General features: G+C 37.6%; 9 protein-coding genes across 14 annotated transcripts; 3 read left to right on the plus strand and 6 right to left on the minus strand.

The window, feature by feature from the left end:
* The first annotated feature begins 20,803 nt into the window (after positions 1-20,803).
* On the plus strand, positions 20,804-22,418 carry LOC111915250 (uncharacterized). Its single transcript, XM_023910922.1, has 4 exons — positions 20,804-20,977; positions 21,031-21,050; positions 21,340-22,329; positions 22,394-22,418. The coding sequence occupies exons 1-4, from the start codon at positions 20,804-20,806 to the stop codon at positions 22,416-22,418; spliced, it is 1,209 nt and encodes a 402-aa protein (XP_023766690.1).
* A 7,132-nt stretch (positions 22,419-29,550) lies between these two features.
* LOC111915260 (uncharacterized) lies at positions 29,551-54,650 on the minus strand. 6 transcript variants are annotated; one of them, XR_006190687.2, is made up of 5 exons: positions 54,197-54,650; positions 53,944-54,114; positions 53,750-53,865; positions 50,273-50,514; positions 49,983-50,182 (listed from the first exon to the last, which is right to left on the minus strand). XR_006190687.2 is itself a non-coding variant. In XM_052770442.1 (4 exons), exons 1-3 carry the CDS (start codon positions 54,368-54,370, stop codon positions 53,752-53,754), a joined length of 459 nt encoding a protein of 152 aa, XP_052626402.1. In that variant the 5' UTR covers positions 54,371-54,650; the 3' UTR covers positions 29,551-29,569; positions 53,750-53,751. The 6 variants fall into 6 exon arrangements, 5 of the variants coding, with proteins under 5 accessions (XP_052626402.1, XP_023766701.1, XP_023766702.1 ...); XM_052770442.1 differs by lacking the exons at positions 49,983-50,182; positions 50,273-50,514 and adding an exon at positions 29,551-29,569; XM_023910933.3 differs by lacking the exons at positions 49,983-50,182; positions 50,273-50,514 and adding an exon at positions 45,782-46,013.
* LOC111915249 (uncharacterized) lies at positions 47,335-49,813 on the minus strand. The gene is made up of 8 exons (XM_023910921.1): positions 49,578-49,813; positions 49,117-49,355; positions 48,930-49,022; positions 48,650-48,793; positions 48,546-48,561; positions 48,315-48,462; positions 48,075-48,266; positions 47,335-47,823 (listed from the first exon to the last, which is right to left on the minus strand). The coding sequence occupies exons 1-8, from the start codon at positions 49,811-49,813 to the stop codon at positions 47,335-47,337; spliced, it is 1,557 nt and encodes a 518-aa protein (XP_023766689.1).
* Positions 51,698-53,494, plus strand: LOC111915248 (uncharacterized). The gene is made up of 4 exons (XM_023910920.1): positions 51,698-51,898; positions 52,151-52,355; positions 52,544-53,034; positions 53,396-53,494. The coding sequence occupies exons 1-4, from the start codon at positions 51,698-51,700 to the stop codon at positions 53,492-53,494; spliced, it is 996 nt and encodes a 331-aa protein (XP_023766688.1).
* Positions 54,651-57,366: 2,716 nt separating the features above from the next.
* LOC111915259 (probable inactive purple acid phosphatase 27) lies at positions 57,367-60,755 on the minus strand. Its single transcript, XM_052770443.1, has 12 exons — positions 60,326-60,755; positions 60,150-60,241; positions 59,801-59,876; positions 59,568-59,690; positions 59,386-59,478; positions 59,143-59,278; positions 58,976-59,057; positions 58,765-58,897; positions 58,489-58,694; positions 58,281-58,406; positions 57,880-58,189; positions 57,367-57,789 (listed from the first exon to the last, which is right to left on the minus strand). Exons 1-12 carry the CDS (start codon positions 60,563-60,565, stop codon positions 57,484-57,486), a joined length of 1,923 nt encoding a protein of 640 aa, XP_052626403.1. The 5' UTR covers positions 60,566-60,755; the 3' UTR covers positions 57,367-57,483.
* A 122-nt stretch (positions 60,756-60,877) lies between these two features.
* Positions 60,878-63,373, minus strand: LOC111915258 (pentatricopeptide repeat-containing protein At5g50390, chloroplastic). The gene has a single exon (XM_023910930.3). It carries the CDS (start codon positions 63,170-63,172, stop codon positions 61,061-61,063), a length of 2,112 nt encoding a protein of 703 aa, XP_023766698.1. The 5' UTR covers positions 63,173-63,373; the 3' UTR covers positions 60,878-61,060.
* A 41,834-nt stretch (positions 63,374-105,207) lies between these two features.
* LOC111915256 (uncharacterized) lies at positions 105,208-107,591 on the plus strand. Its single transcript, XM_052770444.1, has 7 exons — positions 105,208-105,670; positions 105,957-106,143; positions 106,240-106,490; positions 106,567-106,681; positions 106,791-106,883; positions 106,970-107,113; positions 107,210-107,591. The coding sequence occupies exons 1-7, from the start codon at positions 105,306-105,308 to the stop codon at positions 107,318-107,320; spliced, it is 1,266 nt and encodes a 421-aa protein (XP_052626404.1). The 5' UTR covers positions 105,208-105,305; the 3' UTR covers positions 107,321-107,591.
* Positions 107,592-107,798: 207 nt separating this feature from the next.
* Positions 107,799-111,069, minus strand: LOC111915255 (probable inactive purple acid phosphatase 27). Its single transcript, XM_023910928.3, has 12 exons — positions 110,521-111,069; positions 110,352-110,443; positions 110,200-110,269; positions 109,993-110,115; positions 109,794-109,886; positions 109,569-109,698; positions 109,402-109,483; positions 109,194-109,329; positions 108,916-109,121; positions 108,703-108,828; positions 108,317-108,626; positions 107,799-108,239 (listed from the first exon to the last, which is right to left on the minus strand). Exons 1-12 carry the CDS (start codon positions 110,707-110,709, stop codon positions 107,937-107,939), a joined length of 1,860 nt encoding a protein of 619 aa, XP_023766696.2. The 5' UTR covers positions 110,710-111,069; the 3' UTR covers positions 107,799-107,936.
* Positions 111,070-112,961: 1,892 nt separating this feature from the next.
* LOC111915254 (nucleotide pyrophosphatase/phosphodiesterase) lies at positions 112,962-119,485 on the minus strand. Its single transcript, XM_023910927.3, has 12 exons — positions 119,216-119,485; positions 119,047-119,141; positions 118,897-118,966; positions 118,700-118,822; positions 118,507-118,599; positions 118,281-118,410; positions 118,106-118,187; positions 114,372-114,504; positions 114,102-114,307; positions 113,883-114,008; positions 113,507-113,816; positions 112,962-113,428 (listed from the first exon to the last, which is right to left on the minus strand). Exons 1-12 carry the CDS (start codon positions 119,453-119,455, stop codon positions 113,123-113,125), a joined length of 1,914 nt encoding a protein of 637 aa, XP_023766695.1. The 5' UTR covers positions 119,456-119,485; the 3' UTR covers positions 112,962-113,122.
* Between the last annotated feature and the right edge of the window lie 24,694 nt (positions 119,486-144,179).

The raw sequence follows: 144,179 nt of genomic DNA on the forward strand, positions 1-144,179 counted from the left end.
TCAGGTGCTTTGGGCAGCTTCGCAACTCAATTGGCAATAGAAACAAATGGACTCTTCAGGGTTAACACATAGAACGATCCCAAAACTAGCGTTCTCTTTACCATATGATCAAATGGTGTGATCTTGGACGACCGCTTTCCGTTGGGAAGAGAAATCTTTTCTAGACCACCATTGTTTATGTCAATGGAAACCTTGGAATTAGACCCTATAAGCATCTTTGCTTCAGATGTGCTCTTAAGCATTTCTGCTTCAACAACCATCAACATTTGTGTCAGATCAATTAGGGACATGTCGATATTCCTCATATAAAAGTTCTCAATAAACTGATTATATGAATTTGGAAGCAAGATAAGAAACAAATCAATGGCTTTCTAGGAAAATGACACCCATTTTATCAAACTTGTCAATGTAGGATTTCATTTTTAGAACATAATCACACACAGAGTATCCATCTACATGCAACAGGGATTGAGTGGTCTCATATATTTCAACTTGAGGGGAAACGTGACGTGGAGAGTCATAGAAAAAGGATGTGGAAGAGTTGAAGAAACATGATGTCTGGTTCCATCATTTCCTAAGGAAGGGAAAAAAATTTCACCTTGACTTGAAATTGGAAGGACATCTTCAAAAGATTGAGGAAAACCATTTCCTTAAGAATCAGGTAAACCATTTTTATCTTCATAAGACGTCAAAAAGTGGGAAAATAAAGAATTCAAGTTAGTTGATTCTAATCCTTAATTATTAACCCAAAATTTAAATTAAGGCGAGGATCCATATTTTCGATTCAAACTTTGAAGAGGGATGCCCTAATCAAATTCAAATATATTTTAGGTAGGTAAAGCTTTTACCAATTTCAATCTTATGATACTCTTAGATCTTTTGAGATTCATTGAATCTTATCAATGACATGTTTAATCTCAAATTAGACTCTCACTTTTGTAACTGGGATGTCGAGGATCACAAACGAGATGTAAATAACCATGCAGACCCGCTTGGCAACCTTGATGTCTTTTATCATCTGACATTGATGTGTCGATTAACCACACACACTCCATCAATAATGATATTTTTCGAGTTGTTCCATCAATTCAACTTTATATTCATACATTAATGTGCCGATTAACCACGTATGCTCCATTAACGACTCATAAAGAATGATGTATGTTTTTATAGATTAGCATATTTTCACATTTTCCTAAAATAACTAGAGTGGGATTTTATAAGAAGGTTCCAGAACTTTATATCATTATACTTCTAATGAGGTCATTTCCTATCAAACACATTTGGCTAACTACCCTCCACCATACAGGAGAGCGATAGGTGAAAAGGACACCCATTCAACGGTCATTTTATAGACCTTTTCCTTATACCCTATTTATAACATGACCTCGTAAATGAGGTGTACTAGCGATTTGATTGATTTTGTCTTATACATATAGTAATTAACTTTTAAGGACATGTATGTATGTGTGTGTGTGTGTGTGTGTGTGTGTATATATATATATATATATATATATATATATATATATAAGGTGTATTTTAAAAGCTTTCAAAATATATGGTTTAAACTTTTAATTATCTAAATTAAACTTCTAATCTAATTAAATTTAAATCAAATATGATTTAATATTTATCTTTTAATTAACTTTTAATTAAATTAATTTAAATCATTTACGCATTAAATAATTATTTTCTATTAAAAAATTAATAAAATAATTCAAATTTAATCCAAATCCAAAACCCTTTCAATTTTTGAAAATTGGGTTTTAGGGTTATCCAAATTTAATTATTCAAATTTAAAGGCTATTAAAATAATAAATAAGGAAACTAGGAAAAACTAAGGAAACTCTAGGATTTTTCAAAAATAAGGGTGGAGGCTAGGGTTTCAAGAACCCTAGCCTTATGCGGAAATTCAAACCTTTAGGGTTTAATTTCTATAAACCCTAATTTTGATCTATTCACTATTATACACAATCAACTAGAAAACTATGGCTCTGATACCACTCATAGGTTTTATAGGTTATAAAACTATACATGAGGTGAAAAATTACTTAACTCTTAAGTTCACATGCTACCTATTTAGATCTATGTTTTCTCTATTGACAACAATAAACTATGAACTTCAAGGACCCTAAATGAACTCTATAATAATAAAAATAAACTTAGAGTTAGGTTTTACATACCTTTTAAGTATTATAGTAAATAACCAAATAAAATTCCTTTTTGAAAACCTTGGAAAGCAAGCACCAAAAGTTTAGTATATCTTTTGAGTACTATAGTAAATAACCAAATAAAATTCCTTTTTGCAAACCTTGGAAAGCAAGCACCAAAAGTTTGGTGTCTCTAACACTTTGTACACAAAACCCTAGAAACCCTAGAAATATGAGGAAAGAGAGGTATGAGAAGGAAATTTCGTTCCTAAGCATTATGATTTAGGTATGAACGAAATTTGTTGGTCCCGGGGTCTAATTTATAGTTTAGGTAACTTACAGGCAAAACAAGATTTGAATTCTTAAATAATAGATTTAATCTCAATTCAAATCATTTGCTTATTTCTATCGAGGAGGCTTCCATAAACCCTAGAAGAGCCTCCAAAACCGTCCACCCTTAGATGGTTCTAGAATTTCCTTCTTTTGTTAATCTATTGAAAAATTACAATTAACATCTTGTACATTTAATTAATTTCAATCAATCCCAAATTAATTCCAATTAATCCCAAACTAATTCTTGATTAATTATGATTAATAATTAATTAAATTTAATTGATTTCTTATTAATTTATTAACCATACAAATTAACAATTCAATTATTTAATTATTGATCTCATGTTAATTTATTAATCACATAACAAATTAACAGATCAATTATCTATTTCCAATTAATTATAATAAAAGTACTTATCACTAGAATGTTAATTATATATTTATTTTTTACTAACGGTATTTTTGTGTTGATCTTACCTATTAAATTATAATAGTAACGTATGATCATGAAACTTTATTCAAAGTAAACTTCTTTAATTACAGTCTCGTATAATTATAAATAAAGACTTATATAGGATGTTTTAGTTCGAAGTAAGTTGAATATCCAAATAGTCTCATAGTTCGGTAATGTATGAGATTTAAAGCGGAGCATAGTGGTCCTCTTCTTTTTGGATAGTCAGTATTGGCAGGTCCAGATTAGAAAACCGACATGTATTTCTAGATCATCTTCCAGAGTAACAGGACAACACTTGATTATTCTAGATGGTCTTGTGAATTACGTTGGTAGTGTAGATTTAAAAACAACAGACGTAGATAAAATGGATACCATATTTATCAAATACTTTGACCATTAGTTTCATTTAAAATGACTTACACAGGCTAAGGACTCTTCTAGCTCTATAGTCAAACAATTGCTCAAAAGATTTTTCAGGTTATTTGATTCTTCCAGACAGTCGTTAAACTAGGATTTGTGAGAATCGGTTAGACTGGTATGTCTGGGTGGAGTGTCTCATAGATATTTATGTTGGATTTATATAATTTTATTGTTTGGAAATGTTTATTTTTGTAGGATTATTAATATGATTTGTTATCATTAAAATACTATGGGCTTGGAAACCCTGTGTATCTCACCAGGTGTTTCCAAACATGACCCATTCAATGTGTATGCATAACAGGTAGCGGTACTAAGGCTGCTGGAATCTAAATTAGGGTGTCGAGTGAATAAGTGACAAACATATAATAGTATTTAGAACCTTATATCTTTACGCTGTAACATATGTTAGATATTTAATTATGACATCCTTAATGTTTTGTTATTTTGAAACAATATTGTTATCTTAAAACGTTTTATTTAACAAAGATTTTCCGCAACAAAGACAAATAATATTTTAAAGTGTAAAGAAAAAGTTTTAATTGGTTATAAAAAAATGAGGGATGTCACACCAGCGATAAGCCTATTCCCGTAGCAGGCCTTCAACACATCCCAACAGCCTTCGACATCCTCTACGAAAACCATTACGCTTATGCAAATGTTCAACACCATGTCTCTAAATGACCCCGTACATGCAAATCGGTACAAGGACACCGAAGCCACTTCTTACATTCACTCGAATACAAGTATTCTCTCTCTTTTTATTGATAAAAGCAAAATTTTATCTTCCACTGTTTTAGTCGGAGACAGATCTTTAATTCACGTAACCAATCAAGGTCACACCACCCTCTCGTTACCTAATCCTTATCGTACTTTAGCTCTTAAAATGTCTTAATTACTCCACAAATAATTAAAAATCTCATTTATGTTCGTCTTTTTACTTGTGAAAAATATGGTTTCCGTTGAATTTGATCCTTTTGGTTTTCTTTTTTTGTGAAGGACTTACAAACTAAGTGCACTCTCATGCGATGTGATAGCACTGGTGATCGGTATCTTGTCACAAAGCCAACTTCTCAAGTGTTCATTTCCATTGCCAATTCTTTATGGAATCAACATGTTGGACATCCCGGTCACCATGTTTTTCAACACTTAGGCAATAATCAATTAATGTCTTGTTCTGTCAAGAAAAACTCTAGTATTTTGCATGCATGTCAAATGGGTAAACATGTTAAGTTGCTTTTTACTTCATATGATTCAGTTTACTTAATTTCCTTTTAAATATGTGCATTATGATGTTTGGACATCCTTAATTATCAACATTATTGGTATTAAAATTTTTCTTGATTATTTTTCATATTTATTGTGGGTTTATCCTCTTCGTGCTAAGTCTTCTTTGGATATCCCTCTCATCACAAACAATATTGATGTCTAGATCTACACACCAATAAAATCGTTATTCCCCATCATGTCATGTTTAACGAATTATTCTTTCCCTTCGGGTCTATGAAACTTGAATCTCCTCCCTCATACACTTTTCTCTACCACGTCACATCTCCCTCTATCCATAGTTTTTCATCTCCTTTACATGGAAGCCTGCCATTTCACAAGACAAGATCTCCTCACAAGAATGTCTATCCATCTGTGCCTCACCCATTCTCCCTATATGTCTCTTCCTCTTTTGCTTATGATCCCACATCCACAACACCTCCTATGTCGGCTCTAAGGGTCGTCTCAAAAACACCATCCTCTCATTCTCATATCACTACTCTAACCGCTGCCACTCATCCCACTTCTCAGGAAGCCTCTACATCTCCTTCCTTTGTTCGCATCCAACATCTAATGCTAACTCATAGCAAACGTGGCATATTCAAGCCGATTAAAAATCTCTACCTTCATGTTGATTCCTACTCGTCTATTCCTAGGACCTATTCTCAAGTCGTTAAGGATCCTAACTCGCTAAATGTAATGACAAACGAATTTACTATTCTTATCTCTAATCAGACTTTGGTACTTGTACCTTAGCCTCCTGCTACTAATATTATAAATTATATTTGGTTGCTTAAAAAAGAAGCTTAATGTTGATGGTTCATTGTCTCGTTACAAAGCTTGACTTGTTGCTAACGGACGTACACAATGTCCTTATATTGATTATGACGAGACTCTGTTTGGTTGTTAAACCGGCCACCATTCATACAATACTCAGCGTTGCGGTCACTCATAAGTGGTCTATTCGATAACTTGATGTGAAGAATTCCTTTATTCATGGTCATCTTTAGAAGATTGTCTATATGCAACAAACACATAGTAGGTGTGTTTCTTTTTTATCTAGGTCACATTGCGTATTTTCTCCTCTATGTGGACGATATTGATCTTACTGGCTCATCATCTCAGATACTAACCCATCTCATCTCCATCCTCAGCACCGAGTTCTCTATGGCCGATTTGGGCGATTTGCATTATTTACTCGAGATTTCTATTACCCACTCTGATACTGGCATGTTCTTGTCTCAACAGAAATATGCCAATGAGATTCTTGAGCGTAGATCTATGCTTAATTACAAGCCAGCTCGTACTCCTATAGACCTATTTGCAAAATTTAATGGATCTAGTCCCCCTGTTGCTAATCCCACACTATATCGTAGTCTTGCAGGTGGTCTTTAGTATCTCACATTCACTCACCCGTACATCACTTATGATGTTCAACAAATCTGCCTATACATGCATGATGTGTATTTTTAATGCACTGGTTTTTTATTTATAATTCCTAGTCTATCATATCTAAACCACACCTTACAGACAGTGAACTTGATCAGCTATAATATAGTTTTGATAAGCAAATGTGTCGAACTCAAGGGGAACGAAAATAAATTAACATTATTATATTTGATTATAGGTTATAATAAATAAAAGAAAGCAAAAAAAGGGGGTTTTATTATTAAATCTCAATTAAATCAACAGTTAAACTGATTAGATAAAATGATTCGTAAAGAATCACTTCGAGTAATTTGGTTCAGATTGGATTACATCTCAAACTCAAGGTTTATTTTGTTAATAGTACAATGAAATTATTAGTTGGTTACCAAATTCTAATGTGACTAGTTATCTTAATCGGATTTCATAGTACTAATAATTATTGAACAACTAACATAATGATCATGTAATTAGCGAACACATAATTAAATAAATATATTCAGATTGTACATGATATGATCAAGTGATTTCTCATCAATGGTCATGACAATCAATTGAATCATAGCATGGATATCTAAGCTCGCTAACATAGTCAAAGTTGCCCACTAATATTACCTAACCCTAGGATTTGATCAATTTCTAGTCCTAACAGTTTCAGCATTTTAAACTAATTAAGATTCAAGTTAATGCAATTAGATTGACCCTTTTAACTACAAATAACTCAACAATAGGTAATAAAAATCATAACTTTAACATGATAGTTAATGTGATCGGTCAAACACAATTAATAATCAAACTAATAAAATCTAAAATCATTGAAATCAACACATAAAATCGAGTTTCATCTACTCCAAACAAAAGCAACATGTTTTAACACCCAAATTCAGAAAGTAAAAACACAAATAGAAACCACTTGAATACTAATCATGTTCAGAACATCAAACCAAATGATTCCTGTCATGAATCAGCTCTCGAATCCTTCAGATCTTTGCTCCATATCATCTTAACGACCCTCCATCTGCCTTCTAGACTCTCAAAATCGCAGGTAGGGGGTTTATTTTCATAGAAACTGAATTAGGTTTGAAGATATATCGTTAGGGTTAATTATCCTCTCTATTTATAGGTTTCAACACTATCGCAACGTGGAAATGCCTTTTCCATGTCATGGGAGCTAGATTTCGTATCATACATGAATTTTTGATTTTCCACGACAACGAAACTGGGAATCAGAATCTGGCACAAACACAAAAGTCGTCCGAAATTTTTTCTAGTTTTTAGAACATCTTGAATCTCTTCAATAGGAGTTACGAGTCATTAGATATGGCCAAAACACTAAAGAGAGGTCAATCTGTTCATCAACATCCTTTTTGCATCTTTTTCAGCTCTGTTCTCCTCCTTTTGCATATCAACTCTCATTTTAACTATAATTGAACATTTCAAAGCATACTAATTATCATATATCTTAAAATATAACATTTTTACTCTAATATATCAAGATAATGCCATAACATATATAGTTAAATAAGGCTATAGTAATACATGACCCTCACGAGCCTCACTTCACCACACTCAATTGCATTCTCATATATGCTTGCAGTAGGGGTGAGCATTTCGACTAGATCAAACTTGATTTTGGACCATACCAGACCGACTTTTGGATTGGACTGGTTTTGGAGAATATTGTGGACCATGGATCAGATCGGACGAGGCTTACCAGGTTTGGGTCCAGTTATGGGTTTTCTAGTTCTTGGACCAGTTGGAATGGTATAACTTTACATGCATCCGGTACAACTCGTTAAAACATATTTTCGGGTTTGATACAACTCGTTAAAACAAATATGTTGTTAGGTTTGACACGTTACAACTCGTTAACATGAATACGTTTCTAACTTTATCATATTTCATGCATAACTAATCTAACTTTATTTATAAAAATTATACCTTGCAAAATTAATTTTCTAAATAAAAGCAACTAATATCTAATTCAAGTTCACCAACAAAATTTAAGATTCATAACACAAACATATAAAAGTAATTACTATAACACCAAACATCATAGTTTAAACTTTAAAATCAATACAACTAACAAACATCATAGTCTAATCTTCCATTGGCCTCTTCCCTATATCTTTGTCATATAAGTCTAATATGTTTAAAGCTTGTGCAATCTCTACATAAACACAAAATGAAAATGTTGTTAGTATTTATTAAAAAGTAATATAGTCTAAAAATAGTTGAAATATTTCAGTTTTGATATCCCAACTTTAAAGGGTTGTATTGCATTGAATATAACACCAAAAATCACAAAATTATAATCTAAACTCATCTACAAACTCTAAATTACACGTTGGAGAAAACCGAATGTCAATCCAACTTAAAATGAATGAGATATGTATGTTTAAATATTTTAATAGCATACAAAAGTTTTAAATAATAGTTGAAAAACTGAAATATTTCAGCTTTATATCCCAACTTTGAAGGTTTGTAGTTCATTGAATATAACTCCTAAAGCGACAAAATTATAGTCTAAACTCATCTATAACTCTAAATTACATGTTGGAAAAAAGAGCATGTCAATCCGACTTAATACGAATAATATGTGTTTGTTTAAAGATTTTCACTAAATACAAAAGTTTTAAATAATAGCTGAAAGTTGAAATATTTCAGCTTTGATATCCCAACTTAAAGTTGAAATATTTCAGCTTTAATATCCCAACTTTAAAGGACTGTAATTCATTGAATACAACACCAAAAACGACGAAATTATAATCTAAACTCATCTATAAATTCTAAATTACATGTTGCAAAAATCCACATGCCAATATGACTTAAACTGAATGAGATAGGATTGTTTAAAGAAAATAGATTTGAACTTTTTTATTAAATCAGGTCAAAAAACCCGGACCCACCGGACTGAATCGGTAAAAAAAACCGGACCGATTTTGATGAAATCCTAGAACTGATTACTGGACCGGGGGTCCAGGTCTAGGTCCGGTCCGATCCATGGGTCAAAATGCTCACCCTTAGATCGTGGTACTGCCAATCATGGTCTCCAGTTATTCAGTTCTACATCTCAAGATCTTATTGCATATTCAAATGCAGATTGGGGCGGTTGCCTAATCACTATTCTCTCTACATTAGGTTAGTGTGTCTTATTTGGACACAATTGTGATGCTCACGTTTCCCACTAGACATTAATAAAGATAATGAAGTGGTTAGGGTCAATACTTGTAATCTTTTAAGGTTAATAAAAGAAGGTTATTTGATTATTATGTGGTATTTGTATGTATGTATGTATATATATATATATATATATATATATATATATATATATATATATATATATACATTGTGTGTTTATAGCTACGTAATAAAATTGGGATAGAATTCGCTTCTAAATAGATTAAAGATTAGGACGAATAGCCTATGAGTGAGACGAGGTAGTCGTACTAAGGATTCCGGATGTATAAGGAGCGCTCAAAACAGACTTATAACAGATGAGTTATGACCCATTGAAGTTTCACGTTTAAACCGGTGTGGCTAGGATATAGTAAATATCAAATCAGAGTTAGGACGATTATTAGCCTTAGTAATCTAAACGAAAGTTATAGTAGTCGTTAAACCGAGAGCGTATACATAGAGAACTCCCCAATCTGACTTTGTAAGAGGAAGTTAGTATTTTTAGAAGTTTTAGCATAGCAGTATATGACTTAGAAATCGAAATAAAAATCAGTTTATTATTAGGAAAAGCAATCTAAAAAGGGTTCAAGATCTCGTCCATATGGTTTCGTCGATATAAAGACAGTCGAGAACGGATATTATATGAGGAACTTATGAATTTTTATAGGACTTTAACACTCTAAGTCTGTTAAAAATATAGCCTTAAAAATAAAGTTAAAATTAGCCAAAGGAGTCTAAACAAAACTTATAGATCTCGCCGAGAGATTTCATGGGATATAAAGAACGTCAAAAATGAACCTCGTATGAAGAAGATATGATTTTCTGAAGTTTTTCGAGAAGAGCTACACGTAGGTGGGTTGCACGACACAAGCCTTCTATAAGGTGGAGCGTGGACCACCATATTTGCGACGCGTGGTGCACACACCAGGCGCGACGCGTGATTGTGCTATAACTAGGCTTCGGTTGATCATTAGTTTCCTCACTCCCCATCCTTCTGTCTCTCGCTCTTCTCTCTCTCTCTCTCTCTCAAAATTCTCTCGATTTTAGCCCAATTCCCTTAGTTTGAGCCTTCGGTGAAGCCCTGCGATCCCTGAAGAAGTAGTGGCTAGCGAGTAGAAGCTCTGCAAGTTCAATTTTCCTAACTTTTGTCTGGCAGAACCTCTATAAGTTAAGCTACAGTCTAGTCTTTTCTGTGTAACTTATATTTATAGTCATAAGTCGTCATTATGCACCTATAAATTAGATTTATCAGTAACTCCATGTCGCTATAATGATTGATCTACTTACGGGAGAGGTGTCTAGAATGGTCATGTTGGCTTGGTTGTTTGATGTTAGAAAAGCTATTATGCTGAAATGATCTTGCATCCCAACTGTCTTGCCTGGCTAATCCTTACTTGATAAATCTTCATGTAGACATTGGGATTAGTGAGGATCTAGACTATTCTTAGTCTTCGGGATCATTAGACAAAACTCTGTAGTAATTATACTCAAGTCGCGTCAAGGAATATCTGAGGTGTTAGACGAAACTCTGCCCAGATCACCAGTCACCCATTTTATCATGTGAGTGCATAGTTACTTTCATCTTACACATAGATATAAAGTATTTAAGATAATGACATGCTATATGCGCCTATTATCTGTGTTCCTGATATCTATGCTAGATGAACGATTTATACATGTTTTACTCGATTTTAAACTTTATATGTATTTTATTACCTATAAATATGTTGGGTAAAGATGGATAGATATAAGATGACATAAATGATGAGAGATGAAAGGTGATATAGAGGATGAGAGATGAAAGATGATATAGATTATTAGAGGCCTTGACTTTAAAGGTGATCTAGTTGTCTAAAGTATAGATAACGACCACAAACTATTCTAGACAATCCAGTGGAATGCTAGCAGGCTCGTAACCTGTAGGTGTTTTTGAACTTAGTGTTCACCATGTGTACTCCATCCCCCCTGATGGTTGCTTTACCGACATATATTGCTATGGACTCCCCTAAGCATTATTGTCTATCCCGAAGATGATCCTTAGGATAGGTCCCTTGAAACTAGATGTTAGGGAAAAAGAGTGAGGATATCGGGAAGGGGTAATCAGGTTGATGATTTGATAATAAAAAATAAAGATTTAATTATTGTGGGTTGAAAACCCTATGTGCTCACGACGCCCCCAAGTCTGACCCACTCAGTTTCTTATATTATAGGTAGTGGCACAAGAGCACATGTGTAATGATATGACGAGAGATTTATAGATGCCTATAGGCCAGTAGTTTAGACAAACTGGTGTAAGGCTTGTATTATTTCGTTTATGCTTATGTACTATACCGACAGTGACATCCCAAGGATTTCAATATAAAAAATACATTTCTTCAGAAATGTTTTGATAATATCATTATCATATTTTTGGAAAAAAGTCTACAATATTATTCTTTTAAGGATACTCTGATTTCAAAATAAGCATAAATAAATCAATCTTTTCTGACCGTGAAATTGGGGATGTCACAGTAATCTTCTTTCTAATCTTCTAAACGTCAAACTATGAACTCTCGTTCCAGTGATGAGGTCGGGTATTGAGGTGTGGCTAAAACTGTTGTTCAGACATGTTGGATTCGTAGTTTGCTTCTTCAGATTGATTACTCCCCTCATTAGGCTACTTGATGGATATTAGTTCCCATAGTCATAAGAAACCCGATAGTATTACTATAAATAGTAGTGTCCTTTTGGGTTACATGCAAAACAAAATAAAGTAGATATGAAAATATATTTATTTGAGGGACTTATTTTGTTAATTAATTAATAGTATAATTAAATAATAGTAAATAAAAGAATATGAAATATCTAAGAATGATTTGAATTCCATAGATAATTATAATTAAATTTGGTAATTATCTTTAAGGTTTCAAATCACCTCCCCATAAATAGAGGGCTCCAAATCTGGTTTTGATGCATGAGAAAAGTACCGTCAGCTATCAAAATTTTGGAATCCTCAAAAACCCTAATAATTTCTAAAGTTCATTCCTCATGTTGTGGTAAGTTATTTACCACGTCGTGGTCAACGACATAATCGTTATTTCAGTTTTATTTGAAGCTTATAGCTTGAGGGTTGCTTAGATCTACTTGTATCTTGTGTCTTGGGTGCTATTTCAGAAGAGGAAATCTATGTTTGGTACTCTAGTCCATTCAATTGGATCGTCAAAAGAAGAAACCTACGAAGAAAGCAAATGTATGATTCTATTCTATCGTGTTCTAAAAGTTGCTTAGATTAGTTGAGTTAGATTTTGTTCTTTTAGTCTTATATTAGAATTGTTTGTTTTTTTTTTGCTGCCCAAAGTTTTGATCTTTGATAGGCTCAAAACACATCACTACTATTGTCTACTATGGCAATATTAGTTCAGTTTATATATCGTCTAATCTGGTTCAACATTAGCGAACCAAACATATTGAGATTGACCTTCATTTTGTTTGAGATAAAGTTGCTACGGGACAGGTATAGGTTCTTCATGTTCCATCCTCTTCTCAATATGTTGACATCTTCACGAAGAGTCTTCCATCTCCTCTATTTCTTAATTTTCGGCCCAACTTCAATGTTCATGCTTCTCCTGTTCGAACTGCAGGGGCTTGTTAGCGGATCTTAGCCTTTGTTATATTATATTTTGTATAGCCCATTGTATTGGTTTTAGTGTATTCGAACTCTCTTGTATTCAACCATGTTGTATTATGTGCATGTATATATTTGTGTTTAATGAATGAAATCTTCATGGGAAAATACCAAATTTTAATGAATGAAGAGTCTTCCATCTCCTCTATTTCTTAATTTTTGGCCCAGCTTGAATGTTCATGCTTCTCCTGTTCGAACTGCAGGGGCTTGTTAGCGGATCTTAGCATTTGTTATATTATATTTTGTATAGCCCATTGTATTGGTTTTAGAGTATTCGAACTCTCTTGTATTCAACCATGTTGTATTATATATATATATATATATATATATATATATATATATATATATATATATATATATATATATATATATATTTGTGTTTAATGAATGAGATCTTCATGGGAAAATACCAAATTTTAATGAATGAAGAGTCTTCCATCTCCTCTATTTCTTAATTTTCGGCCCAGCTTGAATGTTCATGCTTCTCCTGTTCGAACTGCAGGGGCTTGTTAGCGGATCTTAGCATTTGTTATATTATATTTTGTATAGCCCATTGTATTGGTTTTAGAGTATTCGAACTCTCTTGTATTCAACCATGTTGTATTATATATATATATATATATATATATATATATATATATATATATATATATATATATATATATATATATATATATATTTGTGTTTAATGAATGAGATCTTCATGGGAAAATACCAAATTTTAAATAATGGTTGTTCGGTTATTTGATATGTGAATATATATATATATATATATATATATATATATATATATATATATATATATATATATATATATATATATATATATATATAATGAATAAACTTTTTGAAACCCGGATTGACTTGACGGTTGAATCGTAGTCCGATCACCATATCAGGTCAACAAAAAAAAAAACAGATTTTAGAACATCATACGAAACAAAAAATATTATGAGTCAATTTGATAAAAAAAATATCAATGTTTTTATTTGTCCGTTCCAAAAATAGAAGTTCAAAAGAACCTAAAAACTCGTGAGAATAGCAGCATCTATATATTTATTTGTGTTTAATGAATGAGATCTTCATGGGAAAATACCAAATTTTAATGAATGAAGAGTCTTCCATCTCCTCTATTTCTTAATTTTCGGCCCAGCTTGAATGTTCATGCTTCTCCTGTTCGAACTGCAGGGGCTTGTTAGCGGATCTTAGCATTTGTTATATTATATTTTGTATAGCCCATTGTATTGGTTTTAGAGTATTCGAACTCTCTTGTATTCAACCATGTTGTATTATATATATATATATATATATATATATATATATATATATATATATATATATATATATATATATATATATATATATATATATATATATATATATTTGTGTTTAATGAATGAGATCTTCATGGGAAAATACCAAATTTTAAATAATGGTTGTTCGGTTATTTGATATGTGAATATATATATATATATATATATATATATATATATATATATATATATATATATATATATATATATATATATATATAATGAATAAACTTTTTGAAACCCGGATTGACTTGACGGTTGAATCGTAGTCCGATCACCATATCAGGTCAACAAAAAAAAAACAGATTTTAGAACATCATACGAAACAAAAAATATTATGAGTCAATTTGATAAAAAAAAATATCAATGTTTTTATATGTCCGTTCCAAAAATAGAAGTTCAAAAGAACCTAAAAACTCGTGAGAGTAGCAGCATCTAAGTATTTTCTTTGTATTGTTTAAACCTCTTTCAAATAAATTATCTTTATAAAATGTACATTAATATCCCATAACCTATCAATTTGACTCAAACCACTAAACTTTTATAGTGATTTTGGCATCACAATATATTAATTTTATGGAGTTCAATTGATTGTCGTATCATTATTATATCCTCCATATAATTTTATTAAAATGTTCCTACAATACATTAAATTTTACAGAGTTCAATAAAACATATATTTAAGAATTTTTTTCTATTAAAGAATTCAATGACCTAATCAAAATGATATCCCATAATGATAGATTTGAATTAATTGAATGTGAGTTAGATGTCACATCGTTTGTTTTTTCCATTAAACTATGCATTAATGCTCATATTTTTTTTTCTATAATGTATTGAATTTTTAAGTTATGTGGAATATATTTTATAAAAAAAATATATCAAAACCTAATTTTTGGCATTTATTTAAGAATTAAAAATTTCGTTTTTTCCATATCGAAGAATTCAATGCCTATTAAACTTTATTTTTATTGAACTCCAATGTGAAATCTCATAATTGTTGAGTTTAATCTACTGAATACCAACTTAGCATTTTATCGCATTCAACTTTACCACTAAACTATGAATTGTGAATGCTCTTAGTATAATTGAAATTCATATGAGTGTTTAAATAGATCTAGAATATGATCTAATAAAAATTAGGTGTTACAAAGTGTAGATTTTTATAGTTTAATCTAATGTACAACAAATGGCAGGAAAACGCCCATTAGGAGATAAGTTCAAGGGGATGGCTAAGGAAAAAAATTGCTTAAGTCAACCTTTCAGAGCATATGAAGGCTTATGAAGTTCCTTAAGATTTTCAAGTAAATTGACTTTTGAGTAGACTCATGTGGACATTCGAGAGGGTGAAAAAAATATTATGTCATGAGCACCTCTAGGGACATTTCTGAGACTTTTGAAGCGTGGTGTCTTCTAGAACTTTCAAAATGTTGGACACATTCTAGATTCACCAAAATTTCAATTTCATCACCTATATGGATATTGGGAGTATATATACCTGATATACACCATACTTTGGGTTCTCATATAAATTTGAATTTTCCATACACTTAACATAGTATGTTCTTCATTTTTTTCGTCTGAAACTTGAAATGACATCTTGTGGATTATCCTACAATCGAATTTTGAAAAGACTTAGGTAGGCATATGGCCGAAATTATGATTAAGGAAAACAAGTTGTACACAGTCTGTAAGATATTAACGAACATTTGTTTATTAATATCGTCTTTTCCTCCCTCATAGTTCTAAGTTCTAACAGACTTCAAAGTAATGCTTATCTAGGTTTTATAAATATGTTTTTCATTGTCTTGACATGTACAAAGATTGTGTCTTCTGTCTTTAGGGTCAATGGCTTAAAGTTATAAACCAAACAATGTTAGTGGCCGTCTTAGAATTAAAAATGGAAAAAGTCCATCTTTTGTGAGATTGAGATCAAACTATAATTTAAGTATGATATAAAAACATATATTATCGTTTTAAAAGATTAAAGTCGTGAAAAAAAACCATGGAATCAGATGCTTAATTCGATGTCAATGTAATAAAATTCGAATATGTGAAGTCAGGTCCAATAGTTATAGCTACCAGCTTGCGATTCGTCTAGTAATGTTGTTGGGTGACATTTCGAGTTTGGACCCCCCCCCCCCCCCCCCCCCTTTCCATCCCACATGTGTTCCTTATCCATTTATTAATTATTTATCATTACAATCACAATTCTAATCTAACGAATTTCATAAATTACAAGGATAAAAACAATCAAAATTTTGCTTAGTTATTTGAGAACTCGAACCTAAATTGAGTTTATTGGGTTAAACTTTATAGATTTTTAATTTTGAAAAACGAGCTTCAAATATATCAGGACTCTAGTTGGAACTTGTAATCATTCAGTTTAATGGAGGGTCGCTAAGGATTTGAAACATCGCTTCTAGTGGTCGCTAAGGGTTGCTCGCTATTGGGTTAATTGGCGAGAGGAGAGAGTGTTCTGAATTCTATGCATGTGTTAATATTTTGCGGTAAAAACGTGAATAAAACTTGTTTTATTAAACATAGTCTTAATAGATATTTTTGTATTTTTCTAACTTATTGATTTTTTTGAACGTTTGATTGAATATAATTTGATTTAATATAACTTTGATAAGCATTTCCACCTTTATTTTTCCTGCTACACTTTATTTATAAAGTAAAAAATTAAATAAATGTTCACATTCAAGTCTATTTTATATATTATATTTAGAAAAACGAATAGCTATACTTTAAATTTGGAGTGTAAACTACATCATCTCCCGCACATTTTATTTTTAGAGGGTAAAATAAAGTTTAGAATGTGGTTGAAGATTGAACCACTTTAAATACTATTGTACATGCTAAAAATAAAGTATATACATAAAGTATGGTTAACAACACTTTTATTAAAACTCTGAGAGCTTGTCCTTTGTATAACTACTATTAAATAAGAGAAATTGTGTTCCGATTTAAACTACTTGGTTTATTTAGAGGTTATATAAACCTACAAAAGGATTTTGGAGATTAGAATTCCAATTAAGGCCACCATTAACATAATTTGGTTTTGGAAACTTTAGTACTTTACAAAAGAAACCATGAATTTTATGAAAACCTATAATTTGGTCGATATTGTTTTCCTAGTTTGATGTGATTCACATGCCATTTATGAAAATTATGCGGCAATAGCATTTGTTATTTTTTATGTGCTAAATACGTGAACATTATCGTTTTATATGCTTAAATATAATATATTAAAGAGAAAGCAAAACACAAAAATATAAAGTCGAAAAAGTTTTAAGGTTCAACCCAAGAAAAATGTTTCTTTTAGAAAGGTGCTCATTTTATACCAAAGAGTATCAACACCAAGTGATAAAATGGATAGACACTAAAAAATAAAAATAAATAAATAAATAAATAAATAAAAGGTGAGCAAACTATGACAAAGTCAAAATCATTTTGCTCATCCAAGGTTCTTTTGTTATAAGTTTCTTTTTCCTTCTTATAATATAATTTTTGCTTTTAATGTATGGATAGGAAAATACATATCTAGTCGGCAAAATTAACATATAAATTACACATTTTCTACATGATATACTATATTTGCAAAATGGTATCAAGTTTGATAAAATGAAAAATGATCTATACTTTTCATTTAAAATGTCTTCAATTTGTTTTGCTTACGCAAACACAAATAATATTTTTTACAAAGACGTAAACTTGAGATCTAATGAGAACTTAATAACTTAAAGAATTATATTTAAAATAACAGCATTTTTTCTATGCAACATTTCTCAAAGTAAAAAAAGTATCTTTACAAATCGTTTAAAAGAATGTTGAAAATTTTTCAAAAAAAAAAATAGTTTTTTTCTAATATATATATATATATATATATATATATATATATATATATATATATATATATATATATATATATATATATATATATATATATATATATATATATATATATATATATATATAACGTATGTACATATGCACATATAAATATGCACTTATAGATAATATGTACACAAAAAACACAACACCATACATACATATAACCATTGGCTAAGACATTCAATCTAAAACTTTATTTTTTGTAATTATGTATATGTATATATATGCATATGCACATATGTATAAAAAAAAATTTGGGTGTTTTTCATAGACGATCTGTAAGGGTAGTTTTACTTACTTTTTCTTTTTCTTTTTTTCTTTTCTTTCTTTCTTTCTTTTTTTTTTGAAATTTTTTAGGTAAAAAAGTTTCTCATTTTAATTAAAATTATTAATAATTTTAAGTTCTCATGAATCTCAACTTATTGCATTTTTTATAAATAAAACTTGTAATGTAATTAATAATTTAATGTCACATGATTTGTTTTGCCTCAACTCCAAATGAATTTTGGACATCCAACCAGTCCAATCTCTCTTTTATATGAAATATAAGCATAAACCACATATTGGGAGATCAACGATTTCAAAATTTTGTTAAAAAATGGGATATATCGTACAATGCAAATACTTTACGAAATTTGAAGGTTTAATTCATAACAAGTTTTAAAGTTTTATTCTATTTAAAGCACGAAAAATGTGTGTCACATTTATGTTATCATACTTTAACTTTTCTTATTTTAAGACGAGACACATTATTTGATAATATTTGTTTTAAAGATCCTTGTCTCCTAGGTTTACCTCCACATGTTTTGACATTATCAAAGTTAAGTTAACTACTTGTAAACTATTTAATAGAATCGCATTTGGCTTATTGAACTATATTGACATTTTAAGATATTTTCAAAATACATGCAAATTGTTGGTGCATTACATTTAAAAAATGTGTGGCCAATGTTTAATCACAACGATTACAAGGTCCATTTTAAAACAGAACAAGCTAGAATGGGAGAATAACACCACAAATATCAATTTAGACTAATACAATTTTACTTGGAATATTATTACAATAAAATGTTATTTTTAGAAGATAAAAAATATTCAAGAAATCATATTAAGAGAAATGGTTTTACTTCAAAAATAAGAGGAACTATATGTTAGTTTATTTCAAGCCATGAATGGAGGCATCATTTGTGGATAAATTTGTGGCAAAAGAATGAAAAAGGAGAAAAAAAAAAGTTGAAATATCTCATAAAGTAAGGAATGAGGGAAGGCTTGAACTATTGCATAAAAGGAAATATATGTTATAACTCGTTTTCATTATGGATCATATTCCACTGGGGTCTAGTAAGACCTTAATGGGCTATACAATGTCACGCATAAAGCAGCATAAAGTAACATGTTACGATGTGATAATAAATGTATCCAAGTAATGGTAACCTGTATATGAACTTATCTGTACGTATCAATTTTTTTTTATAATATACACAATGATTTATGTTTTGAAGGGTTGTATAATCTTCTAATATATAAATTATTATGTATGAATCATATTTCCCGATTGTACAAGTGATTTGATGGTTACATGATTTTCATCTGGATCGGTATTTAGAAACATGCTAGTCTATAAATTTACAAAACAAAGAAGATGTATTTGGATACAATGGAAATGAATTAGGACGGAAGGATTCTCTGAATAGCAGCACCAAAACATATGTCTTACCCCTTGGCTATTTTTCTAAAAAAAACATCTTCTAACCGTTTATTGTTGCGCCGCACAGCACACACGCATCATTTGGCCATTTGCAGCTGTTTGTTTTTCAGAAAACTTCTTACTTAAAAATTATTGAGCGTGTGATGTGTGGCGCATCACTTGACCCTCTGCTTCAAACATCTTCACACCTTATTTTAATTTATTGCAGCAGTCTGCAGATGTTAAAAAACAAACAAACTTTTTGTTACATGTTGTAGCCGTTTGGTCCCCCTCTTCTGATATAGAGGGTTGCAGTGGTGGTCCGCAAACTTCAGACATTTTCGTTTCGAAAAAACAAACGACACCTTATACTAAAGAGTATGGATGACTCAACCAGTGTGGGGACCCTAAGCGGACAAAGAATTTGAGGCCCTTTAGCCTTTATTATACTTAACGTTGTAAATCATCATCCTTTATCCGGGCCTAGGACCGACAAACTAAAAAGTTTATAAATGACAATAAACATAGCAAAATCATAGTATTTTACAAATAAAAAAATTATAGAAAAAACATCCACTTTTATGTTAAGAATATTCAATTAATGAGCATCAATCAAGAAAAGTTGAACGGCTTATCTGATTCCGTCATATCCATATTAAGTCATTAAGTCAAAATAAATAAATAAATAAATAAAACCACACACACATTTAAGACAATGATATGAAGTCGACTCTGTATGGATTATTTAAGACCGGTGGGAGTGGCCGCGGTTTTGCCACATCAGTCGCGCACACCACCCCTTGACCGCGGTCTCCTGCGGTTTAGGTCGTGGTATGGCACTTTACAGCCGTGCAATGTGATTGGTTGGGGAGGAAACGGTCACATATTCGGCCGTTGAATTTTTTTTTTCTTTCCTTTTTCCTTTCTTTCCTATAAATACACATACATTTTTTTTCAAACAAAACAAACCCTTCTCTCTCTAATTTATTAAAAAAATTCACCAATTTCCCTAAAAAAATGTCATCTTCTTCATCTTTTGAAGAATTTCAAGTTATTTTTAATGTCGCTATTGCGTGTGCTCAAATGGCAGAACAAACATACGATGTTTTATGCAATAAAGCAGCTGAAAGTTCTCAACGGAGAGCACGAAGATATATTTTCAGAAATCGTGAAGAAGCCAACCAACGTTTGGTATAAAACTATTTTCAAGAGAATGCCACTTATCAATGGTACTATTTTCGTAGGCGCTTGAGAATGTTCAAAGGTTTATACGAATGTATAGTTGAAGATGTAACGAGGGACAGTGGCGGCCCTGGGGTGGTGCCGGCGATGCGGTCGCACCAGGCCTCCGATTTTAGGGGGCCTCCGATTTTTAGGATAATTTATAGTTATAGTATTGGTATTTTTGAAAAATCTGATTTTATGTTTTATCAATAAATAAAATTAGCCTAGTAACTTTTGGTTCCAATTTTAGATGCGTTTTAACATTTGGCCTCCAATGCGTTTTAATTACCGAAACAAAGTCTCACTTTAAAATCATTGTCAACTACAAGGTGGGAAAGTAGGATTGAAAGTGTGAAAACCATAATTACTCAAGCTCCTGAAATAGTAAAAGCTTTGCGTAAACTTGTTGAAGAAGAGACAGACATAAAGATCATAAGTGAAGCTACTTGTCTAGGAGAGTATGAACTTGGCAGATTTGACTTTATAACAGGTATGGTTATATGGTATCATATATTGGCTAAAGTAAATAACTTGAGCAAACAACTTCAGTCTGAGACTATGCGTATTGATGAGACAATGAGTAATGTGGGAGCACTTGTTGAGTTTTTTAAAGACTATCGAGAGAATGGATTTGGGAAGGCTTTGGATTGTGCGAGAGCTATAGCTTCTGATTTGGAAATTTATCCAGTGTTTGTTGAGAAAAATAATAAAAGAAAAGTTGTTAGAAAAAGACATTTTGATGAGAATGACATTAGGTCATCAGAGCCGGTTCATGAACTTTCACCTCAAGAGTCATTTAGGATTCAATATTTTGTGTACATAATTGATCAAGCTATTGGTTCATTGGAGCGAATGTTTGAGCAATACAAACAATATGAAGACATTTCTGGTTTCTTATTCACAACAGAAAAGTTGAAGTCAATGAATACTATCGAGTTAAAGTCATGTTGCAAAAATCTGGAAAAGAGGCTGCAAAATGGTCATATCTCAGACATTAATGTTGATGATTTATTCAACAAAATGGAGTTGTTACAAAAACATTTACCGGCTGAACACAATACAGCTAACGGAATACTAAATTTCCTAAAAATGATGAACACTTATCCAATTTCTTGTCTAGCATACAGAATATTGTTGACTGTTCCTATTACAGTTGCATCATCGGAAAAAAGTTTTTCAAAACTATATCTTTTAAAATTTTATTTGCGTTCGACCATGTCTCAAGAGAGATTAAACGTTTTGGCATTGATTTCGATTGAGAATGAATTTCTTGATTATGAAAGTCTCATAGTAGATTTTTCTTCTAAAAATGCTAGAAGGTTAATGTTTAGAAAATAGTAATGCGTTTTTTTTTTTTTTTTTGTGAAAAGTTGTTTATAACAGTTTTACAGTTTTAGTTGATTACTAATGAGTGATGAAGACATTATTTTGTAGTAGTGAATTTATGAGATGTTTTTTAGCAACTTTATGTTTTGAATTAGTGGTAGCAAATGTAGTTAATAATATTTACAAGAAATTTTTGTGGGGCCTCATTTTAGTTTTTGCACAAGGCCTCCGAAATGTCACGGTCGGGCCTGACGAGGAAGTATAGTTTTTTTCAACAACGCTACGATGCTAGAGGTACACCCAGTTTCACTCCCTTACAAAAATGCACGGCCGCACTTCGTCAGTTAGCATATAGCGTTCTGCCTGATGCATTAGACAAAAGTTTTAGGATGTCTGCTAGGACCGCATGAGACAGTCTCCACTATTTCTGCAAAACTGTGATTCAGTTTTATGGTCCAAAATATTTACGTAAGCCTACACATACTGACATCTTGCAATTGCAAGCTCATCATGCTAATATGCATGAGTTTCTTGGAATGCTAGGAAGCTTAGATTGTCTCCATTGGGCATGGGAAAATTGCCATACGCCATATCATGGGCAATTTACCTGAGGTGATCATGGTCACCTAACGATCATACTTGAAGCAGTTGCATCACAAGATCTGTGGATTTGACATGCTTTTTTTGGTTCCCCTGGTACGATTAACGACATCAACGTTCTTAACCGTTCACCAATATTTAACAACATATATGATGGATTTGCACCAGATTCTTCTTTTGAAATGCGTGGGACGCCATATAAGTATGGTTATTATCTGGCCGATGGAATCTATCCTGAGTATGATGTGTTTGTTAAATCGTTTACGTGTCCACATGATTTTAGACGAAAAAAATTCAAGAGAGCTCAAGAAAGAGCTAGGAAGGATGTTGAGCGGGCTTTTGGAGCTCTGAAGAAACGGTGGTTCATATTAAAAAACCAACAATTAATTTAGGCGAGGAAAAACTTCAAGAAATCATGTATGCATGTCTCATACTGCATAACATGATTATTGAAGACGAAGGAAGAGCGATATGTGCGTTTGACGAGGAAGAAACCATACCAAAGACACAACCAATAGAAATTGGTAGCGAAGAGTATATATGAACAGGAGAGCAGAGATACGTTGTACTGAAACATTTCACAATCTTCGCAATGACTTGGTGGAACACATTTACGGAATTCAAAACATTAACCTTAATTTGGATCCACTGGATGACTCCGAAGACGAGTTCTCGGAGTACAACTTTATGTAGTTTGCTTTAGTTATTTTATTTGTGTTATTTTAAGTTTCTAGGATTATTTTAATGTCATGTTTTTTTTTGTAATGTAATATTTTTTGAATTTTCAGTGTAATGTTTTTTTTTAATTTTCAAGTAATGAAAAATTATGTTTTTTATTAAAAGGAAGTTTTATTAAATTAAAATAGTTAAAAAAAATAAATAATAATAAATAAAAGTCTGGCACCCCTCCCTTGGTGTGGCAAGAAGCCACACTTGTGTGGTAAAAAATGACGTGACGCACATGTGGCGGTGAAGGGAGTGCGGTTTCGGTGGCACCACTCCCTCCAGCCTAAAACTAAAAACTTATAAAACAAGTCTAGTATTAGACTTCTTAATGATTGTATTCCTAGAGATTTAACAATATTTATCTGTGTACAAGTTAACATTCACCATTTGACAAGGTATTTTTTTTTTAATTTGATATATCTTACATGGTGAACTTAATTGGATATAACATCAAAAAGTTTGTATAACACCCATAAAAATCAAGTCAATTTAAAACTTTTTCAAACATCCAAAAGCCATTAATTATTACAAATTGTTTTCAAAATAGTTTAATATCAGAGTATCCCATAAACCATAAGTCCAAAACACGAGGATGTGTATGGTCACGCCTTCGCCCTGTCGAGACATCTAAAGCACCTGAAACAATAAACTGAAACCGTAAGCACAAAGCTTAGTGAGTTCCCTCAAAATACCGATGCCATACAAATATAACCATATCATATAAAAAATACAGAACAACATGCATAATGAGCCTTCAGCCTAACTGGACCGCCTCGCATGGGCCTACAGCCTATTTGGACCGCTCCTGATCCTTCGACATGACTTGACCGCCTCGCAGTGCCTACTGCCTATCGGGACCACTCCCGAGCCTTTGGCATGACTGGATCGCCTCGCAGGGCCTACAACCTATCCGGACCGCTCGTCGGGTATGTTGCCCTACAGCACAAAGTAGGACCGCCTCAACCCAACCCACAACCAAACAAACATGTGCAATTAATATCATACGCTAGCTAATATCATATAACAGTCAAAACGATCTAACAAATCACTAATTATAACAACATCCCAATAACCGGGATATAAACCTAACCGATCACTAACATAGCGTCATCCTATAACCGGAACACCGACCTAACCAGGTCACTAAGCATAAGCATATCACCATCCTAACTACCAGGATGTAATCAATAAACATATCATGCCATTATCCAGATACAATCCATAAAGGGTCGACCTTTGTGCCTTAGACCCTATTGATATAGTGAAGATAACTCACCGTCTTTGGTGCCTTAGACCCTTGGTGACGATGCAACATAAAATGCAGAAGCGAAGAGGGCGGCGACTCCGTCTTTCAAATAGCAGCCATGATGGGTCACAACACCGATTCTCCAAATCATCCACTGCCTCATTGTCAAAGGTAGCCATCGTCTTCGTGGTCAGCAACGTCGGCGACGGCTCGGAGTGGTATTGACGCCTTAACAGATGGTGAAAGGCGGTGGTGGAAAGTTCGTCGGAAATGGAACAACAACGATGAACGTCATCGTCCGCGGTAAGGTTAGCGGTGGTGGATTCAGCGGTTGACGACTGGCGCTCCGGTGCTCTCCAGCGGCGACAAGAGTGGCGGCTGGAGGATGAAGAGGGAGTGGGGTGACGGCTGAATCTCATTTAGGGTTAGGGTTTGGCAATGTAACAGTCGTATACCCACTCCATTCAAAGCTATGATCCAATATGACAAAAACTGATCCCTCTTTCCCTTTTCCGTTCATATTCGATCCAGAAATTACCATTTCGCCCTTGACTCCTTCAAATCCTTTCAACTTAACCTAATATGTACCAAATGGCCCCTCCATGACAATTTCTTTTCAGCTTAGGTACCTAATTTATCCTTCTTTCCCCAGCCATCCAAAAACTTTTCAAGTTAAGTCCGATATTTACTCTTTAACCCTTGTTTGCATAAATTCTTTTATATTAAGTCCAAATGATACCAAACGCCCCTTGACTACTAAAAATCTTTACAAAATAAGTCTCGAAATTACACTTTAACCCCCAAAACTCTAAATCATGCCATTTGGTTTCCCAAAACCAACACTCCAATAATTATTATTTGATTTTAGGCTATAATAATATAAAATAATAATAAAATTACTTCTCGGGGTCCTGGTTTTATTATTTTAGTTATGCTTTTTAAAACGGGATGTTACAACTCTCCCCCACTTAAATTTGATTTTGTCCTCGAAATCATTTCTTGTCATTCCTTACACGCCAGACAACTTGAACTACATGGCTGCTACTACAAGCATATCACATCCTTTCCAAGGGAACCGTAACCAACCCTTGAAGGGTTCTAAACCCTGAAAATAAACAAATCCCTTGCAATATGATCACATTTACTAGATCCAAAACCTGAAGTCTCGAGATGGTCTTGCTCCCTGACAGACCCCTCCTACCAAATCATTATTGTTAAGCCTAGTCCGCTTGTATCTCATCTAACTATTCAACTCCTGATATCTGGGGTTCCAACATATAGATACTTCTCATACACCTGAAGACCCAATTAGACTATACCACCCTAAACATGGAAACTGTTTGAACACTGATCTGCCTGAAGCAGTATGCTGCCACATGGCTGCTTTCCAAAATCTAGCAATACCTCCTTGGTCTCAATTCATTCACCAATCATCTGACATACCGGATTCCGGACCGGTCCCGAAGCTAAAGGACTCCCACATAGTTGTCTCACACGACTTCCGCACGTAGTTCTTACCTAGAACTAGTTGCCAATAGTTATCATGCCACTGCGACTCTAACAACCTCCTGATCCAACCGATCGGATCCATGCGTTGAATCCCGTCGTTACCAAATCCACGGCTAAAAGTGATTGCTTCATGACCAATGGTAGCCTTACATCACAAGCAACCTTAAGCAATCCATTGCTTCCTTGATCTCATAAATGTAGTGACGTTCCTACAGTCTTATCATTGGCTTAACCAGGTCTAGTTCCTCTGGGGAAACCCATAAACCAATCTGTGGATTTTCATATCCTCACTGCTACACTCGAACTAGTGGATACTACTGTCCCTTCTACGTCCTAACAACGCGCTCATGCTATCTACCAACCTAGTGAATGTTGCGGCTACACCCACAGACTTACATCACTCTAGCACTATCTGCTAACCTGTTGAATGCTACGGCTACACCCGCAGACTTACAACACTTCTCACACTATTTGCCCACTTGGTGAATGCTACGGCTACCCCCGCAGTCTTACAACACTTTCCATACTACCTGGTCACTAGTGCATGCTACGGCTACCCCTACAGTCTTACAACACTTTCCATACCGGTCGAACACGCACTCGACCTAACACACAACTGAACTTAATTCATGGATAGAATCCCAACCTGATTTCCCCAAATTCTGCTATCAAGTACCGAGAAGACGCGATTCACAATCTGAGGAGCCTTACCGAACTCCCAGCTCACACAACCCTCAAACCAAACAGCCACTTGGGTTGTCTTCCTTCCTGACAACAATGCGAAACTTATCCCATTTTCAAAATCGATCCTGCTTCTGCATTCCAGGTCGATTCTCCCCCACTCAGATTCAACTAAGTCTTCACAATACATGGAAATTTGAGAATTTCCAATCCTTCTTACTTTCCAACAATCGATTTGATGACAGCCAGACCTTTCCAACCAGTACTCCTTTACTAGCCAACCCCAAATGATCACATGCTTCTAATAACTAGATGAACGCTTCCTGGATCCCAGGGAAACTAACAGTCCCCAATGCTCGAATGATCCCACACCCAACTTGAAGTCCAAAGATATATGCTCCAACAAATTTCTCAACAACGGCTACTTCCCTTGGCACTTTCCTCCACCAATCAATAACGGTTACTAAAACCACTGCATCCTGACAATGCTGAATAACCATCCTGTGGGACCCTATCCGCAGACCTCCCATATAATACCCTTCTTCCTAAAGTGCTCCAAAAAATATCCCGTTCTCGGCTCTAGAAATCATATCATTCAGGGTCCCGCACCTTGAATCACTCACCATCTCAATCATCCACATCTGAACTGCAGTAGTTGAAACAACCTCTCCCCTAAACCGGCCACAAACTACTCCCAAGACATAGTCTCGAATCCCCATAAGTGCAATAGATCGCACAATCAATCCTTACCGTTAGATGCAAGAGATCCAATGTGAATCAGATCTTAGCTCTTATGGGTCGGAACGGTAATCGCGTACACCTCACAAGATACTCATGCCACATCGACCCACCTGCGCTCACCAACGCTGAAACATTGTCTCCAACCCCTGCAACTAACTGACCCGAGCTGGAACACAACTTGATCCTGGGGTCACAAGCATGCTCACTCCTTCGAGTTCGAGAACTGAAAGGTCACAATCCTTGCCCTTGAAAACGACATTCCAATCCATTAATTAACCATTCTACTTCCTGCTACAAAATCCCAGCAGAACATAATCATCACTCCTTTCCAGAGCCCCCGCAACTCACACTCCGGCCTCAAGCAAAACCCCCGAAGCATCAAATCTAGAAACTCATGTGCTAGCCTCTCCCGCTCAACCAACGGAATGTAACGAGTACAGAATATCTCCCTGATCCCAAGTAACTGCAACCCTCTACTCATCATAATATGTCCCAATAACAAGTCCCGATACTGGAAAGCTTGACCAACTCTTCCCCTGCCTTCGTTACAAGTGATGTAGCTGCTGCGGCAGCCGTCTCAGTAAGGCTGCATAGCGCTCGTAGAAATACTCAACCATGGCGGTCTTAATAGACCCAAACATCTCCGGTAACTGTCCCCGGATAATCTTGATCACCTCCTCCCGGATGATCTCACTAACACAATCCTCTGACAATACTGGCATGTCCTGGCTGCCAGCTCCCGATCCTAATCCGGATCTGGTCTCAAGACGTCTCGTAACCACCATTCTGATAATACACAGAGAGATCTCCGATAATCCATACAATAATAGGGAACCAACTCCCAACTAAACCCTAGGGGTTGTGACTTCCTTGCTACGCGTATGAGTCCTGTGCTTTCAATAGTACAAGCCCATACTACCTTCCACACCTACCCATATTTGTCTCAAGTATCACTACACCACACTATATATATACATAAACATATTGAGCGCTCAATTCTCACTCCTAGAGGAATGCTAAATATCTCATAACTGGCCTCCCAACCTCTCACAACCCACCCATCCATGAAACTTCCACCAACCTTGCAGAACTAGTGTATGCTAGCCATACATAACGTTGGACCCTATAGACTTTCGAATATTTTATCCTACCCTAAGTCCCTAATCAGTAAGAACAGAACATAAGGCCAAATCAACATTCTCAGGCTATAAGATCTTAATTATGTATAACTGTGATGCATACACTAAACAACACCAATAATGATGTCAATCTCATATAGAGGAAACCCTAGGCTAGCAGGCACCATGTAATCAGGCAATTCTATCATGCAATTCTTGAAGATCCCTAGCCTAGTATTAGCATGTTGTATTAATATATCACAAAATCAAATGACAATATGGTATTTTGGGGTCTACTTACTGGCTCCGACTGATCGTACACGTCGCATCCTCTTTTACTTATTTTGAAAACCATTTTAAAAATCTTTTCCTTCATTTGAGACTGGAGCCACACGGGTGTTCCTCCAATTCACTCAAACCAAGGCTTTGATACCAACTTGTAACACCCATAAAAATCAAGCCAATTTAAAACTTTTTCAAACATCTAAAAGCCATTAATCATTACAAATTGTTTTCAAAATAGTTTAATATCAGAGTATCCCATAAACCATAAGTCCAAAACATGAGGATGTGTATGGTCACGCCTTCGCCCTGCCGAGACATCTGAAGCACCTGAAACAATAAATTGAAACCGTAAGCACAAAGCTTAGTGAGTTCCCCCAAAATACCAACGCCATACAAATATAACCATATCATATAAAAAATACATAACATCATGCATAGTGAGCCTTCAGCCTAACTAGACCGCCTCGCATGTGCCTACAGCCTATCTGGACCGCTCCCGAGCCTTCGGCATGACTGGACCGCCTCGCATGGCCTATAGCCTATCCGGACCGCTCCCGAGCCTTCGGCATGAATGGATCGCCTCGCAGGGCCTACAACCTATCCGGACCGCTCGTCAGGTATGTTGCCCTACAACACAAAGCAGGACCGCCTCAACCCAACCCACAACCAAACAAACATGTGCAATTAATATCAAACGCTAGCTCATATCATATAACAGTCAAAACGATCTTACAGATCACTAATTATAGCAGCATCCCAATAACCGGGATATAGACCTAACCGATCACTAACATAGCATCATCCTATAACCGGAACACCGACCTAACCAGGTCACTAAGCATAAGCATATCACCATCCTAAATACCAGGATGTAATCAATAAATATATCATGCCATTATCCAGATACAATCCATAAAGGGTCTGCCTTGGTGCCTTAGACCCTATTGATATAGTGAGGATAACTCACTTGGCACTGCTAAAGTCCCGCAGATGAAACTCCAGCTACTGGTTGACAGATTCCCGAACTGCCAACATCAAACAACACCCAATTAATAATTGGGTTCCAAGCCCAAAGTTCAACTCACACACTAAAGGCCTAATAGTCAAGTATTGGCCAAAGCCTAACATATGGCCCAATTTTCCAAATTAGGCCCAGACCTCTACGTGGTCTTTCCTCAAGGCCCATCCCATTATTCTAGTCCAAACTCTTGGTATTCCCATGGCCCAATATCAGATAATCATAAAGGCCCAATTATGGCCCACCTATGGCCCAATTTTCCAAATTGGGCCCAAGTCCTTCACATGGGCCTTACTCTAAAACTCATCCAATTATTTTAGTCCATTTACTTGTTCTTGGATAGACCATCAATAGTCCAACCACCAAGGCCCAATAGGAAGACACAACTCAAGGCCCAAGTGAAATTAGGGTTCCCACATGAAATGAAGATTAAGGTTAAGTGTTTCTTACTTAACCCATTAAGTGCAATATTGCCTTAGGTTAATTTGGCAATGATTATTAATTATTATTTTAGGTTTAATAATTAATTCTCGTGCGGTCCCGATCAATCCCAAAATTAGGGTTTCACATAAAATGACAATTAGGGTTAAGTGTTTCTCACTTAAACCATTAAGGACTTAATCCATTAATTCCATCACTCTTTTAAATAGATCATATGGTGTGATTGGGCTTAATACATAGTCCAATTCCAAAGGCCCAAATGTGGGTCCCGATAAGTCCAAAGCTCATAAATCCAATATTAGGGTTTTCTAAACCCTAATTAGGGTTTCCAACCCCATCTTAGCCCAATAGGCCCAATAGCTAGGTCTTTTGATCAATTAAAGTTCATTAGGCCCATTAGGGTTCCAATAGGTCAATTAGGGTTTTGCTAGCCGGACACCACCCACTACCACCTCGGGTAGTGGTGGTCAACGGCAGCTCACGGCGGCAGCCACCACCTCATGGTGGTGGTTAGGGTTTCTAGTCCAAACGAGTCCAAGCACTCCAAAAGCAATCCAAGCACAACTAAGCACACCGCCACCCAACCCGGCGGCAAGAGGCGGCAAGAGGCAGCAGCCACCACCTCACGGTGGTGGTTATAGTTTTCTATTATTATTTCGGGCACCAGTTACAATTTACAACTCAATAACACACACACACACACTAATATAAACATACATACACACACAACCACCCTTGTGGTGGCCGATGGTGGTACACGGCGGCAGAAGAGCAGCATCCGGCCGGCAGCCACCATGGTTGGCTGTCATGGTGGTCCCAACGTTCTCCAGCCAACCCAAAAACACACCCACATGTTGACGTGAACACCCTTGCACACAATCACCCACCTTACGGTGGCGCACAGCGACAACCACCACCGTACGGTGGTGGCGATGCAACATAAAATGGAGAAGCGAAGAGGGCGGCGACTCCGTCTTTCAAACAACAACCACAATGGGTCACAACAGCGATTCTCCAAATCATCCACTGCCTCATCATCTAAGCTAGCCCTCATCTTCGTGGTCAGCAACATTGGCGACGGCTCGGAGTGGTATTGACGCCTTAACAGATGGCGAAATATGGTGGTGGAAAGTTCATCGGAAATGGAACAGCAATGATGAACGTCATCGTCGGCGGTGAGGTTAGCGGTGGTGGCTTCGATGGTTGACGACTGGCGCTCCTGTGCTCTCCAGCGGCGACAAGAGTGGCAGCTGGAGGATGAAGAGAGAGTGGGGTGACGACTGAATCTCATTTAGGGTTAGGGTTTGGCAATGTAACAGTCGTATACCCGCTCCATTCAAAGCTATGATCCAATATGACGAAAACCGATCCCTCTTTCCCTTTTCCTTTCATATTCGATCCAGAAATTACCATTTCGCCCCCGACTCCTTCAAATCCTTTCAACTTGACCCAATATTTACCAAATGGCCCCTCCATGACAATTTCTTTTCAGCTTAGGTACCTAATTTATCCTTTTTCCCCAGCCATCCAAAAACTTTTCAATTTAAGTCCGATATTTACTCTTTAACCCCTAATTGCATAAATTCTTTTATATTAAGTCCAAATGATACCGAACGCCCCCTGACTACTAAAAATCTTTACAAAATAACTCTCGAAATTACACTTTAACCCCCGAAACTCTAAATCATGCCATGTGGTTTCCCGAAACCAACACTCCAATAATTATTATTCGATTTTAGGCTATAATAATATAAAGTAATAATAAAATTACTTCTCGGGGTCCCGGGTTTATTATTTTAGTTATTCTTTTTAAAACGGGACGTTACAGTTTGTGTATAGTTGGTTTTCTATCATATAGATTCCTAGTTTTACAATACTTGAAATAAAGTATAATATATTATGGTGTTCCAATCACTTTGAGATACAAAATCGATCATAATTGTGAAGACATTTCTGCTTTATCCTAATTATCAAATGGTGCCTTAATAATTTGAGATGGAAATCATCAATGGATAAATCCTTCCTGGATGGATAGAATCCAATTAATCAAAAGGAAGAAGAAACGTATAGTGTTGCCACATATCTCCAACATATTCTTATACCTTCTTTTTTGCGTCTGCAGCCTTCTTTGCCCATCACTTAAACATAACCCTCACCGATTCCATTGTATCTACCATTGTACCAACACAAATACAAGTTTCTGAACATCAAAATACAATAAGAGATTATCTCAAAGTAATAATCAGAAAAATTGTGAGCAAACGCCATGGATTTGTACGCAATTGTTGGAGTTTCCGTATCCCAACGAAGATTTGAAATTCATGAAGATTCCAAGGGTTTTGATTGTGGTCGGACGTTCTCGTTTACATGATATTTGGGCGTGATTCAACTTTCCCCAATACAAAATACAATATATAAAATTTTAAAAAAAAATAGAACCCCTAAAAGAATTGGGCCATGTGCCCATGCCCAGTTTGCCCTCTCTCACCATCGGCCATGAATAGCAATTTGTTAAATTGTTTTGATAAGGAGTATGTTATAATGTTAACATGCAAAATGTTTTTTTTTCACGGTTTGAAAAGGTATTATAAGATGCAAAATGTCTTTTTTTCGCAATCTCATATAAGACACAACAAAAAATTCCAAAGGGATCGATAGCTTTTTATAAAATGTCAAGATGCTTTCTAAATGTTACATTTAGCCCTTTTATAGGAGGAATCTAAATTTGGCAGATATTGAAAAAGTTTCAGAAATTAAAATTGATTAAAAGTTCCTAGAATTAAAATACTAAACAAACACATGGTTTTTTTAATTCTTATTCTAATAAATGAATAATTTTAATATCTTTTGTCAACTGTCACTCTAATACAACTCATTATTAATATCATGTCATGTGTCATATAGATATATTAGGCAACTCATTTCAAAATTCAAATTTACATTTTCTAATTATATGTTAAATTTGAAGTTATAATAACTTTAAAATTTTGATATATCTCTTAATTAATAATTTATTTAAAATGATTTATTTAAAATAACTGATTAATAATTAAATTTTTATTATAAAAGTTTAATTAATTTTATAACCATGGTTCCCACGGGTTATAAACTAGTAAAATGATAAAAGTAAATTGGAAATTAGACGAAAATTAAGAATAATGAAACTTGTGGGATAAACACTTAAACAGTAGAATTTGCCTCCATTTTCCCTTTTCTCATTTGTTTAGAAAGGCTTATGCATCATTATAATATTGTATTTCACATTTATTTGGATGTATCATACACGCACTAACGATGGTTATAAGTCGAACATTAGACCTTCCGGTATACCAACGACGAAGAGACTCGTGGTCTACATGGCCACAAACGTTGTTCATGCACACCACCTGGACCTATCGTGGTCGGGCGTTTTCATGGTGGGGAAGACGAACAACAACGACCAATTAGAGAGAGTGTCTCTCTCAGCCTTCTACTTCTTCCCCTCCCCCCTCTCTTTCTTCGTTCTCTCTTTGTGGTCGTGCTAGGTATATCGGAGTTTGTTCGTTAGTCGTGATGGCTAGGTGGAGGTGGAGGTGGTTCGTGGCCCGTGAGATGTATAACAGATTGCATTATATGAACCAATTTATTATTATATTCTATTTTATTTAATATTATGAATAACGTAAATCACCAGAAAAGTCTCAATATTTTTGTCCAGTTTATGAGAAAGTCCCAAATTATATTTTGTTTACAAAAAAGTCTCAATTACCGAATAAAAAATTCAAATCAGCCATTTTGAATATGTAAACCATTTTTTGTAACGCCCCGATTCCCAAAGTATTGATTTATGGTTAAATTTTCATGATTTCAAGGTCTACTTGACGAGTTGGTTGCCCGACCCGTCAAGTAGCAGCGGGTTGGTCCACGTGTTTAAGTGACCTACTCGCCGAGTCCAAGTAGGGACTCGACGAGTAGGAGCTGGAGGATGAAACCCTTATTCCTGGGGTTTTGCACCCTATTTAAAGGATCATTGGCCTCCCCGGCCTCCCCTTCACAGCCTCTTGATACTCCATAGCCCTAACTCATGTGAGTGTGCTCCATTTGTGTGTCTTAAGCTTTGAAGAAGGATTTTGGTAAGAAAAGTTTGGGGAACCAGTAACTAGAAGCAAGGAACGCGTGGGAATCATAGATCTACCTCAGTTGACATCCTTTGGAAGGTATTATGTTGTTATCTTGGCCTCATTTCATTCTAGATCTCTTTTGGGTGGATTTTAGGAAGCTTTTCTTGTGTTTGAGCTAAGATCTGAAGTTGCAACTTCAAATCTGAACTATCTTGGGTCTTTAAGTCCATAAAGTTGTCAGCTTTGGCAAGTATGAACCTCCCTTCAAGTGTAAGACTTCTTTGCAAGCTTAGTTTTGTCATTTTAAGACTTTAGAGCTTTGCATGCACGAAAAGTTTGCAACTTTACATGATAAACATGCCTTGGGAAGCTGGATCTACAATATGGAACCTTAGCATGGCTTAAAAAGCATCTGTATGGATGAAGGACTGAAGGGACTCGACGAGTCGCATGGTCAACTCGGCGAGTCCTATGAAGATTGTTGTGGGCTCGGCGAGTCAGATGAGTGACTTGACGAGTCGGCTAGGGTTTTCCTAACCTTTGGACATGTATGAACTTGGTGAGCTGCAAGGGAAACTCGACGAGTCGGCCAAGGAGTTTACAGTCGCAAACCTTAGGAACTCGACGAGTCACTCTAGTGACTCGACAAGTTGGCGAGTTATGCAAGGAACTCGGCGAGTAGCTGAGGGTACTCAACGAGTTGAGGTCAACATGGACTGTTGACCTTGACCGATGACTTTGACTTTGACCAAGGGTTGACCAGTTAACTTTTGGGGACATTTTGGGAAATTGGAAATTTACAAGCATGGTTCTATGGTGGATATAGGTGGTGGAGTTTGTGTCGGCGATCTGAGAGTTTGAGTTATCTTCAAGTCGACAGTGTGAGGTGAGTTATCCTCACTATATCAACTGGGTCTAAGACACCAAGGCCGGCCCTTTATCGGATTTGTATCCGGGTATTTGCTTGATATATTTATTGATCTGCTAGATTTACATCCTGATAGTTAGGATGGTGATATGCTTATGCTTAGTGACCTGGTTAGGTTAGCGACCTAATTATAGTATGATGCTATGTTAGTGACCAGTTAGGTCTGTATCTCGGTTATTGGGATGTTACTATGATTAGTGATATTTTAGATCAGTTTGACTGTTACATGATATGAGTTGGCGTATGATATTTATGTGCACATGTTTGTATGGTTCGGGTTGGGTTGAGGCGGTCATGCTATGTGATGAAGGCCAACATACCCAGGGCGGTCTGGATAAACTGAAGGCCCTGCAAAGGGGTTCAGATAGGCCGAAGGCCTAGCGAGCGGTCCGGATAGGTTGCAGGCCCTGCGAAGCGGTCCAGACGTGCCGAAGGCTCGGGAGCAGCCCAGATAGGCTATAGGCCCTGCAAGGCGGTCCAGTCAGTTTGAAGGCTCATTATTCATGCTATTTTGTATTTGTTGATATGATATGATTATGGTTATATGAGATTTGTATTTTAGGGGTAGCTCACTAAGCTTTCGGGTTTACAGTTTCAGTTTATTGTTTCAGGTTCAGCGGATGGCCGCGGGAAGGCGAAGGCATGACCGTACACTTCCTCGATTAATGATTATGATTTCTGGGAACTCTGATGTTTAAACTATTTTGAAAACAAATTGTAATAACTGAATGGTTTTAAATGATTTAAAAAGTTTTAAATTGGCTCGAATTTTATAGATGTTACATTTTTTACCTGATTACTTCCAAAAAAGTCTCTTTATTTGGTCCGGTTTATGAAAAAGTCTCAAAAAAAATTACTTCAACTTTTTTTTAATATTACTTTCACTTAAAATCTAGATATTTTTTTGGTTGAAATTATGAATAGGAATAAACGTCATTAAGCTCTGTAAAACTAATTATCAAAGTCCTATATATACAAATTATTTGCCATAAAAGAATGACACTAGCATTACTTTGAACTCATCATTGTCCATATCATTCATTTCTCACATAAATTTATGTTACAGGTATTATAAGATATTCAAATTATGTGTTGAACACCTTTATTACAATCTACCTAAAAGTAGATTAAAGAAAAACCAACTCTTATGTTCATATAAGAAACGATTGACTAAATGACAAACCAATCAATATAATATTATGTTAGGTGAGGCTGCACGGATTCTCAAAAAGAATATGAGTTTTATCCTTAAATCTTAAGCATATATTCACTTTATACATTCATGTATCAAACTAAAAGTGATCATAGAAGTGAATCAATAGAAGAATAAACACCGCATTTCCTACGGTCTTGGTTGATTTGGAGCTCCAAAATTTAAATTTATTGGCATGTGAAGTAATTGATCAATGGCGGAATTGTTTATATATGTTTAATATTTAAGGATAAAACTCATATTCTTCTTTAGAATCCGTACAACCTCATCTAATCAACTATTGTATTGGTTGGTTTGTGAGAAATGAATAATGTGGACGATGATGAGTTCAAAATGATGCTAACATCATTGTTTTATGGTATATAACCGATTATAGAGGACTTTGATCCTTTGTGGCAAATAATCAGTTATAGAGGATTTTGATCATTATTTTTATGGAGCTTAATGACATTTATTTCAATTCATAATTTCAACCGAGAAATTTCCAGAGTTTTAGTGAAAGGGTAAAAGAGTTGAAGTGAAAAAAAAAATGGGATTTTTTCATAAACTAGGTCAAATAATGAGACTTTTTCTGGAAGTAACCGAGTAAAAAATAGTTTGCAGGTAAAAAAAGGGTTGATTTGAATTTTTTTATTCAATAATTGGAGTTTTTTGTTAACAAAACAAAATTTGAGACTTTTTTCATAACCTGAACCAAAATATTAAGACTTTTCTAGAGATTTCCTTTATGAATATTCTTATAAGTTAGGAATGGACATGATTAAGAGTTCAAGAGTTAACAGGAAACTATTAAACTTTTTATTTGTGATTGATACTTCTGGAAAAACATTGGAACCAAATCGGATTGCACCGAATACCGATTAGGATGAAAGTAGGAACAATGTATTGTGTGATATATCTAGACTTAGTTTGAGTTTGGTTCGGTATGATTTCAAGTTTTTTATTTTCTCCATAATTTTCAGCCCTACTACTACAACTACCAGACATCCTCTCAAAAATCGACATCACACAAACATTTGTCGCAACTCATATTGTGACAATAAATAACTATGTACACTCTTCCATAATCCACCATCTGAGGTAGACCCTTATACCAAATGATGCAGAAATATACATACCATAAATAACTGGAAACGAAAGAATATGACACTCAAGAACAATCTTTATTCTTAGAAAGAATTAGGGTATGTTTGCCAAAAAATAGTTGGTAGGCGAAAGGTGCAACTTTTATTTGTATGGAAATGTTTAGCAAAAGCAATTAATGTTTACAATTACATAAAAGCTAATAGTTAAAAGGTTTTGGCAAAAATATTTGATAGTTGTAAGTTGTAAATTTTATTTGTGTAAAAGAGTTTGACAAAAATAGTTAACGTTTAAAATTATATAAAAAGAAAAAATTCAAAAAATATATTTAAAGTATCTTTTGGATTAGAAGTTTTTTGTTATAAAATAAAACTCTTAATCATGGACTACCATCCAAAACTTCTCCTTTAATTCGATCTTTTTTTAAAATCTCTAAACTATTTTTTGTTAAACATATCCTTAATCTCTAATTCTTATAAAGTGGTAAAATCTTAAACAAATCCTAACGACTTCAATTTCACCTCAAAACTAACCCAAAACTCTAAAACCTATAAAAATAATAATAATAAGCCGTTCATTAAGTCGTTTATAACAACATTTCATTTGAGTTATGTTCATGTTACCAAGCTTTCATGGGTTTTCCGCCTGATCTACATCATATAGCTCCTTTAGGCGTGACCATTTTGATGTTTTCTTTGATTTTTTCCATGACACTCATCTTCATTAAAGATAAAATAATATCATTAAAGCGATATCTTCATCAATGTTCTATTTTTCGCCTCTTGGGTTTTTTCTTGGGAGATTTGAATATTTTTAGTGATAGAGAGTTGATTGGGATTTGAGAAAAATTGTGAAGTTTCATAGCTTTGAAAGTTTTGATAATCTTGAGAATTATCAAGATTTAAAATGAAATTTGGATCCATATCATCAAAAAAATCAAATGAGTTTAGAAAATGAAAGGTTGAAATGAGATATGAAGTATATCGATATTATACTCTATTTATAAAGAGAGAAAATATAAAAAATTTAGTATTTTTTTTTATTGAAACAATGTTCTTTTGTCTCAAAATCTAAATAATATTATTTATTATTTCAATTTTTCTGGGCATTCATCGAAAGGAGATATGTACTTCAAATTTGAACTTTAGTTGATAAATATTTTTATCCAAAATATATATATTCTTATCCAAAGAATATATATATATATATATATATATATATATATATATATATATATATATTCATCCATTTATTTGATGAACACATGGTCAAGAAGATTATCATTTATGCAAGATTTTGTGAGCTCAGGTCGCACGCACGCAGACATGGCCTATGCCACCAAAATTAAATTAAATTTTTTTATTTTTTTATCGTAAAACAACAAAGGGCTCGCCTAAAACCAACCAATGGAAGTAGTCTAAGATCCATGCACAATTATAACTTTAAAACATATATATATATATATATATATATATATATATATATATATATATATATATATATATATATATATATATATATATATATATATATATATATATATATATATATATATATAATGAAAACCCCTAAAGGTTAAGAACCCTAAGAACCTCTAAACTTAAACTACAAAATAAGATCTGAGTTATTTTTCTTGCATCCAAACACTCCCACTCACCTTCAAAATCTCAAACACAAACCCTCCATCTATCATCATCAACTACCACCCCGCCACCTACCTTCACCACCGTCGTTGATCGATGTCGGCTCCGACCATCGTCACCATCATATTCCAACATCATCTTTTTGCTCCTCATTTTTTGGTGTGTTTCCACCAGATCTACATCAGATCTGGTGTGTTTGATGCATTTCAAGTCTAGATCTACTCCACCACCACATCAGATCTACCCCACCATTGATTTTTGCCACCACTTATGTTCAGATCTATGAGCTCTGATGACACATCTTTATCTCGCCACCATCTTTTTTTTTTCTCGATTTCCATGAAAGACCACCAGATCTGTTCAGATTTGGTCTACCACCACCTCTACCAACCATAGATGTATGTCTCCAACCTCCAAAATCCTTTGTTTTCATCAGCGGTTTAATCTAGATATATGATATCCGATGTTAGATCTATGATTTCTGACAACATATCTATGATTTTCTGTAACATCATGAGTTCGGGTATGTTAATTTAATTATTTATTTATTGTTTTATTGAGGAACTCGACGAGTTGATGCCTCAACTCATCGAGTAGAGTCTGATCTATTGATGCGTTTTCATCAATGTTCTATTTTTCGCCTCTTGGGTTTTTTCTTGGGAGATTTGAATATTTTTAGTGATAGAGAGTTGATTGGGATTTGAGAAAAATTGTGAAGTTTCATAGCTTTGAAAGTTTTGATAATCTTGAGAATTATCAAGATTTAAAATGAAATTTGGATCCATATCATCAAAAAAATCAAATGAGTTTAGAAAATGAAAGGTTGAAATGAGATATGAAGTATATCGATATTATACTCTATTTATAAAGAGAGAAAATATAAAAAATTTAGTATTTTTTTTTATTGAAACAATGTTCTTTTGTCTCAAAATCTAAATAATATTATTTATTATTTCAATTTTTCTGGGCATTCATCGAAAGGAGATATGTACTTCAAATTTGAACTTTAGTTGATAAATATTTTTATCCAAAATATATATATTCTTATCCAAAGAATATATATATATATATATATATATATATATATATATATATATATATATATATATATATATATATATATATATATATATATATTCATCCATTTATTTGATGAACACATGGTCAAGAAGATTATCATTTATGCAAGATTTTGTGAGCTCAGGTCGCACGCACGCAGACATGGCCTATGCCACCAAAATTAAATTAAATTTTTTTATTTTTTTATCGTAAAACAACAAAGGGCTCGCCTAAAACCAACCAATGGAAGTAGTCTAAGATCCATGCACAATTATAACTTTAAAACATATATATATATATATATATATATATATATATATATATATATATATATATATATATATATATATATATATATATATAATGAAAACCCCTAAAGGTTAAGAACCCTAAGAACCTCTAAACTTAAACTACAAAATAAGATCTGAGTTATTTTTCTTGCATCCAAACACTCCCACTCACCTTCAAAATCTCAAACACAAACCCTCCATCTATCATCATCAACTACCACCCCGCCACCTACCTTCGCCACCGTCGTTGATCGATGTCGGCTCCGACCATCGTCACCATCATATTCCAACATCATCTTTTTGCTCCTCATTTTTTGGTGTGTTTCCACCAGATCTACATCAGATCTGGTGTGTTTGATGCATTTCAAGTCTAGATCTACTCCACCACCACATCAGATCTACCCCACCATTGATTTTTGCCACCACTTATGTTCAGATCTATGAGCTCTGATGACACATCTTTATCTCGCCACCATCTTTTTTTTTTCTCGATTTCCATGAAAGACCACCAGATCTGTTCAGATTTGGTCTACCACCACCTCTACCAACCATAGATGTATGTCTCCAACCTCCAAAATCCTTTGTTTTCATCAGCGGTTTAATCTAGATATATGATATCCGATGTTAGATCTATGATTTCTGACAACATATCTATGATTTTCTGTAACATCATGAGTTCGGGTATGTTAATTTAATTATTTATTTATTGTTTTATTGAGGAACTCGACGAGTTGATGCCTCAACTCATCGAGTAGAGTCTGATCTATTGATGCGTTTTCACGAGCGGACTCGACGAGTCGGGGACCTGACTCGCCGAGTTGGTGCTGATTAGGAAAAACCCTAATCCCCGGGCTTGGATCCTATTTAAAAGCCCTTATGGCCTTCATTTGCGGCCACCTTGTTCCAGAGAAACCCTAGAGAGAGTGAGGAAGGCTTGAGTGCAAGAGAGGGCTTATAATCTTCATTTTTGGGGTGATTTTGCTAGAGGAAGAAGAGATGATCCATCTAGAACGTGAAGGGAGCTTGAATTGGAGCTAATCATCTTGAGATATTGTCTTTGGAGGTATAATTCTTTCCATTTCACGTTCATATGGTGGATTTCATAGTTTTAGGGTTCTTCCCTCATAATTTTATGAGATCTAGTGAGTATGAGGTCCCCTTGGTATGAATAACATCAGGTCTGGACCATGAGAGGTCCCTAGAGCCATTATCTTCCAGCTTTTTGCAAGCAAATAAGGAATTGGAGACTAGGTTGCCATTTCTAGTGTTATTTCTCCATTTGAGGCTTGATAAAGGTTGCATGCACGTAAAGGTTGCACCTTTACGTGACTTTTGAGTGTTTAAGGGTTAGATTTATGATTTGGCTAAGCAGATATGACCTCAGGAGGTTGTTTGAGCAAGTCCATGGAGGAAACTCGCCGAGCCCATATGTAGACTCGACGAGTCGGACCGGGTTGCCCCAGGGTCTGACTCTAGTGGTGACCCGGTGAGTTGAGGGGTGACTCAGTGAGTCGAGTGAGGCTTAGAAAGGGAAGAGTCTGTGGGGACGATGGGACTCGCCGAGTCGTCGTATGCACTTGGCGAGTCTGGTCAAAATGGATAGTTGACTTTTGGTTGACTTTTAGGGTTGTCAACAAATTGGCCTTTGGGCCTGTAGAGGGGTAGAATGGTATTTTACCCTTCTAGGGATTTGCATGAGAGAATATCCAATTTGTGAAGAGACATTTATTTAGTGTAATTTATTATTGTGACTAGGCGGAGGCTAGGGCAGTATTCTGATATCGAGATTTTATCGAGATTCTTGAGGTGAGTCTTCTCACTATACTTTACCTAGAGTGGTAATCAGATCTATATGGCAGTGTATCTTGTATGCTATTTATGTGTTGTGATTTCTATGTGATATGTGATATGCATGATTCAGAGTTTACAGAGTTAGGACCAGTGGGTCCACAGAGTTATGGGACCAAGAGGGTCCCATAGAGATATTCGACCAAAGGGTCATCAGAGTTACAGCCTTGAGTGGCTGATATGTGTTATGTGGTATTTTGGGGAACTCACTAAGCATTTATGCTTACAGAGTTTTGTGTATGTGTTTCAGGTACCAATGATGATCGCAGGAAGGTGCCGACATGATCTGCACACACTCATGGAGCTTTTGTTTATATGATTCTGGGATATGTCTTACTATGTTGACAGTGGATACATTATGTTTAATATTATTTAATGAATGAAAGTATGATTTAAATTGTGAAAAATTATTTGAAAATTTTGGGTGTTACATTTTCGCTTATGGGTCTATGATTTATGCCTTCATATCTACGACTTTTGACGAGATTGACGGACTAGATTTGAGATCGATGTCAACTGCCACCATAACTGCTGCCTTACCGCTCCGGTGTAGCACCGCCAACTCAACTCCATCTTTTTCTCTCTGATCTTTAGTGAAACAACACCATATTTGCATCAGGTATGTTGATATTTGTTTACTTCTTTTATTTCTGTTAAGTTGTGAATTTAATATTCTAATCTCTCATTTGTTGTTTATTTTTGTTAAACATAGTTTTTTTCTACTATTAAGTTGTTAATCCATGTTTATTATGTTCTTTTATAATGTTTGCATCAAGTTTTTATTCACTTTATGTTTATTGTTGTTAAGCTGTGAATTGAATTTAAAATGTGTGTTATTATGTTAGTGTTACTCAAATAATATGAATTTTGATTTTTTTTAAGCTTTGGACTATGATGTTTTAATGTTTCAACTGATGTTTAGTTATATTTAAGTTAGTTACTGTGAATGCGTGAATTAATATGTTTTTATGTTATAAATACAATGAATGAGAGTCCTAAACTGATTATTAAATTATGAATGAGAGTTATAAAAAGCTCTATTAAACTGTGAATTTATGTGATGCAAACAATGTATCAGGTTAATTTTGTATACTAAACTATGAATTGTGTATTTATTACGTTGTAAATTTTATTCACGACTTAATATATTAAATTCACAATTTAATACATATAAATGTCTTCATATATTAACGTCTAAATATAATTTTAATTTGCAAATATGACTATAAATATAAAAAAAGTTTGTCTTAAATTGTGAATTTATTATATTAAGCTGTGAATTTCGTATATTAAATTGTGAATTGTCTGTATTAAGAGTTTTAAATTGATATTATTGTTGTGAATTTATATTTTTGTATTAAACTGTAAATTTATTGTAATAAACTGTGAATTTTATGTATTAAGTTGTGTTTTTTGTATTTTAAACTTTAAATTAACGGCATTAAATTGTGAAATTGACTATATTAAACTATAAATTTTTTATATTAAACTGTGATTTTTGTGTTTAAAAATGTGAATTGACTGCATTAAACTATGAATTTATGTTTAAATGGTGAATTGACTGCATTTTGCTGTGAATTTTTTATTATTTGTGTTAAAATATGAATGATTTATGTATAAATTTTTTTGTTAATTTTCTTACGAATATATTTATTTTTTAGTGTATAAATTTGTAAGAATCCACTAGTTTTTATAATTGTTTTGCATTAAATTCAAAACGAGTTAATTAATAGGTTTTATTAAACAATGAATGTAGTATTTAAGTTGTTAATGCATGGCTTTATTTATAGATTTGATTTGAAAAAAAATGACGGTTGCTATGTTTATACTGGTGGTAGGTGGCGACATATGGTGGTAGAGTTTGAGTTTCTGACTTCTTTGAATTAGTGAACTATTATAAAACAATTTGTATTAAGTTGTGAATTTTTTGCATTAAATTGTAAATGGACTGTGTAAATATGTATTTTATATAGGTTTTGTGTTAAAATATGAGATCATATATGAATGAAAATACTAGACTGTAAAAACTATAAGTTTGCTCTTTTCATACCAAAAACACAAAAAATTAGGATATTAACATGTTTAATAAGAGCATCGTGTAAATATTAACTAATTAATTGGGGTTCTTAATCTTTTATGGTTCTCATTTAAACCTCTCTCTCTCTCTCTCTCTCTCTCTATATATATATATATATATATATATATATATATATATATATATATATATATATATATATAGCTAGGTTCAGGTATTTAAAGTAATTATTGTGTTATTGTATGCATAAATGTAGGCCAATCAACATTAAATAAATAAATAAATCAATGAGGGTAATTTAGTAATTTGGTAAATCAATTCTATAAATAATCCCTTTATTTTAGGGATCGGTTTCTTATTAACCCTGTTAAATCCGCCTTTTTCTTCCTCCTACTGATATTAAACAAATTAATCGATTTGAAAACCCTTTGCTCTTGCTATCTCGTTTCCAGACGTTTCTCCTCGATTGTAATTCAAGTCGACACGATTTCCTTCATTGCTCCATTCTTAGACCCTAACATTCCAGATAAGAACACTGCCCATGATGTCGATGACGACCGATTTCCTAATAAGCTCTTGAATCTCTTGATAAGACCCCTTCACTTTCTCCAAGGTATGATCGTCACCCCAAGTAGGCCACTTCCATTTGTAATTTCTTCGATTCACAGTGAGTCTTTTCGACCCACCATTTAGTTTCTGAGCAATTTCAGTGAAGTGAAGTCCCTGTGCATCGGCCTTGCATTTTCCAGTCTCTCAGAGCTATTGATAATGTTGTTTTGTTCAAGTGGAAGGTTAAGTCCGGTAAGGGAATCGAATTGTTTATATTTCTGTCGCCGAATTCAACCTAGTGATTGTAGCATGTTTTGCCCCACCCTTTCAACAATGTTTACTAAACCAGTACTCCTTTTACAGTTTGCAGACCACCTGTTTGATAAAATTACTCAAGAAAATCCGACCTAACAATTGAACTTATAATGGTATTACAGGTATACAAAAATGGGATTTGTTGGTAATGTGGAGCCTTTCTTGAACGTTCCAACAATAGTGAGATTATGTTTGAGACATTCAATGTTCCATGGCTTTATATAGCTGTGCAGCCTGTTCTTGCTCTTGCTGCATGATACACCAGAAAGAAGGTTAGTTTTTTGGATCTTTAATTTTTAATCTTTAATCTTGATTCTTGAGTTTATTTGGTAATTTGTAATGTTTAAAACATTATATGCTTTTGCTTAGTGTGAGATGACAGGTGTTGTGGTGGATGTTGGAGATGGTGCTACACATGTTGTTCCTGTTGTAGAAGGTTATGCTATTGGGAGTAGTATTAAGTCAATACCCATTTCAGGAACAGATGTTACTTACTTCATCCAACAACTCATGAAGGTATCTTCATTTTCACTTCCTTAATTATTCTTTCAAAATCAAGATTATTAATGTCTGGTTTAATCTTTAATGACATTTATCTTATTTAGGAAAGAGAAGAGCACATTCCACCTGAAGATTCACTTGATGTAGCACGAAAAGTTTTTTTAGTTTTATTGGTGAGATTCCAATTCTATTGGAATGGAATCACGAATTCAAATTCTGTTGGAATGGAATCACGAATTCCAATTCTGTTGGAATCACAAAAGTTGATGCTTGAAAACGGGCCACAAAATTGAAACGAACCACATTATTCTTTTAGAATGCATTAGTCATTGTTAGATTTTGATGTTTTCTTTCCCGTTTTAAAACTTTTTTTAGTTTTATTCTTTAACAATAAATGTAATTCTTAACAATTGTTACCTGTACTCTATAAGAAATAATGTATTTTTTGTTTTTATTCTTCATTTGATTGTTCAAGAATTTGTTATTCTACAAGAAGTTTTTAAATTCATGGTCAAGAAATAGGTACAAGAATATTTTTATTTTTTATGGTTTAAAAATATTTTTATTTTTGAATATACTCATAAACATATTCTGTCAGAATGTCCAAATTAAAAAAATTATAATTCGTAAAATTGGATTTTTAAAATTAATAAAATCTATGATCCCTTAAAAAATACAATTTTCCTTTATTAAATCTATATTAATTGACTAAATTACCCTTATAATTAATTAAGATGATATTTTTCAATTATATTTAATTCAATAATATATATTAATCACTTTCTTAAAATAAGTAAATATGATTGACCCACATTTATGCATACAATAACACAATAATTACTTTGAATAGAATAACATAAGCATATATATATATATATATATATATATATATATATATATATATATATATATATATATATATATATATATAGGGGCGAAGCTGGAACAAATTTTTTTTTTTTTTTGGGGGGGGTGGGGGGAAGTATTATAAACTAAAATTAACGTTTTTACATACAAAAATACCAAATTTGGTTTTGCAAATAAACACAAAAAATAACTAGAAAAAGAATTACAACTCAGCCCGACGGCTTTTAAGGTCTTTAAATTCCTCAATTACCGACTTCGAATCAATGTTTTCAGCAATTTCTCTTTCTATGTAAACCACCAAGGTGTTTGCGAGAAAGCCATCCAACATCGTATTGCGACGACGGTTCTTGAATATTTTCATTGCTGAAAATCCCCTTTCTGTTGTTGCGGTAGAAGCTGGAAGTGTCAAGATTAACCGCACCAATCTATCAAGCAAATAATATGTCTCACGTTTCTGAGTTTCCACGAGACCCTTGCAAAAGTCAGCAATAGTTGATACACCACTAAGCTTGGGATTCTTTGTTATGTCAATATTAAAAATCTCCAATTGATATCGTAATTGAATTTTCTCTTGCTCCGTAAAATCTTCGGGATAATACTTCTCAACAAGACGACAAATTTGATCAACTTTAATCACTTTCGGGTGTTCTTTTGAAACTAAAGTAGAACTAAGACTTAATAGCTTCACCGCCTAATCATTGAATCTACTATTCAACTCATGTAGTTGTTTGTCCAATGTGGCTGTAAACAAATCCACTCGATAAAAATGTTCAAAAGCAACATGATTATCTGTTTTTCGAGGTCAGTATCAAGTAGAAGTATATGGAGCATTCATATCTGGCATATCTATTTGATGTTTTTCATAAAAAAAAAAAACTTTATCTATGCAAGTAAAGAATCTCATCCCTTGTTTCTTAATTCATTTAGACCCTCCTTTGTTGCCGAAACTAACTCCATGGCATTAAGAATATCTTGGGATTTCTTTTGTAGAGCTTGAGAAAGTACATCAGTTTTCCCCATTACTTCCTTTATCAGGTGAAGAATAAACACAAACTTAAATGATTTTAGGAAACCGTAAGTTGCATCAGCATCTCGGCGTTGAGAATAAGTAGTAGACAAGTCATCGATTATTCCCTGGAGAACAACACGAGTACAATCAAACATGTTAAACAAACTGCAAACAGAACGAAAATGAGAACCCCAACATGTATCACCAGCTCTTCTTAATGTCTTAACTTGATTCAATCCTTTGCCTGATTCGATTTCACCTAGTTCCAATAATTGTTCAATCTCAGTTGCCTTCGCCTTTTGTAACTCATCATGATGCTTACTGGAAACACAAACTACATTAATTAAAAAAATTAAGTTTGTGAAAAATTGGTGTACATGAATAATTTCCCTTGAAGTAGCTACCAAGGGTAGTTGTAATCTGTATGCAAAGCAATGAACATAATATGCATAAGGACAATCCTTAAGAACAAGTGCCTGTAATCCGTTCCATTCCCCTCTCATATTACTAGCACCATCATAACATTGGCCACAAATTTTACTAACATCAAACTGATTGTGCAAAAGTTGTCTCCACATATTTGTTTTTAGGGTTAATGATAAGGTATCCCTAACATGAACCAAATCCAAGAACCTTTCACGTATGATCCCTTCTACATTAACAAAATCTAAAAACTATCGTCATTTACTTTTTTGTAGACTCATCCCATGACTCATCAACCATGACACAAAAATATGAATCACCCACTTCACTACAAATATGTTTTCTATCTTAATTTGCAATAATACTATGAATTTCTTTTTGAATTTCTCCAGAAGTATACTTTGAATTATAAGGAGCTTTCTCTAATATAACATTTGCAACTTCATCATTATAAGATGCTAGAAGTTTTAGTAGTTGCAACAAATTAGCATGATTTTTGGAATTAGGAGATTCATCATGGTCGTAAAGCACACGCTTGGGATGTCAACCAACGAACTGTGTCAATCGAAGCTTTTAATCGTAAACGATTCTTTAATATTTGCTCTTCGTTTTGCTTCATTATGATATTTTCAATGTGTGCTTCTTGGCTCATCAAATTTTCAGCGAATGCAACAACATTTCTATGTTGTGAACAACCAATGTGCTTCAACAATGCACAATTTTTCCCGTCATTAACTTTCTTCCAATTGTCAAATCTTGTAACATTAAATGCATCATAATCATGACACGCACTTGGTTTATCGTTAAATATAAAACAAATAAAACAATAGGATGCATGTGTTGTTGGAGAATATTCTAACCAATTAGGGAAAATGTTGAACCAAGAATATTGGAATCTACAAGGATGTTTCTTTGAACTTTTAGCATGATATTCTTTAAGATGTATTTGGAAAGGTCCTAAACTCATATAAGCTCGTCTTACTTCTTCCCTTAAATTAACCAGATAATCTCACATTTGTTTTCTTTTAGCGGGATCTCTTTCTAGTTGCTTAAGATCCACCTGGACCACCTCATTAGGATTTGATTGTGTAGCTTCATTCCTATCATTCTCTTGTTGATTTTCATGTTCTTGTGGTTGTGGTTCACTTGTTGAAGATTTGTGACGTTTAATCTCTTGATTTTTATCATGACTTTCTTCATTATCAACATTTATTTTGAAGAAAGAATGAATGGTTTTCATATTTCCCATGATTGTATCTATAAAAATCAAAATAAAAAAACAATTCATTCAAAATCAGTTAATCCACTATTAAGTCCTTTAACTTATATCACATATTAGATTAACATAAGAAAATAAGCAATGCTCATCATTCATCACTAATTACTTAAACCAAGAAGAGAATATTTAACAATGTGTAATTAGTTGATTCCTAAAATTCCAACAACAATCAAATATAGAGGATATCTTCATATCAGTTCATAAGTTCATTCTAGACAAAAGCAACAAAACGGGCTCCTAAAGTCCTGAACAATTCCAACTTTCTAAATTCTAATTACAAGTATCCAACAACTAAACAAGTGCAACATTAGAAATTATAAAAGAGAGAATTCTGAATCCCTGAAAGGATGAAAACGGGAAAGAAGTCAAGAACAGCAGTCGAATTGAAAGCTGAAAACATACATGATTACTGATTAGCGAAGAAATTACGGTGAGGATTGGATTGCAGCTATGCAATCATGCAGAACAACAGCAGGTAGTAGCACCGCAACAGCCAGCAGGCAACGACAACTTCGATTTGGCAGAGTCGACAACTTCGATTGGCGATTAGCGACTAGCGATTGCGAATGTCGATGATTGATTCTCTATCTCTCACGGATCAGCTTCTTGGCAAACGAACATTGGATCAGCCAATCAGGAGGGGCCACATCCCAAAACTCACATTGTTAGGCCTATAATTCCGAAAATTAAACATATATATATATATATATATATATATATATATATATATATATATATATATATATATATATATACTCTACTTCTAGCCCAAAATTCAAGAGGGGGGAGGGGGGGACCCCTTCTGGCCCCATAAATGGTGCGCCCCTATAGGAATGAAGTCAAGAGATTAAACGTCACAAAGCTTCAACAAGTGAATCACAACCACAAAAACATGAAAATCAACAAGAGAATGATAGGAATGAAGCTACACAATCAAATCCTAATGAGGTGGTCCAGGTGAATCTTAAGCAACTAGAAAGAGATCCTGCTAAAAGAAAACAAATGTGAGATTATCCGGTTAATTTAAGGGAAGAAGTAAGATGAGCTTATATGAGTTTAGGACCTTTCCAAATACATCTTAAAGAATATAATGCTAAAGGTTCAAAGAAACATCCTCGTAGATTCCAATATTCTTGGTTCAACATTTTCCATAATTGGTTAGAATATCCTCCAACAACACATGCATCTTATTGTTTTATTTGTTTTATATTTAATGATAAACCAAGTGTGTGCCATGGTTATGATACATTTATTGTTAAAGGATTTGACAATTGGAAGAAAGTTAATGATGGGAAAAATTGTGCATTCTTGAAGCACATTGGTTGTTCACAACAAAGAAATGTTGTTTTATTTGCTGAAAATTTGATGAACCAAGAAGCACACATTGAAAATATCATAATGAAGCAAAATGAAGAGCAAATATTGAAGAATCGTTTACGATTAAAAGCTTCGATTGACACAATTCGTTGGTTGACATTCCAAGTGTGTGCTTTACTAGGGCATGATGAATCTCCTAATTCCAAAAATCGTGGTAATTTTTTGCAACTACTAAAACTTCTAGCATCTTATAATGATGCAGTTACAAATGTTATATTAGAGAAAGCTCCTTATCATTCAAAATATACTTCTGGAGAAATTCAAAAAGAAACTCTTAGTATTATTGCAAATTAAGTTAGAAAGCATATTCGTAGTGAAGTGGGTGATTCATATTTTTGTGTCATGGTTGATGAGTCTAAAAAAGAGCAAATGGCGATAGTTTTGAGATTTGTTGATGTAGAAGGGATCATATGAGAAAAAAGGTTTTTGGATTTGGTTCATGTTAGGGATACCATATCATTAACCCTAAAAACAAATATGTTGAGACAACTTTTGCACAATCAGTTTGATGTTAGTAAAATTTGTGGTCAATGTTATGATGGTGCTAGTAATATGAGAGGGGAATGGAATGGATTACAGGCACTTGTTCTTAAGGATTGTCCTTATGCATATTATGTTCATTGCTTTGCTCACAGATTACAACTAGCCTTGGTAGCTGCTTCAAGGGAAATTATTCATGTACACCAATTCTTCACAAACTTAATTTTTTTAATTAATGTAGTTTGTGCTTCGAGTAAGCGTTATGATGAGTTACAAAAGGCGAAGGCAACTGAGATTGAACAATTATTGGAACTAGGTGAAATCGAATCAGGCAAATGATTGAATCAAGTTGGGACATTAAGAAGAGCTGGTGATACATGTTGGGGTTCTCATTTTCATTCTGTTTGCAGTTTGTTTAACATGTTTGATTGTACTCGTGTTGTTCTACAGGGAATAATTGATGACGTATTTACTACTTATTCTCAATGCGGAGATGCTGATGCAACTTATTGTTTCCTAAAAGCATTTAAGTTTGTGTTTATTCTTCACCTGATAAAGGAAGTAATGGGGAAAACTGATGTACTTTCTCAAGCTCTACAAAAGAAATCCCAAGATATTCTTAATGCCATGGAGTTAGTTTCGGCAACAAAGGAGGGTCTAAATGAATTAAGAAACAAGGGATGAGATTCTCTACTTGCATAGATAAAGTTTTTTTTTTTATGAAAAACATCAAATAGATATGCCAGATATGAATGCTCCATATACTTCTACTCGATACTGACCTCGAAAAAACAGATAATTATGTTACTTTTGAACATTTTTATCGAGTGGATTTGTTTACAGCCACATTGGACAAACAACTACATGAGTTGAATAGTAGATTCAATGATCAGGCGATGGAGCTATTAAGTCTTAGTTCTACTTTAGTTTCAAAAGAACACCCTAAAGTGATTAAAGTTGATCAAATTTGTCGTCTTGTTGAGAAGTATTATCCCGAAGATTTTACGGAGCAAGAGAGAATTCAATTACGATATCAATTGGAAATTTTTAATATTGACATAACAAAGAATCCCAAGCTTAGTGGTGTCTCAACAATTGCTGACTTTTGCAAGAGTCTTGTGGAAAGTCAGAAACGTGAGACATATTATTTATTTGATAGAGTGGTGCGGTTAATCTTGACACTTCCAGCTTCTACCGCAACAACAGAGATGAGATTTTCAGCAATGAAAATATTCAATAACCGTTTTCGCAATACGATGTCAGATGACTTTCTCGCAAACAACTTGATGGTTTACATAGAAAGAAAAATTGCTGAAAACATTGATTTGAAGTCGGTAATTGATGAATTTAAAGACCTTAAAGGTCGTCGGGCTGAATTGTAATTCTTTTTCTAGTTATTTTTTGTGTTTATTTGCAAAAACAAATTTTGTTTTTTTGTATATAAGAACGTTAATTGTTCAAGCTCCGTCCATGGTGGCATCCGAGTCGGCGTTTAACATAGACCAGTGATGTGCTGGACCCACATAAAACAAACTTTTCAACTTTCGTAATTGAAGCTTTGACCTAAGATTGGGTGAAAAAATTAAGGAACCCAATTGTGAATTACATTGATGATGATATGTTAAAAAGGACGACAACATTGTTATATGTAATAAGTTTAATATTAACTTTATTTGTTTCTTGTTTTATCTATAGAGGTTGAAGAGACCGATTAGCTACATTGGTGTTTTGTTAGTTTCTACATTTGTTTTGAATTTTGATATACATTTTTCACTTTGGTTTTCGATTGGTTGAAGAATAGTTTTGGAATAGTTTACATTAGTGTATTACAAACTTCAAGTTAATCTTCAACATAACAAATTGGTGGAAACAACCACTTGGCAAAGTACATAATATGACACTACAAGATTTCAAATAAGATTTAAGCAAACAACATATACCAAAATTTAGGCAAAGCCACATATCATGTTCTTGCATTTGAGTCGCAAGAACCATTATGGTCCACATTTCTAACAAACAAAAAAGTCTTATGGGAATGAAATCATGTACCTTCATTGTTGATCACTCATAGAATACATAGACTTCAACATCGTCTCTAGTCTATCTTTAGACAACTGAAAGTTGACATCTGTTTCTCCTGAATTTGGCTCTGTGTTGCTCTGAAGCTGAAAGTTAAAACAGATTTAGGGGAAACCCTAGTTCATATATCCTGTAAAAACGAAATTATTATCAACCAAGAGTACCTGATCTTTCGCTATATCTTCTCTCCACTCCTTATGGAACTTTTGTAGGAGAAGTGTCAATAATCTCTGTATCTCAGGCAAGACTTCTTCAGGGAATAATTTCTGTATTTCATCCTTATTGTTGTTCTCATAGACACATCTACGAATCAACATGCGTAGGCATACCAAAAGCTACAAAATTACACCTTTACTAGCAATTAGGAAAAAAAAAACATCGGAAAAATTATAGCAAAAACTATTAAAAGGTAATTACAGGATCGAGGTCGGCATCATTTTGAAGTTGAAGCATATCACGGATGACATCGCGATCGGTTGAATCAAGTCCAATTTTGCGAGTTCTCCATAGGGTTTGGAGTATGAACTCCACGGATTCCTTCGAATTCGCTCTCACCAACAACGGTAGATTTCCCCATAATGAATGCTCCATTTTCACAATCGTGTAATTGCATCAACTCCACACTCCACAGTCGCAGATTTTCTCGTTGACTAAACTCGACTCTGAATGTGCCCTAGAAACGGCGTGCGTTGAAGTTTGAAGGTCCTTTTGGAGTTTTTCGTTTCTTTCGGGTACAAAATGATAATAACAATTAATGCATTTAAGCCATCAAACAAATGTGACTTCACAATTTAAGCACATCTGCTACTGTTTTTGTCATTTAAACCCCTTTATCTTTGGTCAAATTATATTTCATCTCCATTGGAATGGACATGTGGGAAGAGATTGGATATGATGATTTTAATTCACAGGGCAGGTGCAAGGCATGGTTGTGCATACCATTCTCGGAGTATTGTTGTGCAACGATCGTGATCATGTAGTACATAATGCAACACCAATTGAAATAGAGGGGTGGGTTTTCCATGACAAATGGCTATAACATTTATAAAAAAAAAATCAGATCATTCAGTTCTTCCTATAAATATTATCATTTAACCATAATTTTTTTTTCATACCATTGTTTTCTTCCTCTACTATACACACCACAATATGTTCGAATACAATTTTTTTTACTCCCCACCATAGAACAATTTTCACAACAACTAAATTTCCAAACCCCACAACTTTGGGAGGAAAACTCATGCTTGGATTTCGGTGTACGAAGACTCCTTCAAAAGAAATGCTTGATTTGGGGATACCTCTTGGAAATCTATTCTAAACCAGTCCCACAACAAATTCGGGAAAGGTGTTTATCAGTATATTGATGAGCTTTCGTCAAAACGGCACGATATGAGGTTACAAATAATTGAATTCAATGTCATTTACAACAATCTAAAAAATACATCCAGATACAAGTAACGATTCCAAGGTTCTCAATATAATGCTCTAACAATACCAAGAATCTCAACGTAACTGTAGTTATTTTCCTTATACCAATGTTTGATATGAGTTGTATAAATCATCGAAATCGTTTTTTTTACACCGGTTGACATGCAAATGTTGAAGATGAAAATTAAATTGATGTAATTTTTTTCTTACTAGGTATTTTTTGTTTTATTTAAATTAAATTAATTTTTTTATTAATGCTTCATTTATTATTTTTTTCTATTGAAAAAATGAATATATAAATAAAATTGATGATGTGAAGTGGTATGTACATTAAAGTGATGTAATGTTTGTGTGGTGATGAAATGATAGTGATATAGGGTTGGCAATTTTCGACACGATTAAGTATTAATATTTAATAAGTATTCTATAATATATGTCATTGATTCATAGACCATTTGACTATCTTTGACTCGTGGTGGATGACCTAAGGTCGTAAGGCGTAAACTATAAGGCTAAGCCTGTAACCATTTTGCCCATTTGCCCTAAATAATGATCTCAAAATCAAATCGTGTATGAGCGTATCTCCCTCTTCCAGACTTCTGGTCTCCCACGGTCTCACTCTCACCTTTGTTACTCTGTGATCGAAATCAGGTATCGAAATGGTGATGGAGAATTGACTTTGTTTTTTTAGAGAAAAAAAATGAGAATTGTGGCTATTAATTTAGCACTTGAATTATCTATGTTTGTATTAATGTTTAGTTTGAACATGTTTCTATAAATGTTTTTAATTTTTATTTGGATGTTTAAGACTTAAGTGTCTAAAATTTAGAAATGTTTGCATCAACCATCAATAATTTATTCATATTTAATTGTCAATTTTATTTATGGAATCTGACCTACGAACCCAAATCTGACCCACGAACCCGCCAACCTGTGAACTCGTATAAATAAATGGGTTGGTAGATTATATATGAGTTTATGTTCCAAACGCGTCAACCCGTGACTTATATATTTAAATGGGTCGTGTTTGGGTTGACATATTTTGACCCGCCAACATGCGAACCCGCGACACGTCAACCCAAACACGACACGATTGTCAGGCTTATAGAGATATGTCTATCATTTTTTATATGGTGGTATGACGGATATATCTTATGGCTTTATCATTTCCTATATTTTTCACTCTTTTTAGAGGTAACAAATTGCAATATGTATCATGTAATCATCATATCATTGGCATATGGTCAAACATAAACGTTATACAATGTCTTTTTTTCTTTATTTTTTTTTGTCATATACACAAACCTAAAATCACAATAATTTCTATTTTTCATTGCTTATATCTTACCTACCATATGGGTTTTGGAATTTTTTTAAGGTTTATTTCCAAGTTATTAGGATTAACTATTAAGCTACCTTTCCACATATCTGGTTGTTAGAGATTTGAGCATTAGGATTTCAATTTCTTAGCTTATAAAACTCTATATTTAGTTTAATGATTCTAATCATCCAAAATTCTGCTTCCCCTCTCAAATTTCTTGTATGCTTTAGGCATCCACAATGCATTGAACTCTATAGAATGTAACGAAATACCATATCATCTTTCTACAATCCATATAACTATATCATTTTTTTCCTACAATGCATTGAACTGTATAAAGTTTAATAAAATATTACAAAAGATAATTTATAATATATGTTTAAGAATTAAAAACTTTATTTTTTTCATGACCATCAAACTTCAAATCCATTGAATGTTAAAGTGACATCTCTCAATGATAGAATTTAATCAATTGAATAATGAACTTATCAACTCTTTCAAATCTCCCATTGAAAATTACCATTATGAATGCTATTATATTTAATATATACAGTCCAGTGTCATGTTTTTTTCCCTGTAAGGGTTTCCGACATGATATTTCTATTGCTACTTGTTCTAGTTGCTTCTATTTATTTATCATATTTAAAATAACACAAATGAGCCGACTTGAAAACTTTAGCATTTATGTTTTTCATTCTAATAGATGTTAACTTTGAGTCCATTTTCGTTCATTTAATGGTTGTGTGCGAATTATTTAGATTTTAGGGAACATAAGTAATTTCAAACAATTGTAGTAGCTAAAGGGCTAATGCCACCAAGACCCTTACAATTCACCCACTATTGAAAAAACTTTTTTCATTAAAGCTAGTTAAGATTTGCTAACTTGCCATAAAAATTAAAAGCCCTCTTAGAATGTAACACATTACTTAAACTTCAAATCCTCATACAATAACTCTCATGGTGCCAAAGTAGAAGTTCCACAACCATCATGTACACATGCCAAAACATCTTTGTAGTCCCTTGATATTGTAAAACTATCATAAACCAAACCATCACTACTCTTCTTGTACTCAAACAAAAGCGATGAATGGTTAAAAGCAGTAAGTTTCACAAATCCCCAATCATGATCTTTATACAAACTCCATTCCGTATCAACATAAGCAAAAGTCGACAACTCACTCCCTCCTCCACCCACCACAACATGAATTGTCCCATCCACAGTTCCCGAATAATTATACTTTTCCGTGTTCACACATTGATCCTACATTTAAAATAATAATAATAATAGTAATAAGTAACCGATTAAGCATTTCAAAATGACCATTTTGGAAATTGTATGTATATACATTACCTGGTATACAGGACAAGTTCTTTCATAACTATGGATATGTCCATAGAATGCAATGTCCACTTTGTATTTCTGCCATAGCTTTTGCAAATGTTCCCTTCCCATTGGCTCTCCTAAAGAACCCTCGATAGCATATTGGCTACTAGAAGAATAGCCAAGAACACGGTTAGCAGCAAAGATTAGCCATGGTTGTTTTTGTCTGTCGACTGATGCAAAACATTTCTCTAGCCATGCATACTGTTCTGAACCCTCCCTCCAATCATGCTCTGAATCCGCTATACAAAAATGAAACATCCCATAATCCGTTGCATACCTACAAACATTTATCAATAAGAACTAACTGAACCGTTTAGCACTGAATGATCCCAACCTCTTAATGGTTCCGAAGAAATAAATATTTTTACCAGAATTTAGCTCTGTTATCTGCGGGAACATAGAACATGGTCTCAGCAGGCACCCCACACTCCCCGCCTGAATCAGAACTTAAATAGAAGGATCCGGAATTCGGAAAATCCCGTTCGTTGTTTCCACTACAAGATTGAAAGTAACTTGTGTTTGATTCGGTTTATTTAGAATTAGAAATTATGTAAATACTTAAAAGTCGAAATTAACCTTGCAACCATATAAGGTTTTTTTGATGCAATAGGTTCAATTTGTGCTGTGAATTGGTCCCACTGTGAGATATACCCTTTTGCAAATGCTAGATTACCGATATGGAATACTATATCATAGTCATCGAGTTCATTTGTTAATTGGTTTGCAGTTATCAGTGATCCTGGTTGATAATTGTCATATTCATTTGACCCATCACGTTCTGCCTGAAAAAATGGTAACAGAGATTTTTTAAATAAAAAATTAAACATGAAATTTTATAAACTTAATCACTACCTTTCCCATGTCTCCAAATATAACAACACGTTGCAATGAGTCTTGTCCTGGATACGGAGATGAATTAAAAGAATACAATTTACTCCAAATAAACGACCCGTTTGTCAACTTATGACCCATTCTGTAAGTATACCTGAAAAAATCATTCAAAAAATACAATGAAAAATGAGAAAATTACAATTCGTGTTTATTCTTTTAAATTAATACATACATAGTGTTAGGCCACAAGTCCTTTAAGAAACTAGTGTGGATAAAACCAGGATCACGCCATCCAACTGTTCTTGCAGGTTCTCCTACATGGAATTAAAGAACATTATCAAGTGGGGTTGGGTGGGGTGGGGTGGGTGGGGGGGGGGGGGGGGGTAAGACATATCATACCACACATGCTACTACGAGAAAAGGTCAAAGTTCCAGCTGGAGAAAGCTTTTTGGTTTGACTTTGATCCTCCCAACCCCATTCAACAAATGGAGTGGCTTCATCGATGTTGTAGCCACTTGTCCATGTCACTGACATCTGAATAAACATCAAAAGTAACACGTGATGTAAAAATTTAGGTAGTGTTTGGTTGATGGAATAAAATCATAAATAATCGAATGATTAATGGAAATTTAACTATTTACCTCATCCCAAGTTTTCCCTTGAGCAAGACGTGGATAAAGTGGAGCCTTAGGGTTTGCAAACGATATAGGGGATGAAGCACTTATCAACTTTGGCTGTTGAAATTCCCGAAAGTAATTAATTGCTCATTGAAAAATCGAAAAACATTTATTAAAATGTAAATTAAGAGTGAGTTTGCAAATACGCTCTGTAATCCTCCAGAAAAAAGTGCAAAGGAGAAATCTGCACGTTGATTGATGATTTGGAATGTTAGTGACGCTTTCCCTGTTGTTGTGTAATCATGATTCGAATGGTTCGCGAACATGTACTGTTTATAACAACATCTTACTTTAATTGGTTCAAAGAAATATAAAAAATAAAAAATATATATATAAAGTTTTTTTATCTTCAAGAGTTCCATTTTATAGAACATCTTACTTTGATTGGGGCTGTGCATATGTATGGACCATTATCTTGCAATTCATTGGTTGATTCAGAGTAACAATCTGATGAACTGCAATATTTTTTCAATTGTTGAGAAAAAACTTTTTTTTATGGTGAAATATATAAGGGTTGAAAATTGAAATCCACTATCTAACTATTTGATGCGTCCACATTTGATCCCTCTGGATTTTTTTTGAACATTTAAGGTCCCTAAATTTTTTAAAATTGTACTGAATACTTAGAGTTACCAAATGTGGACATAGCAAATAGTTGGACAACAGATTTCAACCTAAACCCTAAATATATATAATTTTGTGAAGGGGCAAAAAAGTAAAAAGACTACTTGAAATTTGCTGGTGAGAAAACTCCAACCCAGTCACTCTCACTTGGTTCAGAGGTCTTGACCTCCACGTTGACCCATTCAGTATCCTCACCCTATAAAATCAAGTCACTCACTGGTTGTTATGATTACAAGTTATAAAGTGACTTTTAAAAAATATAAAATAAACCATTTTTCACCTGACACCCCATAAGTAAAGGGTTAGCAGTAATGCAAGCTGATTCTTGGAGAGCATTAACAGCTTTGTGGATTGCAATCTTGGCAAGTGGTTGTTCACTGGCGGGAGCATGGTGGTGGTGGTGGTGGTGGTTGGGAGGAGTTCCGGTGAGGTGACTGTTGGATAAAGCATTGGAAAGTTTTGAAACAAAGAAAGTTGATAGTAGCAAGAAGAGAGTTAAGAGATTATTCTTTGTTGTCATTTTATCAAACACTTGGTGTGCATACACTCTATAAGAAAAATCTTGGTTATATTTCTATATTTATAGCTACTAATCACAAATATCATAACAGACTTTAAAAAATGATTTAAACAAAATAATATGTAACACTTTTTTAACGTTAAATACAAGTTTTTTAACACTAAAAAAGGACACACAAACTGTGTGAAACAAGTATTCGTGACCTTGGGGATTCATCTCCCAGGAAATTTAGGAGTAAATTCTTCATGCTTTCTGTAGTGAATTATGATGAGTTAGTTACAGACTAAATATAATTATATGCAACATAAAAAATTAAAGTATAATTGCTCAAAATTTTATTTATTGCAAAATCTGAACTTTTGTGATTACAAGTTACAATTTATAACTCGCAAGTAAACAGAAATAGAAAAATTAAAGATGGGAATAAAGATTATAGAAAAGATAAAAAAAAAAAAAAAAAAAAAACTACTTTTTCTGAAATTATCAAATTCTTGTTCACCAATAATCACCACAAGAACATTTTCCATTTTCAAACCGATGAAATCTGCTAGCATCTCTCACAACAATCACTCGTCCAGTCAGCTTAGCCATTAACTTAACTGCCAGGTGGCAGTCATCACAAATCCGGTGACTCTGCACCAAATGCAAAGGTGTTGAATCTGAAGTATTCATCAGCCCAAAAGAAACTGCAAGTTTCTCACTATGAAACATTAACATCTGTTCTTCCCTTTCATCAACATCAGGAAGCAAAGTGTTTTTCTTTGAAACATAACCATGTTTTTCAATTCCCAACATTAATTTCTTCAAATTTTTAACAATTTCAACATGGGATTTTGATTTTTTATCCCCTGAAACAAACATATGCTGCTGTTTCTTCACATCTATCCAAGTACACACAGGCAACATCCTCAAACCTTTCTTTTTTAAAGTATGAAAAACAGAAGCAGCTTCTTTTTGTTTTCCACAACTGTTGTAAATATTTAAAAGAACAACATAATTACTAAGCTTTTCTGGCTCCATACCATATATTTTTTCAGCTGCAAGCTTTCCAAGTTCTAGATTCTTGTGGACCCTACAAGCTGTAAGCAAAGCAGCCCACATATTGACTGTAGGATTAAATGGAGCATTTTGGATCAAAGAAAAAGCTTCATCCAATAACCCTTCACGACCTAATAACTCAATCATACATGCATAATGCATAGCTCTAGGTTTTACCTTGAAATCTGTTCCCATTGATTCAAATATGTCCCACCCTTGATCTGATAAACCTGAATAGCTACAAGCAGAAAGAACAGCAAGAAAAGTAACATGATTTGGGATCATGTTTTCAGCAATCATTCGTTTGAATAACTTTAAAGCTTCAATTCCTCTCCCATGATTACCATATCCAGCAATTAACGCGTTCCATGATATAACATTCTTGTGAGGCATTTTATCAAACACGTTGCGTGCATCATCGATTCTTCCCCATTTACTGTAGAAGTCAACAAGTGCGGTGTTGGCGACTATGTCTAGACCAAAACCATGGCGGATGAGGCCTGCGTGTGCTTGTTTGGCATGTTCTAATGAAGCTAATCGTGTACACACTCTTACTATCATTGAGAAAGTGAAATGGTCCATTTTAACACCAGAATCTTGCATCTCGTAGTAGAGATCTAAAGCTTCTTCACTGTATCCATGAAGGGCGTACCCTGCAATGATTGTATTCCAACCCACTGTTGTTTTCTCAGGCATTTCATCGAACACGCATTGGGCATCCTCGATGCTTCCACACTTGCTGTACATGTCGATTAGTGCACATGATACGAAGATATCTTGACTTACACCCAGTTTTATAGCACAAGCGTGTAATTGTTGTCCTGGAAAAATCATTTCCAGTCCTGCAGATGCACGCATCATGGTGGCAAAAGTACGTGAACTGGCGTCAGATTGTTCCTCCCACATTGTTAGAAACAACTGAAATGCTTCCAGATAATCTCGAGAGTCCACAAGCCCTGCGATTATTGTGTTCCAAGAAACTAAATTTCTCTCTGGCATTTCATCAAACAACATGCGGGCATCAATCATCATCCCACATTTGACATGCATCAATAGCATCCTATTTTTCAAATACAAATCCGGCTCAAACCCACTGTTAATCATAAAATTAAACACTCTTTTAACCCCTCTAATCGACTTTAAACTGATACAAGCATCCACTAACGCATCATAAGTACTCTTGCCAACATGAACATCATACTCGCACTCAATTTCCAAAATCTCAAACATTTCAAGAGCATCTCTATATCGTTTACAGAGAACCAGCTTCTCGATCTGGCCACAGAGTCCTGAACTAGAACCTTTCATCTGTCGCGACTCTTGGACATGAGTTTCTTTCTTTAATATATCATGACCATTACTCAGTGGTTTTGGCTTGGGTTTTGGATGTAATCCCTGTTCTACAAAATGACAACTAATTGCAGATACCTGGGCTCTTCGTGCTCTTTTGTTTAACAAGTGAGACGCAGAAAGCAAGTGTCTTTCTTGAAAGAATTTAACATCCGTTAACGACAAAGAGCTACTTTCGAAGACTGATGTGTTCTGATAACGCGACAAGGTAATGTCCATCGCGAATTATCTGAAAAGAAAAGGGAATCGGTAACTCACTGGTGTGGGGATTTAGATAGAAGAATTTCTTGTTGCAATTTCTGAAGAACGCGGATTATGGAGGAGATTTGGTGAATCGACGAAGGCTCCTTGTGATCTAATATTAGGGGGCTGCATAGAAAAATCCGTCGTTGTTTGGTGAAGGTTAGTTTACTAACAAATTGACAAATCATAAAGGTTCCATAGATAGAAGCAAACCGCGGCTAACCTTTTTCTGGACAAGCCAGAGATATGGTATTAGAATGCATGATTCGTTGGATGCTATTGAGGAGCTCCATCGCCTCTGTGCGAGAAAACCGAATGTGGCGAATGCAAAAGGTACAAACACATGTTGTTTTTCTATACATGCATTCTTGTGCTTTACCACTTTGCACGCAGCGGCTTTCAAAGCGGTATGTCCAGCTGTGAAACCCCGGCTCCCCAAACCAACGATAGGAGAGACTCCAGTAAGATCCACGCACGCATGTTTCCCTCCTATCCATCCAAAGACCAAGATGTCAGTCGGTCTAAGTGTGAACCTTCCATCATGCGGGTCCGTCAAAAAGTTCATCGACGCTTCTTTCTTCACAGAAATACCAGCACGCCAACAAGCATCAAAGAGAACATCCCAAACCTGAAACATCCCAAAAATACAAGCCAAAAATTTCATTTGAAAACATTACTAAAACCATAATATCTAAATATCATATAGTAAAACCATAAGTCGTGTCTCAAAATATCATAAAATATGTCTCATATCACAACTGATGTCAAATCATGTCAAAATTATCAGAGTCTAACTCCCAAGCTAAAACTGTGGTGGGTGTCATGTCATCATCCCGAGCTCTTCCTCTTGCTAACTGAAGTACCTGAAACCAAAATTGAAACTGTAAGCACGAAGCTTAGTGAGCTCCCCCATACTACCACATACCATACAATAACATATAAAGCACATACTAGGCCTTGCCCACTGCATCAGACCGAAGTCCGGAACTGACTAGGGCCTCGCCCTCTGCATCGGACCGAAGTCTGGAACTGACTGCGGCCTTGCCCCCTGCATCGGACCGAAGTCCAGAACTAACTAGGGCCTTTCCCACTGCATCGGACCGAAGTCCGGAACCAACTAGGGCCTCGCCCTCTGCATCGGACCGAAGTCCGGAACTAACTAGGTCATTTCCCACTGCATCAGATCGAAGTCCGGAACTGACTAAACATAGCCAAACATAATCATGGCATATAACAATAACACATATACTGCATAGTGCATCGGACCGCAGTCCGGAACATATAACACATAGACATGTCTGAATCACAAAGACATCAAGCATAATGAACCACTTCTCGGGACCACCCCGACATCGGACCGCAGTCCGAAAACTACTGTTATCTAAGCGGGCCAGCATTGTGGCCGTAGACCCGTTCCTACTAGAAGGAAACTCACCTCGTAAGGCTGACTACTAGAATGTTGAGCGGAAAATGTCTGACTGCTGCTCTGATAACTCCCCGACTACAATTCCCATAAAGACACTTAGTCAAACATTGATACTAATCTTAGGGTAAAGTGACTATTTTACCCCTGGCCAAAGTCCTTATCTTGGTCAAAGTCAACTGTCAGTTGACCTGACTCGCCGAGTTGGGCTGCCAACTCGCCGAGTCCCTATCCTTTCTTCTATTCCCCAACCCGACTCTACTAGTCGAGTTTAGCAAAGAATCGACGAGTTCTCCTTCCATAATAACATCGAGTCAACCTTCATCTGACTCGTTGAGTTGTATGAATAACTCGTCGAGTCCTCCTTCGTCATATGAACACGTCCAGTCTACGACTCGCTGAGTTGTATGAACAACTCGTCGAGTCTGATCTTATGGGTAAGAAGATTGCCTTGGACTCGCAGAGTGTGTTCTTTCACTCGTCGAGTCCCATGATTTCCAGATTATGGCTATGTCTTAATACGTTGAAACACTCCTTGGGACCCTTCTAACCCTCTGCTAACACTCAACTGGACTCCTTTGAACCACAACAGATTGGACACTCAAGCCCCGGACTCGCCGAGTGTGACATCCCCAAAATCTCGGCCAAAAAAGACCGATTTTCATTTATGCTTTTAAAATAATTTCAGAGTAAATCCTTTTGATTTGAAAGAGTTGCGGAATTTGTTCCCAAAAACAAAACATGATAAAATAATATTTACCAAAACATTTCATAAAGAAATGTATTTTTATTATATAATCAAAACTCAGGATGTCATGTTCCGATATAGACCATAAAGCATAAACGATAACATTACAAGTCGTTCAACAAATATATACATATACAGACTTGTAAACAAAACAACTTGATGATTCATCCATCTTATGCCCTTGCGCCACTTCCTGTAATACAAATAAACTGAGTGGGTCAGGCTTGGGAGCCTGGTGAGCATATAGGGTTTTCAACCCACAATAAATAATTATAGTTAATTCCACCAACCAACAATAACTCAATTACCCATTCCCGTTATTCTCACTTTACGTCCCTAAAACAACTAACACAAGGGACCTAGTCTTAGAATATTTCGTCGGGGCGACAACACATGCATTCGCGGGTTTCCCGGCAATATATGTCAAATAAGGCAACCATGAGGGGGATGGAGTACAGCGAATGAACACCCGAGTTCATTAACACCTACAGGTGGCGAACCTGCTAGCGTTCCACAGGACTGTCTAGAAAAGTCTGTGATCGTCATCTAAACTCCGCTAGATAACTAAATCAAAACAACTATCTACCCATGTTCTACCCAACATATTAGTAGATAAAAATATATATTTTTATACATGGTTTAAAACCTGTATAGCATTCTCATTCTATACATATTCCACATAACAGATGAGGCACACACACATAACACGTATTTCATAGAGAATAAATCATACCTATGAGATAGAAGAAAGTGAATATAAATTCACACGTATAACAACAAAATATACACATAACACGTATTTCGTATAAAATACTTCATAGTTATGCGTTAGAAGAAAGTAACTACACACTCACTTGATCAGAAGATGATCGGACAACACTACGGCTTATAGAAGTAGTATTCTTCGGCAGATCTGGAAGATCTTCACAAAAACCGGACTCCTCGCGGGTAGAGCTTCGGATCGAGAATTGCACTTCTCCGAATATTCGGGGCCTCGAGACTTGCTTCGGGGCTCGGGAATGATACCGGGGCTTCGGGATAATTCTTGCACGAAAAACGATGCAAAAACGCGAGAGAAAGGGAAGAAATGAGCAAAAGAATCAGCTGCCCTCGACATCCTTTTATAGGGGCTGGAACTTCGATTTATGTTGGGCGTAATCTAAAATTACGCTGGGCGCAATGAGGATCAGCTTGCTGACTCCCCCCTTTGGATAATATCGGATAATTTATATTTAAATTAAATATCAAAAATATTTAATCAACTTCAAAAATTCATATCTTCCTCATACGAACTCCATTTTCGACGTTCTTTATCTCCACGCGTAGGTGAGACTACGCTCTACAACTTTCATTTAGACTCCGTCGGTTGATTTTGATTTATTTATATTATTTATTTTTAGTAGGCCGGGACAGGAAAACTCCATTATAAAATCATAACTTCTTCATCCGACGTCCGTTTTCACAAATCTTTTCATCGTTTCACTACAATTAACGAGATGTTCAATTCTCATTTAGATTCTTTAGGCTAAAAACCGCTCGATCTCAAATCGAGTATTCGGGCTGCATATTGCTAAGTCAAAACTTCGAAAAATCATAACTTCCTCATACGAAGTCAGATTTGGGCGTTCTTTTTATGCACGCTCACGGTTTAACGAACTCTACGACTTTCGTTTACATCACTAAGGATAAATATTGCTTTAACATAAATTTCACTTTTTACGTCATTCATCTTGTCGGTTATGTCGCGAAACTTCGACAGATCATAACTTCTTCGTTATAACTCGGATTTCGGCATTCTTTATATCTTCGTAATCCTTGTTTCGACCACTACATCTTTATGCAAAGATATTGGGCTTATCTCATACTTTAATTTTGACGCTTATTTTATTCTTAATTCATTAAATTATAATAATTAAGAAAATAAACACATAATTCACATAATACTAAAATATTTCATCATTAATACTCCAAAAAGAGTTACAAGGGTTAACCTAGACTATTACATCAATGATAATGCCTAGCCTGGAAACGCGGGCGTTACACCGAGTTTCAAGAACAACTCGTCGAGTCGTCCATTGTACAAGTCTAAAACTCGATTTCTGTTGTACAACTCTCACCCAAAAGGTAGATATGGGCTTTTAAGGTCGATCTAACACGTAAAGTTATGAACTTTATGTGCATGCATGGAAGTATAAGCTTTAAGGACCCAAAAAGAGGTCCAAATAGGTGCATGGGCTAATATGGTCATAAGGCTTGCATCTTTATGCCATGAACTGAGTTCTAGAGTCTAGATCTGAAGGTGAATCGACTTGGGATGTCCAAGTCTTAAGGATCAAGCTTATTGACCCCAAAACTCCAAAAAGGGGTGAAGGAGAAAATCTATAAAACCACAAGTCAAGTTTTGAGCTTGATTACCTGAAAGTGAAAAGAAACTGATGTTGCTTCTGGATCTAGTCCTTCTCCCTTTATCCTTTTCCCTTCCAACCCTTATACTAGATACACAAATGCACCAAAAACCCTCCAAGTCACTAAGAAAGCTCAAGTTTGCCAAAAGGGAATTAGGGTTTTGAAAGTAATGCTCTGGAGGTGATGGAGGCTGGACCTGGAGCTCATAATGCTGTTTAAATAGGGTGCAAACCCTTTAATTAGGGTTTCATCCAAACTGACCTACTCGTCGAGTCCAAGAGCGGACTAGGAGAGTAGATTACTTAAACTCGCGTCCCAACCTCACATCTACTCGACGAGTTAGGGCTGCCACTCGTCGAGTCAATAATACAAAAGACATAAACAAAGATCAAATACGTACCAGAAACGGGACGTTACAAATCTCCCCCACTTATTTTAGACTTCGTCCTCGAAGTCTGTTGTCTCTGAAAACAACTATGGGTAGTGTTCTCTCATCTCCTCCTCTGGCTCCCACGTTCACTCCGAGCCCTTGCGGTGCTGCCACTGCACATTTACTAGCTGAACCACCTTGTTCCTTAAGGTCTTTGTCTTCCGATCCAAGATCGCAACGGGTCCCTCGATGTAATTCAGGCTGCCATCAACTTGGATATCCTCCAATGGTACAACTGCTAACTCATCCACTAAGCACTTCCGCAGCTGAGAAACATGGAAGTGTTGTGGATCTGGCTGAGCTCTGGGGCCCAGCTTGCCTTACTTCCGAAATCGGATGACACCCTTCCAGGGTGACACCTTCAGGAGGACCATATCGCCCACCTGGAACTCCAAGTCCAGGCGTTGCTTATCGGCGTAACTCTTCTGCCGACTTCGCGCAGTCTGAATCCTGTTACGGACCTGTTGTATCAACTCAGTGGTCTTGAGTACTACCTTCATACTCCCCATGACTCTCTGACTGACCTCACCCCAATAGACTGGGGTCCTACACTTCCTCCCATAGAGCATCTCAAAGGGAGGATGGTCAATACTGGCGTGGTAACTGTTGTTATACGAAAATTCCGCTAATGGAAGATACGTATCCCAACTTCCACCAAAATCTAGGACACATGCCCGAAGCATGTCCTCAAGAGTCTGAATCGTCCTCTCGCTCTGCACGTCCGTTTGTGGGTGGAAAGCGGTGCTGAAATGAAGACGAGTACCCATCTCGTCATGAAACCGCTTCCAAAACCTAGAAGTGAACCGGACGTCTCGGTCTGACACCACCGAAACGGGCACTCCATGATGTGCCACTACCTCTCGCATATAAATATCGGCTAACTTCTCAGCCGAGATGCTCTCCTGGATAGGTATAAAATGCGCACTCTTGGTCAATCGATCCACGATGACCCAAATCGAATCAACCCCACGTGTGGTCCTGGGAAGCTTATTAATGAAATTCATGGTGATATCCTCCCATTTCCACACGGGAATATCCAACGACTGCATCTTATCGTGGGGCCTCTGGTACCTTCTTGCAGGTCAGACATCTCTCTACATATCACGCTACATGCCGCTTCATACAGGACCACCAGTAATCAGGTTGAAGATCTCTATACATTGTCATCGCCCCCGGGTGGATGGAGAACCGAGACTTGTGGGCCTCATCCATCAACACCTGCCGTACCCCACCTCAGTACGGTACCCAGACCCTCCCATGCAGGGTCAACAATCATCGACTGTCATAATCAAAAGAAGCTACTCGGCCCACAATCCTCTCACACTTCTGCCTTTCCTCCTTCAGACCCTCAACCTGTGCCTCTTTGATCTGCTCCAACAATGGAGTAATCACTGTCATCCTCAGACATATATCTCTGATCAGGGCCACCACTGCCTTGTGGCTCAGAGCATCGGCCACTACGTTGGCCTTGCCCGGATGGTAGAGCATTGGCGGAGCTTTATAAGGGCAAGGGGGGATGTGCCCCCCCCCCTGATTTTTTTAGTTATAAACAGCCCTCATACTTTCATTTTATACATTTTTGGCCCAAAAATATAAAATTTTGGTTGTGGCCCCCCTGCTTAACAATTTTTTTACATATTATATTTCCGCCACCCCCCCCCCCCCCGAAGCAAACGTTGAAACTCCGCCCCTGTGGTAGAGGATCTCACAGTCGTAATCCTTTACCACGTCTAACCATCGACGCTGCCTCATGTTCAGATTCGGCTGATCCATAAGGTACCTCAGACTCTTGTGATCCTTGTAAATGGTACAACGGGCCCCATAGAGGTAATGTCGCCAAATCTTGAGGGCGAACACCACTGCCCCCAACTCTAAATCATGTTTCGGATAGTTAGCCTCGTGAGGCTTCAACTGTCTAGAGGCATAAGCTATCACACGCCCTTACTGCATCAACAATTCTCCCATACCTGTGATCGAAGCGTCACATTAGACTACAAAGTCATCTACTCCCTCTGGCAGGGTAAGAATTGGTGCCTCGCACAGTCGCTGCCTGAGCGTCTCAAATGCTGACTGCTGCTCAAGACCCCGACGAAACGCCACTAACTTCTTAGTCAATCGAGTGAGCAGTACTGCTATCTTGGAAAAATCCTGAATGAATCTCCTGTAATACCATGCTAGACCTAAGAAGCTCCGAATCTCAGATGGAGACCTCGGGACCTCCCACTGCATCACGGCCTCTATCTTGGTCGGATCTACAAATATACCTTCTGGTTGACGAGGTGTCCAAGGAATTGCACCTCGCGCAACCAGAACTTGCACTTGGAGAACTTTGCGAAAAGTCTCTCCCTCCCCAAAATCTCAAGCACCTCCCTCAAGTGTTCCTCATGCTGCTCCTGAGTCTTGGAATACACCAAGGTATCATTAATGAACACTATCACAGACCAATTCAGCATCGGCCTGTACACGCGGTTCATGAGGTCCATGAATGCGGCTGGAGCGTTGGTGAGCCCAAACGGCATCACCACGAACTCATAATGACCATAACGGCTCCTAAAAGCGGTCTTCTGCACATCCTCATCCCTGACCCGCATTTGGTGATATACGGAGCATAAATCAATCTTGGAAAACCAAGATGCTCCCTGAAGCTGGTCAAACAGATCATATATCCTCGAAAGTGGGTAATGGTTCTTCACCGTTACCTTGTTCAACTCCCGGGAATCTATACTCATATGGTACGACCCATCCTTCTTCCTCACGAACAGGATCGGAGCTCCCCATGGTGAACTGTTCAGCCTGATAAATCCTTTGTCTAGCAACTCCTGCAGCTGCATAGACAACTCCTGCATCTCGGGAGGAGCCAGCCGATACGGTGCCTTGGCTATCGGAGCCGTACCAGGAATCTGGGGCCTAGCTTGCCCTGCTTACGAAATCGGATGACACCCTTCTAGGGTGACACCTTCAGGAGGACCATATCGCCCACCTGAAACTCCAAGTCCAAGCGTTGCTTATCGGCGTAACTCTTTTGCCGACTTTGCGTAGTCTGAATCCTGTTACGGACCTGCTGTATCAACTCAATGGTCTTGAGTACTACCTCCATACTCCCCAGGACTCTCTGAATGACCTCACCCCAACAGACTGGGGTCCTACACTTCCTCCCATAGAGCATCTCAAAAGGAGGACGGTCAATACTGGCATGGTAACTGTTGTTATACGAATATTCCGCTAATGGAAGATACGTATCCCAAATGGCATCACCACGAACTCATAATGACCATAGTGGCTCCTAAAAGCGGTCTTCTGCACATCCTCATCCCTGACCCGCATTTGGTGATATACGGAGCGTAAATCAATCTTGGAAAACCAGGATGCTCCATGAAGCTAGTCAAACAGATCATCTATCTTCGAAAGTGGGTAACGGTTCTTCACCGTTACCTTGTTCAACTCCCGGTAATCTATACACATACGGTGCGACCCATCCTTCTTCCTCACGAACAGGATCAGAGCTCCCCATGGTGAACTGTTCGGCCTGATAAATCCTTTGTCTAGAAACTCTTGCAACTGCATAGACAACTCCTGCATCTCGGGAGGAGCCAGCCGATACGGTGCCTTGGCTATCGGAGCCGTACCAGGAACCAGGTCAATCCTGAACTCAACCTGTCTCTCAGGAGGTATTCCAGGAAAATCCTTTGGAAATACATCTGGGTACTCCCGTACTACCGGTACATCGACAACCGTCGCCTTACCCTTCTCCCAGGCATCAATAACATAGGCGACGTACCCCGCACATTCCTGCTGGAAGTAGCGCCTCGCTCTCACTGCTGAACAAAGAATCGGTCCGCGTTGTGGCCTCTCGCCCTGAATCACTAACTCTCCCCTACTAGGAGTGCGGACCCTTACTAAATGCAGCTCACAATCAATCACTACCCCATTAAGGTTCAGCCAATCCATACCCACTATAACCTTATTCCTTCGCAGGGGAATAGGAACCAAATCCACTGAGAACTGTTCATCAAATAACCACAATGAACACCCCCTATGTACTCTCGCGACCCTAACGGTCCTGTCATCAACTATCTCAACCTCAAGTGGGCAATCCAGCTCCCCTAGAGCTCTGCTAAACCGCTTGCTAAGCGCAAGCGAGACAAACAATCGGGTAGCCCCCGAGTCAAACAATATTGTAGATGAAATGCCGTTCACTAAGAACGACCATAAAAACAAACACATAACCATAAGAAACAATCAATACTAAAACAAAGATAAGAGGAAAATTCATACCTGGCACCACGTCAGGAGTCGCTCGCGCCTCCTCCGCTGTCATATGGAATGCTCTACTCTTCGCCACTGGCGCCTTAGCCCGACCCTGACGGCCGTCTGTAATCCTCAATGTAGCAGTGGCAGGTGCTGCCACCTGCCCTGCTGCTGCTAAGGTAGGACACTGGGACCTCTTATGGCCCCTCTGATTGCACTGAAAGCAAATTAGATCAGATGCTGAGGTGAGAGTCATAGTAGTAGTAGTTGTACAATCCTTGCTCATGTGCCCAGTCCGACCGCACTTGTAGCAGCCGGAACTCCCTGCCTTGCACACTCCATCGTGCAACCTCTCACACTTGCCACACCGAATATGGCTCTGCTGTCTCCTAGATCTGTGATCGGATACCTTGGGCTTTTTGCCCGAACTCCCTGAGCCATATACCACCTATGGCTTCCTTTTCCTCTCCATCTCTAAATCGATCTCCCTCTCACGAGCCCTCGCAATCATGTCATCCAACTTTTTATAGTTGGAACGGCTCACAAACTGTCTAATATTACTCCTCAGCATCTCATGGTAACGGGCCTTTTTTATCTCCTCATCTGCCGCATACTAAGGAACGAGGAGAGCCCTCTCCCTGAACTTGGCGGTAATCTTTGCCACTATCTTTGTTGTCTATTGGAGATCCTGGAACTCCCTAACAAGCTGATGCACCTCAATAACAGGTGCGAACTCGGCTATGAACCTGGTCGTGAAATCCGTCCAGGTCATAGCATCAAGAGCTGCGTCATCCCCGATGACACGTCCGACCTCCTCCCACTAATCACGTGCCCTGCCCTTCAAAAGAGTGGATGCAAGTCGGACCTTGTCCCCCTTAGGACATTTGCTAGTGCAGAAAGCGTTGGCCACATCAGCCAACCATCTGGTACTCATAATGGGGTCTCGTGCCCCCTGGTAATCGGGAGCTCCACAGGCCCTAAACTCCCTGAAAGTGAGCGTGCGCGACCCCATCATGGCCGCCACCTCGGTGCGAAACATGTCCAGTCTCTCATCCATAACCTCCAGAATACCCTCCTTGATCGAACCAAAGATCACAGGTGTCTGCTCGAGAATAGTGCACGTGATCTCTGAGGAGAGAAACTCCCTAGTCTGCTCATCTAGCCGCTCGGCCCTGAGCCCAATCCTAACCCCTTACCTGAACTGCCAACTGCTGGTCTAGGGCGTAGCACCACCATTCTGAAAACACATTGCAATAATTGTCATAAATACTGATATATCTAGAGGGATCACATCTACTACAAGTTTCCTAGCCTTGTCTCAGCCTTCCTTGATTCAAGTACGGATCCTATGCTTTTAGTAGTACGGGCCCATACTACCTTCCACATCTATCCGTACTTTACTCAAGAACTGCCTTGACTCCTCCAAGTCCCTTCTACTGCTACTGTCCTCTGCTACTCTCATCCTAGGCTTGCCCTAGGGTAATCACTAACTCTCTCTCTCTCTCCGCCATCATCTGCATAAGAAGTCCCTGCTTTCTTTCCTTAACTAGCTCGCGAATACTATTACATATTACTCACACCAGATAATTTTTTTGAATGAGAGATCCTACTTTACAACGGTTGGACTCAAACAAGAGCTGCGAAATAGAGCTAGACTTAACCTTCTGAAATTATTTAGTCATTACAATATGTAACTTAACATATTTGTTTACAAATTAGTGAAAGACAACTAGAACGCCTAAAAGCACAAAGAAAGCAGCATTCGGGCATTAAGTTCACATAATCAAGCATATACTACTCAGACTATCATCCTCACTATCTGTACTAGTACGCAGTTGTCATAGAGCTGAACACATATAATAGGAACATAAGGTATCCATCCTAGATCCTTAGTCGTAATCTAGCATGCTGTTCTAATAAAGCTGATAATCATAACATAACATAAACTTGTATGGGTAGTTTGGGAATACTTACTTGAGCTTGGCTGATCGAATGCACCACACCCTTTTCTCTTTTTCAAAAACTCTTTTTTTTTAAGTTTCTTTTTTACGTTTCTAATTAAAACTCTTTCTCTTTTGAAAACTTGTACCACTTCCTTAGTTTGAGTTCAAACACACTCGGAAGTGCGCCCGAATCCCTCAAACTAAGACTCTGATACCAACTTGAAACATCCCAAAAATACAAGCCAAAAATTTCATTTGAAAACATTACTAAAACCATAATATCTAATTATCATATAGTAAAACCATAAGTCATGTCTCAAAATATCATAAAATATGTCTCATATCACAATTGATGTCAAATCATGTCAAAAATATCAGAGTCTAACTCCCAGACTAAAACTGTGGTGGGTGTCATGCCATCATCTCGAGCCCTTCCCCTTGCTAGCTGAAGTACCTGAAACAAAAACTGAAACTGTAAGCACGAAGCTTAGTGAGCTCCCCCATACTACCACATACCATACAATAACATATAAAGCACATATTGGGCCTTGCCCACTGCATCAGACTGAAGTCCGAAACTGACTAGGTCCTCACCCTCTGCATCGGACCGAAGTCCGGAACTAACTTCGGCCTTGCCCCTGCATCGGACCGAAGTCCGGAACTAACTAGGGCCTTTCCCACTGCATCAGACCGAAGTCTGGAACTGACTAAACATAGCAAAACATAATCATGGCATATAACAATAACACAAATACTGCATACTGCATCGGACCGCAGTCCGGAACACATAACACATAGACATGTCTAAATCACAAAGACATCAAGCATAATGAACCACTTCTCGGGACCACCCCGACATCGGACCGCAGTCCGAAAACTACTGTTATCTAAGTGGGCCAGCATTATGGCCATAGACCCGTTCCTACTGGAAGGAAACTCACCTCGTAAGGCTGACTACTAGAATGCTGAGTAGAAAATGTTTGACTGTTGCTCCGATAACTCCCCGACTATAATTCCCATAAAGACACTTAGTCCAACATTGATACTAATCTTAGGGTAAAGTGACTATTTTACCCCTGGCCAAAGTCCTTATCCTGGTCAAAGTCAACTGCCAGTTGACCTGACTCGCCGAGTTGGGTCGCCAACTCGCCGAGTCCTTATCCTTTCTTCTATTCCCCAACCCGACTCTATTCGTCGAGTTTAGCAAAGACTCGACGAGTTCTCCTTCCATAATAACATCAAGTCAACCTTCATCTGACTCGCCGAGTTGTATGAACAACTCGTCGAGTCCTCTTTCATCATATGAACACGTCCAGTCTATGACTCGCTGAGTTGTATGAACAACTTGTCGAGTCTGATCTTGTGGGTAAGAAGATTGCCTTGGACTCACCGAGTGTGTTCTTTCACTCGTCGAGTCCCATGATTTCCAGATTATGGCTATGTCTTAATGCGTCGAAACACTCCTTGGGACCCTTTTAAACCTCTATTAACACTCAACTGGGCTCCTTTGAACCACAACAGATTGGGGACTCAAGCCCCATACTCGCCGAGTTGCAAGAACAACTCGTAGAGTCGGCCATTGTCCAAGTCTAAAAATCGATTTCTGTTGTACAACTCTCACCCAAAAGGTAGATATGGGCTTTTAAGGTCGATCTAACACGTAAAGTTATGAACTTTACGTGCATGCATGGAAGTATAAGCTTTAAGGACCCAAAAAGAGGTCCAAAGAGGTGCATGGGCTAATATGGTCATAAGGCTTGCATCTTTATGCCATGAACTCAGTTCTAGAGTCTAGATCTGAAGGTGAATCGACTTGGGACGTCCAAGTCTTAAGGATCAAGCTTATTGACCCCAAAACTCCAAAAAGGGGCGAAGGAGAAAATCTATAAAACCACAAGTCAAGTTTTGAGCTTGATTACCTGAAAGTGAAAAGAAACTGATGTTGCTTTTGGATCTAGTCCTTCTCCCTTGATCCTTCTTTCTTCCAACTCTTCTACTAGATACAGAAATGCACCAAAAACCCTACAAGTCACTAAGAAAGCTCAAGTTTGCCAAAAGGGAATTAGGGTTTCGAAAGTAATGCTATGGAGGTGATGGAGGCTGGACCTGGAGGTCATAATGCTGTTTAAATAGGGTGCAAACCCTTTAATTGGGGTTTCATCTAGACTGGCCTACTCCTCGAGTCCAAGAGCGGACTCGATGAGTAGATTACTTAAACCCACGTACCAACCTCGCATTTACTCGACGAGTCAGGGCTGCCACTCGTCGAGTCAATAATACAAAAGGAATAAACGAAGATCAAATACGTACTAGAAACGGGGCGCTATATAACAACATCATGTCTGTATCTGAAACCAAGGAGCTCTCTACAATGAACCGTGTGTTCCCCAAAGGTATCCAAATATGCCTTGCGGCAAACTGGGCATATCTCGTCAATTGGGAATATGGGAATGATAAGGCGTTAATGAAGGATAGTTCGATACTCCACAGGATACATATGTTGTCCAAGACCATCAATATGGATAGTTAGTAGAAATTCCTATGCATGAGGTGCCCGCAGACACTCAAAGACTACTTTCTGTCTGACAGTTATGTCGAAGTCGACTTCCATATCTTGGACGATTTTGCTAAAAAGGGCACATGCCAAAGCTTTTTGGGATTTAGGTGGGGTGTCCTTATTAGTGAAACCACTACAGTTAAATCTCGTAATTGTATCGCGAAGACGAGTCATAGCACATAGGTAATCCGAGTCCATACCACATACGCCACTGTCACGTAAGATGTGGTCTTGTAATGCCCAAGATTGGGCCCTCGAGGCTACAAATGCGTAGGAGGAAACCTCATAAGCGGAGTACAAACCTAAACCACCGAAGCGAATAGGTAAAGAAGCCATACGCCATTGAATGTCTCCAAAGAATGGGCCTCCACATACCACCACATGCCACTTCTATGTGTACCGGCTAGCATGTCCTTAAACCAAAGAAAAGTTTTGCAATGCCCATACATGATCAAAGAAAAAGGATCTCACTCTGCAGGTCACATAGTTAAGGAAGAAGGACCATCAAATCAACAACATTGACCGCTCTCTTCATGGCCAGCCCGCTAATAAACCATGCGACTCTGCTAATAGCCCCCCCCCCCCCCCCAAAGACTAAGGAGCTTCACCCCCAAAGAAGGTCTCCCTATATTCATTGGGAATAAATCGACACGAAGCTTCCTACCATCACAGGAGGGCCAAACTTGATGTTCAACTCAAGACCCAAACCTGGACCATGCAACCGAATAATGTTCAACACTCTAGCCACCTCCTCTGAATCCCTAATAACAGTCCCATCATCTAGATACCAAGAATGGAGAAGGAGCTTACAATTGTCTCTAATCTTGTGCACAAGCAGGTGCAAAATGAGGGAAAAAAGAAGAGGGCCCAAGGGGTCACCTTGATGCACCCCAGTGACAGACCATATATGTTGGTCTCCGATATAAAGTCTTGCTGCTTGCCCGTACAAGAAATTCACCCACAAAGAAATGGAAGGGCACATCTTCTTAACCTCGTGGAGCAATGTTAATCATGTTGGATTAGTGTCTAAGCCCGTAACTATATTTGGTAAGCTATTGACCCGGTTGTGCATGGTCCTTTTGGGTTGCCTTCTCCAAAGCAACTTGACGAGGTAATTTAAGGAGAGAGAGAATATTATGGTTTATTAATATATTATAAGAATAATATATTAAAGAAGAAATAATATTTATTTAATTAGTGTTAGTCATAAATTAATTAGGAATTAATTTGATGACTAAAAGAGATTAATTAAATAAAGGGGTATAAAATGTCAAATGTGTGATAGTTGAGTTTTGGGTTAAGGAAACCTCATGGACTAAGGGGGGAACGAAATTATGATGGGGATCCATCATATTTTCTTCCAAGGCCTTATTCCAGAAGGTTCCTTGGGCTACTTGGTGGCTAAGTTGTCCATTAGGGTTTAGACTGAAACCCTAGCAGCCTGCAAGTATAAATAAGACCCCAGACTACGGAAATTGGCTACACCTGCTTCTAAGAGAACCCTAGGGCCGATTTCTAGCATGAATATCTCCTGAATATCTCCTAATGGCACCACTGCCGACTCGTCAGCTATACACTTTCGCAGCTGTGACACGTGGAAAGTGTCATGAATCTGCCCCAACTCTGTTGGTAACTCCAAACGATAGGCTACCCTGCCTAGCCTCGCGATCACCCTGAAAGGACCGATATATCAGGGCCCCAACTTGCCCCTCTTCCTGAATCGAATCACTCCTTTCCAAGGGGAGACCTTCAGGAGCACGAAGTCGCCGACCTGAAACTCGAGCTCGAACTGGCGTCTGTCCGCATAAATCTTCTGACGACTCTGAGCGGTCAACAACCTCTGTCTGACCTGCTGAATCTGCTTTGTCATCTGAAGCACAATCTCGGTACTACCCATCACACGATGCCCTACTTCTCCCCAGCAAATGGGGGTCCGACACCTCCTCCCATACAACAGCTCAAAGGGCGGCATGCCAATGCTCGAATGATGGCTGTTGTTGTAAGAAAACTCTGCCAAGGGAAAATACGTGTCCAAACTCCCGCCAAAATCCAACACACATGCACGGAGCATGTCCTCGAGTGTTTAGATCGTCCGTTCACTCTGTCCGTCAGTCTGTGGGTGGTATGCGGTACTAAAATGCAGTTTCGTACCCAATTCCGCATGAAACTTCTTCCAAAATCTGGAAGTGAAACGTACATCTCGATCCGAGACAATCGAGATCGGCACTCCATGCCGCGATACCACCTCTCTCACGTACATCTCTACCAACCTCTCCGCGGAAGAGCTCTCACTGATGGCTAGAAAGTGAGCATTCTTCGTCAACCTGTCCACAATCACCTAAATTGCATCGACACCCCTCGCAGTCCTTGGCAATTTGGTGATGAAATCCATGGTAATCTGTTCCCATTTCCACTCGGGAATCTCTAACGGCTGCAGCTTACCATGTGGACGCTTGTGCTCGACCTTAACCCTGCGACAGGTCAAGCATCTCTCAACAAACCATGCGACATCCCTCTTCATACAGGGCCACCAATATTCCCTTTTTAGGTCCAAATACATCTTAGTGGCCCCAGGATGGATCGAGAATTTAGATCGATGAGCCTCTTCCATCAAAATGGTATGCGTTCCGCCCACAGACAGTACCCATATCCGACCCTGAAATGTCATGAGCCCCCGGCTATCGGTAACGAATTCCGATATACCAACCCGACAACTTGCTCTCTCTTCTGGCTTTTTGGCCTCACAGCCTCAGTCTGGGCCCCACGAATAGCGTCCAACACCGGGGTCATCACTGTCAATCTCAAACAAATATCTCGCATCAGGGCGCCGTCCTCCCTATGGCTCAGTGCATCGGCTACAACATTAGCCTTGCCCGGGTGGTACAGGATCTCACAATCATAATCCTTGACCACATCCAACCACCTCCTCTGGCGCATATTCAGGTTGGGCTGATCCATCAAATACTTCAAGCACTTGTGGTCCGTGTATATCGTATACCGAACCCCATACAGATAATGTCGCCAGATCTTGAGGGCGAACACTACCGCTCCCAATTCTAAATCATGAGTGGGATACCTCGACTCATGAGGCTTAATCTGCCTCGCTGCATATACTATCACACGCCCCCTCTGCATAAGCACCGCTCCCAATCTAGATATCGATGCATCACAATATAACACAAAATCCTCCGTCCCTTCCGGAAGGGCTAATACTGGGGCTGCGCACAATTTCTGGCGAAGTGTCTCGAACGAGGTCTGCTGCTCCGGTCCCCAAGAAAACGCAGCACCCTTCCGGGTCAACTTGGTGAGTGGCACGGCGATCTTGGAGAAATACTTAATAAATCTCCGATAATAGCCGGCCAAACCTAGAAAGCTCCTGATCTCGGTGGGTGATCTCAGCACCTTCCACCTCATGACCGCCTTAATCTTGGCCGGATCGACCAATATCCCATTCTGGTTAACGAGATGCCCCAAAAACCAAACCTCTCGTAACCAGAACTCACATTTGGAGAACTTGGCATAAAGCCTCTCCGATCTCAGAACTCCGAGGATCTCCCTCAAATGCTCCTCATGCTGCTCTCTGGATCTCGAATACACCAATATGTTGTCGATGAACACGATCACTGAGCGATCCAACATCGGTCTACACACTCTGTTCATGAGATCCATGAACATCGCCGGTGCATTGGTGAGTCCGAAAGGCATCACTACGAACTCGTAATGCCCATAACGAGTCTGGAATGCTGTCTTCTGGATGTCTTCATCTCGCACCCTCACCTGATGATACCCAGACCTCAAATCGATCTTGGAGAACCAATATGCTCCCTGCAGCTGATCGAACAAATCGTCGATCCTCGGCAACGGGTAACAGTTCTTGACCGTTAGCTTGTTCAACTCCCGGTAATCAATGCACATCCGGTGTGAACCATCCTTCTTCTTGACAAAAAGGATAGGCGCCCCCATGGCGAACTGCTCGGCCTAATAAACCCCTTCCCCATCAGCTCCTAGAGCTGCGAGGATAACTCCTACATCTCTAGAGGCGCAAGGCGATAAGGCACCTTGGCGATAGGCACAACTCCCGGAACCAATTCAATACCGAACTCTACTTGCCTCTCCGGAGGCACACCCGACAACTCCTCTAGAAACACATTCGGAAACTCACGCACTATCGGGACCTCATCAACTGACTTCGATCTCTCTGAAACAACCCTCGCATCCATAATATATGCCACAAATCTCCTACAGCCTTGTTGTAGACTATGTCTCGCTCTGGCGGCTGAACAAAATGCTGATCCCGCACGTGTACCCTCGCCGTACACCGTAAGAACTCCCCCACTAAGGTCTTGAATCATCACCAACTGACGCTCACAGTCTATCATAGCTCCATATCGGCTCAGTCAATCCATGCCCTCTATAACACACACGTCCCCCATCGCAATCAGAACCAGATCTATCGGAAACTCTACACCGAAGATCTCAAGGACACATCCCCGAATCACATCTGAAGCATACATTGCTCGCTCATCAGCTATGGAAACTCACAGAGGTCGATCCAACGCCTCTTGATGGATACTAATGTGCTGACTAAATGCTACGGAAACAAACGACTGACTCGCACCCGAGTCAAATAATACCAAAGCAGGCATAGAACTCACAAGGAAAGTACCTATGCACATCATCATATAAGCATAACAACTCAATTCAAATAAAAGATGAATATAGAATACATACCAGGCACAACATCGGGCGCCGCGCGGACCTCCTCTGCAGTCAACTGGAATGATCTCCCACAAGCCTTCGGGGCCCCGACCTTCACTGGCCGAACCTCAGTAGCCCTAGCAGTAGGCGCAGATCCCTGTGCTGACCCCTGAAGTAGCTGAGGGCACTCGTCCTTCTGATGGCCGGTCTGTTTGCAATGAAAGCAAACCGAAAATCCCTTGGGGAAATCCCTCGTGATGTGCCCCTCCTTCCCGCACTTGTAGCATACTCTAGCCCTGCACGACCCCTCATGACTCTTACCGCACTTCCCACAAATGCGACCCTTCGCACCTCCAGATTTCGAATCAGCGGGTCTAGCTCGCTTGGCTGCCGGCTGAGACTGAGTCGGTCGCTGATCCGCCCTCTATGACTCGGCCTCCTCCCTGGCCTGAGTCTCTAACTCAATCTCCCTCTTCCAGGCATTTTCCTGGAGCTTAGCAAATTTCCGGTAAGTCGAGTTCGCCACGGACTCCCGAATATCTCTTCTCAGCACACTCAGATAACGGCTCATACGAGCCTGCTCAGAAGACACCTGCTCAGGGCAAAACATCGCCCTCTCATGAAACTTCTTGGTGATCACTGCCACAGAATCAGTACCCTGCTTGAGGGTCAAGAACTCCTGAATCAACCGTTCCCTCTCCACCGGGGGAACATACTCGTCTCTGAACATAGCAGTGAACCTCTTCCAAGTCACCTCAGAAATCTCTGCCAAAGTGAAGTTCGCCGTCACGAACTTCCACCAATCCGTCGTTCCCAAGTGGAGCTGGTTTAGAGTGAACTGTACCCTCAAGTGCTTTGGACAAGAACACGTATAGAAACATACCTCGATGTCAGAGATCCATATCATCACGGCAATCGGGTCCTGCGTCCCATCGAACTCTCGTGGCTTCATGTTGCTGAACTCCCGAAACAACAACGAGTAACCTCCCTGAGGTCTGGCAGCAGCAACAACAGCAGTAGCTGTAGGTACCGCAACCTTAGTCAGTGCTGCATACCACTCATCAAAAGTCTCAATCAAAGTGGTCTTGATGTCCCCAAACATCTCAGGAATCTCAGCCCGGATGGCAGCAACCACCTCCTCATGAATCAATCTGTAACAGCCCGGAATTTCAGGTATTACTTTAAATTAATTTGGGGAATATTTAGGGGGGGACTCGGCGAGTTGATGCCTGACTCGCCGAGTAGGACCACGGTCTTGGTCACAGATTCGCGACTGGACTCGACGAGTCCATTAGGGACTCGGCGAGTCGACGCTGTTCAAGCTGAAACCCTAGCCGTTTCGATTCTGGATCGTATATAATGTCTTTAGGGCCGTCATGTCTCGTCTTTTGGCCGATTGAAGATAACCTAAACGGCTGTGGGCATCTGGAGCAAGGGTGAAGGCTAGTGGAAGCTTAAAGAGGTTGTTAGGCAAGGAGAGGCAAGGTGGTGATCAAAGGAGGATCAAGGGGTTGAGCTCTGAAGGTTGGGGACGCAGGGATCACGTTTTCCAGGTAATCCTCGGATCATTTCTATAGTTTTGGTGTTGTACACGAATCTAGGGTTTAGGAAACCCATTTAAGGATTTGATAGATTATAGAGTTGTTACAAGTGTTTAAATCCCAGTAATAGTATGTGTAAAGGTCCAGGAAGTCCCATATCTATATATTACGGAATCATGCGAATTGCAGGAGGCAGTTGGTTGACTGCATGGCGAGGACTCGCCGAGTCCAATGATCAGACTCGGCGAGTAGCTTGAAGATTCACTAGGACTCGCCGAGTTGTTCTTCAGACTCGGCGAGTAGCTTGAAGACTTACTGGAACTCGTCGAGTCGTTCTTCGGACTCGGCGAGTGGTGTCAGGATGTCTATACTCGTCGAGTTACCCTTTGTACTCGACGAGTCCGGTCAAGATTGACCGTTGACCTGTATATATCTTAGAGGGGTCAGTTGTTTTGTTTGATAAGATCATTAACTAGGGCTGTGGTATTATAGGGAACCTGCGGACTAGCGGATTGTGTGCGAGTAGCTCGAGGAGGTTATAGCCTGCGTACTACGAGGTGAGTCTTCTCACTATACTTCACCCGGAAGGGTTTGACTGTTAGACCGGAAGGTCGCGTGTGTTATATTCATGCTATGTCTAGAGAGATAGATGCTTTATATGTGATGTGTGCTTATATGTGATGTATGATTATACGGGCCGGAAGGCGAGACTTTATGTGTTAGAAAGAACGGTATGATATATGTGCTTTATGTGTTAGAGTATTTGTATTATGTGTTATATATGTGTATGGGCCGGAAGGCAATTATCTTGTGGATCGAAAGATCCGGGCCGGAAGGCAATGTTATGTGGATCGAAAGATCCGGGCCGGAAGGCAATGTTATGTGGACCGAAAGGTCCGGGCCGGAGGGCAATATTATGTGGACCGAAAGGTCCGGGCCGGAGGGCGTATGTGGGTAAGTCGTATACTGGGGAACTCACTAAGCATTTATGCTTACTAGTGGTGTTTATGTTTTTCAGGTACTAGTGATGACCGTGGGAAGGCGCCGGCGTGACACGTACACACTGCCACTGTTGGAGATCCTGGAGAATTATTATTTTTATTTTGAAATAAACTTGGAATAAACCCTTTTGTCGAATAATGATGTTTTATTTTTAATGAAAAATTTATTTGAAAATTTGAGCTGTTACACAATCGACGGATCTCCTCGTCGCTGACACCACTGCTCTCAGGTGTGTGCCGAGTCCCAACCATGATACCTCTGAAATACAACAATAATTATCAGAGACTCGATCGAGCACACTCATACTCGATGACGCAATCCTACTCGTCCTCCGTTGTCCAAAAGATTCTTACTTGGAGTGCCCACTGATCCGGTGTCTTCAGTAGTACGGGCCCAATACAACTGACCACACCGCATCAGCATTCACTCCAAGTCCTCTTCCTTGGATCCTAGATTACAAGTACTCTACTCTCATTATGCATTGGCTACCCTCCGATAGGCCTCTCATGAGCTCCTAACTGCTATCTACTCACTCTCAAAGCATCTCAGCAGCAGAAATCTCCTAGGGTAAGGCATCACAAATCTGGCCACTCTAGTCCTAATATGTATACCTAGCCTACTCTAGCATGCATAATGTAACATAACATGTCTCATAACACATAATGTAAGGGTACTTTTGGGGATTCACCGTTTGGGCGCTGGCTGATCGTACACATGGCTCTGCTCTGTTTGTCTCAAAACTCTTTTTACTCTTTTCAAAAATTTTACTTCATTGTCAAAATTTTCCTCAAATCCTCAGTTTGAGTTTAGATGCGCCCGAAGATGCATCCGAATCCATCAAACCAAGGCTCTGACACCAACTTGTAACAACGTAAATTCCAAAACAAAATTTTCATTTTTCATCAACCAAATTCATTTAAAAATATTTCAAATAATTCCAATACTTAGTTATTGAAACATAATATATCCCAAGATCATAAAAGCAACTCTCTCTCACTCCAATGTGTACGAGTCACGCCGGCGCCTTCCCACGACCCTCACTAGTACCTGAAACACATAACACAACAACTGTAAGCATAAATGCTTAGTGAGTTCCCCAAAATACCGCATACAACACATACGCCACTCGAGGCTATAATACAACCCTCTGGTCGATGTGTCTCAGCGGGACCCTCCAGTCCCGTAGCTCGTTGGACCCTCTGGTCCGGTCATAGCTCGTTGGACCCTCCGGCCCGGTCTATAACATCATACAACATACATATATCACATAGCACATAATCTCATACATAACACATAAGACCCTCTGGTCAACACATAATACCACTCTAGGTAACGTATAGTGAGAAGACTCACCTCAGGTGTCTCAATAAGTCTCTGACTCGGTAGAAATGTTATCTAGCCTCCGCCTGATCACATAAAGTAAATACTCTCATAAATAACTATACTCAAACCTTTCGTAACACCCTCAGAAAGGTAAAAGACCATTTTACCCCTCTCTTGGCTTAAGTGGCTGCTGCCAGGCCGCAAGGGGGTGATTCATTACCATTCAGGGAATTCAGCAACACGAAACCCCCTGAATTTGATGGGACGCAGGATCCGATTGCAGCCATGAGGTGGATCGTCGACATCGAGGGGTGCTTCTATACTTGCTCATGCCCGGAACACTTGAGGGTACGGTTCGCCTTGAACCAGCTCCGTCTGGGAGCGAAGGATTGGTGGAAGTTCGTGACGGTGAACTTCACTCAGGCAGAGATTACGGCAGTGACATGGGAGAGGTTTACGGAGATGTTCAGGGATGAGTACGTTCCCCCGGTAGAGAGGGAGCGGTTGATTCAGGAGTTCTTGACCCTTAAGCAGGGTACTGATTCCGTGGCAGTGATCACACGGAAGTTTCATGAGAGGGCAATGTTCTGCCCCGAGCTGGTATCTACGGAGCAGTCGCGGATGAGCCGCTATTTGGGTGTTTTGAAGAGGGAGATTCGGGAGTTTGTGTCAAACTCCACCTATCGCACTTTCACTGAGCTTCAGGCGAACGCCAGGAAGCGCGAGATTGAGTTGGAGACTCAAGCGAGGGAGGAGGCTGAGTCTCGGCAGGTGGATCGACGGCCGGCCCAGTCTCAGCCGGCAGCCAAGCGAATTAAGTTCGCTGATTCGAGGATGGGAGGTTCGAAGGGTCGCACTTGCGCGAAGTGCGGCAAAAGTCACGAGGGGGCGTGTCGAACTGGTGGTTGCTACAAGTGTGGCAAGGACGGACATATTGCCAGGGATTGCCCTAAGGGGTTTATGGTTTGTTTTCACTGCAACCAGACAGGCCATCGGAAGGCCGAGTGCCCGCAACTTCGTCAGGGAGCTACACCTACTACCCGGACTACTGAGACCCGACCGGTGAAGGTCGAGGCCCCGAGGGCTCGCGGGAGAGCCTTTCAGCTGACTGCGGAGGAGGTCCGCGCTGCGCCCGATGTTGTGGCAGGTATGTTATCTTTCATGTATTTAATTAAAGGTCGAAATGTTATGCTTATGTTAATGTATGTGTAGGTACTTTCCTTGTGAACTCTATGCCTGCTCTAGTATTATTTGATTCGGGTGCGAGTAGATCGTTTGTATCGTTAGCTTTTAGTTAGCACATCGGCATTAGTCGTGAGCCGTTAAGTCGGCCTTTGAGCGTTTCCATTGCGGCTGAGAGGGTGATTTGTGCTACGGAGGTTTTTCGGGGATGTGTGCTAGAGATCTTCGGGGTCGCATTTCCGATTGACCTAATTCCTATTGCGATGGGTGATGTCTGTGTCATTGTAGGCATGGACTGGTTGAGCCGATTCAGCGCTGTCATCGACTGCGAGCGTCAGTTGGTGACTATACGAGACCCTAGTGGGGGAGTTCTTACGGTGTACGGCGAGGGTACCCGTTCAAGATCAGCTTTTTGTTCGGCTGCTAGGGCGAGGCAATGCCTACAGCGGGGATGTAACGGTTTCGTGGCGTATGTGATGGATACGCGGGAGAGTTCTGAGAGACCGAAGACATTGCAGGAGGTTCCAGTGGTGCGCGAGTTTCCAGATGTTTTCCCCGAGGATTTGCCGGGAATACCTCCTGCGAGGCAAGTGGAGTTTGGTATCGACCTAGTTCCAGGGGCGGCGCCTATTGTGAAGGTGCCTTATCGTCTTGCACCTCCGGAGATGCAAGAATTGTCCTCGCAACTTCAAGAGTTGTTGGGGAAGGGATTTATTCGGCCGAGTAGCTCGCCGTGGGGAGCACCGATTTTGTTCGTCAAGAAGAAGGATGGTTCACACCGGATGTGTATCGATTACCGGGAACTGAACAAGGTGACAGTTAAGAACCGCTATCCGTTACCAAGAATCGATGATCTATTCGATCAGTTGCAAGGGGCATCTTGGTTTTCCAAGATTGATTTGAGATCAGGGTACCATCAGGTAAGGGTGCGGGATGAGGACGTCCAGAAGACAGCCTTTAGGACGCGGTATGGGCATTACGAGTTCGTGGTGATGCCTTTTGGGCTCACCAATGCCCCAGCAGTGTTCATGGATCTCATGAACAGGGTATGCAGGCCGATGCTGGATCGGTCTGTGATTGTATTCATCGACGATATTCTGGTGTATTCGCGGTCTAGGGAGCAGCATGAGGGACATTTGAGGGAGGTCCTTGAGGTACTGAGGTCGGAGAAGCTATATGCAAAATTCTCCAAATGTGACTTCTGGTTACGGGAGGTTCAATTTCTGGGGCACGTTGTAAATCAGGCAGGGATATTGGTCGATCCGGCCAAGGTGGAGGCGGTGATGAGATGGGAGGCACCAAAGTCACCTTCGGAGATCAGGAGTTTCCTTGGGTTGGCAGGGTACTATCGAAGGTTCATTAGGGACTTCTCCAAGATCGCAGTGCCACTTACCAAATTGACCCGAAAGGGTGTTACATTCTCATGGGGACCCGAGCAGCAGACTTCCTTCGAGACACTTCGTCAGAGACTGTGCGAAGCACCAGTATTAAGCCCTCCTGAAGGGATGGAGGACTTCGTCGTATATTGCGACGCATCGATTTCAGGACTGGGTGCAGTGTTGATGCAGAGGGGCCATGTGATAGCCTATGCATCGAGGCAGCTGAAGCCTCACGAAGCGAGATATCCCACGCATGACTTAGAGTTGGGGGCAGTAGTGTTCGCCCTCAAAATTTGGCGTCACTACCTGTACGGGGTTCGTTGTACCATATACACGGACCATAAGAGTTTGAAGTATTTGATGGATCAACCCAACCTAAACATGCGCCAGAGGAGATGGTTAGACGTGGTTAAGGATTATGACTGTGAGATCCTATACCACCCAGGTAAGGCTAATGTGGTAGCCGATGCATTGAGTCGTAGGGCGGAGGGTACTCCATTGCGGGACGTATGTTTGAGATTGACGGTGGTGACTCCGGTATTAGATACTATTCGTGGGGCACAGGCCGAGGTTGTGAAGTCTGGGATGCAGAAACAGGAGCGGGTCGTCGGGTTAATTTCAGAGTTTGTTACGGATGGGCGGGGACTTCTGACATTTCAGGGTCGGATCTGGGTGCCATTCGTGGGCGGTACGCGTGTCATTTTGATGGAGGAGGCACATAGATCGAAATTCTCGATCCATCCCGGTGCTACGAAAATGTATCTGGATTTGAAAAAGGAGTACTGGTGGCCTTGCATGAAGAGAGACGTGGCTTGGTTCGTGGAGAGGTGTTTGACCTGCCGTAAAGTTAAGGCCGAGCACCAGAGACCGCACGGTAAGTTGTAACCCTTGGAGATCCCTGAGTGGAAGTGGGATCAGATCACGATGGATTTTATCACCAAATTGCCGAAAACTGCCAGGGGAGTCGATGCGATTTGGGTGATTGTGGATAGACTAACAAAGAGTGCACATTTCCTTGCCATTAGTGAAAGTTCATCAGCAGAGAAGTTGGCGGAGTTGTACGTGAGAGAGATAGTATCTCGGCATGGAGTGCCGACCTCGATCGTTTCGGACCGCGATGTACGTTTCACTTCCAGGTTCTGGAAGAAATTGCATGAGGAGTTGGGTACTAAACTGCATTTTAGTACCGCATACCATCCCCAGACCGACGGTCAAAGCGAGCGGACGATCCAGACATTGGAAGATATGCTTAGAGCGTGTGTGTTAGACTTCGGGGGTAGCTGGGATGCGCATCTGCCGCTGGCTGAGTTTTCCTACAACAACAGCCATCATTCGAGCATTGGTATGCCACCTTTTGAGTTGTTGTATGGTAGGAGGTGTCGGACTCCCATTTGCTGGGGAGAAGTGGGACAGAGGGTGTTGGGCAGAACAGAGATCGTACTTCAAACGACTGAGCAGATCCAACGGGTGAGGGAGAGGTTATTGACCGCCCAGAGCCGACAGAAGAGTTATGCGGACAGACGCCGGTCTGAACTCGAATTCCAGGTCGGCGACTTCGTTCTCCTAAAGGTTTCTCCTTGGAAAGGGGTGATTCGGTTCAGGAAGAGGGGCAAACTGGGGCCCCGGTTCATAGGTCCATTTCGGGTAATTGCAAGGGTAGGTCGGGTAGCTTATCGGTTGGAGTTGCCAGCGGAGCTGAATCAGATTCACAATACCTTCCACGTATCACAGCTGAGGAAGTGTATAGCCGATGAGGCAGCAGTGGTTCCGCTAGAAGATATCCAGGTAGATGCGAGTCTGAATTACGCCGAGAGACCAATAGCTATCAGGGATCGGAAGATCAAGGTTCTACGGAACAAGGAAATACCTCTGGTGTTGGTTCAGTGGCAACATCGGAAGGGATCGGAGATGACTTGGGAGCCGGAAAGAGAAATGCGGGAGCAACATCCGGAGTTATTCGCAGAATGAGAGACTTCGAGGGCGAAGTCTAGTTCTAGTGGGGGAGAGTTGTAACAGCCCGGAATTTCAGGTATTACTTTAAATTAATTTGGGGAATATTTAGGGGGGGACTCGGCGAGTTGATGCCTGACTCGCCGAGTAGGACCACGGTCTTGGTCACAGATTCGCGACTGGACTCGACGAGTCCATTAGGGACTCGGCGAGTCGACGCTGTTCAAGCTGAAACCCTAGCCGTTTCGATTCTGGATCGTATATAATGTCTTTAGGGCCGTCATGTCTCGTCTTTTGGCCGATTGAAGATAACCTAAACGGCTGTGGGCATCTGGAGCAAGGGTGAAGGCTAGTGGAAGCTTAAAGAGGTTGTTAGGCAAGGAGAGGCAAGGTGGTGATCAAAGGAGGATCAAGGGGTTGAGCTCTGAAGGTTGGGGACGCAGGGATCACGTTTTCCAGGTAATCCTCGGATCATTTCTATAGTTTTGGTGTTGTACACGAATCTAGGGTTTAGGAAACCCATTTAAGGATTTGATAGATTATAGAGTTGTTACAAGTGTTTAAATCCCAGTAATAGTATGTGTAAAGGTCCAGGAAGTCCCATATCTATATATTACGGAATCATGCGAATTGCAGGAGGCAGTTGGTTGACTGCATGGCGAGGACTCGCCGAGTCCAATGATCAGACTCGGCGAGTAGCTTGAAGATTCACTAGGACTCGCCGAGTTGTTCTTCAGACTCGGCGAGTAGCTTGAAGACTTACTGGAACTCGTCGAGTCGTTCTTCGGACTCGGCGAGTGGTGTCAGGATGTCTATACTCGTCGAGTTACCCTTTGTACTCGACGAGTCCGGTCAAGATTGACCGTTGACCTGTATATATCTTAGAGGGGTCAGTTGTTTTGTTTGATAAGATCATTAACTAGGGCTGTGGTATTATAGGGAACCTGCGGACTAGCGGATTGTGTGCGAGTAGCTCGAGGAGGTTATAGCCTGCGTACTACGAGGTGAGTCTTCTCACTATACTTCACCCGGAAGGGTTTGACTGTTAGACCGGAAGGTCGCGTGTGTTATATTCATGCTATGTCTAGAGAGATAGATGCTTTATATGTGATGTGTGCTTATATGTGATGTATGATTATACGGGCCGGAAGGCGAGACTTTATGTGTTAGAAAGAACGGTATGATATATGTGCTTTATGTGTTAGAGTATTTGTATTATGTGTTATATATGTGTATGGGCCGGAAGGCAATTATCTTGTGGATCGAAAGATCCGGGCCGGAAGGCAATGTTATGTGGATCGAAAGATCCGGGCCGGAAGGCAATGTTATGTGGACCGAAAGGTCCGGGCCGGAGGGCAATATTATGTGGACCGAAAGGTCCGGGCCGGAGGGCGTATGTGGGTAAGTCGTATACTGGGGAACTCACTAAGCATTTATGCTTACTAGTGGTGTTTATGTTTTTCAGGTACTAGTGATGACCGTGGGAAGGCGCCGGCGTGACACGTACACACTGCCACTGTTGGAGATCCTGGAGAATTATTATTTTTATTTTGAAATAAACTTGGAATAAACCCTTTTGTCGAATAATGATGTTTTATTTTTAATGAAAAATTTATTTGAAAATTTGAGCTGTTACACAATCGACGGATCTCCTCGTCGCTGACACCACTGCTCTCAGGTGTGTGCCGAGTCCCAACCATGATACCTCTGAAATACAACAATAATTATCAGAGACTCGATCGAGCACACTCATACTCGATGACGCAATCCTACTCGTCCTCCGTTGTCCAAAAGATTCTTACTTGGAGTGCCCACTGATCCGGTGTCTTCAGTAGTACGGGCCCAATACAACTGACCACACCGCATCAGCATTCACTCCAAGTCCTCTTCCTTGGATCCTAGATTACAAGTACTCTACTCTCATTATGCATTGGCTACCCTCCGATAGGCCTCTCATGAGCTCCTAACTGCTATCTACTCACTCTCAAAGCATCTCAGCAGCAGAAATCTCCTAGGGTAAGGCATCACAAATCTGGCCACTCTAGTCCTAATATGTATACCTAGCCTACTCTAGCATGCATAATGTAACATAACATGTCTCATAACACATAATGTAAGGGTACTTTTGGGGATTCACCGTTTGGGCGCTGGCTGATCGTACACATGGCTCTGCTCTGTTTGTCTCAAAACTCTTTTTACTCTTTTCAAAAATTTTACTTCATTGTCAAAATTTTCCTCAAATCCTCAGTTTGAGTTTAGATGCGCCCGAAGATGCATCCGAATCCATCAAACCAAGGCTCTGACACCAACTTGTAACAACGTAAATTCCAAAACAAAATTTTCATTTTTCATCAACCAAATTCATTTAAAAATATTTCAAATAATTCCAATACTTAGTTATTGAAACATAATATATCCCAAGATCATAAAAGCAACTCTCTCTCACTCCAATGTGTACGAGTCACGCCGGCGCCTTCCCACGACCCTCACTAGTACCTGAAACACATAACACAACAACTGTAAGCATAAATGCTTAGTGAGTTCCCCAAAATACCGCATACAACACATACGCCACTCGAGGCTATAATACAACCCTCTGGTCGATGTGTCTCAGCGGGACCCTCCAGTCCCGTAGCTCGTTGGACCCTCTGGTCCGGTCATAGCTCGTTGGACCCTCCGGCCCGGTCTATAACATCATACAACATACATATATCACATAGCACATAATCTCATACATAACACATAAGACCCTCTGGTCAACACATAATACCACTCTAGGTAACGTATAGTGAGAAGACTCACCTCAGGTGTCTCAATAAGTCTCTGACTCGGTAGAAATGTTATCTAGCCTCCGCCTGATCACATAAAGTAAATACTCTCATAAATAACTATACTCAAACCTTTCGTAACACCCTCAGAAAGGTAAAAGACCATTTTACCCCTCTCTTGGCTTAAGGGTCTCACTGTTGACGAAAAAGTCAACATAAGTCAACGGTCAAACTTTGACCTGACTCGTCGAGTGCACTAGGGCGACTCGGCGAGTCTACACGTGTCCACTGACTCTCTTAGTCCTTCTCTTGGCATGTCGAGTCCTTCCCCTTACTCGACGAGTCACACCTAGCATGAATTACGGGGCCACCCCGACTCAACTCGCCGAGTCTCAAGAACAACTCGGCGAGTTCCGCCTTGAACTCCAGTCCCTCTAACTCTCCCTGACTCACCGAGTTATTTCCCCAACTCAGCAAGTCTACTCGCTGAGTGATATACGGGAAACCTTCATCCTACTCGTCGAGTCTGATCTTCGGACTCGACGAGTTCGTGCAATGCACAAACTCCATAGACCTCCTAAGGTCAGATATGTTCCTTAAATTCATAGATCTGGCCTTCCCAAGCTTGATAATCACGTAAAGTTCACACCTTGACACTCATATAACATCTAAATGGTCTAACTTGGTGATTTAGCCCCAAAAATGACATCCCAAGCTCATGGCTCCCAAAATGACTCATAAAGCTCCAATGGTTAAGGTCTCTGGACCTCTTTGGGTCCAGATCCAAAGCATAGACTCGAGAAGGGACCAAATGCTCCACTTATCCATCCTCTAAAGGGGTTAGAAAACCCAAACACTAAGATTCAACACCAAAACTGAAGAGGGTTCGAACAAATACCTTAATATGAGCTCTATGAACTTAGAAGTCACCAAAATCCTACCTCCTTCAGCCTCTTCTTGCCTTGGTCACTTCCTTCTTGAAAATCCACCAACTAAAGGATCAAGAACGGCCTCTCCTCCCTCACAAAATCTCTAGATCTCTTAGGGTTTATCTCTGGGGTTTGGTAGCCGCAAATGACGGCCTTAAGGGCCTTTAAATAGGTCCCAAACCCAGGAAATTAGGGTTTAATTAGGGATTCATTTCTAATCAAACTTTGTTCTTTTCTATTTCAGATGTCGAACTCAAACAACAACAATGCTTACGGCTCAAACTCCTCCGGTTCGTTCTCACTCATGAATTTGAGTGGGAGAGTGATATTCGACGGGTCCAATTTCAATGATTGGATCCGCAACATCCGAATGGTCACTCGTTACAAGGACAAAGAGTATGTCCTCGATAAGGAGCTGAAGAAGGTGAACATCAACACTGATACTCCCGAAGAGATCGCTGCCTTTGAGGACCATGAGTGTGATGCTACGAAAGTCCATTGCATCATGCTAGCGACCATGACTGCTTTACTTCAAAAGTCCTATGAGGACTATTATCCCTATGAGATGCATCAAGACTTGGTGGACCGTTACCATCAAAGTGCGAGGCAAGAGAGGTATGAGATCATCACTTCGATGATCACTGCCAAAATGGGTAGTGGAGAGTCTCTTACCGCTCATCTGCAAAAGGTGCAGAGATATGTCGATCGTCTGCTAAAGTTGAATGTTAACTTCGATGAAGTGCTGGCGATTGACATTATCCTTCACTCCTTGCCTCCCTGCTACAACCAGTTCCACATGACCTATCACATGAATAAGGAAGAGGTCACCTTGAGCAAGCTCCAAGGATTGCTGAGAGCAATCTCAAAGACAAGTCTGTTACATCAACTCCCACTCCAACCGTTGCTCCTGTTTTGGCCATAGGGCAAAGGAGGGGCAAGAAGAGGAAGGCTCCCTCCAAGAGCCACCACAAGGGTAAATCCCAAGATGGTACCTCTTCTAGTGGAACCAAAGTTGGTTTTGCTAAGCCCAACTCAAACCCTAAAGAGGCAGAGTGCCACCACTGCCACAAAATAGGGCATTGGAAAAGAAGCTGCCCGGAATATCTGCAAGCCATCAAGGATGGGAAGATCAAGCCAAATTTCGCAGGTATTTACACAATTAAATCTAATGATTGATCACATGTTATTTCTTGGGTTCTTGATACAGGATGTGGTTTTCACATATGTTCTGATTTGCAGGGACTAAAAGGAGACAGGGATGTGGAGCGTGGAAGAATAAATCTAATCATGGGGAACAGAAGATCGTCGCATGTCACCAAGATTAGAGTGTATTCTTTAGCTCTTAGTAATGGATTAGGTTTAGATTTAAATAATTGTTGCTATTCCCCAGATATGGAAAGAAACATCATTTCATTTCATGGTTTGTTTAGACAAGGATTTAGATATTCTTTTGATAATGAGAACGGTCCAATTTATGCTTATCTAAATGGTGTTTTATATTTTGAAGCATTGCCTTGTAATGGAATTTATGAAACTGTTATGGTTGTAAATAACCTAGGAAATGATGTATTGTGTGTGGATTCTTCCAATAGTATGGATAAAGCATGCTTGTGGCATTGTTGTCTTGAACATGTCAACAAGAAACGCATAGCCCAACTCCAATAGGATGGAGTGCTGGAGTCATTCGACCTTAGGGATGATGACGTGTGCGAGTCTTGTTTACTTGGAAAGATGACCAAGTCACCTTTCACTGGAACTTGTGCTAGGGGTGAGGGTCTATTGGATCTCATACACACCGACGTGTATAGGCCCTTTAGATCCACCACAAGGGATGCTAACCGCTTCTATGTGACTTTCACCGATGACTATAGTAGATATGGGTATATCTATTTAATCAAGCACAACTCATAAACCTTTGAAAAGTTCAAAGAGTTTAAACAAGAAGTGGAGAATCAATTGGGCAGGAAAATCAACATGCTTCGATCCGATCGACGAGGAGAGTACCTAAGTCTTGAGTTCCACGACTACCTAAAGGAATGCGGAATAGTTTCGCAATTGACGCCACCTAGGACACCGCAATTGAACGGTGTGGCTGAGAGGCGTAATCGAACCTTGTTGGACATGGTTCGTTCCATGATGAGTCATGCTTCACTACCTATCTCATTTTGGGGGTATGCCTTAGAGACTGCCGCCCATATCCTTAACTTAGTCCCTACAAAGAAGGTTGCCAAAACACCGCATGAGATGTGGAAAGGGAAAGCTCCCTCATTGGCACATATCAAGGTTTGGGGTTGCGAGGCTTTCGTAAGATGAGAGACTCACGACAAGCTTGAACCTCGTAGTGAGCGGTGTATTTTCATCGGCTACCCGCAGAAATCCTTTGGATATCTCTTCTATAGACCGAGTGACAATGTTGTCTTCGTTGCGAAGAGAGGGGTTTTCCGAGAGCGAGAACTCATAAGCCAAGGGGACAGTGGGAGGCAAATCGATCTTGAAGAGATTCAAGAGTCGAACGATGAAGGAACCTCTAACACTGGCGCTCAACCCGAGGAGGAAACTCCGGTTGAACCGATTAACGAGTCCTTACCTCTTAGACATTCCGAAAGAGTTAGAGTTCAACCCCAGTTATATGGTTTTCATATTACTACAGAAGGGGACACGTATATTAGTGATAGTACACTAATAAATTTAGATGAACCTAACAGTTATAAGGAAGCCATGGATGGCCCGGAGTCTGCAAAATGGAAAGAGGCGATGGACAGCGAGATTCAGTCCATGTACGACAAACAAGTTTGGAATTTGATTGACCATGTGCCCGGACGTAAGACGGTTGGGTGCAAGTGGATCTTCAAGAAAAAGACCAACATGGATGGGAAGGTGCGCACACATATAAGGCGCGACTGGTTGCGAAGGGCTTTACTCAAACTCCCGGAGTTGACTATGATGAGACCTTCTCACCAGTTGCCAAAATAAAGTCTATTAGGGTGATGCTGACCATTGTTGCATTTCATGATTATGAAATATGGCAAATGGATGTTAAAACCGCTTTCCTTAACAGGAAGTTGGCTGAGGATGTTTACATGGCTCAGCCAGAGGGTTTTGTCAACGCGAAGCATCCCAATAGGGTGTGCAAGCTTGAGAAGTCCATTTATGGACTTAAGCAAGCGTCTCACAGATGGAATCTTTGCTTCGATGAGAAAGTCAAAGATTTTGGGTTTGTACGAAGCGAAGATGAATCATGTGTATATGTCAAAGCCAGTGGGAGTATAGTTAGCTTCCTCGTATTGTATGTCGATGACATACTGCTCATAGGAAACGACATCCCGACACTGCAGGAAGTTAAGTCCTGGCTCGGGAAGTGCTTCGCTATAAAGGACCTCGGAGAGGCTTCCTATATTCTGGGAATAAGGATAGTAAGAGACTAATAGGACTTAGTCAGAATACTTACTTGGAGAAAGTACTAAAAGTTTTAGCATGGAAAACTCAAAGAAGGGAGAGTTACCAATCCAAAGTAATGCCAAGTTGAGTAAGACTCAAAGCCCAAGTACCGAAGTCGAGATAGCAGAAATGAGCCGAGTACCATACGCTTCTGCAGTTGGCTTGATTATGTATGCTATGACTTGTACTCGCCCTAATGTGGCCTTTGCTTTGAGCATGGTCAGTAGATATCAAGGGAACCCTGGCAGAGCATATTGGATCACAATCAAGAACATTCTTAAGTACCTTCGAAGGACCAAGGAATGGTTTCTAGTCCTTGGTGAGAGTGATGAATTAAAGGTGCGAGGGTATAGTGACGCCATCTTTCAGACCGACAGGGACAACTACCGTTCGCAGTCGGGCTGGGTCTTTACCCTTAATGGAGGAGCAGTGACTTGGAAAAGTTCCAAGTAAGAAACCATGGCTGATTTAACGTGCGAATCAGAGTACATTGCAGCGAGCGAAGTGTCAAAAGAGGCGATATGGTTGAAGAACTTCATTGGAGACCTTGGAGTTGTACCTGCCATAAAGGAGCCTATGGAAAATTTCTATGATAATGAAGGAGTGGTTGCCTTAACCAAGGAACCGAGGGATCATGGTAGATCTCGACATATCAACAAAAAATATCACTTTATTCGACATCGAGTAGAAGAAGGACACCTCATAGTAAAGAGGGTATCGTCAGAGGATAACCCAGCAGATCTGCTTACGAAGGGACTGAGTAGGGTTAAGCACTTGCAGCACGCTAGGAGCATTGGGCTGAAGGACGATATTAGTTTAGATTAGATAGTTTAGAAACATGTAATAGATAAATGTAATTGACATTTGATGATTAAATAAAGGAATATTATTTATAAGTAAAGCTACTGTCTTATGTTAATTGTTTAACTAATGTTTCACTTTGCATGTTTTGACTTCCTAAATAATTGAGTTATTAAGAATAATCAAATTATTCGAACGGTCCACAGTCGTTCATATGTTGGAAGTAGGTATGAATGAAGACTGTCATGAATAGGTGTGTAGATTGTCTAAAAGGTATTAGACATAGCAAAGGCTTGCTACAACGTTCATGAGTGCTTATGAACAAGTTTTAAGCATTGGAATAAACCCGCGCTTGCTGGAATCGCTTCATGGAATTTATCATGAGTGATCGCAAGACGATAATATCATATAGTCTTAAAACCTAGATATATGGTTTATTTTTTGCTGATTGGTTGTACATTGATAATGCGAAAACGCATCAGTAACTTGATGTTATAAAATGCATTGTTGTGTATGGTTTGATTAGTAAATAGTAAATGCATATAATTCGAATTTTATATGTTCCTTTTATCCTAAGAGGGTAAAAGCGATATCAGGGCCCCTCACTGATTTGATTTGACTTATGTGTCGGGCCCGGTCAGGACTGAATTGATGTGTTCAATTAACTTCTATGCCAAATGAATTTATGATCGAGAAAAACAAATTGCTGGATAATAAGTATGACTAGGTTCCATGTGATTGTCCGCACGATATCTAGAACAGAGGACTGTATGATCCCTTATCTAAAGGACATGTTACTGATAAGATCAGATTTCGACAGCGTCTTTAACAGCTACGATTGCTAATCGGAATATACTTACATTATAGTTACTATACTTATCCAAGTGGGATACTGTTGGATTAGTGTCTAAGCCCGTAACTATATTTGGTAAGCTATTGACCTGGTTGTGTATGGTCCTTTTGGGTTGCCTTCTCCAAAGCAACTTGACAATGTAATTTAAAGAGAGAGAGAGAGAGAGAGAGAGAGAGAGAGAATATTATGGTTTATTAATATATTATAAGAATAATATATTAAAGTAAAAATCATATTTATTTAATTAGTATTAGTCATAAATTAATTAGGAATTAATTTGATGACTAAAAAAGATTAATTAAATAAAGGGGTATAAATTGTCAAATGTGTGATAGTTGAGTTTTGGGTTAAGGAAAGCTAATAGACTAAGGGGGGAACGAAATTATGATGGGGATCCATCATATTTTCATCCAAGGCCTTATTCCAGAAGGTTCCTTGGGCTGCTTGGTGGCTAAGCTGTCCATTAGGGTTTAGACTGAAACCCTAGCAGCCTGCAAGTATAAATAAGACCCCAGACTATGGAAATCGGCTACACTTGCTTCTAAGAGAACCCTAGGGCCGATTTCTAGCATCTCTCACCCTATCTCATATTGCCTTCTCGCTTGTGGATTTTGTGAACCATTAGAGGAGTTACAATTATGACTCTAAGCTCAAGATCAAGAAGACTACAAGGATTCAAGCTACTTGAAAGAGGTAAATCACTTAGATCTGTTTTCTTTATGATAATTCTGAATTATATATGATAGATATAGGTTTGTAAGTCTTGGATTCAAATCATGTAAAATAGAGAAACCTAGATCCAAGCATTAGGGTTTGTATGAGCACATAGGATTGTTCTTATGCTTAAAACCCATCAAATCGATCTACCAGGTTAAAGGCATTCGAGAAATCCACAATCAGCATTACAAGAGACCCATCAGCATGGTGTTCACTCAACACCCTATTGGCACTGTGTAACACAGACTCGGCACCGTCAGATACACCAACCCCAAACTAACTCAAATCGTCAGCTTATAAAGGGAAAACGAATTAAAAAGATAACACGTTTTCATAAGGAATAATTACTTAAAATGGTAATATATTTTCATATTTTGGTGACTAAGTTATTTATTTATTTACCCCTTTAATATGTTAAACTGTACACTATTAGTCATTATGACCGGTTACCAGGTTAGCCGATAAAAATGACTTAATACGGTAATATATTTCTCAATTTGTACACATTTAATCATTAATATTTTTGTACATTTAATATATATATATATATATATATATATATATATATATATATACACACACACACACACACACTTTAGTTACTTTTGGTTTTTATTTACTCTAATATATTCATACATTTTACACTTTTGTAATATCTTTTTAGTTTTTTTTTTTCATATTTGTTTTCGTATTTTACTTTAATTTTATCATGTTCTTTCGTATTTGTTTTCATATTATTTGTGTTTATTTTTCTGTATTTTCAACTTGTTCTTAATTTTTATTCAAAAAATATAAAATATATTAATATACTAGAGTATATAACAATTTTGGTAATTTATAGTTTTTGTAATTTTTGTTTTATTTTTATTCAAATAAATAAAAAAGTTATATTTATATTTATAATTTCGTTCAATTTTTTTTTATTTTTATTTTTGTTCTTGAGTGTTATTATATTTATGTTACGAAAAAATAAAAAATATAAAAAACAAAAAACAACTTTTTTATTGAGAATTAATGTTTGAATGTGTGATATAACTTGCAAATTTAATCATATCTATGTATTGTGATATCAACAATTTAAATTTAAGATAATATTTTTCAATTTTATAATAGTGTAAAAAAAAGAACAAAAGAAATACTAATAGTCGGCCATTATAAAAAAAAATGTTATAATATTTTAAAATGAATTTAAGTTCATTTACTTGAATCAAAATGAATAAAAATATTATAAAAATCATAAATAACTAAAACTGAAAAAAAAAATAGAAACAAAAGGTAAAAAATGTAAAAAAAAATAAATTGTTGAAAAATAAAGTTAAAAACAAAAATAAATAAAGTGTATATATATATATATATATATATATATATATATATATATATATATATATATATATATATATATATATATATATATATATAATGGAAAAAAATAAAATATATAAAAAAACGAAATATAAAATTAAAAAACCATGTGGTATAATTTTTTGCAAACTATAGAGACTAAATTTGAATTTTAAACCAATTTTATGACTGATTTTGCAAAAAAAAAAATAGTAATAACAGGCTTAACCATGAAATTTGTTAAGTGGGCTAGAATGAAAATTTTGCAAAAAAGTTGTGGCCATAGCAATAATAATAATAATGTTTGGGATTTTCCAGTTACACATTAAAAAATTTGGACTTTTATGATATTAGTCCTTTTCAAAAATATTCTCAAACTAATGGTGGCTTCGGCAGCCTCTCGGCCGCTTCTTTCCTTTTTTCCATTGGCAGCTATGACAAAGGGTAGGAGGGGGAAGGGCAGGAGGTGTAGGGGGTGTTGGGTGATGGTTGTTGACACAAATAGGGGCAAAAAGGGGTGACTGGAGGTGGTTCTTCGGTGGGGGAATGGTGATCCTCGGTGGGTGCTCTAAACCGAGAGAGAGAGAGAGAGAGAGAGAGAGATCAAAAGAGTGAGAGGGAGTTTAAGAGATGTTGTGGATGATTATTTGTGTGGAAAATGAAAATCCAAGGCTTCCTTTTATAGCCCAATGAAGCCTCACATGTCCATGCAAGGCCATGCCTCCATAGAAAGTCAAACACTTCAACACACTCATACTTGTACTCTTGTGTAAGTGTGCATTCAACCAATGAGAAAGGCTATCTTGGACATGGGAAGGGGGGGGGGGGGGAGGAGTGAACTTGGCTGATTTTTCATGCATGCAAGCATAGGTTTGGCCATAGTGATGTCACAATGAAGTATTAAGGTGCTTAAATAGGGATCAAACCCTGAAAATTATGGTTTCATTATGGTAGCCCTTCTCGTCGAGTTGAGGCTTCTTAACTCATCGAGTAAACTTCAAGTCCCGCGTACAAAAATCCATTTCTACTCGACGAGTTTGGGGCCTCCAACTCGTCGTGTCCTTTTGCAAAAATGAATGGTTTTATTTAAAATACATACCAGGACCCGGACGTTACATCAGAGATTGGGTATTAGCGAGCTTGGGACTTTTGAAGAATTGAGATTTCGACTCAGTTGGAGTTGGATAATGTAATTTGGATGTTTCGGGTATTCGCTTTGTGTTTTGGAGTCAAAGTGTATTTCAGTAATTTGTCAGCTCGAGCTTTTATAGAAATTGGATGTTCGTTCAGGATATTGTAAGGCAGGTATGGGTTGGTAAAAGTGTGGAGCTTCTCATCACTTTTTCATGGATATAAGGATCGTCGGAATCAGATTGAAAATGAGGAAGTTATGACCTTCGAAGTATATTATGGTTAAGGGGTTAGGCAGTATGCGGGGCGTACATATGCGTACGCATGGCGTACCAGTTCTAAAGCCGTTATGCAGGGAGTACATTGGTGTACGCAGGGCGTACTGATGCGAGGCAGGATCGCGCCTTCAAGCACATACGCGGGGCGTACGTGCATCTTAATGAAAACCCTAATTTTGATGATATGCCATATATAAGCTCATTAAGTCTTTAGGGTTGGCCTCTCTACTAGCCTCCAAGCCCTCAAAACCCTAGAAATCGACCTTTAGCCTTCATGCTGGTATTTTGAGCTCATGGTATTTATTTTTGGTGTGTTTTGGTCCATATCCAAGAAGTAGGAGATTGGTGCAAGGTTGAGGAACAAGGAAGAGCTTATGGATCTTGATTATGTGCTTCATTTCCAGCTTGTTTGAGGTATAAATCTATGAACTTGATCATTGATGTCTTAGATCTATCATTTATGAGTTTTGGTTCCTTTTTGACCCCATGGATATGGTCTAGTTGCTTAATGCCACTCTAGGAGCTTTGAGTTGCCCCTCTTGGTGTTTCTGAGGTTCAAGGTCCATAAAGTTGGCACCTTTAGGATTTTAACCCATCCATGCATAAGTTTGGGTCCTTGTCATGATGGTAAATTGCTATATTTTGAGGTTAGGTCTTCTTAGGGCATGTAAAGTCACCAAGTAAGTGACTTTATGGTTCTAGACACTTATTGGACTCAAATATGTGGTTTGGACTTCTAGATTTACGCATTAAGAGCTTAATGATAGGATTGGGCTTATTGGGTGAGTATGCTGGGTGTACAAGTCTGTACGCGAAGCGTACAAGCCAAACAACAAGTACGCTTAGTGTACAGATGGGTACGCCCCACGTACTTAGTAAGGAAGGATTTTGCATGTTGGGCTTCAATTTACGCCATCTTTTGGGCTTAGTTGTCTTGGTCCCTGTTGGGCCATTAGGTTTTGGGTTGATAATTATTTTGCGAAGGTCTACAATGGGTTTGGGCCCAATTTGGAAAATTGGGCCATGGTTTGGGCCTTGGGTGGTTTTTGGTATTTGGGCCTTATTGGATCGTTAAGTTTGGGCCTAAGTCTTGGTCCAAGTTAGGTTAGGGGTAAAATAGTCTTTTTACCCCGAGTATGGATTTATGGTTATGGATTGGAACCCAATTGTTAATTGGGTGTTATTTTGATATTGATAGTTCGAGGAATCTGTCAGTCGGTAGCCAGCGATCGCCTATGTGATTCGGCAGTGCGAGGTGAGTCTCCTCACTATGTTTAGCGGGTTGAAGGCATCAATGCCAGCCCATGGTTTATTATGTTAGGATGCTAGCTGTCTCCATGACTCTTGTATGTGTATGTATTGGTATGTATGCCGAACATGGCTCGATGTCGGGCAAGGCCAGATGACTGCATCGTACGCTGTTATCTTTGTGATTATCGCATGTGTTGGTAGGATTATGTGTTTGTATGTTGGCGGGGCCCGTTATGTGAGTGTGGGCAGGTCCTGTATCTTAGTGGGCGGGGCTCGTTATGTGAGTGTGGGCGGGGCCCGATATGCGAGTGTACGCGGGGCCCATATCTCAGTAGGTGGGGGTTGATATGCGAGTGTAGGCGGGGCCGTATCTCATTGGGGCGAGGCCCATTATGTGTTTAGTTATGTATGATATGAGGTACCTTGGGGAAATCACTAAGCTTTGTACTTACAGTTTTCAGTTTATGTTTCAGGTACTTCCGTTTTCAAACGGAATGACTCAGGATGATTGCAGAGCACACACCACATGTTTCCACATTTTGTGAATTACTCTGATTTAATGATGTTTTGGTAAGTCTTGATTACCTTGGTTTCATGGAGATGATATGTATTAACGATTTATTAATCTAAAAATGAAAATTTTATATAATTATTTTGTATACATTACACTTACCCTCACAAATAGTCCTTAAAGGCTATTGGCTCTTCCTCCCCATTACTTTTGATTTCAAGCTTTAATATGGATATTCCAAGCCCATCTTCAAGAGTCAATCTTTTCCAAGTCTTCAACAAATCAAGACCAGTTCTTCCAAAATGGATTTGCAAAGCGGAATAACTAATCGCAAGCCCACCACGCCCACCAACAAGCTAATCTGCAACCACACCGAGACTCCAAAAACCTATAAAACACCTTATGCAAAAAAAAGTACCTGATACGCCAAGATAAAATATGCAATGTAATAATAATAATAATAATAATAATAATAATAAGCTAAAAATACTAAAATAAACTATAAATAAAACAAATTATAATCATTTCATATCTGTCATGGACTAAACCACAACAAAATCATTTGTTAGGGATGAAACATGAACCTTCAACAGTATAAGGGATGGTCTAAGTTAATTTTTGAAAATATAGACCAAACATGTATTTTGACACATATACGATAGACGGTTCTTATAATTTAATTTTATTTATTTATTTATTTCAAATTAGTTTAATAAATAAAAATATAAACCGGTTAATCCAGGAAAACCACAAAGAGCATTTATGTAATTTACTTTTATTTATTTATTTATTTAAAGTTAGTTTAATAGAAAAGGTAAAATAAAAGGACCAACACTGTAACAAATTAAAACCGTAAAAATCATTAAAAACTAAACTGGTGAATCAGTAAAACAACAATGACCATTTACGTAATTTTGTCAAACTATAATCAGATATTCAAATTACCCAACGCCCCTCTTAAGGGGGTGTTTGGATTAGATTTTTAGCTTATTGCTTATAACTTATTTGTGGTGGGAATAAGCAATAAGCATGGGAAAGAATGTTTATTAAAATTAGCTTATTTAGTCTAATAAGCTGGATTTTATCCAAACACTTAAATTAACTTATTGTGGGAATAAGCAATAAACAGTTTTTTTTTTTTTTCTATCCAAAACGCCCCTAAGTCTTAATATTGTACCGGCGTCGTCACTCGTCGGTTAAAAATAAAATCGCTAGGTTTGTGAAAGGCCACTGAATCTTTTTGCTCGGTGAACCAGTGTCAATGGCGCCTCATGATATCCGGCGTCCATTCAAACGTGCAGCGATCTCCGACCAACAGAAACGCCGTGAATTGTCTTTGCAAAGGCAGGCTCAGAACCGGAATGAAGCTCAGCTGCAAGCCCGCCGTCTCGCTTCCTCCATCCTCTCACTCCCAAACCACAACTCCGAACCTCAACATTTGGAACCAGTCGAACTTGTACCCGAGCCTATAGTTGAAGAACCCGAGACTGATGCCGGAGATATCACTGATATCGACATCCGTCAAGCGGCTAAGCTCAAAGGCCCCGAAGCTCGGCGGTGGTTCGCCAGTCAACTTATGCTTCCGGAGTGGATGATTGACGTCCCTGATCGTCTCGATCACGATTGGTATTTGTTTCTCATTATCTCAATCATGTCTGTGAAGAATTAGTAAATCATACGAAACTGAAACTATTCTAGGCCTAATTTGGTCTATTTTAGCCCTGCATAGTTTCAATAAGCAGTCGCTGAACTTATTAGTTCTAGACGATACACATAATTTGGCCCAATTAGGGCTTAACGAGAATCGTAAAATCGGTTTAAAGGTCGATACATTGATGAACAATGGTCGGAACTCATCAATTGTTCGAGATGCTTCAGTAGAAGTGAACTCATAATGAATGAAACCCTACAGGTATGTATTTGCAAGACCTTCTGGAAAACGATGCTTTGTTGTTTCATCAAATGGAACAACTATCAGCAGATTACGCAATGGCTCCCTCCTGCACCGATTTCCTTCTTCTCTACCTAATGGTGCTCGAACCAGAGAAGGTTCTCGATCTGCCCAATCATATTGCATACTTGACTGCATATTTCACGAGGTATTAATCTTCACTTACATAAGGAGAATGGAGTTACAGTTTCTGATTTTAGCCTAGTGTTTTGATGATGATCTTTTGTATATTCTATGATCACAGTTGGATCAAACCTACTATGTAATCGACATGGTATGCTGGGCAGGAATCTCATTTTATGAATGCACAGCTGAATTCAGATTTTTTTGGATGAACAGCAAGCTTGTTGAGTCAGGAGCTTGTGAGGATCCATCTACCTACCATAGATATAGATTTAGCCTCATTCCTGTTTATAATTGTGATCATGAAGGCCTCCAAACAGCTTATACAGGGCAAGTCCCTTATGCCAAAGATGGGCTACTATTTTATAACAAGTAAGCTTCTTTCTTAATTCATTAAAGACTTTTCATTAATATTTTTGATGGGGTTTTTTCTGTTTATTATATATAGACATGCACACTATCAAACAGGAAATACACCATTAGCACTTGTCTGGAAGGATGAGACTTGTAGTGAGTATGTCATTGATACAGATAACAAAGGACAGATTCCAAATCAACAACAGGTAGTTACAATTTCTTATCCATTAAATCAACATGCTTCATTTCAATATGTTGCTATTTTTTTCTAATTTACCCTTCATTGATTATTTTTTAATGTTTATAAATGAGAAGGTGGTTTTGGAGGTACAAGAAAATGGGGAACTGGTTACATCTGATGATCCTCCAGTTGTACTTGGTTGCTTGAATGCTGGTTTTATACAAGAGGTTTGTGTAAAGTGTAATTATTGTTTAAAAATATTTCAGTTATAGAGTTTTTATTTATTTATTTATTTGGATTTTGTGTTTTTTAGACAGGACTGAATATAGGAAACCTTGTTAGGTTTGCAGTTAGTGAGGGTGGATTGACATTTATGAATGGGAAGGTGGAAAAGGCTGATTTACAGTATATAGGAAAGGTCCATCGTGCACGTGCTTTTGCTGATAGTTATTCTAAGGTAAATACTACAAATTTGAAGGTTTTTGAGCTAAAAATATAATATATGATTATTAATAAAATTAATAGTAATATTTTTTATTTTTAAATTTCTCAGATTGTATTCCAATATATGGTTCGGCATTCTCCTTTACGAATAGAGGATCTTTTTGCATCTATGGGTACATCAAGTGAACAAAGGGACAATGAGGTGGAAATGGTTGGTTGATGGATTTGTTAATGTTTGATGGAAGAGTTAAGTTCTCTCCTTCACTTTGGTTATTAATAGAACTAAGCTGTGATATGAGGCCGAGCCTCGTGTAAAAAGCCATGATTAAATAATTACTCGATTTTTTTTTTTAAAAAAAAATTCGTTTTTATTTTGTGTGGTCTGAAAGTTTAGTTCCGTTTGGTTGTTCAAAAAATGTTGTATGAATGATGCTTTTGCGGGAAAAAAATAATTGGAACCCGTTTATAAAAAGTTGCAACTTTTCATGAAACATTGTTACTACCTATAGGATATTATTATTATTTACACTATATAAGGGTGTCATGGGATTGAATTTTGACTATTTTTTCATCCTTATTATCTATCACATACACCATGTTTTGCAACAATGATTATGGGAAATGAATGCATGATCGTTGCCTACATTATTAATCACGTCCTTGTTTTCTGTTTAATGGGCATTCAAGAATCTCAACAATAAAAGCTAAACAAGGGTATCATCTTAAAAATGCAACACAACATTTTCTCATCATTTGTCTATGGTCAATAAGGCACAAAAACACAAATAAACGAAAATGTTGCTTCACAATCAAAACACTGATGATAAAACTATTTACTATGCCAAAGTGGTAGCCTCACACCCATCATGTACACACGCCAACACATCTCTGTAATCTCTCGAAATCGTAAACGAATCATAAACCTTCCCATCCTTACTCTTCTTGTACTCAAACAACAACGACGATTGGTTAAACGCAGTCATCTTCACAAACCCAAAATCATAATCCTTAAAAACACTCCAAGTCGTATTAATCTCACCAAATTCAGACAAATGAGCTCCGGCACCACCGACGACGACGTGAATAGTTCCGTTCACCGTGCCGGAATAATGCGTCTTCTCAGGGTTCACACACACATTCTACACCATCACCAGATTCACAGTATTAGAAAGCGAATTGAAACCCTAAATCCAAAAAGGGGATTTTATTTTTGTACCTGATAAATAGGGCAAGATCTTTCGTAGTTATGGACATGGCCATAAAACGCGATGTCGACTTTGTATTTCTGCCATAGCTTCTGCAAGCTCTCTCTTCCCATGGGCTCCTCAAACGACCCATCCGCCGCGTAGTATTTGTCCGACGAGTAACCAAGAACACGGTGGGCAGCAAATATGAGCCACGGTTGTTTTTTCCGGTCGACTGACGCCAGGCATCTCTCGATGAACTTGTATTGTTCTGTTCCTTCCCTCCAATCATGCTCCGAATCCGCTATACAGAAACGAAACATCCCATAATCCGTCGAATACCTACAAACAAAAGCCAGATTAAAACGGAAAAAATCCCTAATTTTTTAAAGGTATTGTGAAAAGCACCGATTTTTACCAGAATTTAGCTCGGTTTTGTGCAGGGACAAAGAACGAAGTCTCCGCCGGAACACCACATTCACCACCGGAATCTTTCCCATCGTAAAACGAGCCGCTTCCAGGCCAGTCACGTTCATGATTCCCACTATAACAAAAAACGAAATTGAAAATTGAAATAGAAGTTTGGTTTTTTTCTTTTTAATCGATTGTTAACATGAACACAATCACAAACCTTGCAATCATATATGGAACAACCGATGAAATGGGTTCAATTTGTGAAGTGAATTGATCCCATTGTGAAATGTAGCCATTTGAATACACGATATCTCCAATGTGGAACACAACGTCTATGTTATCAATGTCGTTAATGAGCTGATCAGTGGTATTGAGTGAACCAGGTTGATAATTACTATACTCATTTGATCCATCACGTTCAGCCTAAAAACCATGATTTAATTCAAAACTCTTGATTATATAAAATCGTAATTTTTGGAGTTTTAGTTTTACTACCTTTCCCATATCACCGAATATAATAACACGTTGCAAGGATTCTTGTCCTGGAAAAGGGGGTGACGTGAACGTGTAAATCTTTTTGCTCCATATATGTGTCCCATCGGGTAATATATGCCCCATTTTGTAAGTATACCTAGGATTTATAATTATAACATATAGTTAATCCAGTTAATTGAATTAAAAAATTTTAAAAAATGATAGATACTTGGTATTTGGCCATAGATTTTCCAAGAAACTTGTATGTATGAAACCTGGGTCCCGCCACCCGACTGATCTTGCTGGTGACCCTGCATGAAAGTAATTTTTCCAGTAATCGTGTTTACTGAGTTGACTCACACTGTCCTATCCAAGATTATCAGTAGATGAACATACCGCACATGCTATTTTGATGGAATGTTAGTGTTCCCGCGGGAGTGCGAATTCGGCCTTGACCTTTGACTCCCCATTCCACAAAAGGAGTTGCTTCGTTTATATTGTAGCCACTTGTCCATGTCACAGTCATCTAAAATGAACACAAAAAAAAAAAACAAAGATTCCAAATATCAATTTAAATAGTAAAAAAAATATATAATATAAAAATACATTTTCAAAACTTACTTCATTCCAAGATTTTCCTAGAGCAAGACGTGGATAAACAGGTGCTTTTGGATTTGCAAATGATATAAAGTTCGAATGAGCAACTAATTTTGGCTACAATGAAAATATAAAGACAACTAATAAATAATAAACATAGGAAAGGTGGGCCATATCAAAAGTAACTAAATAACAAAATGCATTGTAGATTTTGGATTTTTACATTTGATAATCCACCCGAAAACAAGGCAAATGAGAAATCAGCTCGTTGATTGATTAACCGGAGTTTTAATGTACTTTTTCCTGTTTTTGCATATTCCCAATTCGAGTAATTTGCGAATGTGTACTGAAATAATATAAGTCAGATCACAATTCACATATGATACCAATTTATTTGGAATAAATATCATAAATTTAAAGCAAAATTCACCTTTATTGGTGCAGAACATATGTATGGAGCCTGTAGCTTAGAATCATTTTCAAAGTAACAAGTTGATCCACTGCATTTTTTTCAAAAAATATATTATTTAGTACGAATTTCTACATTTGATTATGATATTGAAGATTTGAATCAAATCTTACTTAAATTTAGCAGGAGAAAATACTCCAATCCAGTCATCATTCGATGGATTTGGGTGTTGAAGCTCGATTGTCACCCAATCAACATCTTCACCCTTCATTAAAGTGAAAAATTTATCAACATTAGTCACTAGAAGAAACTGTTTTTCTTTCAAGAAAAATAAATTTTTACCTTTGAGCCAAGAACAGTAGGATAAGCTTTAATGGAGGCGTCATCACGGAGAGCAAACACAGCACTGTGAATTGCGATTTTGGACAAGGGTTGTTCCGTGATTTCAATATTACCTTTCACAAAATTCGCTGATGCTAAAACAACAAAGATTGATAGTGAAAAGACGGCGATTCTGTAAAAGATCTTCATTGAGGCAATTTCACAAACGGGTTACAGGCATGAAAAGGTTGTTGTTTCTTTACTGGGTTTTGGGTTTTGGATTTCTGGTAGTGGGATTTGGGAAGATTCCAGCAGATATTCTTTTATGATTTTGTTATGAAGTTAAAAGATTGATAAATAGTTGTAGTTATGAATAAATAATAATCCGGAGATTTCTTCGAAGATTAAGTCAACTGTTTTGCTTTGAGTTTTATCCACATGCTAGATGGCGAATCTTTTGACTCTGATTACTGGCCATCGAATTCGGATACAGAGTCGACACTTGGAGTCTTCAGTCTTAACGGAATCAGTCGAAATTAGTTGCGAAAATAAATACAGCATCTTGTTCTGCGTTCGTAGACTTTTACAGTTATATTTTTGGAAATTAGGTCATATAATGAATTATTATTGGGCAAATCTAAGAATCATTTATTTTTCTGGATAAAACCCTATTTATTTTCTCGAGGAGATCACTAAAATTTTGATATTTTTTCAAATAAAGTACTTTCACATCCTATGTTAGGCTTCACAAATAATAATGCATACAACTCATTTTTTTTTAATCATGTTACATCTTTTTTTTTTTTTTTTTTTATTGTATAGCAGTCCATAATCATATCAACTTCTTCGGCTGTGAAACCCATATCAACGTGCAAGTTTCTAGCGAGGGGAAAGTGGACTTGAGAAAAGTTTCTTTGTTTGTGTTCTTCATATGGTGGCAAACACGGGGAAGTTGCACAAATGACTTTTCCAAGGCATAACATTTCACACGCTAGGGTTGAGAATAGGAAATACATATCTTGTATCGAGAATTGATATCGCAATATATATCATTCCCATGATATGTTGTTTTGTTACTATTAACCGTTTCATCTTTTAATAAATGACCCAATATTTGCTCTCTTAATGATTGTTGGGATGTATTTGGGTTTCCATGCATGTGTGTTCACCGAAGTCATGAGTAATTCTTCATAATTGTTTGAAACAAGAATTAAAATTCTCAATTTCTTTTGAGACTTTATTAAACAAAAACTAGAAATGGATCTCCGAGACCAAATCTAGGATTGAAAATGAGATGAACTCCCTAAAGGATTGAACAATCTTGCTCTGATACTATTTGTTAGGATGAACTAACAAGATGACAAACAAAATATTGCATAATTGTAAGACGAACCTTTATGTAAATAAAGGTTGGGATCTTTGATTGATCACTTGCAAAAGGATTCAATGATTCAATGAAATGCTCCAATATTCTGAAAGAATATGAGTAAGATCAAAAACTTGTTGGCCTATTAGAATGACTGACACCAATATATATAAAACTCAAGACGGTCTAGTTAACCCCAATCATAATAAATAATAAGACACAAAGATATACACATGTGAAAATCAAAGCGAGCTACTCACACTAACCTACACCTATGGGTAGGAGCACATAAAATAATGTATACTATAACGTTATACCGATAGAGCATAATATGCTCTACCAACTACTTAGATATCACAATACAAAACTTCTATTCGAAACACAATCTGCACTCGACAACAATCCACCAACATACCCAATCTTGGTCTTTGAGAAACTTTCCTCATGACAAAGGTTTAGAGATTAGGTATAGAACAAGCACTCCTTTACCTCAACAAGAACCATAGATTTAACCTCATTCAAATTCATGAGCTCCTTACTAGCAATCATTACTTTGCTAGGTTCATGAGTTAACATTGTCATTTTCAGATGCTCTTTAGTTATAATTTTCATGTAAGACAAATTCCCTCGCATTCTTGTCTGATTTCCGTCTCCTTTCCCACCCTAATGTCTAGGTTTTTTTATCCCGACGTCCATTACTTACATATTTCCTTCGAAATTTGGCTATTAAAGCAAACATGATAATTCTTAAACCACACTTCGCAAATTCTTCTCTCCAAGTCTTTGGTATCATTCACTTTGATGAACCTCACAAAGTCAAACCTTTGCCAATTCTCGATAACTTATGTGCAATATAGACGTCTAAGGTTTTTATTTGCTAAATATCATCTTTTTGCCCGTTATTAATTGCAAAGATGCAAAAATGCAAATATAATTTAATAACTTTAACTTTACAGTGAAGGATAATTTTTAAGTAATTCATGGAGTTTATGTTGTATCTATCTCAACTCTCAAGTATATTTACCTCAAACAGTAATAAAAATAAATTTGCACAATGCTTATACAAAACACTTCCCAACCAACTAAAATAAGACGATAACTATAACAAGAACATTAAATAAAAATAATGGACACATACATACATTACTAGTACAATAGAAGCCTTACCACTAATAAAACAAATTTTTAGCAGCATGATTTTTTGGAAAAGTGTTTTTTTATTGGTTTTATCTGCCAAAAATTTTGATGTACCACATTTTAAGTTGCCAAAGTGGTAGGTTCACAACCATCATGTACACATGCCAAAACATCTTTGTAGTCCCTTGATATTGTAAAGCTATCATAAACCAAACCATCACTACTCTTCTTGTACTCAAATAAAAGTGATGAGTGGTTAAATGCAGTAAGTTTCACAAATCCCCAATCTTGATCTTTATACAAACTCCAAAATGTATTTATCTCTGTAAAACTCGACAAGTGGCTCCCTCCTCCACCAACAACAACATGAATTGTCCCATTCACCGTACCAGAGTACCGTGATATCTCCGAATTCACACACTTGTTCTATACAAAAAAGTCAACAAGTCAACATATGTCTCTATATATCTAACATCATATGAGAATTAGTTAGTAAGTAAGTACCTGGTATATAGGACATGTCCTTTCATAATTATTGACATGCCCATACAATGCGATGTCCACTTTGTATTTTTGCCATAATTTTTGCAAATTCGCACGTCCCATGGGCTCTTCAAATGCACCCTCATCGGCTAACCAACTGCTAGAAGAATAACCAAGAACACGATGAGTAGCAAAGATTAACCATGGCTGTTTTTGTCTGTCGACTGACGCAAAACATTTCTCTATCCATGCATATTGTTCTGAACCCTCCCTCCAATCATGCTCTGAATCCGCTATACAGAAGTGAAACATACCATAATCCGTTGCATACCTATAAACAACATAGAATATAAACAAGATTTTTTTTAATATTATAGATTTAAATAAATATTTTTACCAGAATTTAGCTCTGTTATCTGCAGGAACATAGTACATGGTCTCAGCAGGCACACCACACTCCCCGCCCGAATCAAGAGTATCGTAAAAGGATCCAGAATTAGGAAAATCACGTTCATGGTTGCCACTGTAAGATAAAAAGTAAGTAGTTAATACATAATTTAACTAGAAAATAGAACTAGATATCTTATAAAATTTATTAATATTTAGAAATACGGACCTTGCAATCATATATGGCTTCACTGATGAAATGGGTTCGACTTGTTCAGTGAATTGATCCCATTGTGAGAGATATCCACTTGCATATGGTAAACCTCCTATATGGAACACTATATCATAGTTGTCAAGGTCACTAATTAATTGATCTGTAGTAATTAGGGATCCTGGTTGATAATTTGCATACTCATTTGACCCGTCACGTTCTGCCTAAAAACATGAATCTTAAAAATTAGTTATTGTTATATTTTATGATTTAACAAATACTTGATACCTTTCCCATGTCTCCAAATATGATAACACGTTGAAGCGAATCTTGTCCGGGATATGGAGATGATTTAAACGTGTATATTTTACTATAGATGATTGATCCATTTAAAAGCATATGGCCCATTCTATATTCATACCTGGAAAAATAAGAGTTTTTGACCAAAATAATGTTATTGGAAAAAATATTTACCAATCTAATATACTTCCAAAAATATTTACCAAACTAGTGTTTTTCTCATTTTCTTGTATTTTTTCAGTTTTCGTATTGTTTTTATTTTATTTAAAATATCAGCTTTTTTCTTTAATTTCAGTTTTTACTGTTTTTTTAAATATCAATTTTTATTTTCTTTATTTCATTTTTTTAATATATGTTTAATATAATATAGAAAACAAAAAAAAACACATAATTTTATACATTACTAGATTATAGCCCGCGTTAAACGCAGGAAACGCATAAAAAACATATAATCGTTTATAGATATTGTATAATGATTATAAAAAAATATATGGTTATTGGTATTATTGAAATGTGTAGAAAATACATTGAAAACGATAAATATATATAATCATTGAAAGATCTTTTTGTAGACATCATTTTTTGTTTTATAAGTTGAACGACTTTCCTCGTCTCATATAGTTATGATATTTATATATATTTATAAGCATTTTAATTAGACGTTCCTTGCATAATAATATTACCTAATTTAAACATATATTGACAACCAATATACCGTTTGTTCTATTGCATTAAATATTGACAACTATTTCATTTATTCAAATAAAGTTATGTAATATAATTTATAAAATGTTAAATGTTATATAGATTTAATTTTAGTATATTATCAATGAAAATTCTTTTTTAAATCATGATTGGTTTATTTTAAATTGATTATAAATATAAATGCTAGCTTTTATGTTTGTTCTTATTTATTTAGTGTTCGCAAGAACTTTGTATTAGTTTTGGTGCAACTTTGAATAATTTTAGTATATCATCAATGTAATTTGATATATATGTGAATTATATGAAATATCAAATAATAACATTTCATTACTACTGTGATAATTTAGTTTATATATTGTATTTCACTAATCTTAACGGTCTTATTTTTTCTAATAACCGTAACGTTTTTTACTAAATATACTTTTTACAAATTTCCTAATATCTTATAATTTTTATCTTACTTTATAATTTTTCATAACTATGTTATTTTCAAGATTGACTGCTTTAATAGTGTTTTTTTTTCAGTCTATTCAATTTTATATTTCATTGTACAACATCATCGTTTGTATGTATTCTGAAATTTCACTTTAAAAATGCTTAATGTTTACACCTTGATATTAATTTATTTAATAAACTCATGTAATAATTATGGAATATATATCTCATTTTAATTAACATTCACTTCTTTTATTATATCAAATTCCTCATTAAACGGATATATTTTTGGAAAATAATAATTATAATAGGGCAGCATTATCTAAGACGTAAATGTTTGATATACTTTTGGAGAAAAAAAATCAGGATTATTAAAAAAAATTTATATAAAAAAATACAAATTTAAATTTGTTGAAATTATGGATGAAATTACTGGCGAAAATTTATTTTGGAGGGAGTTGTATTTTGTAAGGTATAATAATATTACAAAATTTGAAATATCTATATTTGTTGTGTAAATTAATAAATTTTATTGTTACTATACAAAGATAAAAAAGTAGGTTGATATGATATACAAAAACATAATAATTTCAATGATATTTTAAAATCATGCTAAAATTAACCGGATTCTTCTGACATAAAAATAAAAAAAAATCATAATCATCTCTAATATATAAAAGTAACATTTTCGTAATTAATGTCAGTTCCCAAGATAGTTAATTTTTGTTTTGTTAAAGGTACTTAATATCTTTTCATGTTTATTTGAAAAGTTTCAGAAAAGTAGTTAACTGATTTCATTAAATTTGTGACAAAGAAAATCGAAATATATGAATACATACATTTGATATAGGAACAAAAAATAATCGAAAAAAATATACAAAGCGAAAGAAGGTACTGACCTTCTAGCTCACAAGAGCGAATGTTTATAACAGAGAATGATGATGGAAGTTATAAACAATATTAAAGATGTTGTAGGAGAATGTTTGAAGAAAAGAAACGATTGAAAATAAATATGAGCCGTGGATTCAATGATCAATCGTATATGTATGTGATAATTTGAATATGATTTTTCGGTATTAATAATTTCCTAATAAAAAAAGATTTTATATTAATGGTTTACTAATATAAACATATTTATATTAATGGTTGATATTAAGGTCTTGATTGAAATGATTTGTTAGTAATATGTTTTTAAAATTGACCATATTAAAATCTTCATAACTGAAAATTCAAGATGTAAAATATGGAAAACTTTTATTGGAATTAAATACATTCCATTTCAACGAATGTAAGTTATTGATTGATGATTGGAAAACATTTATTGGAATTAAATACATTCCATATAGGGAAGATGATGTCAGCAATTTGAGCTAAGGGTGAAAAAAATAAGATTGAAATACAATGATCCAGATTATTTAAGATGATGTTATAAGGTTTCTCTTTTAGTAATATTTAAGATATCGTCAATTAAAAAAAAACTAAAACAGTTATGGATTTCGTAAGAAAAAAAGAACACCTTCTTAGTTTTCTTTGGTAAATTAAATATAAATCAAAATAATAAATAGAACAAATCATCTTTGTGTACATGAAACTCATCCTTCTTAGTCCTTACTTAAATTACCTACGAGGTAAAGGTAGGTACACTGAAAAAAAAGGGAAAGACATTTTTAAATAGCTTTATCTATTTTGATTTTTTTAATATTTGTATGAATATTATGTCTAATATGGATTTTTTTTGTTTTTCTTATTTCAAAAGAAATTAGTTTACTAGTTTAGTAATATATTATATTATTTTGATTTTCAGATTTTTGATCAGTTTTTAATACTAAACTGATTTAGTTTTAACCAAAATATAAATTTGGACATATATGTAAATTTTATAATTTTAGACGGATATATATGTAATTTTAAAATTTATAAAGATATTAAAGTTTGTAAAATATAAATAAAATACACCCAAAATCATAAATCGACTAACATAGTTTATTAAAAGGTCATTTAATAATTTTTAGTATACGCTTTAACAAAGATGTTTTGATATTATTTAAAAATGGAACATTGTATCATTATTAGAAAAGATTTCTAGTGGAACGAGAAAAATCTACTCTTCTTTTTTTTGGCGAGAGATGACAATAATCAATTATACTAGCATAATTCATTAAGTATCTTATTTTTAATTGATGATAATGCATGGAATTATATGTTTTTTTATACTATGTTAAACATATATTAAAAAGTAAAAAAACTTATATTTTAAAAAAATAAAAAATAGTAAAGAACTAAAATGAAAAAAGAAAACTAATATTTAAATTCAATAAAAACAACAAGAAAAATTGAAAAATACAAGAAAAATGAAAAAAACCACTAGTTTGGTAAATATTTTTGAAACTATATTAAAATTGTAAATATTTTTTTCAATAATACTATTTTGGCCAAAAACTCGGAAAAATACCATTGTGATTTGTGAAATTTGTTATCTGGACTCATTTATTAAGACGATTTTAGAAAAATAAAGAAATAGCTTTTTCCCATTGTTTCTTTATTCTTTGAATTGTTATGAGAAAAATGAAACACATACATACATCGTGTTTGGCCACATGCCCTTTAAGAAACTAGTGTGGATAAAACCAGGATCACGCCATCCAACTGTACGTGCAGGTGGACCTACATTACATGGAAGGTAAAAAATTGTTAAACATTAGTGTGATTTTTTATTTTTACCATTATTTAATGTAAACTATTATTATTATATTATACCACACATGCTGCCACGTGTAAAAGTCAATGTTCCTGCAGGAGAAAGCTTTTTGGTTTCTCCCTTCAATCCCCATTCAAGAAGTGGAGTTGCTTCATCAATGTTATATCCACTAGTCCATGTTACAGTCATCTGTAGAAATAGAAACCACCCAATATACCAAATTATATAAAGATTAGAATTTAAAAAAAACATGCATTAAGTATATAAAAAGGTTTAGATGTACACCTCATCCCATTCTTTTCCATGGGCAAGACGAGGGTATAGAGGGGCCTTAGGGTTTGGAAATGACATAGGATTAGAAACAGCAACCAATTTCGGCTATAATTCAGGAAACCCAATTACCGATTAATCACATAGATTGCAAAATTTAATAAAGAAATCACGAGTGGAAACTGGAAAGAGCGACTAATTCACATACAGTTTCTAATCCGCCTGTAAAAAACGCAAATGCGAAATTTGAACGTTGATTTATGATCCGGAAGGTGATTTTAGCTTTTCCCGTTTTAACATAATCAGCAGAGGATTGATTTGCGAATTTGTACTGTTACAATTTACAAAAGATATGTTCTTAGCACGAAGTTCCTTCATTATTCAAACTAATTAATGGTGTTTTACCTTAATTGGAGCTGTGCATAAGGTTGGATTCTCCGGCCACTCACCGGCTTCTGATGAGCAATCGGAAGCACTGTCATATTCATTCAGTTTTTCAAGTAAAACACTCATGGGGAATATTAGGTATTATAGAAATTAACGATATAAGATTACTTGAACTTCGCCGGAGAAAAAATTCCAACCCAATCGTCTATAGATGGTTCAGGGTACTCGAGGTCTATGTTAAGCCAATCAATATGATCATCGTCCTATGTAATATTTAGAAACTGAAGTCATAGAATTTGAATAGTTAATCTAATTAATGAAGAAAACAAGTTTTTACCTCAGATCCCAGTAGCAAAGGGCTAGAACGAATGGAAGCTGATTCATTGAGAGCGATAACAGTTTTGTGAATGGCGATTTTGGCGAGTGGTTGTTTATTAATGGGAGAATGACGATGATAGTCCACACCACTACTTATGAGACTGGAGTAAGAGGAAGCATGACAAACTCTATAAATAAGAATATTTGAAAACAACAAGAGCACAATCGATAGATGAATCATTGTTTGCATTTTGATCATAAAGTTGTCATGCACACTCTTTGGAAGAGAAGACGAATCTTATGTATTTATAGCAATGAATCTCAAAATGAGCCTGATTACAAGAGCTGCGTGTGAGACCCATAATTATTTTAACTAGACAAATGCTGGCTCGTTGCGCATAAACATCTATATAGTTGAAATCTTTACAAATATATGTTTTCTTAAATATAAAAATACCGTTGTTATTAAATTTGATATAATAATTCGTATACTAAATTGATATAATATATTGACAATTTTGAATTATGTGATAATATATCCATCTATTAAAACTGCATAATTTCAATCGTTTGAATGACTTTCACCTGCATGTTACTCATGAATGAAAATAAAAAATAATACATGGTTTAATTTTATATAGTTGCTATTTTTAATTAGTTTTTTTTTTTTTTTTTTTTTTTTTTTTTTTTTTTTTTTTAAATTTATTACCTTAACGTTTTAACTTCTATCATTGTAACTATTTAAAACACCAAACATTGTTTTTTGTTTTTAAAAGTAACAATATAATCATTTATATAGAGTTATTTTTAACTATTGTTATTGTAATTTATTTTAAGCTACTTATTTCAAAACTTTTAATAATTATAAAAATATCTTTAGCAAATATTTTAATTAAATTGAGATTACAATTTAGTTTTACTATTTAACACTACAACTTATTACTTTTAACTATTCACAAAATATTCTTTGAGTACTTTTAAGTGGAACTGAAATTTATATTTAAGTTGACCATGTAATGTTATATTTAAATTAATAATTTAGATATTTTATCCAAACAGTTCAAAAGTTGTAGCTTTAAATTGATAATGGTTTATATACAACAACATATTAAATATAATAAATTAAGTATAATATGTTAAAAGTTAAAGACATAACTTTAAAAGTAGAAATAAATATATTATTTTAATATTGAAATTTAGTTTATTTATGATTACACTTTAGGTTTGATATTTATTTAACCTTATTAATCAACTTATAATCATTAATAGAAAGACACTACAATTTATCACTTTTAACTATTTACAAAATATTTTTTGGGTTGTTTAAGTGGAACTAAAATTTATACTTAAGTTGACCCTGTAATGTTATATGGGATAATGACTTGATAGGGTAAGATACTTTTTGAAATTTACACATTTAGTCCTTATTCTTTTTTTTTTGTAAAATAAACCCTTATACTTTATTAATATGTACACATTAGGTACTTTTCACCGGATTCTACAGGTTTTGCTGGCGTGGAAGGGTTTATTTTACAAAAAAAAAGAATAAGGACTAAATGTGTACATTTTAAAAAGTATTTTACCCTATCAAGTCATTTTCCTTTTCTTTTATTTTGTTGAAATGAAATACTCAGGTGGCATCCACATATCCACAACGAGATTTTTCCAACTTTTATTCATTATGAAAAAGAGGGAGAACCCCGATCTCCGGCGACTCCTTTGTGTGTTCTTACACATCACTGGTAATAAGGAGGAATGATGGCAAAAACAAAAAGGTTGAAGAGGGAGGCAGGAGGAAGTAGAGACGGTAATTGGCGGCGATGAGCTGCTCTGGTAGCCCCCTCGTCGATTCTTTCTTCTTTTTCTGGCAACATATCTCAAAGATGGAGGCAAAGAGAGACAGATCAGAGAAACACAACAGATAAAGGGTGTTTGGTTGTTGCCGTTCGACTGGAAGGAAGAGAGACGAGAAAGAGAAGGGTCATCGCCTTTTTCTTGTTGCTGGAGGATCACCCACCTCCGGTGACTAAGCTAATTAATTGTTATTTAGTGCCATTTGTGCTTCCACATCAGCAAAACCTGTAGAATCCGGTGAAAATGACCTAATGTGTACATATTAATAATGTATAAGGGTTTATTTTACAAAAAAAAAGAATAAGGACTAAATGTGTACATTTCAAAAAGTATCTTACCCTATCAAGTCATTTTCCCTGAAAGAAAATTCGTATATGGCCAGTATACCGGGTATAGCCGGTCACAAAGATTGCATTGTTACAAAAAATAAAGTATAAGGGTTTATTTTACAAAAAAAAGAATAATGACTAAATGTGTACATTTCAAAATATATCTTACCCTATCAAGTCATTTTCCCATGTTCTATTTAAATTAACAATTGTTCAAAAATTATAGCTTTAAAATGATAATGGTTTACATACAACAATATTTTAAAACTAATAAATTAAGTATAATATATTAAAAGTTAAAGACATAATTTTATAAGTAAAAGTAAAGATATTATTTTAATATTGTAATTTGGTTTATATATGATTACATTTTATGTTAGATATTTATTTAACCTTATTAACCAGCTTATTATCATTATTAGAAAGAAATTGAAATGTCATGAGAGTTTCAAGTGAATGTGGTGAAAGAAAAAAAAAACACAATAAAAAACACGTATCCTTATTATCTTTTTAACGAACATAGTCTTTATGATTTCTAAAATGTACATGGATGGTCTTGATCCATATAAAAGATTTTTTTTGCTATCTTTTTTCTTTTACCTTTAGTTTTTTTAAATATAATTTCTAGAAAAAAACACAATAAAAACACGCATCCTTATTTGGTACCCTACCCCTCCTTTCTCTATGCTTTCTTTACGCTTTCTATTCCTTTTGATCTCAAAATATAAGGCATGCACAGATAGGGAACGAGACCCAACATTACCCTCTTTGACCATCTCAAGAGGCGGCCTCCTTCATCCTTTTCAGGCAACGCTAACATCACCATCATGTTGTCATTTTCACACCACCGAGACCACTACCATCTCCAATCCAATTGATCTATTGCATCAGTAGAGTGTATACCATCAAAAACCAATCATCCAGGATCCTCAAAACATAACTCCTTCACTGGTGTGTACAATCAAGCCGGTGCCTTCCCGCGACCCTGAGAAAACCTGAAACACATATCACATAACACGGTAACCATGGAGCTTAGTGAGTTACCCAAAATATCACACATATATCAATAGCCTCTCATGGATATACTCAGATAAGACCCTCCGGTTAATGTTTCTCAGTGGGACCCTTCGGTCCCCAAACTCGGGTGGACCCTCCGGTCCTAACTCAATAAGCTCATAATAATAATATTCAACATAAATCACAAAGACATAATGCAAAATAATACAATACACAGGTAGGCACATAAGACATCTCAGTCACACAAAGATACCACTCATGGTAAGTATAGTGAGAAGACTCACCTCGGATGATGACCAACCCCTATAAATGTTGTTGCTGCGTACCGGCCTCTATCTCTGAGCCAAACCCACAATTAACCTAATTAGGAACTAAGTCCAAAATCTCACTAATTAGGTCTAAAGGTAGTCCACTAACCAGCCCATCAAAAACCTAAAACCTATTGGGACCACCAAGGCCTAATAATAAATGGGCTCTCCCGAGGCCCAACTCTGAAATCTAAATAGCAAGCCCAACTCATGGGCCCAAAGCACACACACACACACTCACACACATTCTTTCTCTCTCTCTCACACACACACACACACACACACATATATATATATATATATATATATATATATATATATATATATATATATATATATATATATATAATCTGGTCCAAAACTCTAGTGCAACAAGCCCAAACTCCAGGCCCAACACTCAAGGCCCAAAATGAGTTTTAGCCCAAAAGTCCACAATAAGGTTACGCGGGGCGTACCTCCCTTGGTACGCTCAACGTACTCACGAATCCAGATTGGCCATTTGGGACACTTGGTCAGTACGCGGGGCGTACTGGAATTACGCTCAGAGTACGACTAGCATTGTTTTTCTTACTCCTTTGGTCTTAACCCGTTAAGACATTAACTCAAATCCCAGATTTGGACTCCTAATGGCTCTTACTTCATAAAGTTAGTGACTTTAAGCCTTTTCATGGCTGATAGGGTCACCAACACACAAAACTCTCACTCTTCTATCACAAAATGCTCATATCTCATGCATGACTTGATTCCAACGTCCAAGTCTTGATTTTTATGACGTTACACAACTAAATACACTCAAAGGGGTTGATCAAAGTTCTGGAGCTCAATATCTCATAAAGTCTCCAACTTTTGGGACAAAACCCTAAAATACTCTACTAAGATGCACAAATCAAAAGAGTGAGAAAGCTTGAAGCTTTATACATCTATATGAAGCTCCCAACATATATATGCTCATATCCAAGGGCCTGGACTCTCACTCCTTCTTCTCTAAAGCTTCTTCTTCACTCCAAGAACGCACAAAAACACTCAAAGGCTCTCAAATGCACTCACAAGCTCCATAAACGAAGGTTTAGGATTTAAGAGGGTTTGAAATCTGAGGATGGTGGCCAGGAATGAGGACATCTCATTATTTATATAGGGACACAACCAAAATTAGAGGTTTCACTTTGTGCCTAGTATGCCCAGTGTACCCTTTGGTACACCCAACGTACTAGGTGGCTCCACTTAAAAATCATGCACATGAGTACGCTAAGCATACACACATGTACGCCCAACATACTCAGTTGCCACCTTTCTCAAATAAGGGACTTATCCTGCCACAACTTCAAACTTCCATTGCTTCCTCGATATAACTCCGTTTCCAATGTACCTCATATCCACGAAAAGGTGATGAGATGCCCTACGCTTCTAGAAACTCGTTGCAACCCCGATGATTCCTCATGCCCGGGTGGCAGCCCACAAACCCTAATCTCAGACGATCCGAAACACGATGTTATAATTCTTCCCCACTTGAATTAGATTTATCCCTTGAAATCGCTCCTTATCAACCCATAGACCGAACTCAAAAACCCGAGAAGCACCACCGAAAGGACCTCATATTATACAACAATCTCTTCCAAAGGCACCTGAACCCAACAAGAAATCTCTACCCTGAAGAAGGACATAACCTTCTGCTGTTGCGGTACTCGATCTAACTCTCCAGAACTTGGAAACTCTAGTGGTCTGTGTCTCTGTCAGACCACCCTAAAAAATATCATAATGTTAATCGCTCATCGAATAATAGACTATAAGAACACTCTACCAAATTTGATTCTCTAATCGATCCCGATCACAACTCAAAAGGAACGGAAAGGTCATATCCCACTAAGGACCCACCGCCTGAACAACTATCAAAACTCTTCTGAAGGAATGATCCTCAAAACTCTATCCTCAGACAAGGAAGTGGTCAATCCAGCTCAGAATGATCCTCTGACACCCTTAATCATAAGCCCTAATTCATCTCAAATGTCCCTTCCAACACTGAGCACCAGGTCAACTCCGACCCAATAGTAGAACCTCCAAAGGCTACATACTGCACACCTAATAAAACGACTTACCGACTTCCTTCTCATAATAACTATCTCAGATCATTGTGACACACAAGTCATGGAGTTTGCTTTACCCCAAACGAATACTACAACCCCATCTGAAGTCGTCTCACTTCCGACCTCTGTCGTCTACCACCTACTGGTTCCATGCGTCTCGCGGTTCTTCACATACCAACGAAACTGACCCACTCCGGCCTGAGACATCAGAGGGAGATCATTACCCCTCAAAATGAAACCCATCTACGAATCCAGAACCTCATCTTGCCTACTAAATACATGAATTGTCCCAAACTTAATTCGAGAGTCTGATTCCACAACAGAATTGGAACCACTCATTACCAATATGATACTCAACCCGAACCCGCGATTAGCGAATTTATGCATACACCATCTCTCTAATTCCTTTTGATTACGATGATCCCTCCTTAACCAGGGATACAACAATCCTCGACCGTCACGGAGACCCCAATCCCGCCCCTGGTCCGACAACCAGGTTCCAGAAGACTCAAGTGGTAAGGCTACCCAAGCCTAAGAACTCCTCTGCGTCATTCTCTGAACAGTGAATACTATAGCTCCCAGCAGAAGAATATTCACTCTTATCGACTACTGAGTGCTACGGCCCCCCTGTACTCCAACGACACCCCCTCACTTACTCGTGAATGCTACGATTCCCCGCTGTATCACAACACTCTCTCGCTAACTAGTGAATACTACGGCTCCCCGCAATACCACGACAGTCTCTCGCTGACTATTGAGTACTACGGCTCCCTGCAGTATCACAACGCTCTCTCGCTAATAAGTGAATACTATGACTCCCCGCAGTATCACAACACTCTCTCGCTAACTCATGGATGCTACGACTCCCCGTAGTCTTACAACACTCTCTAGCTCACTGACTCACCATGGGCTCACTCCATGGTTTTCCTGATAATCCCAAGCGATTACTCCCACTCGGATCCACTTGCTTTCTTCTCACCCCATAATCTCATCATCAAGCCATCACTACACTGAGTTTACCAACTCATGCTCCGTAACTAAACATAGATAGGTGCTTACACCCACCCATCTTATGCACCACCACTCCTGATGTAAGTTCTCCTAGGCAAAGCACCTTTCTTAGCACAGATACACCCTTAGACAGTCCCACTCTGGCGACACTTGACTAATGGGTTCCCACTAGAACAAAAGTCTCTCGGTACTCCACTTGCCATCCCACAAATCGAGTCTCAACATGACCAAAAATTAGGACACCATGCTTGGGCACCTGGGCACACCATCACAGAATCTCACGATGTCTTTCCTCAACCAGTGATCTTCCATTTACGCAACTCGAAACCTCAAAATACTCCCATATCACAAATTGAAACACGGAGGAATCGTCAACGACTGAAACATGTTGACGAAAATCCGAAGCTCCACCCTCTAATGATCACCATCCATACGAACTACTTATACCGACTCTGAAGTTAGTTGACAAATTAACTGCTTCCCCTCCTGGAGTATAGATCACAGTCTATACCTATACCTGCAAATCTTAGCTATTGAACCCTAAACTTGACAACCCAACCGCCTCGAACTCAATATTTGGAAATCCGAAAAATCCCTAGCCATAATAAATTCTCTGACCAACGGCCACCTGCCATGGATTTACTCATCCTTCCTTAAGCACATACTCATACATCATCCCGCCTTGCACCTCGCCTCATCCACCAGTAACCCAGGTCTCATGTGTCCGCACCACGGATCTCCATAACCAGTTCTCTAACCGCACTTTGAATGGATCGCTAATCCTCTCAATATAATACTTAGTTCTTTCCCACTTAAGGTTCGAACCATCACCAATTGGCATACCAAAAATCTACCCCATAGACTGTTTCACCAGGTATATCACACTTGACTCTTGGAACGTACCACATAATCACTTCAATGATCATCCCGATGGAACCAAGCAGCTCCAAATATCCTGTAACTCAGACAGAAATCTCAGAATCCTCCTAATGTGACTGCTTCTAGTCATCTCGAAGCCTCATACCGATATACCGTCGGATACCCCAACTGTTCCGAATTAGTCTTGACTCTCGGTCTAGAAATAATGCACTATCACGCACTTCTTCTCTGACTCCTCGACCAGCCTACCATCGCGAGAATCATCATAAAAGCAAGAGTCCTCACTCTGACAGTCAATACACAACGTAGACAACGAGGGCCACCGCCCTGATATACTCCTCTTAACCACCTGAAACTGCCACTAAAAGTATGCCTACCTTAATAAGGCACCTCCTTGTTCTCTTCCATCTTAGACCCACAAATGACTCTCTCATGGTATAGGAAATACTTCGCAGCAAACATATTACCCAAAATACTATGGTGAAAAGGTTGCAACCCTATGCTACCCCACGGGGTTTACCTCCAAACTCTGAAACCGGAAGCTCGTCATCTCTTTTGCATCTCCTAGGAAACGGGGACATCACAACTCTTTCCACAGAAGGTGATGCCTGATCTATTAGTCGATTGCTCAACTTAGACCGCAGTCCTCCAATAAGCATCATCTCTACTCATCCCTGAGTCTTGCGAATCCAACTGGCATCTCACCAAAAATCTCTCGAAAACTGACTCGATTTCCCTCTCAAGGTATGATCCATTGAAACTCGTTTGACATGGCCCTTTGGCCCCACAATCTATCACATCTGATCTCAGTCTAATCAATCACAACGTGATAATTAGTAAAACCAGAAGCTATAACCACCACGAATCATGGTACTTGAACCATGCGATCACTTCTCGATCTGCTGCGAATCATGGTACCCGAACCATGTTATCTCCTTTCAATCTGCTATGAATCATGGTACTCAAACCATGTTATCTCCTCTCAATCTATTACTTAGAACCTCTGGAATTCTCCCTATTTCGAGTAGGGGTCCTCTGCTTTCAGTAGTACAGGCCCATACTACCTGCCACATCTACCCATACTCTCCACATGGATCATCCCAGATTTCCTAAGTAGCTGCTCAACCTTCTCGATCACCAATCCCATTAAACCTGGTCACTCCCCAGCGAATACTCTCATCTATCAGTGAACTCATTTACTAAGGTCACTCCATAGGCTCTTCCTAAGTTATCATACTTCTTTGCCACCAGCTCCTGAAGAACTCTTTGTGATGCCAGCCATCTACCTCCTGAATATCGTCATATTCACTTAGTAGTTGACTCCCATCATTAAGATTCCCAAAAAGAACGAAGCAAGAAACATTCAAGCATCGAATAATCTCCACCAGCACCTAAAACCACTATAGGTTACAAATCTATTTGCTCTACTCAAAGTCAAAAGGAATCACCGGACTCAAGCAACCCTACCTCTCGCAGGTATTTAACTACTCCCTTAGTAGGATTCTCCAATGCTCATATAGGTATCTCTCCTAGATTACTCCTCTACTGAAAGCTCTCTTTAAAAGATTCCTGCTGGATACTCTTACTCCGCACATACTCAAAGCACATCACAGATAACAACAATTCCTAGGCCAAGGCATCACAAATCAGGCAACCCTGTCACACCCCAAAACCGGAACGGCGGAAACGTTCTGGGGTGGATGACGTCATGTCAAGTATCACATCATATGCAGTATAGTAATCAAAGTACAGCAACCATTGCATTAATAGTAATAGTTTTACATGGTTTACATTTCATAGAGACATTAAAGTAATACAAGTAATAATATAGGTGCAGCTTGGTACTAAACTGTCTTCACCAAAAGCTCCTGGGATGTACCTGTCTATTGTTGACCTGAGAATACAAGTTATTTTGAAAGCGAGTATCAGCATTTTTATAAATGCTGGCGAGTTCATAAGTATTTAGTGTCATTTGTGTAAGTAAGCATTTTATTCAAAATAACTTTATAAAAGTAGTAGTTTAGTGTCTATAGTGTATTAGAGTCCTTTCCAGAAAATCCTATATTTTCTAATTAAAAGTAGTCTTCTACCAAGACTCGACAGTGTTATGTTTTAAAGAGAAATTTTTCCTGAAATACTATCATTACCCAAAATACGGTATTTGACTTTAAAGAAAGTAGGAGAATATCACTAGTAAAATACAAGGGAAAATAACATATGCCTCAGCAGAAAATACTGCTGACTAAGGCAAAGAAATCATAGACTCCAGGAGATTATCGAGTGAACGACACGCTTGGCTCAGTCTAACAAAAGGAGACACAGATCCCAGACGGTATCAAATGTACGATATGGCTAGCAAGGTCTAAAACAAAGAAACACAAACCCCAGACAGTATCAAATGAAAGATACAGCTAGCAAAGTCTAAAATATAGAGACACAGACCCTAGACAGTATCAAATGAAAGATACAACTAGCAAGGTCTAAAACAAAGAGTAATTCTAAGAGTGTGTTTCCAGCATACAGTGTTAATTATCGTTACCTTAAGGCCATGAATTATAAGGTAAACATGGAGATACTCGTAACCATACTGAAAGACACTAGAGTACTTGACGCCCTGCAAGCGTCGGTGTAAATATGACATTTGTCACCCCTTGGCTTGGTAGGCTGTGGACTGTAGCTAGCAGTCAGGGTGTAGGGGTGTCAGTCCCGTATAGATCTATACACACAATGCCCACTCTCCCTACAGGAGACTCTGGTTACCAACTCGACAACGGGGAGATCCGTGTCTTGAAGATGCATGTCGTAATCTGAATTCTATTAGAGGAGTTGGAGAGATGATATAGACTCGCGTGTGAACTGACTCTTGTGGAATTCTCGTACTAGAAAGAGTGAATAGAGCTTCCTAACTATTCCTATAATAGTTACTAGTGTCTCTGATCTATGAGTGACGAGTAGGAGGGCGTCCTTGCTACCCAAGGAACATGTATTGACCGATGTAAACCTTTATGTCTATACATGTATACATAATATAAAATTTATGATTAAACGACCTTCGGACGGATATCCGATCCCACCAGACCAAATGAGGAAAAGGAAATAGGGCCAACTAGCCTTCCTAAGTCCTTTAAACATGATTTATATAACTATACAAGTACATGCATACATTTAACGACGTAAAAGCATTTAACGAAGTAGAAGCATTTAACGAAGTAGAAGCGTTAAAAAAATGGAAGCGTTAACAAAGTAGAAGCGTTTCACAAAGTAGAAGCGTTATCAAATTAGTAGCATTTAACTAAGTAGGAGCATTTAATGAAGTAGAGGCATAACGAAGTAGTAGTATCTAACGAAGTAGAAGTATAAAAACATGGTAGAAAACTTTGATGAAAACTTTGGAAAACCTTTACACTTGAGAAAATCATGACTTGGTATTCATTTGTAAAATAAGTTTGAAAACCTTTAGAAACCCTTGAAAATCTTTCATAAACAAGTTTTGATTATAACTTTGATAAAACAATATAAGTAAAGAAAACCTTTGTTGAAAATACTGCTGTAACTGAATTTGAAGTAAAACATACAGCGCAGAGACAATTTGAGAAAAGATTTGAACAAGTAAAGATGTATTGGAAAACCATTTACAATATCATACTTGGTAAAATAGCTGACAGTGTAATAAATCCATGTGCATGCGGGTTATCAATAACATGTGATTGATATGATAACTGGCATATTTTAACTTGTATTCCCCACCATATAAGCATGTAAAAACATTTAAAAGGTTAATTCAGGGGTATGAACTCACCTGTTGTAAGCGGATCGAACGAAAGTGCCGGTTGGGTGCTCGGTGTCAAGTAAAGACTTGAACACACTTAGTGACCTATTAACATATGATGACATATGTTTACATACAATTAGTAAATATAATACTAATTAAACACGTATACGCATCCTAAAATGCAGAAAACACTTTGGTCAAGTGTTAGGAGTGTCCCGGGTAACATCTAAGGGTGTGTATGGCCTAGTTAGGGAGTTTACTCTTCAAGAGTAAACTCTTTATAGAGTTTACGGCCCTAAGACCATAATCCCCATGAGTTTACGGCCGTAAACTCATGGATGGTGTGTTCTTTGATGCATTAAGGTCTTATAACACTTGTGGAATTAGGCTAGGTTCAATTCTAGGGCTTATGAAGGGTTTAAGGCCTCAAAATTGACCATTTGAGGAGTTTACGGTCCATTGACACTCCTTGAGGAGTTTACAACCGTAAACACATGAGTTTATAGTCATAAACTCATGCTTGGCCATTTCTTTTGATGTTTGGTGGTTCTAACTCATGCATGTAAGGTTCTAGTCACTTTTAGGAGCTTAGAAAGCTGTTTAGGGCACTTAAACACCTTGGAAAGGTGTTTACGGTATAAGAAGATGTTCTTGGGGAGTTTACTACCTTAAACACATGAGTTTACGGTAGTAAAGTCATTTTGTCCATGAATCCTATGTTTTGGTGTATCAAATGAAGGATTACAAGGCTCTAGGCACTCGTGGAAGCTTTTGGAGGTGTTTGAGGGGTAGTTTAACACCTTAAAAGGTGTTTATGGTCCATGAATATGGGTTTACGGTCTAAGGATGTTCTTAGACCGTAAACTCATGTTTACTCCCCAAAATGAAAGTTTTTGGTGTTCTAAGTCTTTTCGTGTAAGCCTCTAAGTCATTGCTAAGCATTAGAAGTGTTTGGGAGGGTTTTTGGGCATCAAAACCCACTTACAAGGGGTTTACGGTTTTGGGATGCTCCCAAGACCGTAAAATCATGTTCTTGGGGGGGGGGGTTGGATGATTAAGCCACGAATTTGCAAGCTAGATAAGATAAACAACGAGCTAGGAAGGTTAACTTACCGATTTGAAGTTCGAAGGGGCGATTTTTGACCAAAACCCATTTTGTAGAGAGAGAGAGAGAGAGAGTCTAAGGTGGGAATGAAACCCACTCCACCCTTATATAGGGTGGAGTTTGTGGCCTGGCTGGGGTTCACATGACACCAACCGCGAACGGGGTTTTTCACAACTATTATGAATCACGGCAAATTTTAAAATTATACCGCCTTAATTTTGGTTTGGTAGATGCATATTATTTAAAATATTCTAACGGGTTTAAATCCGGTCAAAAATATTTTCGGGATAAATTTGGCTAATTTTTGACGTAATTAATTTCGACGTTAAAACTAACAGAAATTTTTGGGTTGTCACATCATCCCTCCGTTAGAGGGAATTTCGTCCCGAAATTCAAGTTTAGGCAAGGAAGTAGGTATGAATGACCGAGTAATGAGATGAGGGCACTTCCTATTCGAATGGTCCTCGCACTCCCAAGTGAACTCCGGTCTTCACTCGGCCTTCCAGCGAACCTTCACTTACAGGATGCAGATTTCGTCTCGTGCAGTTAGCGATTCCTACAGGTTCGTCTACGAAGTTAAGGTTCCCAATGGTGTCTATCAAGATGTGTGGGATGCAAAGAGTGACGTCGGGCAAACACTTATCAAGTCTAAGAAGTGGATTGATATGTGGTGAAACTTGTGGAATTTCCGAAAGTTGTAGTGGTCTGACGAGGGTTGGACCAATCTTCGTAAAGAATCTCGGATGGTCCTAAGCTCTCGAAAGGGTAGAGCTTTTAAGTATTTAGAACATGGTGTACTTCTATGGCGAGATCATCAGTGGCGTGATCGCCATTCCGAAGTTCCAAACGTTCTCTCTCATACTGGAAGTGTAGTCCTTAAGGTTGTTTCTTAGAAAGCTCGGGTTGTCCTTGGATTCGTGTTTCTACTGTTGATTGGCTCTCCGAGGTTTTCTGGATCATCGGATGGATTGCATGCCTACGGGTATCTGTTTGTTGTAGGGTGGCTATCTCAATCTTGTGCAAAATGAACCTGCACTAACGATTTCTTGAGATGTTTCTAACGGAAACTCTCAGGGTCGGGGAGATAGGGTTTCACCAGACGAGTGATTAGAAGTTTTTAAACTTCCCATCATCGTCTAGTTGGTGCCTTCACGGCATGATTCCTATCGGGAAAGGATCATGCTCTAACTTGCCTTGCTGTTTCATGAATAGCAGGCTCTACTCAGGGCTAACTCAATCCTTAGAGATTTTCTGAAGTGTTGGACTATCTCGGGAGGTGGTTCTACTATTTCTGCGCAAGATAGTGTTCGCTTCGAAGAATGCAGTCTATCGTCTACAGGGCGATGGTGACTTCTTCCACGCGAGATGGCAGAGAGTCCTAGGCACTACTCGTCGGTAACGGGGCGGACGAAGTGCCTGAGTAGTGCGAGCATCTTCTGCAACTACTCTTTCGAAGGTTTTGAGTTTTCTCGATCTAGGTCAAATCTAGTGAGTATAGGGTTCCATCACTCGGAACTTTTAATCTCTTCATCCACTCTTATCATGGGTTAACGTATCGCAGCTTCTGGATTTCCGGGATATCCGCTGCGATGCTTAATTCGGGGGATTAAGCGTGAATGGATGGTGGTAGTCAATGTCCTTGACTCTTACGACTCAGATTTCTTTACCAACCGAGGGTGTTAGCTACTATGTTGGCTTAACCGGGATGACAACAAATTTCGGATTTGTGGTCATTATAGTAGCTCAACCCGCTGTGGTTCTCTTGACTCTAGCTCCTATTCTATGGAATAGGATGAAGGGTTTTACTATGAGGTTCGTGGTAGAGCTCATACTTGGCTTAACCACTAATACTTGGTGTATGCAAGCCGCATATAATAGAGGTCGGCAGGATGTTCAGTTGTGCGGCTCCACCCCAGACCCACAACCCAACGAGGAACAGGGAGCAGGGAGGAAGCACACATCTTAAATCTTTTTGATCTCAATTATATACCACTATTATGCATATACTCAGTTATAGTAGTCAGTCCCATAAGTTCTATCCTCTGGATTCACGAACCTGATTGCGAGGTGCGAAGGGTCTTTTTGGGGGATCTACGAAGTATGCTTCGGGTGGTTATCGTCTTCTGGAATACCTGTAGTGTCTTTCGCTTTGGTTTCTATCTGCTAAGAAGGGTTGGTTAACAGCGCGTGGTACCCTTCTCCTGGGTACTTCAGAAGGTTTGAAATAAGAGTGACGACTGACGGATCACATTAGTCTTTATTATTTTTATTTTGTTTAGGTTCGGAAGAACCTTTATCTGCCGAAATGGCTACGGTGAAAGTTCTTTTTACACAGCACTAGGGAGTTACACATGGTTACACAAAGTCGAACCATGATTGGTAGAGGCGTCGAAGTTGGTATACTTCGACATGATATAGAATGAGGGTCGATAGAGTCATGTGCCGAACGGGCACACACAAGTTCTAGGCATCTCGGGTTTCGTCCTGTGTATCACAGTCGCAGATACTTGGACCGATAGAGTCGACATGGAACTGTAGAGGCATTTCTATAATTGCCTAACATATACTAGTCATGTATAATTAAGGTGGGGAGGACTGTTGACTGAGCGACTCCGCCCTAAATCCACAACCAAACGAGGAACAGGAAATGAGGCGACATTCACTCACTCTAGGTCTATCCATCCCAATTATACATGGTCGTAACGTATATATCTAGCCATTATAGTTTTACCTGATGAAATTTTAAATCTTATAACAGTGCTGTGACTTTCGCCTTAACGGGGAAGTAATTACATTTAGAATTAGCCTTTTAATGTTTTCGGTTAGTTATCTGAGATTGAGAGATGTACCAAAAATCTACCGGGTTCCTTGATGCTTTTCCCCAAGCTTTAGAGTTAGACTCCTCCTGGGTCCTTGTCTTTTCTTTCCGCTGGGAAATCTCGCTTTAGATGCCCAATCTCACCACATAGGTGGCATATTTGATTGATCGTCACATTGGTGGTTGATGTAATAAACTCAACTGGGGTTCTGCAGATGCGAGCAGTATGCCCCTTTATGTTGCACCTAGCACAAAAGAGTTCTCGACAGATACGATGATGATGGTAGCTACACTTGCTGCAGTGGGGAAGGTTTCCTAGGTATGGTCTTCTTGAAGTCGGGATGGAGGGGCTGGCAGGGGTATTGACTGTCTCAACTCGTTGCCCTTCGGAAGGTCCTTGAGCCGAGGTACTTCCCTCCTCGATCTTGAACTTTCTCTTCAGTGGATTTGGTTGAGGTTCTTGGGTGGCTGGGTACACAGAGGTTGGTTGCTGCTGTCCACTACTAGGATCAGAATTCCCGATAGGGCTCTTGCTAACATTGACGTTGTTAGCATTCAGTTGAGCCATGATAGTTGCAACGGCTGCTGAGACTGCAGCCTGGAAAGTAGCTTCATTGAATAAGAGAGTCGGTTTCTTGCCGGCGAATAGGTTACGCTTCCTCGGAGGCATGGTTTTTCCCTACACGGAAAGGAACACAAGCTGATGAGAGACGATGGTTAACCCTGGACGTATCTGTCCATACTATATTAGGCCTAAATTTTTCCCGTGCCTCGGATATTGGTTGTCTGAGTGTTGACCTACATCCCTATGATGTAGTCCGGGTATTCAAGGTAGAAGTATGAGTATCGGAAAAGCCATAAGATGGGAGTCGTTCCTACTAAGTTACCTTTATACTGGGAAAGGTTCACTCTCCAGCTTGGAAAGATTTGAGAACAGTTTGGAACGAAGACCGCGGGAAGAAAGGCTCATGAAGACTTATGGTTAAACAACCTCAATAGAGGTGTGGGGTCCGCTCTAATCGTATTACTTGCAACGGGAAAAAGGCGATTTACCTAACACATAGTGTGAGTAGTGTAATCACTAACTCACTAAATTGTATTATTTTATGGGTGCATTAGCGTGACGAACACGAGGAAAGGACACTTCTTGGGTTCCATGTACTGGTTCCCTCTGTCTACCTCGTATCTTTGACCGGGATCGATGTTGGTTTCCTTCGGGTAGTTACCTAGGGTGCTATTCTCCTATAGATATATTGAATTTCTACTCCGTCTTACTTCTGATTCCAACTCTAGGTGTCATCACTTCTCGATGGATGACTGGAAGTCTCGGAAGTTTAGGCAAATTTCTCACCGATGTCCCTAAAAAGATATAGGCACTTGTTGATTTAAATGGTCTCGACCTAGTTCATTTATTTCTGAACTGGAAATCTTCTCAATGAGCCTCTTTGGGGTCTGAATCAACTCTTCTGCCGAGTACCGAAGTGGATAGGGTTTTCTACAGGGTTCGTGCGAGAATGGAAATGTCTAAAGAATCCTAAGAGATTATTAACATTTCACTAGGTGATCCATATCGAGTCCGGCTACGATTACATAGGGTACACAAATCATATATAGCTTAGATCCGATAGGCCTTCGAATATGTGATACTACTCTATATCCACATGCCAACGAGGAAAAGGAAGTAGAGCGAAACCACACATTCTTAGCCTATGGGATCCTTATTATATATGACCTTAGGAGTATACCCTCGGTAATTGTAGGTATATCAATAAGGATCTTTTTAGTACTTCACACAAGGTTATCTATGGATCCTAAAATACCCCTATGGTATTTTAGTTTCTTGTTTGATTCTTAACTTCTGAATATGATTCTGGGATTAATGTGAGTCTTTTAGTATTCCAAAATACTCCCATAGTATTTTAATCTTTATGTTTGGCTCTAGCATTCCTAGTTGGTAAGTTTCAGACCTGTTGCAACACCACTATCACTCCCAAGCACACGTTCATCGCATCTCGAATAAATGTAGTTGATCAAGTTACATTTATTCCAGCTTACGATTACATAACTGCCCAGGTTTGACGGCAATGCTCAACATCCGAAGACTTTTATTCTTGTTCTTCTTGTGATACTTGTGTTCGAGTGTTTAATGTTCTTATACATTGGTAAAATATGGTTATATTTTAAAGTATAATTCTTGGTCAGAGTGTTTTATCCCTATGTGTTTATAGGCTGTATATCTTTTATGAATTGATATACTTAGCTCACTATAAACAATGCTCTGATACCAATCTGTCGCACCCCAAAACCGGAACGGCGGAAACGTTCTGGGGTGGATGACGTCATGTCAAGTATCACATCATATGCAGTATAGTAATTAAAGTACAGCAACCATTGCATTAATAGTAATAGTTTTACATGGTTTACATTTCATAGAGACATTAAAGTAATACAAGTAATAATATAGGTGCAGCTTGGTACTAAACTGTCTTCACCAAAAGCTCCTGGGATGTACCTGTCTATTGTTGACCTGAGAATACAAGTTATTTTGAAAGCGAGTATCAGCATTTTTATAAATGCTGGCGAGTTCATAAGTATTTAGTGTCATTTGTGTAAGTAAGCATTTTACTCAAAATAACTTTATAAAAGTAGTAGTTTAGTGTCTATAGTGTATTAGAGTCCTTTCCAGAAAATCCTATATTTTCTAATTAAAAGTAGTCTTCTACCAAGACTCGACAGTGTTATGTTTTAAAGAGAAAATTTCCCTGAAATACTATCATTACCCAAAATACGGTATCAAATGTACGATACGGCTAGCAAGGTCTAAAACAAAGAAACACAAACCCCAGACAGTATCAAATGAAAGATACAGCTAGCAAAGTCTAAAATATAGAGACACAGACCCCAGACAGTATCAAATGAAAGATACAACTAGCAAGGTCTAAAACAAAGAGTAATTCTAAGAGTGTGTTTCCAGCATACAATGTTAATTATCGTTACCTTAAGGCCATGAATTATAAGGTAAACATGGAGATACTCGTAACCATACTTAAAGACACTAGAGTACTTGACGCCCTGCAAGCGTCGGTGTAAATATGACATTTGTCACCCCTTGGCTTGGTAGGCCGTGGACTGTAGCTAGCAGTCAGGGTGCGGGGGTGCCAGTCCCGTATAGATCTATACACACAATGCCCGCTCTCCATACAGGAGACTCTGGTTACCAACTCGACGACGGGGAGATCCGTGTCTTGAAGATGCATCTCGTAATCTGAATTCTATTATGGGAGCTAGAGAGATGATATAGACTCGCGTGTGAACCGACTCTTGTGGAATTCTCGTACTAGAAAAAGTGAATAGAGCTTCCTAACTATTCCTATAATAGTTACTAGTGTCTCTGATCTATGAGTGACGAGTAGGAGGGCATCCTTGCTACCCAAGGAACATGTATTGACCGATGTAAACCTTTATGTCTATACATGTATACATAATATAAAATTTATGATTAAACGACCTTCGGACGGATATCCGATCCCACCAGACCACATCCAAACGAGGAAAAGGAAATAGGGCGAACTAGCCTTCCTAAGTCCTTTAAACATTATTTATATAACTATACAAGTACATACATACATTTAACGACGTAGAAGCATTTAACGAAGTAGAAGCGTTAACAAAATGGAAGCGTTTAACGAAGTAGAAGCGTTAACAAAGTAGAAGCGTTTCACGAAGTAGAAGCGTTATCAAAGTAGTAGCATTTAACTAAGTAGGAGCATTTAACGAAGTAGAGGCATAACGAAGTAGTAGTATTTAACGAAGTAGAAGTATAAAAACATGGAAGAAAACTTTGATGAAAACTTTGGAAAACCTTTACACTTGAGAAAATCATGACTTGGTATTCTTTTGTAAAATAAGTTTGAAAACCTTTAGAAACCCTTGAAAATCTTTCATAAACAAGTTTTGATTATAGCTTTGATAAAACAATATAAGTAAATAAAACCTTTGCTTAAAATACTGCCGTAACTGAATTTGAAGTAAAACATACAGCACGAGAGACAATTTGAGAATGATTTGAACAAGTAAAGACGTTTTGGAAAACCATTTACAGTATCATACTTGGTAAAACAGCTGACAGTGTAATAAATCCATGTGCATGTGGGTTATCAATCACATGTTATTGATATGATAACTGACACGTTTTAACTTGTATTCCCCCCCATAAAGCATGTAAAAACATTTAAAAGGTTAATTCAGGGGTATGAACTCACCTGTTGTAAGCGGATCGAACGAAAGTGCCGGTTGGGTGCTCGGTGTCAAGTAAAGACTTGAACACACTTAGTGACCTATTAACATATGATGACATATGTTTACATATAATTAGTAAATATAATACTAATTAAACACGTATACGCATCCTAAAATGCGGAAAACACTTTGGTCAAGTGTTAGGAGTGTCCCGCGTAACATCTAAGGGTGTGTATGGCCTAGTTAGGGAGTTTACTCTTTAAGAGTAAACTCTTTATAGAGTTTATGGACCTAAGACCATAATCCCCATGAGTTTACGGCCGTAAACTCATGGATGGTGTGTTCTTTGATGCATTAAGGTCTTATAACACTTGTGGAGTTAGGCTAGGTTCAATTCTAGGGCTTATGAAGGGTTTAAGGCCTCAAAATTGACCATTTGAGGAGTTTACGGTCCATTGACACTCCTTGAGGAGTTTACGGCCGTAAACACATGAGTTTACGGTCGTAAACTCATGCTTGGCCATTTGTTTTGTTGTTTGGTGGTTCTAACTCATGCATGTAAGGTTCTAGTCACTTTTAGGAGCTTAGGAAGGTGTTTAGGGCACTTAAACACCTTGGAAAGGTGTTTACGGTCTAAGAAGATGTTCTTGGGGAGTTTACTACCTTAAACACATGAGTTTACGGTAGTAAAGTCATTTTTTCCATGAATCCTATGTTTTGGTGTATCAAACGAAGGATTACAAGGCTCTAGGCACTCGTGGAAGCTTTTGGAGGTGTTTGAGGGGTAGTTTAACACCTTAAAAGGTGTTTATGGTTCATGAATATGGGTTTACGGTCTAAGGATGTTCTTAGACCGGAAACTCATGTTTACTCCCCAAAATGCAAGTTTTTGGTGTTCTAAGTCTTTTCGTGTAAGCCTCTAAGTCATTGCTAAGCATTAGAAGTGTTTGGGAGGGTTTTTGGGCATCAAAACCCACTTCCAAGGGGTTTACGGTTTTGGGATGCTCCTAAGACCGTAAACTCATGTTCTTGGGGTTTTTGGATGATTAAGCCACGAATTTGCAAGCTAGATAAGATAAACAACAAGCTAGGAAGGTTAACTTACCGATTTGAAGCTCGAAGGGGCGATGTTTGACCAAAACCCGTTTTGTAGAGAGAGAGAGAGAGAGAGAGAGTCTAAAGTGGGAAAAAGGTGGGAATGAAACCCACTCCACCCTTATATAGGGTGGAGTTTATGGCCTGGTTGGGGTTCACCTGACACCAACCGCGAACGGGGTTTTTCACAACTATTATTAATTACGGAAAATTTTAAAATTGTACCGCCTTAATTTTGGTTCGCTAGACGAATATTATTTAAAATATTCTAACGGGTTTAAATCCGGTCAAAAATATTTTCGGGATAAATTTTGCTAATTTTTGATGTAATTAATTTTGACGTTAAAACTAACGGAAATTTTTGGGTTGTCACAAACCCTAGCCCTAATATATGAAATACCTAGCCTATCTTCTAGCATGCATCACTAATATCTCAATAATAACTCATTACAAAAATAAGTAAGGGTATTTTGGGAAATCACCATTTGTGCTCTGGCTGATTGCACACACTGCTCCTTCTCGTTTTCTCTTAGAAACCCTTGCTCGTTTTTGAAAAATCATTTCTTTTGATTTTTTTTTCTTCAAATCCCCAGTTTGAGTCTAGACATACCCGAAGGTGCATCCAAATCCCTCAAACCAAGACTTTGATACCAATTTTGTAACACCGTAAATTTTCAAACAAAATTTTCATTTAAAATCACATAATGCTCATAACACATTTCACAAAAATCTCATTTATTTAATTTACACATCGCAACCCCATAATTGTTTGATTAATAATCAAGGATCCTCAAAACATAACTCTTTCACTAGTGTGTACAATCAAGCTGGTTCCTTCCCGTGATCCTGAGAAAAACCTGAAACACATATTACATAACACGGTAAGCACGACGCTTAGTGAGTTCCCCATAATACCACACATATCTTAATAGCCTCTCATGGCTATACTCAGATAAGACCCTCCGGTCAATGTGTCTCAGTGGGACCCTCCGGTCCCAAAACTCAGGTGGACCCTCCGGTCCTAACTCAATAAGCTCATAATAATAATACTCAACATAAATCACAGACATAATGCAGAATATCACAATACATAGGTAAACACATAAAATATCTCAGTTACACAAAGATACCACTCATGGTAAGTATAGTGAGAAGACTCACCTCGAATGATGAACAACCCCTATAAATGCTGCTGCTACGCACTGGCCTCTATCTCTGAGCCAAACCCACATTTAACCCAATTAGGAACTAAGTCCAAACTCTTACTCATTAGGTCTAAAGGTAGTCCACTAACCAGCCCATCAATAACCTAAAATCCATTGGGCGTACCAATGCCCAATAATAAATGGGCTCTCCCGAGGCCTAACTCTCAAATCTAAACAACAAGCCCAACTCAAGGGCCCAAAGCACACACACACACACACATATATATATATATATATATATATATATATATATATATATATATATATATATATATATTGTGACAACCCGTTATTTAGAGACAATGTAATGTAAAACCAGTCAAATTTAGGTCAAAGTATAACTTTCCTAAAATCTTATTTGGGTTAAATCAAGTGGTAGGAATCGTAACAAGGTTTTCATACATATAAAGAACACAAAAAATCCGAATTATAACGAAGAAGTTATAACCATTCTAAAATTCCCGACAAAACCGGCAACACCGATTAAACAAAAAATGTGAAGTTTCAATACAATATTTTTTAGCCTTAAATATCTAAATGAAAGTTGTAGATAACATTAAACCGCGAGCGTACATAAAAAGAACGTCCTAATCTGACTTCGTATGAAGAAGTTATGATTTTTCCAAGATCCGGATATAGTAGTAGACAACTAAAAACTCAAAATAGAGATCGAGAGACTTTTGGCCAAAACAAGCTAAATGAGAATCGAAGGTCTCAACAATAGTAGTGCAACGATGAAAAGTCTGACGAAAACAGACATCGGATGAAGAAGTTATGGATTTTTAACAGAATTTTTGTGTCCAGGTCCGTTAAAAATAAATAATTAAAAATAAATTCAAAATTAGCCGATGAAGTCTAAACGAAATTTGTAGAGCATATTTTCAGCTACGCGTGCATATAAAGAACGTCAAAAACGGAGCTCGTATGCGAGAGTTACGGATTTTACAAGTTCGAGGCCCGAAATCCGAGGCAGTCAGGTTTGCCATGACGTGGCACAGTTTGGCCGCGACCCGGCAAGTGACTGAGGGCGTCCAATCAATGGAAGAGGATAAGACTTGCTCCCCACCTCAAAGTAATCCTCGGTTATATAAAAAAAGCTTAACTAACTAAATACATGCCACCTCAAAGTAATCCTCCATGTAAACTTGCAATATCCAACATATCTCCATAAGCTTCACATCACTTGGGTCAAACTCTACACACTCCTCTTCTCCCCTCCCTCTCTCTACTTACGACCATAAGGACCTCCTCACCATGAATTCACATTTCAAACACAACATTCACTCATCTCTTCCTCTCAATCCTCCAAAGAAATTCTCTCATCCTTACCTCCTAATTTTCATGAGTGTGTGTGTGGGTGTTTAAGTGTCCCTTACCAAAGATCCTAACTTGGTAAGTTCTTGCTTAACTCCATGCTTTCACATCAAGTTTACACTAAAAATCTCTCCTTAAACCAATCTCATTTCGTGATTCATGCTACTAGAACCATCTTGGATTCGAAAACTCTTCTCAAGAAGCAAGCTAGGCCGAAAACACTTTCAATCCTCTCACCAAAATCTAAACTATCTCCCAAAGTGAGTTCATACCCCTTGTTTTCGGTTTTATATTGTTTTTGGGGGAGGATACAAGTTGCCTTTGTGTTAGATCTATGTATTTGTGCATGTTTATGTGTGCTTTTCATATTATATGTTGTGATTTTGTGTTGAAACTTCGTGAAACTCGAAATTACTACCAAAACTTGGTGATATTTGCAAACTAAATCACTTATGCACATACCATGAGATTGTAAGGATAAACCATGTTAAGAATGTTGAAAGCCAAACAAAACCGTAAGAGGGGCCTTATTTGACAAAAATACAAAAAGTAAAACCTTAATGTTAATTCATGGTTTTAAGGGACCAAAAGACTCATTTTTAAATAAAAATTGGATCTTTATGATATTCATGATTTTAAAAGGGCCAAAAGTGTTAATTTTCACAAAATACACTTAAAAGACTTCACGGTTTCTTGGGCTTAATTTGTAAACTTTTGACTTTTGTGGATTAAATTGTCATTTTAAACAAATTTGAGCCAAAAATGTAAATTTTTGGTTAAATGGGCTGAAAATGTCAATTTTATTAAACTTGGGCCAAAAAGATAAATTTCTATACATTTGCGCCGCAAATGTCAATTGTCATCAAAGATTGGGCCGAAAATGTTATTTCTAACAAAAGTGGGCTAAAAATGTTAGTTTATTTAAAATAAGCCCTTAAATGTAAGCTTTTGGTCTTAAGGGACCTAAAGTGTCATTTTTACCAAAAATGTGCCTTAATTGTCATCATTACAAAAAGTGGGCCTTTTATGAAATTTTGGTAAACAATTGAGCTAAAACAAACAGCGTAATAACAAACGGACTAAATAGGTCATTTTCACTTTTATTGGGCCTGGAATATACCTTACATGTTTATTGGGCCTTAGTGGTCTATTTACATACTTATTGGGCCTGAAACATACATTTCATGTTATTAAACCTTAGTGGTCCATTTACATGCTTATTGGGCCTTAGTGGTCGATTTACATGCTTATTGGGCATTGTATACACATTTCATGTTTAATGGGCTCCTTACATTCATGTACATACTCGTTGGGCCTTGTAATACACGAAAACAATATTTACTGCGTTAAATAGTGTGATATAATATTTGCGTAAATATAGTTAAGGTTCTTGTGGGACACGTATTCATCCGTACCTACCTAGTGTACAACTTTAAGTCATGTAGTTATAACCAGAGTCTGCTGGACGGAGAGAGAGAGAATTTGTGTATATATCTATATGGGGTTGACAACCCTGCACCTGAGCTATTCGCTATAGCTAGACTAGGGTAGTCTAGGGTGACAAACGTCTTACCTTAAACAAGCGACGCCTGAAAAACGTCATGACAGGGAGATCAGTCATATCAAGTGTGGTTATAAAGATTCAGATAGAAATTAACTCTAATGTAAAATTTACGGAATACATAAACAATTCTGAATTTGCGATAATATACAAACACCATTCTATGGTCTTAGGGTTTTAAGACCACAACACTTTTATAAACAGAAAATATCGAATTTTCTAGGAAAACACACAATTATACATTACCTTTTACTTACAACAGAAAACATAGGAATTCTGGAATACACTCTATACACATTTTCAAAACAGAAACACACATGCTTTAATACAAGATTTGATACAAAGCGTTCAATCAATTTATTTCGTTTATAGAAAATATCGGATTTTTTGGTGTT

This window comes from Lactuca sativa, chromosome 4 (genome assembly GCF_002870075.4).
Source record: "Lactuca sativa cultivar Salinas chromosome 4, Lsat_Salinas_v11, whole genome shotgun sequence".
In the NCBI taxonomy this organism is placed as follows: domain Eukaryota; kingdom Viridiplantae; phylum Streptophyta; class Magnoliopsida; order Asterales; family Asteraceae; genus Lactuca; species Lactuca sativa.

Coding starts and splice junctions, on each gene's coding strand:
- LOC111915250 (XM_023910922.1), top strand. CDS start 20,804: ATGTCATCTTCTTCATCTTTTGAAGAATTTCAAGTTATTTTTAATGTC. Junction 21,051..21,339: donor GCGCTTGAGAATGTTCAAAG/GTTTATACGAAT, acceptor GTCAACTACAAG/GTGGGAAAGTAGGATTGAAA. Junction 22,330..22,393: donor TCTTCTAAAAATGCTAGAAG/GTTAATGTTTAG, acceptor TGTTTATAACAG/TTTTACAGTTTTAGTTGATT.
- LOC111915249 (XM_023910921.1), bottom strand. CDS start 49,813: ATGGGAAATATGAAAACCATTCATTCTTTCTTCAAAATAAATGTTGAT. Junction 48,794..48,929: donor AATTCAAAAAGAAATTCATA/GTATTATTGCAA, acceptor TTGTTAATGTAG/AAGGGATCATACGTGAAAGG. Junction 48,267..48,314: donor GGGGTTCTCATTTTCGTTCT/GTTTGCAGTTTG, acceptor GTTGTTCTCCAG/GGAATAATCGATGACTTGTC.
- LOC111915248 (XM_023910920.1), top strand. CDS start 51,698: ATGTTGAGACAACTTTTGCACAATCAGTTTGATGTTAGTAAAATTTGT. Junction 51,899..52,150: donor CTTCAAGGGAAATTATTCAT/GTACACCAATTC, acceptor GTTGTTCTACAG/GGAATAATTGATGACGTATT. Junction 53,035..53,395: donor AAAACATTGATTTGAAGTCG/GTAATTGATGAA, acceptor TTTTATCTATAG/AGGTTGAAGAGACCGATTAG.
- LOC111915260 (XM_052770442.1), bottom strand. CDS start 54,370: ATGGAGCATTCATTATGGGGAAATCTACCGTTGTTGGTGAGAGCGAAT. Junction 54,115..54,196: donor ATGATGCCGACCTCGATCCT/GTAATTACCTTT, acceptor GTAATTTTGTAG/CTTTTGGTATGCCTACGCAT. Junction 53,866..53,943: donor AAGATATAGCGAAAGATCAG/GTACTCTTGGTT, acceptor TTTAACTTTCAG/CTTCAGAGCAACACAGAGCC.
- LOC111915259 (XM_052770443.1), bottom strand. CDS start 60,565: ATGACAACAAAGAATAATCTCTTAACTCTCTTCTTGCTACTATCAACT. Junction 59,479..59,567: donor TTTCTGGAGGATTACAGAGC/GTATTTGCAAAC, acceptor GAATTTCAACAG/CCAAAGTTGATAAGTGCTTC. Junction 59,058..59,142: donor TTCTCGTAGTAGCATGTGTG/GTATGATATGTC, acceptor AATTCCATGTAG/GAGAACCTGCAAGAACAGTT.
- LOC111915258 (XM_023910930.3), bottom strand. CDS start 63,172: ATGGACATTACCTTGTCGCGTTATCAGAACACATCAGTCTTCGAAAGT.
- LOC111915256 (XM_052770444.1), top strand. CDS start 105,306: ATGGCGCCTCATGATATCCGGCGTCCATTCAAACGTGCAGCGATCTCC. Junction 106,144..106,239: donor TTGACTGCATATTTCACGAG/GTATTAATCTTC, acceptor CTATGATCACAG/TTGGATCAAACCTACTATGT. Junction 106,491..106,566: donor GGGCTACTATTTTATAACAA/GTAAGCTTCTTT, acceptor TATTATATATAG/ACATGCACACTATCAAACAG.
- LOC111915255 (XM_023910928.3), bottom strand. CDS start 110,709: ATGAAGATCTTTTACAGAATCGCCGTCTTTTCACTATCAATCTTTGTT. Junction 109,887..109,992: donor TTTCGGGTGGATTATCAAAT/GTAAAAATCCAA, acceptor TTTTCATTGTAG/CCAAAATTAGTTGCTCATTC. Junction 109,330..109,401: donor AATCTATGGCCAAATACCAA/GTATCTATCATT, acceptor TATAAATCCTAG/GTATACTTACAAAATGGGGC.
- LOC111915254 (XM_023910927.3), bottom strand. CDS start 119,455: ATGATCAAAATGCAAACAATGATTCATCTATCGATTGTGCTCTTGTTG. Junction 119,142..119,215: donor CTTTGCTACTGGGATCTGAG/GTAAAAACTTGT, acceptor AATATTACATAG/GACGATGATCATATTGATTG. Junction 114,308..114,371: donor TATTTGGAGACATGGGAAAG/GTATCAAGTATT, acceptor TCATGTTTTTAG/GCAGAACGTGACGGGTCAAA.